General features: G+C 43.2%; 4 protein-coding genes across 4 annotated transcripts; 2 read left to right on the top strand and 2 right to left on the bottom strand.

Annotated features, from left to right (window-relative positions):
• Nucleotides 1-17823: 17823 nt before the first annotated feature.
• On the bottom strand, nt 17824-27270 carry LOC309400204 (acylphosphatase-2-like). Its single transcript, XM_081968599.1, has 4 exons — nt 26966-27270; nt 25129-25145; nt 23268-23377; nt 17824-18405 (listed from the first exon to the last, which is right to left on the bottom strand). Exons 1-4 carry the CDS (start codon nt 27018-27020, stop codon nt 18291-18293), a joined length of 297 nt encoding a protein of 98 aa, XP_081824725.1. The 5' UTR covers nt 27021-27270; the 3' UTR covers nt 17824-18290.
• A 2207-nt stretch (nt 27271-29477) lies between these two features.
• TOP6BL (TOP6B like initiator of meiotic double strand breaks) lies at nt 29478-62101 on the top strand (the record flags this gene model as incomplete). Its single annotated transcript, XM_081967912.1, has 17 exons — nt 29478-29573; nt 35878-36022; nt 37356-37409; nt 39299-39399; nt 41502-41585; nt 42912-42967; nt 47268-47339; nt 50721-50913; nt 52283-52430; nt 53550-53687; nt 53859-53880; nt 55014-55233; nt 56146-56256; nt 57607-57705; nt 59034-59163; nt 60865-61145; nt 61977-62101. 17 exons carry the CDS (start codon nt 29478-29480, stop codon nt 62028-62030), a joined length of 2004 nt encoding a protein of 667 aa, XP_081824038.1. The 3' UTR covers nt 62031-62101.
• A 1533-nt stretch (nt 62102-63634) lies between these two features.
• RCE1 (Ras converting CAAX endopeptidase 1) lies at nt 63635-74282 on the top strand. Its single transcript, XM_081968571.1, has 8 exons — nt 63635-64143; nt 64558-64660; nt 67909-67992; nt 68534-68612; nt 69345-69512; nt 71890-71961; nt 73079-73141; nt 73726-74282. The coding sequence occupies exons 1-8, from the start codon at nt 64013-64015 to the stop codon at nt 73971-73973; spliced, it is 948 nt and encodes a 315-aa protein (XP_081824697.1). The 5' UTR covers nt 63635-64012; the 3' UTR covers nt 73974-74282.
• A 1109-nt stretch (nt 74283-75391) lies between these two features.
• On the bottom strand, nt 75392-118794 carry ACTN3 (actinin alpha 3). The gene is made up of 21 exons (XM_081968516.1): nt 118472-118794; nt 98280-98394; nt 97334-97453; nt 96792-96878; nt 95906-95993; nt 93967-94045; nt 92838-92919; nt 92260-92345; nt 89944-90036; nt 88261-88491; nt 85570-85717; nt 84787-84937; nt 83607-83715; nt 83359-83499; nt 82864-83046; nt 81997-82131; nt 81093-81272; nt 79929-80075; nt 79710-79775; nt 77626-77784; nt 75392-75987 (listed from the first exon to the last, which is right to left on the bottom strand). Exons 1-21 carry the CDS (start codon nt 118601-118603, stop codon nt 75829-75831), a joined length of 2691 nt encoding a protein of 896 aa, XP_081824642.1. The 5' UTR covers nt 118604-118794; the 3' UTR covers nt 75392-75828.
• Between the last annotated feature and the right edge of the window lie 634 nt (nt 118795-119428).

Below are 119428 nucleotides of genomic sequence, written 5' to 3'. Positions count from 1 at the left end.
TATTTCCTTGGGGCCTGTAAGAAACTCCTGTTTGGCTGAAATGTGGTTTAGAAGAGGGGGGGGTGCGTTTGCAAGAAGGGAGGACCAAACAAGGAAGATGTATGAATCAATCTTACAAATATTTATTGGGAGAATAACTTCGAAACGCCCTGAGGGCAGAGGCTAATGGGAAATATATCAAATAAAAATAAAAATAAACTATAGCATGTTGTAAACATCCGAATTAGAGTGTGTTGTTTCTCTGTCGTATAGCATATGAGGGTATACGCATAATTTTGTATTTATTTATTTATTTATTCTGTCATGGTTATTTAGTATATATTGGAGGTGGTGACCCTTTGAGAGATGTATGCAATGAAGTTTCATTTTAATGTACACCGATTAGTGTATATTCAAAGTGACAATAAAGTTGTCCTAAGTCTTCTATGAGTCCGCGTCATGTGTCCAACCTAATTTTACAACCATTTTTGTGGCGGCCGTTAGGTGAATTCAGGATCATTAAGCAAACCCATGGCAAAAATGGCATAAGAGGTGGCCATGTGACTGGAGGGCACTGCCAATTGCTTGAGTAGAGTAGAATAGAGTAGAGTAGAATAGAATTCTTTATTGGTCAAGTGTGATTGGACACACGAGGAATTTGTCTTTGGTGCCAATGCTCTCAGTGTACATAAAAGAAAAGATACATTTGTCACGAATCATAAGGTGCAACACTGAATGATAATCATAGGGTACAAATAAGCAATCAAATCATACTAGTTAACAATCAACATAAATAGTAAGGAGGCAAGCAGCGAAGTTACAGTCCTACAGTCGTAAGTGGGAGGAGACGGGTGATGGGAACGATGAGAAGATTAATAGTAATAGTAATGCAGACTTAGTAAATAAATAGATAGCAGTATTGAAGGAATTGTTTGTTTAGCAGAGTGATGGCGTTGTGATGGCAGAGTGATGGAGTAAAGGTAGCCATGTCTCCTGAAGTTGACTGCAGAGGGGCCAGACCATTAGAGCTTTGAATCTGGGACATAAGTCCCCGTGTTTTCAGGTCGGCTCGCACATCTTCACACTGCCAAGGTTGGGAAACAAAAATTGCTTTGGAAGTTCAAGCCACAGAGAAAAACACACCCTCTGGCAATAGGTTGGGCAATCCTACCATGCTCACCAAGGCCATCATTTACAAAATCTCTCAATTACCTCTTATTTACTGTATGTCTTGCTAGAAGCCTGCAGATAATCTTTATTTTGCATTTCAGAGGGGCCGCAAATGCTTCAAAGCCTTCCATTAATATAATGAAAGAACAGGAGAACATAGAACTGAAACTACCCATCCCCTGGTGATTGGCCAAAGTCACCCAGCTGGCTTTCATGGTTAAGGCGGGACTAGAACTCACTGTCTCCCAGTTTCTATATCTTTTTAGACATTTGTTTTTATATATTTTATACCTATTTATATCTTTGCTTCAAGGGACCCGAGGATGGCCCACCACCTCCATGTGTAAACTGCCCATTCTTCTAGCATTGCATTGTTGTGGCCCGCCAGCAGCCAGCGGAGCTGGTAGCACATTCGGACAGTGAGGAGGGTTGGGGAGGAACCTGGGCCAGTCCTGGAGTCTGGGGAAGGCTCTGAGGAGGGCTCTGTGTCAGAGGCAGAGAGGGGGCCAAGGCCGTCCGACAATTATCAGCTGCCTTTGGAGCTACAGAGCAGAGAGGCAGAGGAACAGCTGGAGCCTCTTCCCAGTGTGCGTATGCGCAGAGCTGCCAGAAGAAAAGAACAGCTCAGTAATCAGGGTTGACTTGGGAGTAAAGCCACAGGTGGATGGTGAATGGCCCCTCCCTAGGAAATAAAAGAGGAATGAAAGGGGAGTGGGCTTTTGCAGGAAATAATTATTTGTTCATTCGTTTCAGGAATGTGAAGGTCTGTCTGTGAATTTCAGAGATACTATGCCCAGTCTTTCCTTGCACAGCATCTCATTTGGAAAATATTTACATGGCAGCTTTCCAAGCTAGATAAGGTCTGTGGTTATAAATTCACATCTGAAAGACTGTTTAACAGGCCTTTGCTGAATGTGAATGAGAGAAATTCACATTTTTTCAATAAAAGGGTTTTTTTCGGGACCAGGAATCTGCCTTGTGCTTTTTGGGGAAGCCTAGGTCAGAATATGCATTACTGATAATACTAAAAACTGAGCTTCTCCCATCCCGCAGATATATAGACACAACTCCTGGGTAAGGCAACGGGCTATTTTCCCTGTGTATTTACAGAAGAGGAAACCTAAACAGCAAATGCCAGTGTCAAATGTTAGGGCAGGGACGCATGAGGGTAGCTAATCCATAGATTATGCTGGCCAATTGACCAATGTATTCTTAGCTTCGGAGTCGCCAGGGCAGCTTATAATCTTAAAGACTCTAGATAAGAAGGTATACAGTCTCTGCTTTTCCAATGAAAACAAACCACTGGCTTCTTCCATGACAATAGTTAGAATTTTGGTTGGAAAGTCATTTTGAAAATGACCAGGAAATTTTCTTTCCAAAAGCCCCCAGGGTTTGTGCACGAATAAAGAAAGCTAGGCTTTTTTCCAATTTGAAATACAACTGGTTTTTCAATCCCTCTAGGAAAAATCTGGCCTTTTATTTTATTCTTCTTGACTATTTCTGTCCAAATTCCACGCCTCCCATTGATAGCTGACAATATCTCTGCGAGAAACCCAGGGACCTCAAGTTTTTAAGACCCAGCATTTCTTATTTCGGAAATTAATCATCATAGATAAAGGTTCCCTCGCACGTATGTGCTGGTCGTTCCCGACTCTAGGGGGCGTACTCATCTCCGTTTCAAAGCCGAAGAGCCAGCCCTCTCCGAAGACGTCTCCATGGTCATGTGGCCGGCATGACTCAATGCCGAAGGCGCACGGAACGCTGTTCCCTTCCCACCAAAGGTGGTGCCTATTTTTCTACCTGCATTTTTTACGTGGTTTCGAACTGCTAGGTTGGCAGAAGCTGGGACAAGTAACTGGAGCTCACTCCGTTATGCGGCGCTAGGGATTTGAATTGCCGAACTGCCGGCCTTTCTGATCGACAAGCTCACCGTCTTAGCCACTGAGCCACTGCGTCCTTATTAATTATCATAAAAGCAGCATTAAAGCAGCAAGAAGGACATTTACGTCCTCCTCCCTGCTGTATTTATTGGCTAAGGACAAAGAATGAAATATCTGCTAATATTCCTTAGGGCTGGTTTTCTCCCACCCCGATTTAAATACCCTTCTCCTTACAACATTAATACCTTGATTACTCATCCCTGTACTGATTGGATTGAGAGGCAATTATAGTCAGACTGTGTAGAAAAAAAAGACAAGACAAGCTCACAACAACACCCCGATAGAGTTTGCAGTCAGTACATAAACCCTTACAGAAAGCCCATGATAGAACATAAAACCATAGGGCTGGAAGGGACCTCGGAGGTCTTCTAGTCCAGCCCCTGTTCAAGATAGGAGATCTTATATATCATCCTGGTCAAAGGGTTGTCCAGTCTATTTTGGAAAACCCTCAATGATGGAGCTTCCCCAACTTCCAGAGGCAAGCTGTTCCATTGATTTATTGTTCAATAGTGTCTCCTTATGTCTAGGCTGGATCTCTCTTTAACAAACTTCCATCCGTTTGAGGCAATCCACATTTCAAACGCTTCTAGTTTCTTCAAGTGGTTTTCTTTCAAAGACCAACTCTCCGAAGGATAGAAAAGATGTAACCTCTGACAAGCCTGATTTTCAGTCTTCAGCTTATGTCGTGACCGCAGAGGACCTTTTTCATTTTGAAGAATGCTATTCACGCTTTCTCTATCCTTTACTTCACTGGTCATGTCCCAGCTTTCAAGTAAATTAAAACCAAGGTACATGATCCTTTCAACTTTTTCTAGTGGTATTCCTTCCGAATGCATCAGTGGTAACTTAATGGGTTGTTTGCTGACGACCATAGTCTTGGTTTTTGAGATGTTAAGCTTCAAACCATATTTTTTAGATATTTCTGAGACTCTGTTGCCGAGGAGCTGAAAGTCTTCATGCTTACTGGCAAGCAGAACTATATCATCAGCATATCTTAAATTGTTGATCCGAACACCGTTTACTTTGAGGCCAGCATCAATGTTTTCTAGTGCTTTGTTGAAAATTGACTCAGAGTAAATATTAAACAACAGTGGAGACAAAATAAAGCCCTGTCCAACCCCTCTTTGTATTTCTGCATCATCTGAGTATTTTTGGCCTAGTCTCACATTTGCTACTTGATGCCAATATAGATTCTTTGTGATTCAAATGTCTTTGTCATCTAGTCCCACTTGTTTCAGGATTTATAATAGTTTGCTGTGTCTTAAAAAAACCCAGAAAGTCCAGTTGCCTCTTGGGAAAAAAAGGACCTTTGGGACAAAGCCCACTGTAACAGCATTTATATTGCCCACTGTAACAGCATTGCCCAAAAGGCATTAAGAGTTGTTAATCTAATTTTGCGAAGCTTCTTCTCTGGTAACATTGCATTGCTAACTAGGACGTAAAAACCTTTGCCAGACCAGTCCTCGAATACAGCTCGTCTGCCTGGAATCCACACTGTATATCGGACATTAATACGATTGAGCGAGTCCAGAGGTATTTTACGAGAAGAGTCCTCCACTCCTCTGCTCACAACAGAATCCCTTATGCCACCAGGCTCGGACAATCTGGAACTATGCCGCCTATGCTTCGACTTAAGCGTAGTCTAACACAAAATTGTCTGCTACAACGTCCTACCTGTCAACGACTTCTTCAGCTTCAACCACAATACTACACGGTCAAACAATAGATACAAACTCAAGGTAAATCGCTCCAAACTCAATTGCAGAAAATACGACTTCAGCAACAGAGTGGTCAATGCCTGGAATGCTCTACCTGACTCCGTTGTGACATCCTCAAACCGTCACAGCTTCAACCTTAAACTGTCTATCATGGACCTCACACCATTCCTAACAGGTCCGTAAAGGGGGCGTGCATAAGCGCACCAGCGTGCCTACCGTCCCTGTCCTACTGTCCCCATTTATTTGTACTCATTTATTTCATTCATGTCCATGTTTATATTTATACCTGCTATCTTGTACATGTTTGACAAACTAATAAATACAAATACAACCATGAAATGGATGACTCAGAATCTCCACAGACATCATCCTTTCTGGTTTTTCTCCTATCTCAGATGTAACCACAGAACAAATACCCTCATTCCCATATTGCACCCCATCTCCCTCCTTTCCCACTTCCCAACCCCCACTCCAATGCCAGGCCAGCTGGCGAGAAGCAGCCGGAGAGGGGGCTGGTTGACCCAATGGATCAGGAGAGGCTGCCGGATGAAAGGAAGGAGTAGCAGGACAATGGGGTCTCCGAGGAACGTTCAGGGGTGACAATCGCAGAAGGCCAGCTGGAAAGGGGGTGGGGAAGACAGGATGCAAGGGAGGACAGAGATAATGATTTCCCCCTCCCCCATATACACAATGCAGGAATCCCCTCACCCCACCCCCCCAAAAGGCGGAATAGGCTCCAGCTGTCTCTTTTCCCCCTGCCTTGAAAGGCAGGATAGGTGTGGCCTGAGATTATAATTGGTTGTAGAGGTAGTCCTCGATTTATAACAGCTCGTATAGTGACTGGGCAAAGTTGCAATGGAAAAAAAAAACAGGACTTGTGACCATTTTTCACACAACCATTGCATCATCCCTGTGATCAAAATGGAGACGCTTGGCAACTCACTCGTATTTATGACGGTTGCAATGTCCTGGGGTGATGTGATCCCCTTTTAGCGACCTTCTGACAAGTAAGGGTCAAAGGGGAAACCAGATTCTAACAAGATGCAGCTGTAAATGAATAAGCCATGTGAGGGACTTTACAGGACGGCCTAATTAATGAACTAATTAATTAATTAATTAGATTTGTGGGCTGCTCATCTCATCCGGAGGTGACTAATTTGGAGAACATGCCGCCTTAGATTTGTCACTGCCAAAAGCTGAAGAATTCACGTTTCCCAATATTATCCATAGAAATTCAAAGAAATTGTCTTCTTTTTTCTTTTTACTCTTTACTCTTCTTAACTCTTTCCCTTTCGCCACAATAATACTGGAATCAAAAGTTGATACTCCTCGACTTACGACCATAATCGAGCCTGAAATGTCTGTTGCTAAGTGAGACGTTTGCTAGGTGAGTTTTGCCCCATTTTACGACTTTTCTTGCCCCATGTTTGTTAAGTGAATCACTGCAGCTATTAAATTGGTAACCGAGTTGTTAAGTGAATCTGGTTTCCAAAAGGGGATCCCACGACCCACGGATATTGCAGATGTCATAAATGTGAGTCAGTTGTCAATGAAAATCATGTAAATCAAATCAATGGTCTTAAGTGTGAAAAATAGTCAATTTCTTTTCAGCGTCATTGTAACTTCAAACAGTCACTGAGTGAAGTTCTGTAAGTTGAGGACTACCATGTTTTCCCGAAAATAAGATAGGGTCTTATATTCTTTTGTGCCCTAAAATAAGCGCTTGGGCTTATTTTCGGGGAGGTATTATTTTTGAGGTTCAGGAGGCCCCTTAGCTGATCCAGAGAGGGCCGGAAGTTCTGCCTCTGTTTAAGGCCCACTCTTGCCAACCCTAGCCTCACTGGGCCTATTGCTCTTTTTGTGGCCGCCACTAAGAAAAGGGGCGCAGTAGCTAGGGTTTGTGAGAGCAGCCTCCGCAAGGCCGCTCCGTGTGGATGGCATGTGCCTGTGGGGCGTATAAGGCATGCTCCCCACTTTCTCCTCCCCCTTCCCAGGAAATGGCAGGGACCAGCTGTGCATGCATTTCAATATTTTAGGGGAGGGCTTATTTTCGGGGAGGGCTTATTTCAGCGCATGCGCTCAAAAGACCGATTGGGCTTATTATCCAGGGAGGTCTTATTTTCAGGGAAACAAGGTACCTGTATTGCATGTCACCAATGAGAAACGAAACATCTACGAGCGACTTAATATTTTGCCTCATTTTGAAGGCTTTTGCCAGATGGAACTCTGGTTGTACTCATCTAAGTAAAGATTGGGAAGACACAGGAAATCAATATTACCAAATGGTAGACAGAAAACAGAGCTAGACCTTTTCCCAGCGTTGGGAGACCCTAGCTTAGCCTGTGGCTCTTGACCCAATTAAATGAAATTTAAAACAAATCTTTACTAGGTCATAGGCCAGCATAGTTGACCTAATTTCAAAGAAAATCTCAGTAAAACATGCCGGCTTTCTGTAAAATATTCTTCACCCAGAAGCCTGCTATACATTCAGAAAACAAAAATAAGTCTTTAAAAAAAATAAAAGAGAGAGAGAGAAATGCTCCCAACAAGTCATTTTCAAAGCCATAATGTTCCTTAAATATATCCATATATAAATTCTTTTATATAGGTAGTCCTCAACTTACAATCACAACTCAGTCCAAAATTTATGTTGCGAAGTGAAACATTTGTTAAGTGAGTTTTGCCCCCGTTTATGACTTTTCTTGCCACTGGTATTATGTGAATGACGCCAGTTGTTAAGTTAGTAACACGGTTGTTAAATGAATCTGGTCTCCTCATGGACTTTGCTTGTCCAAAGGTCCCAAAAGCTGATCACTCGACGCTTGGACACTGCAATGAGTCAAACATCTGAATTTTGATCAGGTGACAATGGAGGATGCTGCAATGGTCGTTAAGTGTGGAAAATGGTCATGCCACTATTTTTCAGTGCCATTGTAATTGAACAGTCACTAAGTGTACCCTTGTAAGTCGAGGACAATCAACAAACTCAACAAAATCCACTGAGGCTAAATAGCCTTAATCACAACTGTCTCATTTGCTTGTCCCATTTTGTTCAAATACACTTAAGCATCCCGTTCCAAGGGTCCCAGGTTGAAAATTTCTACCTGCAAACTGGAACCCAGAGTCAGGTAACAAAATCATTGCATTCACATGACAAGAAGTGCCCGCAGAAGAAAAACATATTCTAGGTTGATGCGACACATCAAGGCGAAGGATGCTGAACCACATATTACCAATCCTGTTTTATTCTGTAAAAGAGCTTTTCTCAATCTTCAAGAGGTGTAGACTTCAATTCCCAGAGTTCCCTAGTCAGTATGCCAGCTAAGGGATTCTGGGAGTTGAAATCCACACATCTTAAAGCATGCTACGTGGGGAATTCTGGGAGCTGAAGTCCACATATCTTGAAATTGCCATGGTGGGGAAATATTGCTGTAAATCCTAACAAAAGACACAGACCTTATATATATATATATAATTACCAATGTGTAATCAATTCAGTTGGACCACAAATTAGAACATAGGTTGGACCAGAAGGAAGGCTGAGCGCCAAAGAATGGAGGCCTTTGAACTCTGGTGCTGGAGGAGACTCCTGCATTGAGTCCCTTGGACTGCAAGGCCATCCAACCGGTCAGTCCTAGAGGAGATCAACCCTGGCTGCTCTTTAGAAGGCCAGATCCTGAAGAGGAGACTCAAAGACTTTGGCCACCTGATGAGAAGGAAGAAGGACTCCCTGGAGAAGAGCCTCATGCTGGGAACGATGGAGGGCAAAAGAAGAAGGCAAGAGAAGGAGGTGGCTGGATGGAGTCACTGAAGGAGGTGGCTGGATGGAGTCACTGAAGCAGTCGGCGTGAGCTTAAATGGACTCCAGAGGATTTAGAGGACGGGAAGACCTGGAGGAACGTGGTCCATGGGGTCATGATGGGTCGGACACGACTTCGCAACTAACAACAACAACAATCAATTCAGAAATTATTCTCATTCTGGTGAGAGCAGCTAAACAAACTCATGAGTTGTTTACGGTAATAGCAAACCAAGAGATTTGGATTGCTTCAAGTAGTTTTCAAATTAAGGCCACAATTGAGCCCCAAATTTCTGCTGCTGTTGTTAAGTAAGCTTTGTCCCATTTTACAACCTTTTTTGTCACCCCTGTTAAACAAATCACCGCCATCGTTAAGTTAGTAACCTGGTTGGTAAGCAAACTTGGCTTACCTATTGACTTTGCTTGTCAGAAGGTCCCAATGTGACCCCGGGACACTGCGACTGTTATAAATATGAATCAGTTGCCAAAAATCTGGATTTTGATCACGTGACCATGGTGATGCTACAAAGGTCGTTAGGTGTGGGGAAATGGTCATAAATCACTTTTTCCCGTGTCATTGTAACTTGTTTCCCATGTTTTAAAGTGTTTATTAAAAACGTTTTTATCCATATCAAACAAATAGTGTTGGAAAAGATTCTGGAAAACCAAGAAAATGAACTCGTTCTTCCATCGAATTAACTCAAGAGAAAAAATGACCAGGCTCAAATTATCCTACAGGTTGTCCCCAACTTACAACAATTTGTTTAGTGACCGTTCAAAGTTACGACACTGAAACAAGTGACTTGCGACCATTTTTCACACCTAACGACCTTTGTAGCATCACCACGGTCATGTGATCAAAAATTCAGAACCTTGACAACTCATATTTATGACGGAGGTCGTGCGATTCCCCTTCAGTGACCCTTTTGACAAAATCAATGAGGAAGCCAGATTCACTTAACGACCGCATTACTAACTGCAGTGATTCACTTAAAAACTGTGCCAAAAGGGTTGTAAAATGGGGCAAAACTCCCCTAACAGCTGTCCCACTTAACAATAGAAATGTGTGGCTCAATTGTGATCGTACGGCGAGGATTTTATCTGTACTTCAGAAATATTTAAGCAAAGACTAAGAGCTCTTTTAAAAGGCTCTAAGGCAGGGAAAAGTAGAAGGAAAGAGAAAAAGCATGAAGAGGGCAATGAGCAGGAAGATGGATGGACTCAATTACAGCAGTGATGGGTGCAATGTTAGGAAGGCCCAAAGTGCCAGTTTATGGACAGAACATCCCGGCAAAGATCTATGAGATTGCTAAGTGGCAATTTGATGGCACATAATCAATCAATCCATCAATTCAGACACAAAGTCTCCAGGAACCGTTTACAGGCAAGGACACTCTTGCTATCAACCTCTTCTGATCTAGATTTTCCCAGCAGCACGAAGCCGAGCCTTCGTCCAGATAAACCCCTTTTATTTAATTAATACAATACAATACAATAGTAGAGTTGGAAGGGACCTTGGAGGTCTTCTAGTCCAACCCCCTGCCTAGGCAGGAAACCCTATACCGTAATTGACAGTGAATTCCTCTCCAGCAAAATCTTTCTTCTCCCACAGTCTTTCAAGAGAGTTCACAATTACCGACCTTTATTAGGCTTGGAGAGTGGCCAGGCCGAGATCTTTCAGACGCCGCAATACTTGGCAAGAAGGCAGGAGTGAACTAATTGTCTCCTGCAAACTCCACTCCCCTTGCGCTCCTCTTTTATTTCCTCTGGGAGGGGCCCTTCATCGTCCACCTGTGGCCTTCCTCCCAAGTAGACCCCTGTTCCTTAGCTGTTGCTAAAGGCTCCAGCTGTTCGTCCGCCTCACTGATGTCTGAAGGCAGCTGATAACTGGCATATAACTGTGGCCCCCACTCTGCCTCTGACACAGAGGCCTCACCAGAGCCTTCCCCAGACTCCAGGACTGGCCCAGGTTCCTCCCCAACCCTCCTCACTGTCCGAATCTGCTGCCAGCTCTGCTGGCGGGCCACAACACAACCTCACCAAGTACAACACAGTCAGGACCCCAAAGAAGGAAGGAAGGAAGGAAGGAAGGAAGGAAGGAAGGAAGGAAGGAGAAGAAGAAGAAGAAGAAGAAGAAGAAGAAGAAGAAGAAGAAGAAGAAGAAGAAGAAGAAGAAGAAGAAGAAGAAGAAGAAGAAGAAGAAGAAGAAGAAGAAGAAGAAGAAGAAATCTTATTACAGCATACGGTGCCAATAAAGACCAGCAGGGAGAGAAGGAAAGATTGGGGGGTGGGGAAAGCTTCAACAGAGCCGATAAGATAATTTTGTTTCCCTTCTCTCCATCTGATGCAGCTTTGATGTTTAAGTGACAGCTCATTGCTCAGGGGAAAAAATGGAGCAATCACACACACACACTTCATTATTTTAACTGCCATTTTCTTTTAGACCACCCCCAACAACGGACACTAACGAATTCTTCACATAGCTACATTTCCCAGGCTTTCCTCAAGACAAACATCTGCAAAAGCCTGATAGGAAAACGGGTCTGTGTGTGAACAGATTTCCTGTTAATCCTCTGAGCTCCGAGCTGCTACTTGTGCCGAGAGGAAGAGGAAGAAAAAGAGGATGGAGGGGGGGGGGTGAGAAAAAGGAAGTGACTCTATAGCCAGTTTCACGTCTGGCACAGCCCCACCACTGATAATCCACCTCTGACAGAATAACCTGCAGCCCTCAAAAGAATTTTTTCTGACATTATCTAGAAAGGACTGGCTCTTAAAGCGATTTAATTTTGCAGTAGAAAATACAATGGAGCGATTTGAGTTGTCTTACTAAGAATACCAGTGGCTAGTGAGAAACTCCCTAAAGATGGCACTGGCACGAGTCCGAAAACTTGGAAGACAAAATCTCTCTGGTCCCAGTGACCGACCCAGATTGGATCCTGCAACATTATCCTGGGACACCTACATTCGCCTACGTTCATACTGGTGTCACACCTTAAGTTAGCACTTTCTGGAAGAAAAGTTGGACATGTGTTTTCTCTGGCTTAAGTGACAACAGCACTGAGGCCATGTTGCTAGATTTAAGTAGCATGCTAAAATGTAGCTTGTTAGGCCATGGTTTGCTCAATATTGCTCAATCCTTGACTTATAACCATTCATTCAGTGACTGTTCAAAGTTACAGTTACAACGGCACTGAAAAAAGCCATTAATGACCATTTTTTATACTTATCACCATTGCAGCATCCCCATGGTCACAAAAACCCAAAATTCAGATGCTTTGGCGATTGGTTCATATTTATGACGGTTGCAGGTCACCTTTCGCGACCTTCTGACAAGCAAAGTCAATGGGAAGCCAGATTCACTTAACAACCAGGTTATTAACTTAGTGCACTGATTCATTTAACAACCGTGGCAAGGAAGGTCGTAAAATGGGGTAAATCTCACTGAACTGTTTTACTTAGCAACAGAAATTTTGGGCTCAATTGTGGCCGTAAGCCGAGGGCTACCTGTAATTAACCATCAGTTAGGCTTATCCAGAATGTTAAGCCATGATTTTTAAAAGCTAGATGGCCAGATTCATGCAACATGCTGGAACAAACTCAAATAAACCATATTATGCCTTAGCAGACTATGGAGATCCATGGTTCCAAATATCTATAGCTAGAATGACATATTGTCAGTAAACAAGCTGAAAATATGCAACGTTTTCAGAAAACAAAATGTCCCAAAAGGCACAAACCATACTCTTAACACACTAATCTGGTTCGTATGTTAACATTTAGCTGTAGATTGTTTAATCACAGATCAATTGATCGGTCACAAGTTGTATGTTTTTTGCACATGCTTTACAACACGTTAACAGTGGCTGGGTTCACATAGTATATGAAACCATACTGTAGTTTAATTTTAGCTTAGTATGCTGTAATATCGCACTAATGATATACAGTGAGCAGCACAGAACCTCTGCTGTGTAGGTTTAAAGCAGTGACTCTTCACCATGGATCCCTTTTAAATACCTCTTGTGGCCACAGATAGATCCCCATGACTTAATTCAAGATTTAAATCATAACATTTTTTCAATCTTTCATGGGCCCCCTGTGACAGCATCATGCCCCACCACCACTTCCCGGGGTCTACGAATCACAAGTTGAGACCCTCCGGTCTAAAGCAATACTGTTAAGTAACCATTGGAAGATCTGAAGAGGGTCAATTTGGAAACAGACATTTTCTAAATACAGTAGAAATGTTCTAAGACCAGTGTTTGCTTCATTGCCAAGAATGCTGTTAATGGAATTAATAAAATTCCATTAATAAATTAATAAAAGTGTGTATGTTCAGATTGGTGTTTCTAAGAGATGACCGTGTACCTGGGAAAGTTGGAAGAGCATGGAAACCCAACCAGATCTCACCCAGGGAACCTAAAACCCCTGCATCCTACCCCAGATGTTTTGCACACCAGGTCTCTTAAGTATCCATTTGCTCAGTGGGAACACAACATTTTCATTTTAAATGCAAGGAATGTAGGGATCCTTGCATTTAACTCTTCTAAAACACAAGAAAGGACAGTAAGCGCCATGTTTACATGATCTCATGGTGTTTGTTTTTTTTGCATGCACATTACTTAAGTCAACTTCACACAGCGTGCTCCTAAGCCATAAAAAGATGTCTTGGTTTACGAACTCTTTCACTGTAGTTCATATGCCATAATAGCTCATGTCTTAGTATGATATCCAGCCAATAATGGCTTATTGAACAAATCACGGTTAAAACATGTGTAATGTGTGAACCCATTCATGGAGTGAAAGGCTGGGTTAACATTTTGAGCAAAGCCACAGTGTGGGTTACTTGTTCGTAGCTTAGCCTGTTATACAGATTCAGGTTTTTGAATCATTATAGAAAACCAACCAACTGAATAAAGCTTGGTTAAGCAAATTGTGACTTTGTGTGCTGTATACACAATTTATTTTGAAAACCGGAACTGAACAAAGATCGGACTGTCTGCCTGTCAAAATTAACATCTGATCACCTCAAGCTAGCTTTGTGGCAACAGAGGGATTAGGAATGGAGGATTTAGCATTGCGCCTAATGGTAAACAACCAGAAATCAGAAAATTTTGTTCACCTGCTGTAAGAAAATTTAAAAATCTACAGGTAGATTCTGATTTATCTCCTGTTTCTCCTCTGAGACACATTGCACTGGCAAAATGATTTATTTCCTTCATAAATCAAATACCTACTTGGTTTTTATGCCAAAGCTTTTTCTTGCACTTAATCCTAAAATAATCCATGCCTGAGGGGAGGGAGGAAGTGGGGAAAGGGGGAAATACTTTGTTTTCCTTCCAGGCGAACATCTGTAAGCCAGGGCAAAATTTCTTTGATCCTGCTAAAAGGCAGCCAATGCCGCTCAAGAAGAGTCCATCATGTCCCGGCTGTTCAGAAAAGGGGGAGTGGGAGAGGACCCTAATGGCTAAATATGGAGAAAACATCACACGCACATATATTCAAATACAAAAGCACAGTGGCACGCCGGAGGTCCCTTGCTCGAGTCTCTGAAACGTTAGAGAAGGTTAGCTTTTCTTTCAAAGGGCTAAGCAAGCAGGGTTTAAGATTTGAGCGGTTTTCTCCTTAGGTAAAAACCCATTTTGAATGGAGCAGGGGGGCGATCGGAGCGAGGATCTCTGTGCATGTGCCCAAACGGGAAGCTGTAAGGGAGTGAAGGTTCCAGCAGCTTTGCCAACCCCATGGAAGAAAATCCAGCGTCCACTTTAGGAAGGAGGGATAAGCTTCCGATAAATCTCCGTAGCTCTCTCTGCCTCGATCTTTAAAGAAAGGCAGAGAGGGAGGGAAGGAGGGGGGGAGGGATGGGGCAGGCAGGCCCTCGAAATCCATCCGGGAACCGGCCTAGAAGCCCCGAGCCCCACACGACCGCCGCTGGCCAGGGCGTCCCCTGTTCAGGAACGCGCCTTCCCTTTCGCGCAGAGGACACCAGGAGCCACCCGGAGAGCGCACGGGCTGAAGCGGCCGCCTGGCTAGCCCACGCTGCGCCACCTCCCGTAGAGCACCTCCTGCGCTGGAGGGACAACCCCCCCCCCTGCATGTCGCCCCCAAACCGCCCCTCCTGGCCCCGCCAAAGACCCAGAAAGAAAGCCACGGACCGCTCCTCGGCTCGGGAGACCTGCCCGTTTCCTCCACCTCTCTCCAAGATGCCGCAGTGGAGAGCCCGCTGGCACTACCGGCTCCATCCAAGACACAGAGCGGCAGGGGCTTTGCGGGAGCAGCTGGGCACCCCGACCCTGTCCCTTCCCGAGTCGCCGAGACAATAAGCCACAGCGTCCCCACCTTCCGCCACCAAAGCGCGGCTCACTTCTCGCCGCCGCCGCCGCCTCCTGCCACAGGCGCCCGGCGTCTCCTTCGGCTCAAGACGCGCCCGGTGCGCGCATCGCCGTCTCCCCTCTGCTGCTCCTCCGCCAGCATCACAGGTGGCGCCGGGAAGAGCCCGGGCGTGCCAGCAGGATGCTGCTGCTGCTGCTGCTGCCGCCGCCGCCGCCGCCTTTCGATGGAGGAGCCCCGCCAGCCCTGGCTGCGGAACGGACTGCCTAGCCCGGCTCGGTTTGACAAGAAGCCCCCGCCTCCGAGCCACGAGGCCGGATCAGCTATTGGGCGCGTCCCCCGCCATTCACACGGAGCCACTTGGGAAGCCAGGCTGGGCTCACACGTGGCCAAAGCGTTTGTGGGGAAGAGGGCAGACGGAGGGTCCTGGGCGCGTTCAGGGAGATTTTGGGGTGTGGGTGTGTGTGTGTGTTTTCTGGGCGCCTTTCCGTTTAACTAAGCCGCTTACACTGAAAACAGATTCATGCTAAACATTCGTTCGCTTCACAAACCTTGCTTAATAATCGGATCTTCCCATTTGAGTGGGGAGGGGGTGATGACTTTAGCTAAGGTGTGAACCCTGCTGATTGTGGTTCATCCAATGAATAAACCATATTTAAGCAACCATTACTCGTTGTGTTTGGCCAATGGGTAGTGCAGACCCAGCCAGTACGGTTGGGTGTTTTTATGTGCATCCAAGCAATTGAGATGATTCAGTAAATCTGGCTTGAGTTATCCCAGGGGGAAGGTGTTATACAAACCCAGCCAGAGTATGCAAGGAGGGGAGGGGAGGTCGGCATTATAAATAAGATGTGGGTGCAAAAGATGCTGAGCTTTAATCTGTAGTGGTGCTGTGTAAATTTTGCATCTGAGGTCTTGGAGAACCTCAGTCAGCACTGTAGGCTGTAAAATCTGTGGCTGTAAGCCCTGATGTGGTTTATATTGGCTTGGAGTGGGGTACAAAACCCAGTTAATTTTGTAGCTGATTTTGGTTTGCTTTTGTTTAATGAATCCGATGTTCACACAGTATTGCAAACCCAGCAACTGAATTTAGAATGAATGTGCATTCTTCAGTATTCCTATGGCAAGTTCCTAAGAAGGAAACAAGCCTGAGTGAAGTGAGTGGGAAGAAGGGCCCTTTTGATGGTTTAAGTTCAGCGCCTTCTAGTTCTGTGGAAAATTACAAGTGTCTTCCACCTCTACAGGCTTAAAAATTACAAAATGCCAACTCTGCCAAGATGTAAATGTTACAATCCAAAAGGCCCTTTCTTCATAACCAAGGGGAAACAAAATTATATTGGGGGCACAACGATTAAAGTAGAGGGCTGGTTTAGCAGTTGGAGAAAAAGCTAAGGCACTTTAAAAAGTAACATGTCATTTCCTGCGTAAAGAAAATGCTACAACAAATTAGGCAGGAATTCCAGATAGTGGGGACTAAGGACAAGGGATGCGCTTCATCTTACCTTACTGTCTTTGTCTATGAGCATCCTTGGAACATCTAGTATAATTGAAAAGCAGAGTTCTGAAATATGTGGTTTGTGTATTGGATCAAGCAGAACAAGCCTGGTTTTGCTGGTGTCCCATTCATCAAAGATGTAGATTCTGTATGGATATTAAATTTTAAAGTTGCGTCCAGTTTGGACAGAATGTTTAAAAGTTACAATGCCTGGTTGTATCCCATTTTTACACTAACATGTGCTATCTATCTATCTATCTATCTATCTATCTATCTATCTATCATATATTTCTATATCTATCTACTGGTATCTATCAATCGGTGTCTGTCTGTCTGTCTAAAATATATATCAGGAGGGGAAGGTGCTTCTCTTCCTCCCAAGCTGCCATTTGCTATAAAGGATTTTGAATTCAATCTTCATGCCTTGCCTCTCTACCTCTCTATATTTCTGCATTGCATATGTGCCTATAAATTTGCTTCCTTCAAAACACTAATGCAGTTCCCATAAGTGCACGTCAGATGTCTGTTAGATTCTAGGGCTATTTCCTTCAAGGAAAACCAACTACAGTTTTAAAAAGGTGGCAAAAGCAACCAATATAAACAATATCACGCATGGACATTTGGGCTAGAAGGTTGGGACAAGGCATGAGCCTTTGCAGAAAGCACTGTTAAATGAGTTTAACCCCTCTCCCATCCCAAAACATCCAGCCCTCTCTGCTTTAAAAACCTACAGCAAGAATTACACCCACACCCCATCTTCAGACTTCAAAGAACACTTGGCATTCCATTTGCCTGTCATTTTCACAGTCTTGGCAGCTTCAAAGGTTTCTCTCCAAACCAGAAAATCTGTTGTTTCATCCATAATGCTGAAGACCACAAAAGATTGGGCAAGAACAAGGAGTAGGAATAAATCAACAAACAGCTGTGAGGAGAAGAAACTACTTTGCTGGGTCAAATTTTCTGCTAATAAATTTAAGTGTTGTGTCATTTCTTCTTTTGTTTCTTCACTATTCCATGTTCTAGAATTTATTCTTTTAGCACACAGATATTGTGACTTATAACAAGAGGAAAAGCCTCTTTTGTAGCCTGGGAAAGTGGACAGATAATAATCAGAACACTTTCACAAATGGACAATCTCTGTATCTCAATTGCAGCAGAGAAAGAGAAACCCACATTAATTATTGAAACACATGATGCAGCTGAGCCATAAGAGCTGCAGAACAGGCCACTGATGTTACCAGTAATATATTATTGCTTCTCTCAATCTTCCTACCTCCATTCTCCGGTGCTCATAGAGCTTCTCCAGAAACAAATACTATTTTTCTTCTCCCAAAAGCTTCTGCGGATATCAGCTTGCCTAGTTTCCACTGGAAAAAAAGACAGTTTTGCTTTCCTTCAAAGATCATCTTTAATGAGCTAATAGTCTTTGCTGGGTTTGGGGATTATTGTTAAGGAGAAGAAACAGAATGCTTTCAGTAGGAAAATGTTCTTTATATGTTTGCTTAAAAGACAACTGCCCAGTATGTTCTTGAACACATTGGGAAAGAAAAGATTTAGGAGAACACATTTCCTTCCACCTTTAGTTCTTTCCCTTGCTACCTTTTTACAAATTATAAAAAAGGGGAAAAAGAACAGTAGATAATGTTGTTTTAGAGGATGTTTTTAAGGGCAGTGACGCAGTAGGTGCTTTCCAGTTCACTAGCAACCTGCAAGAGTCAAGAGTCCTGGAAGTGCCATAGGTCTAAAGCACATACTAATGTCAGTAGCAAACTTGTTGTTGAGGGAGAAGGTGATACTTCCTTTAAAGTAGAAAAGCCCTTGTAGAACTTAGACACAGCCATATCCCATCCAGCCAACTGCCTTTAATATTTGGTGGTGAAGGACTGGAACTCCAGAGTGGTGATCTGCCTCTCATTTGAGAACACCGCCTGATCAATGCGAGACATGGGGCTTCCGATGCTGCGAAGCCAGTTCTTCCTGGGCGGGGGAGAAGAAGAAGCAAAAATTAACAGCGCAATTCCTTCTTCTCCTGTTTTACCCTGCACATTGCCAGAATAGGAATATGTCTATTTATAGACCCAAAAAGCCATCAGGTGCAATGTGCACATTTGTTGGAACTTGGAAGGCAAGAACCATATTTATTAGACATTTTATTACAGATTCACCATGAATCATTGAAAGGAAGGAAGTATACTGCCAAAAGTTACCCGCAGAACAAATGGCTCCAATTAAGTTGAAGACGTAAATAAAGTTGCAGAAGGAAAAAAAAAGTGGGGAGAAGATTTAAATATGCTTTTGTGAAGATTTAAATAATTGTAATGGGATAAATTCCCACACAATTGGAAAAACAAGGGATCTCATAAGCTTTTACAGAGATAGTTTTAACATTGCCCCCTAATTATAAGCCCCCCCCCTTTGAGGTCAAATGTGTACCTTAAGGGAGAATTAAGGGGTTAAGTTTATCTATATTAAAACTTTTTTTCTCTGATATCTTTGGATGATTTTTGAAACTTACAGTGGTAGAATAGATGCCTAAACTATACAGGTTGTTCTCAATTTATAACCACAGTTGGGATTGGAACTTCCATCAGTAAGTGATGCAGTTAAAAGTTGTGCTCAATTTTATGACTGTTTTTGCTGAAGTCCTTAAGTGAATCCCACTTCCCCCATTAATGTTGCTTGTCAGAAGACAGCTGGGAAACTTGCAAATGGGGATTGCATGACCCCAGGAGACCTTCATAAATACATGACAGCATCTATTATCAAGTACACAACCTTTAATCATGTGACCGCAGGGACACTGTGATGCTCAGACGTACAAAGGCCAGAGGACTACCTGTACTTATAATTTTATAACCTGAGCCAAAAAAAGAACATAACTGTTAGAATAAAACTAGGTAGACTCAAGTTCAAACCTATCTTGTGAGCCACCCAGGGTTGTGTTTTTTAAGATGGACATTCACATAAGTATTTTAAATTAATTAAATAAAGCCATGAAGTCAACTGAATGTGAATGAGTAATTTGCTCATTTGTCACCTGATTGTCTCTGTAATCTCATTTTGAGAACAAAAGAAAATAGATATGCTACATTTAGCACTAAATATAATCATTGAAATAGGGGGAAAAACAGTCTTATTCGATTTAAAATAACTTCCCCAAGAGTTCTGAATTTGTTTGTGGCAGCAAAACCAATATCTTGTAATATTTTACAGACTAAGCAATACTGTGTAATAAGTTTTCATGGACTAATAGACTAATTGTCTTATAAAGTAGATATATTCCACACAAAACATTTTGGCCCTTTGACAAAGATCCAGTGTGGTATCTTATCATAAAAACCTTTCATCATTGTAACATTGCTAGTTTTTAGATTGTTTTCTGGGCTGAAGGTTATTTTTTCGCTTTGTTCATATAACATGCTAGACCAGGATAAAATTGAATTGCATAATTTAATATTGTAGGAACCCAGCTATTGGCTTGCATGAATGAGGTCATCACACTAAGCTAGAATGTGGTTTATTCGTTGGGTGTGCATAGCAATTATCCTTTTAACATTTTAAGATTTTATGCATAACATGCAAATCCCACCTTTCGTGGCATGCTGGGCTCTGTACATTAAAGGGGAAAAACACAATCTAAATGTGATTTAATTTACATTTAATTAGAATCAAATTAAGTACAGTCACCATGACCGCTCCCCATGTATTTTACAATAATTTGCATTTGCAATTTGGCAGCGGCCAAGGCAAAGGCAAACATCAGTTGGAAGGCCATGCCCAATATCTGAGTGTATGTGAGCTGCAACCATCAAAAGTGAAATGGATATAACTGTTTGATTTTCAAACAAAAAAATATAAAAGCACCGTATTGATATCAGCAGTCCATGCCTATGAAATCTAAAGAAATGTTCTAAGGATCATGTTATATAAAGAACCTATGAATGAGTTTTCCCACGTAACATAAGAAAACAACTTTCTGCACACTGCCCACACACAATACATTTGCCCAGCTGGTATTCCATTTCAAAAACTGAAATGCTGCCTATTTATTCCCACCCAATACTTAATTGCAAAAGAACACTGAGAGTCACATGGATGGTTTTACACCTTTGCTTTTTTATCCTGCACTCACTTGGGAGGAGAAAAGGGTAGGGGGAGAAGAAGAATGTGCATTGAAGAATAGTGTTGCTATGGATGATCTCCTTCCTATTTATCCCTGGTTCCTCAAAGCCAGGGATGGAGTAGTGTGGTTGCTATGGAAATGGCCCCAATTTCCCCCTCCCCCCCTGAGACATGAAGGTAGACAATATGTAGAGGCAGGTTGCTATGGCAACTGTCCCAGATATTTTTTCCCGTCCATGCTCTCTCTCTCTTTCTTCAAGGTGATAGAAGATCTGGTTGCTATAGTAATTGCCTCTGGCTGTCATCTTTCTAAAGGTGACAAAGCACTGTTGCAGAAGTTGTTACACCAACACAACACAAAGCCTGCGGGTCACTCTAAGCTCAGACCCTGCTTTCGCTCACTTGGTCTTCCTTTCCTCCTTCTACCCCCACACAGATTCACCTCTGCTGTGGCTCAAAAATTCATAAAGCAATTTTCTTCATCTCCTTCTGGACCAGTTCTCTAATTGCATGCTGACCCAAGTCCTAGATTTAAGGGTGTCAATTCCCTCTAGAGGCAGAGTCTGGAGAGGTACCCTACATAGACATTCTCAATGGAGGCTGGGTGGAAGGGAAAGAATCCTATAAATTGCTAATAGGAGGCTATCTTCAGATCACAGTTGTGAAAATGGTGATAATAGGTTCTCATTTCTACTATAGCTAGTTCCTGACTTATGACCACAATCAGGATCAGAATTTCTCTTGTAAAGGGGGTTGTTAAGTGAGTTGCACCCAATTTTACATCCTTTTCTGCCACAGTTATTAAGTGAAGCACTGCAGTGGTTAAAGGAATTGTCAAGCATAGGAAATCCAGAATCCCGGCAGTTCAGATGAATATATAGATTTATTTTATGCTAAAGCTCTCTACAAGAAGAGTGAAAGAACGGTGAAAGCGAGTTGGCATAGGTAAGAATCAACCAAGGAATTCAAGATGGGCTGGACTTACATTTCTTGTTGGCCTGAAGGGACATCAAAATTGATGATGTATCTGACCCCTCTCTTGGGCTCAACCTGGTCATCTCCTACATGAATCATGCGGTCAATAAGTAAATCCAATATCCCCCATTAATTTTGGGTGTCAGGCTGGTTGAGAAAGTTGCAAATGGCAAGCATGTGACGCCAAGACACCGCAACTGTTGCAAATACAAGCAAGTTGCCAAGCGCTCAAATTTTGATCACGAGACCATAGGGATGTCACAACAGTCATAAATCAAAGGATTAATCTTAAGTCACTTTGTCAGTGACTTTGTGACTTTGAACAATTGCTAAACAATTGGTTGTAAGTTGAGGACTACCTGTAGTTTATTTTCCACCTCAAGAGAACCAGAAGGTCATTCAGAAAGAGCAAGGAGCATGGTCCCCCTCACAGGTTTCAAGCCACATGTGACAATCCGTAAGAAATTCACCTCTTGTTAAAGGATATATACAAAAGTAACCATGGCACATGATTTTAAGATACAAAGTTGGTTGATGCTGCTTAATGTGGAGCCTAATCAGAATGGGGCTTTTGAACTTTCTCTTCCAAGAATGGTTGGAAATGCCTTAACTTGGAGATTTTAATTTTTAAATGGCAATAGAACAAACTCTGATCAGGACAGGAACATAAATAACTTTACATTGTATTCAGCATCCTGTGGATTACTGCAGAAGTAGTTGCTTAGCTGTTTGGTTAACAGCAACTGTCTAGTACTAGCTTGGAAAATCGACAATTAAGGCCTGTGATGGAACATCTTTATCACCAAAGGTATTCTATCTTTGGCCAGCAAGTGCAGGATACAAACCCCAAACAATTCCATCTTCAATCCTGATGACTTGTACAGCTAGTCCTCGACTTACAACAGTTCATTTAGTGACAGTTTGAAGTTACAATGGCACTGGAAAAAGGAACTTATGACCTTCTTTCGCACTTATAACCATTGCAGCATCCCTATGGTCCCCTGATTTTACATTCAGATGCTTGTTAACTGGTTCATATTCATGACGGCTGCAGTGTGCCAGGGTCATGTGATCACCTTTTGTGGCCTTCTGAGAAGCAGAGTCAAAGGGGAAGCCAAATTCACTACACAATGTTACTAATTTAACAACTGCAGTGATACACTTAACAAATGTGGCAAGAAAAGTCGTAAAATGGGGCAAAACTCATTTAACAAATTTCTCACTTAGCAACGTACATTTTGGACTCAATTATGGTCGTAAGTCGAAAACTACTATACTGAATTTCGAAGAACACTCCAATTCCAAAATTGGTGTTCAGCCGTGGCAATTTCAGGTGTCATATAAAGTCCTTTTCCCCATCTCCGTAGCATTCCTTCTGAGACACTTAGCAATCCCATCACCATTTTATTTGTTATTTATTGATTTAATTTGTGTGCCACCCCTCTCACTGTTGAAGTGACTCTGGGCAGCTTACCAAATAATAAATATCAAAACAAATTAGTAAGAATTAAAAACAGACTAAAACCCAATGATGAACTGTATAAGGGTGGAGTCTTCTCTTTTACTTCATCAACCACCTCCAATATAGCCATAACCTTCAGAGCCACATTGTAAGGACCTTCCGGAAGTCCAAGAGGGTGGGGTATCACCCTACACCTTTATTTTTTTATGGTCAGCCAGTAATCATCCCACTTGTTTCAGCAAAACCATTTTAATTGAAGGAGCCAAGTTTGCTTACTTACATAATCTCCACTTTCTCCTTTGGGCCCTGCACCTGTCCGGTCACAGTCCCACTGGCTGTATTCTTCACCCAGCCAACCAGTCCTAGTTTTTTCCCTTGTTCTTCGGTGTACTAACAGGAGAAGAAAAAAAAGATATCATCAGGAAATCTAAAGTTATATACTGGTGGTCCTCAACTTACAACAGTTCGTTTAGTGTCATTTCAAAGCTACAACAGCAATGAAAAAAAGTGACATGACTATTTTTTACACTTACAACTGTTGTGGCATCCCCATGGTCATGTGATCAAAATTCAGGCGCTTGGCGATCGACTCATATTTATGATGGTTGCAGTGTCCCAGGGTCATGCAATCACTTTTTGTGACCTTCTGACAAGCAAAGTCAACAGGAAGCTGGGTTCACTTAACACCCGTGTTACTAATCTAACAACTGCAGTGATTCACTTAACAGCAGTGGCGAGGAACGTCGTAAAATGGAGCAAAATTCACAATAAGTGTCTCACTTGGCAGCAGAAATGTTGGGCTCAATTGTGATTGTAAGTCGAGGACTACCTATATACATTGCTTGGTATTTCTCCATTTGATGACTCCAGCTAAGTGTGTGAACGGACTTTATTGAGAAATGCTGGTTTCAAGATTATATCAATCAGTTATGTCTGATCGGAGATGACTATTTCAGATAGGCAATGCCTTCGGGTATTAAGGGAATGAAGGAACTGAAGAAAGGCAGCTTAGCAACAGTAGCCCGGTTTTCATCCTGGAGCTTTGCTATATTTTCCCAAGGACTGCCTACATTTTCTGAGGTACAGGATTCATATGGAGCTGTCAGCTTGCTTGGATTTAGCAGGAAACCCGTTCTTGAGGCTTTCGAGACCATGACAAAACCAGCTGCAATAATGTTTTTTTTTAAATTCCAGCAGATATTTTAAAGATGCATATAAGCACCCAATTGATGCCAAGACATATGTAAATGTCCCAGACTTGTGCTGAGATTATTCAGTGTTATCTGCATATGGCTTGCTGCTGTTACATATTCAGCCTTTCATCCTGATCTTGCTTCCAAACCCCCAACCTCTGTTGATAGCTGATAGGAGCAGCTTCTCTGTTATTGCTCCCATGATTCCAACCCTGCTCTAATATCCAGGAGTACAGGCTCAAGGATTACACTTGAACAACAATGGTTTCCTTTATATGGTGCATGATAATAGGAAACCAGTACTGAATATTTAAAACAGAAACACACCTTCCCTCATTTACTACGATATACATCTCTATATCTATGCATCTAAAACTCCCTTGTTTGTCTGTATGTAACCTTTAACTGGGCAAAACAGTATATCACAGGGGCCCAATTTTTGAACCAAGGTACCTCAAATGGGCTAACTTACAGAATGCATCCAAAATATGTCACCCATAACTCCTATGAAATAGAAATTTAGCAAATTTTATAACATAAAATTTTATGTCATTTTATGACATAAAATTACCACAAAGCATTTTATAACATAATGCAAAATGGCATAAAGCATAGGTGTGGGCAATCTGGGAGAAAGGAGGCTTTTGCAGTTCGGTGGGCTAACCCAAAATCCCTAACCCTAACCTAAAACCTCTAACCCTAACCCAAAACCCCTAACCCAAAACCCCTAACCCTAACATGTCTTGTGATCAACTCCTCATATTTGACTCTACTATACAGTTCAACCTGGACTATTTTCAGGGAAGATGCCTCTCTGAATACCTCCCTGAATTTTTTAAGTCCAATCCATTAGAAGCTCTGCCATTTTTGAGGGCAATATCTCTGAAGTGATGATGACCCAATGGGCCATGAGTTATCTAGCAATATGTTAGAAAAGTTACGACTTACCTTTCTAAAGAAGACACCTAGAAAAGAGAAGAGACACAGTAGATATCATTACAGCTACACAAATATCTACTGTACTCCTAAAGCAAGTGTGATAAGTGAGCTGCTGGGCTCTTCCAGTAGGGATTATAAACTGCAGTATCTCATAACAGAAAATTAAAGCACCAATAAAACCATTCACAATATAGCCCAATGGTTGGTAATTAAAATATTTAAAGCAAGGAGTCCAATCTTTCTGTTTTGCTGGGCTGTCTGAATATCTTCCTAAATTTTTAAGAACTTTTAATATTCTTAAAAATTAGTCCATCATTTAAGAGGCTCCATCTTTTATAGTAAGCCTTTCCAATCCATTGCTGTCCACATGGGCTACCACAACCCCTCACCAGTATGGGATCAATGGAGGTTATCGCACATCTTGAGGGTACCAAGATGCAAAGGCTGTCTTAAGACATCGCCATCTTAAGATGACATAGGTACAAATGATCCAACTGAATTACAGCTTTCTTTGAAGGGCTGCCAATCTTTTCTTGAAACCATGACAGTCCTTATGTGACTAAACCATTTTTTTATTGCATTACAGCTTCCTGTATGATAGAAGAAATAAATTCCTGCTTTCCAATCCTGCAGGTTCCAGAACTGTGGAGTTTACAAACTCATTTAAAATCCTGGTTTGTTTAGATATAATAAACCCTAATCCACGTTAAACAAGTTACTAAATCATCCCTACCTGATTTGTTTGCCTGCTCATAGAAGAAGTAAAGCAGGCTGTGTGTTGCTCTCTTTTAATACTGTGGATAATCCAGAACTCAACTCAACATAACTGTGGTCTTCATCCCTCCAAAAGATCTTGCTTTCTAATTTATTTTCTACAAATAGCCCACAGTACTTTTTGTCTCCTGTGAAATTCCTTTACCTTTTCCCCTTCATTGCCATCATAGAAACTATATTCTTGTTCAATTTTCTTTTATAGACAATTGGAATAATAAAGAATAAATAAATAAAATGCTGAATGTTTACAATAATACTGAACATTCTGCAGCATTACCATACGCCAACAAATGACCAGGAATTGCAGATAAGAGCTGTTCACTGGCCTATTATGTTACTTTTTTGTTTATATTTTTATTAACATATGCTCCCTCAATCATGAAGTGACTCTGGATATAGAATTGTGAAAACGATCCCTTATCTGAAGTTTAAGAGACAGGTAGAAATCCCTCAAAAGCAAATATCACAGATTCTAATTCCTAAGAATAGCCCTACCCCTACCCCCCCAAGAAAGAACGAAACCACATAGCATAAATCTCAGAAGAGTTCTGCCCTCTTTTGATTCCTCGTTTCTGGAGAATGGCAGCTGAAGCTATATGACTTCTTGAATGTCACACATTATGTTATTTTTAAAATAGATTATGGGGCTGCGTATGTTCAATTTAAAAGAGGTTGAATCAAAGATGCTCAGCTTCCCTCCCTGAAATGGCCCAGATCTCAGTATTGTGGAGAAACAGCCTCTCATTTTCTGCACTATGATATGTAGATTCATCACTAAATTACGTTAATGCTCCCAATTAACTTCTCCATACATTCCCCTTGTGTACCGGCTTAAATTAAGTTCCTTTAGAGAGCCTTTGCAGATAGCTTTTAAAGCAATCCCAGGCTGTCTTACTGCCATTAGAACTGAAGCAAGATTCTGCAGTTGGAGAAGCAGACTGCAGGCATCTTATTTCAAGGACTGTACTATTTGCAGAGCAATCCGCTGGAAAGCAAAGCAACCGTATCAGTATACAAAAATCCCGTAGTAGCAAGAATAATATCAAAGGGAGGAAATAAAATCTAGACTCACCTTGGACTTCCCCATAAATCTCATAGTCGATTGCCCAGAACTCGGAAGAAGCCATTGTCCAGTCCAAGTCACGGGGAGCTGACAGCAGCTTCCAAAGAGACTGAGAGGGGGTATGTATGTGTGCTATCTGATCTGCTTTACACTGCAGTTTGACCAGGCTGTATTACTAAATTCAGCAGTAGGCTAGAAAGCTATATGTGGCCCACCTGGAACAAGGAACAGGGAGAAATGTGCTTTGTTATTCAGCCATAGTTAACTGTGTGCTAAATCACCTACTTTATATGCAGGAAAACATTTCCAATATTTCCAAGCAGGGCTGGGGAACCTCCTGGCAGAAACCCTGGAGGATGATTATCAGTCTGCATCAGTGCTAGTCTAGATGGATCAAGGCAAGCCAATTTCCTTTTTCTAAACCCAGCCTCATAATAGCTGTATAGGAAAGAACTTTGGTAGGGAGACAGCAAAAAAAACTGATTCAGATTCATAACTGTAAGGAAACTTGCTCTTATCTTACATTTTAGCAATTGATTGCTATACCTATGGGCTGGAAAAAGGCACCTCCATGTCTAATATTTTATACGAGATCTAGGAATGAGATTTTTTTTTTAAACTGATGCCAGCAAGACTATTCTCTTGCTCTCCATCTTCCTATTTTCTGTAAGCAAAAGAATGTATAAAAGGGAGAAGGATAAATAGCTGCAGACATCCTTTTAGTTACTTGGTATACAGCCCCATGGTACATTCAACAAAAACAAAATGTGCACGCATTTGTTAAAGAACTGTGCCAATTTCAGCCCCCATGAACATGCGTGGGCCTCGCACTGAGAACTGCCAACTCAAAATGTCAGATTAAAGAGAGATTCAGGATCTGTTCCTAAGAGTTTGAAATAAGATGTATTTCCTCGTATTCCGTGTGTTGATGTTAGATCAATGGATTGTCTCTTTTTTCCCCTATTCAAGCATTTTCGGCCATGTTTTAATAATTCTATTGTTCTGATACTCCAGGTACATTTCTGATGAGCTTTATACCACTCAAGTAATAGTCTGTTGACCTAAAATTTTAAGAAAACGTATGGCCATAGAGGTCAACTCTACCGGTATCAATATCTTTAAATGGGTACATTAGTCGCTATCTGACATAAGTAGCTACGGTATATATATATATGTGTGATTAAATAAATAAATATGGCACAATTTTTAAATTCATCAGAGTTTTCTTTCTTGGATGGTATGGGGAATTTTAATAAAGTAAGAATAAATCACCATAAGGTTGTACTGGTATTGCAAACAGCAGAACCTAACTGGTTGGAAGTGGGGAATCACATGACCCCAGGATATTGCACCTGTTGTAGGCACCCAATTTGTTCATGAGTCTGTGGGGATGCTGTGACAGTCATAAGTGTGAGGACCTGTACTAAGTAAAAAAAAAATCAAGTGCTGTTGTAACTTAGAATGGTCGCTAAATCCAAGATGAGGACAATCTACACAGCCAAGTTTCAGGGCATATTTAGATGCATTTTAATTCCTAGTGAACTAAAATAAATATAAATTATAAGGCTATTAGTGTGAAAAGCATTTTTTTCTTAAAGGAACTTATTCGTCTACTTCATGGGTGTCAAACCCGCGGTGTCACGTTGCCATCACATGACATTTAGTTTTTCCTTTGCAGAGCTGTGGTGGCCATAGCCTGCGCGTGACATATCCAGCCTGCAGGCTGCCAGTTTGACACCCCTGATCAAGTTGCTAGCTTAGTAATGGAAGGAACTTGTTCTGGTTTCCATTCTCACTTTTTGTATGCTTTACTATAGTGTATGAGTTTCTTTCTTAAAGCCTAATGCTACATTAACAGCATCAGAATGAGCAAAATAAATCTTTGCATCATTTGGTCCTCGCATGTATGACCGTTGTAGCATCTCCACGGTCACACGATTAAAATCCAGGCACTTGGCAACCGCCACGTGTTTACCACAATTGCAGCATTCTGGAGTTGTGTCATCCACCATTTGTGACCTTCCCAGACAGCTTCTGAAAAGCAAAACCAATACGGGAAGCCAGATTTTGCTTAGCAACCATGGATTCACTTAATAACTGCAATGATTCACTTAGCAACTATGGCATAAAAGGTTATACATTTGATCATGACTCACTTAACAACAACCTTGCTTAGAAATGGAAATTCTGGTCCCAATTGTCATTATAGGTCACGTCTACCTGTATTTATATAACATAAGGGGATGAAAGAGAATGGCAGTTAATAAATATGAAATATAAACAAACAAACACATGCAATCCCCAACAGGTAATGTTGACAACCGCAGTGATTTGCTTAATTTCGGGCACAATGGAAAGTGTTGCTTGCCCCCTATAAAGCACTTCATGGCCCAGGGCCTGGTAATTTGAGGGTTATCGTCTTGTTTCCTATGGCATTTGCCCATCTTGTGCCATCCGAGTTGGCACATTTCTCAATTAAGCAGTGCTACCTGACTGGAGGCAGGAATGGGCCTTCTCAGTCATGGCCTCTGCCCTCGGGCACGCTTTCCTCTCCAAGAATGAAATGTCTGCCACCCTTCTGTGCCCCTCTATAAAGATCCCAGGATTTTGCCCTGTGGTAAGATAGGCAGCCGATAATAACTACACTGGTGTGCTGACAACCAGTGACAAATTCTTTGTGTATCTAATCACATTTGCCAATAACCTATTCTATTCCATTCCATTCCCTTCCCTTCCCTTCCCTTCCCTACCATACCATACCATACCATACCATACCATACCATATACCATACCCATACTATACTATTCTTTATATTCTATTCTATTTTATTCTTCTATTCTTTTTACTCTACATTCTATTCTTATTCTTTTATATTCTGTATTCTATTCTATATTTTACTCTATATTCTACTCTATATATTCCATTCTAGTCTATATTTTACTCTAGAATAGAATAGAATTCTTTATTGGCCAAGTGTGATTGGACACACAAGGAATTTGTGTTTGGTGCAGATGCTCTCAGTGTACATAAAGAAAAATAAAATAGAATGCATTCATCAAGAATCATAAGATACAACACTTAGTGATAGTCATAGGTTACTAATAACCAATCAAATTATACTATTAAAGAAATAAAACAATATAATTTTTAAAGATACAAGCAACTGTTATAGTCATAAGTGGAAAGAATAATAGTATATTATTATACCATTCTATATTCTATTCTACTTTCTCTATATTCTATTCCTATATTTTACCTTTCTGGCTATGCTAGGCTATGTTTCTATTTTATTCTATTCCATTCCTATTCTATATTCATTCTGTTATTCCATTCTATTATATGCTAATTATTCTATTCTATATTCATTGTTATTCTATTCTATTCTATATTCTATTCAAATCTAGGTTTCTCCAGTTTCTCTATTCTTTTCTAAGTTTCTCTATTCTATTTTACTTATTCTATTCTCATTCTATTCTATGTCCATTCTGTTATTCTATTCTATTAATTCTATTATTCTATTCTATTCTGTATTCTATTTTAATTTCTATTTCTATTCATAAACGTTATACCTCCTCCCTCAGGATAGCTGCCAAGCGGGGTCTATTTCGAGGGTTTGTTTAAACTAATTTCCCCTCAGCCTGACCCTTTCCAGAAACGGGGCAGCTTCAGGAGAAGCACATAACAATAATCATGACAATAAAAAGTAACGACAACAGTGGGCCGGAAAAGAGGGGTTTGGATGTCACCATTCCCGGTAACTCGTGATTTTTTATTTTATTTTTTATAACATTGCTGTTATTTACCCTTGAGGAATAGAGGGAGGTGGGGGGGGGGACAAAGGAAGAGGGGGGGAAAATGGAGCTCAAAAGAAGCGACTAAGGGAAGAAGCGATGCGAGATTTGGCGGGAAGACGGGCGCGCGCCGAGACGACATGAGGAGAAGGGGAGGAGGGCGCGCGCGCTCTCTCCCGAGGCGCAGCTGGGCGGGAAAAGGAAGCCGAGCCATGAAGGGGAAAGCGGCCTCGGGCGTGCGGATGGTGCGCGCGCCTGTGAGGAGGAGGGGGGGCGCGGCGGAGCTGAGCGGGAAAGCGGCCTCGGGCGTGCGGATGGCGCGCGCGCCTGTGAGGGTGGTGGGGGCGCGCGGGCGCGGCGGAGCCGAGCGGGAAAGAGAAGCCGAGCCATGAAAGGGAAAGCGGCCTCGGGAGTGCGGATGGTGCGCGCGCCTGTGAGGGTGGTGGTGGGGGGGCGCGCGCGCGCACACACACACACACACACACACACACACACACACATGTTATTAGTGACAATGTATATGCTGACACACTTGACACACAAACGCATACATCTATACCACATATGGATTAATATATAGAATCACACCTAGGTAAAGAACAATAAGTGCACTGACTCCCACTCATACATATGCACCCACATACATATAGACACTCCCACATACACTCCCACACAGTTACACACGTGTGTGTGTATGCACACATGTATGTGTATATGGGAGTGTCTATATGTATGTGGGTGGTTGCATATATATGAGTGGGAGTGCAGGTGTCTAGACCCATGTGTGATTTTATATATAAATCTGTGTGGTGTGTATGCACACATATATACACATACACACAGAGAGATACATGTTTATCACACCACACATATAATGTACGTGCAATCTATACATACTTGTAATATATTCAGTCCTTTTCTGCTAGGTGTTTAAAAATGGACTGATTAACATACATATGTCATGTGTGTGCGTGTGTATGTTATCTCTGGTTATATATTTATTTTTCTTTTGAAAGCAGGCATCAGAATTTCATTTTTTAATGTATGCCAGTGGGTTCGCAGGAAAAAGTTACAATTAAGGTTATCTTATATACATACTTGTATATATCATCACACTTATGTATAGGCACAAATACATATATAGACACACACACGTACATACCAATGTACACACACTAACATGCTTTTAAACATGTGCACCCATCCATGGTACTCATGCACATAGACTAGTTTAACAAACCTCAGAATGAACTTCAAGCTTTGCCTTTTGCCCGCTCTAGTTTTGGAAACTCGACTTGTTTCAAGCAAGAGTTTGTGCCACATTTGAAATTGAACTTTTCGTTTGAATTTCAGCCAACTAACCTATAGATATTGAGCCGGGTATCTCTGTGGTAGCATTTGAAGTAGGTCAATGCTTCCCCTAACAAAAATGTATCCCCCCCCAAAAAACCTAATACCTTGGCAGGTATCAAATGGATCACAATCCAATATCACTCCTGTTGATTTAAAACTCACGGTGACAAATATGTGGTCCAGTTTGGTGCTGGATCCAGTCTAGATTTTTACAAAAGAAGCATTGGCCACCAGTGTAATTTCACAAGTACACATTAACTGAGTTCAGCAAGGATAACGAGTGGCTCAGATTTGTGGCTGAGAATGTTGTGGAAACACAGAAACTATTTGTAAGCCATCACGTTAAAGTAAAAATATAATTTGCCTCTTGGGCCACAGAATTGTTATTTAACAATTCTATTTCATTCTATTTCTTCTTCTTCTTATTAAGTTACAAAGTCTGCTTGTTGTGCATTGCTTAGTTGTTTTTTTTTAGCAAAGTATCAATGTATGATGTGATAAGATTTGTTTTGCAGCTGGCTTGTTAACAGTCCTCAGCTTCTGGCTATTGCTTAGTGATTCTTTGAGATTACGACAGCACTGAGAAAAAGGACTAAAAGACTGGTTCTCGGATTTATGACTATCACATCGTACCCACAGTCATATAATTGTGATTTGGGCACTTGGGTTATATCGGTTATGGTCACATGATAACTCATGTTACAACTGTATCCTCTAGCAATGGACATTCCTGTCCCAATTGTGGTCATAAGTCAAGGACTAGTACTAATTAGTAATATAAATTAGTGTGTATATAATTTGTTCCTGCTTTATTGTTTTTATTCAAGGTGGAAAATATATCCAACACACCTTCTTCCACTTAGTTACCCCATAAAATTCGGTGGGAAGGGAACACCGTTGGAGATGAGCACCCCCCCCCCCCTAGAGTCAGGAACGACTAGCACATACATGTGAGGATAACCTTTACCTTTAATAATAATAGCAATATGAAGCAGCCCCAATGGTCATCAGCTTCAGTAACCAATTTTGACATATTGAAAGTATTTTTGCTACAGATGGATTCTTCTCTTCCTTTAAAAAGCCATCACCTTGTCTAACCAGATGGCCAGCATAAGCATATTAAGAACAACATTACTTCTCTTGATTAATTATATGATCAAAGGCAAACAGAAGATAATAGCTCCTGGGTTGCAGACTATTTCTCCTATTCAGATGTTGGGAAACCAGATATGCAATTTGCAAGCTGTAACTGGCTATCCTTCTTTGGTAATGTCAGGAAATCTGGAACTAAAGTGTTTATTTTTGTGTGTGCATCCAAACCAGTTCCACATCTTTCAAAACATCTGGATAATGTAAAGATAAGTTCTTGGTGCCATACATCTTATTTTAATAGTGGAACAGCCTATCCCAGATCTTGACCTCTTTATAAATCTGAAAAGTTATGAAAATAGAAACAGTCTGGGGATGCCTTCACAGAATGTCACAAGACCCATTTTTCCTTCCTAAGAAAGGAAAAAACAGGATTTTTAAAAATAAGACAAGGAAGAAGCTTATAGCTAGCAGGAAAGACTGAGATCCTTGTTCACTTTTGCTAAAAATAAAATAAAATAACTAAAATAAATTCTCATGGAACCAAGAATCACAGCCATACAAATACAGTACTAGAATTAGTAGGTCAGTGTCCTAACTTAGTTTAAGAAAGCTCCAAAGATAAAGTAGGGGTAAAAGGTATTGATATGAGATTGATTCTTTTAAACGTAATAAAGATTGGAGACAAAAATCTTTTCATTCTCTGGAACTATACCTCTGATCAGTCTTAGCCATTATGAATAATAATAGGTAAAGGTAAAGGTTCTCCTTGCATATATATGCTAGTCATTCCCAACTCTAGGGGGCGGTTCTCATCTCTGTTTCAAGGCCGAAGAGCCAGCGCTGTCTGAAGACAGTGGTCATGTGGCCGGCATGACTAAACACCGAAGGCGCATGGAACGTTGTTACCTTCCCACCAAAGGTGGTCCCTATTTTTCTACTTGAATTTTTACATGCTTTTGAACTGCTAGGTTGGCAGAAGCTGGGACAAGTCACGGGAGCTCACTCTGTTACATAATGCTAGGGATTTGAACCGCTGAACTGCTGACCTTCTGATCGAAAAGCTCAGTGTCTTAGCTACTGAGCCACCGCATCCCTCTATGAATAATAATAGTCAGGAATAATGAGAGATATTGATGATAAGGATTCCAGACCAGTTGTACAGCTGTGTCTTTCTTAATTTTAGCAATTACCATATACATTAGTATACAGGTAGTCCTTGACTTACGACCACAACTGAGCACAAAATTTATGTTGCTAAGCAAGTGAGTTTTGCCCCATTTTATGGCCTGCCTTGTCACAAATGTTAAGTGAATCATTAGAGTTGTTAAGTTAATTACACAGCTGTTAAAGTGAATGTGGTTTACCCATGGACTTTGCTTGTCAGAAGGTCACAAAAAGATGATTACATGATCCTGGGACACTTCAGCCGTCATAAATGTGAGTCAGTTGCCAAGTGTGATCATGGGGATGCTTCAGCAGTCGTAGGTGTGAAAGAAATGATCATAAGTCATTTCTTTCCAGCGATGTTCTAACTTTGAACAGCCAGTAAATGAACTGTTGGTGATCATATGATTCTGGAATGCTGTAACCATCATAAATCCGTGCTGGGCTAAAATTTTGATTATGTGAATGGAGCGACCCTGTGACGGTCATAAGTGCGAGGATAGTCATAAGTCACTTTTATCAGTGCCATCGTATCTTTGGACGGTCACTAAATGAATGGTTGTAAGTTGCAGAATAACTCTTAAGAAGAAAAAAGTGATGAGGTAACCCAGATTGAACTTCTCCAAGACTTACCTACCTTAGTTTGTTTCCATTTTACATTCATTCATTCATTCATTCCATTTTCCAATAAAATAAATTTAAGGGTGCATCCATAGCATCTTTTTATTCCTTTTCTTTCCTGCTAAAAACAAAACAAAACATGGAATGACAATACATTTCGGCATTATGATAATTTCCTACTTGAAGTGACATTTTCGTGAAGCAGAAAATAGCGTTGCTAGGATTTTGCAAGGAAAGATTTTAATTCATGTTTTACATCCTGTGTGCTTTGCCTTTGTGTTTTTCTCAAGCATTCTTTATTTCCTGTTGTTTATGAAACATTTCCCTTTCTTCTCTTGCTTGCCACTTTCCATTTTACAACATAAGGTTAAGAGCACCTTATAATTCAATGGCTTTCAGGAAGCAAACCAACCTAATAAACCTCCCTCAGTAATAATTCTGTAAGAATAAGGGGCTGGATGGAGACAAACAGATGAATTTAAAAACAACGAAACAATAACAAACAATTTTTTCTCATCTGTTAGAAGAAAGCCACATTTGGGGAATTAGTTAGAAATTTGCTAGTTGGCTAATACACCACACAAAATGGAATCACGATGGTAAAAGGAAAGAATTGTTAAAGAAATCCAAAATTGTAGAATTGATTTAAGATTGGAACATTGAAAAACGCTACAAGAAGGGTAACCAAAAACCAGTAAAATCGATGCCTTCATTTATTGTTCAATTTCTAGCATCACCAGTCCGATTTATACAACCAGGCCTCCCATTTCAAGGATAGTTATAGTTTTAGTTTTGAGATTCACAAATGAAGACGTAAGGAACACTCTTGTTTCTCAAGACAGAATAGGATGTCTACAAATTTTGTCTGCTAATTTACCAAGTCCTTTCTTTGCTTTCAGAGTTTAGAATTTCTAATCATACAACTTCAAGGTGAAAAGGGGGAACAGTCAGAAAGATCTTCCAGGCTCGGAGGAACAATTGTCGTTTCTTTGGACATTCAAGATTCTCCCCAGCGTGTGAACCAGTCGCGCTGTGCTGCAATTAGTGAGTATAATTCAGACTTAAATTTCTTTCAGAGTGGTTATTTTTTCAGGAAAAGAGAAGCTAGGCAAGTGACCCTTCAGGTGGCATTTAAAATCTACAGGCAGTCCTTGACGTACAATCATTCATTTAGGGACTGTTTGAAGTTACAACAGCACTGAACAAAGTGTCCTATGACCAGGGGTGGGTTCCTGCCAGTTCTAACCTCTTCTATAGAAGAGGTTCCACCAATCTACCATGCCATTTAGAACCGGTTCCAGCTCCCTCCCCCTGCCCCTCCGCACATCATCAAGATGAAGAGCGAGAGGAAGAATTCTGGGAGTTGAAGTCCACAAGTCTTAAAGCTGTCAAGTTTGAACACCCCTGTGGGTTTTTTTTCTAAAGGGTTAGGGGTGCAAGGGTCTTGTAACTTGACAGCTTTAAGACTTGCGTTGCTTCAAATGCCAGAGTTCCTGAGCCAACATTTTGATTGCTAAGCAAGAGCTTTGTTAAGTGAGTTTCACCACATTTTACAAGTTGGCCACGCCCACCCAGTCACATGGCTGGCCAGCCACTTCCACCCGGTCACATGGCCAGCAAGCCACTCCCACAAAGCAGGCTACACCTACAGAAGAGGTTCTAAGAAATTTTGAAACCCTCCACTGCCTATGACCATTTTTCACACTTACCACCATTGCAGCATCCCCATGGTCACGTGATCAGAATTCAGGCACTTGACAACTGGCATGTATCTATGACCGTTGCACTGTCCCTAGGTTACGTGATCAACATTTGTAACTGTCCCAGTGAGATGTATTTAACAACTGTAATAATTCACTTAACAATCGTGGGGGGAAAGGTCATAAAATGAGACCCAACTCACTTTACAACCGCCTTACTTAGCAGTGGAAATTTGGGGTTCATCTGTGGTCAGCAGAGTGGTGTGGTGGCCTAGAGGTGAAGCTCTCGCTTCACAATCAGGAGGCTGTGAGTTCAATCCTAGGTAGAGGCAGATATTTCTCTCTCTGGGCACAATGAGAATATATCTGCTGAATAAAACTCTGCATTGGTGACAGGAAGGGCATCTGGCCATTAAAACGCTCTGCTAACTCCATTCAATTACCCAGACTCCACCCCCCCCATAAGGGATTATGGAGTCATTAAATGATAATAATGAGTTGTGGGTAGATCAAGGTCTACCCGTATTCATATAATATGCAATTCCCAATAAATGAATTTAAGGTGTAAGTTTATTTTCCTACAATTGAGTTGAGCACAAATACAACAGCTCAAATTTAGCCTTGCCACAAACGTAAACAAAATTAATAACATCAGTTCTTTTATTTGTTCCGTGCAGTTGCTGCAAAAGGTGGTTTATGCCACAAACTCCTCAGTGACCTAACATTCAAAGGTAAATACTTTAACATTATTAGAGATTTAAAAAGGGGCTTTTTAAGTTAATCCAGCCCAGCATTCAGTTCTCACGCCATGGGTACATTTTGACCAGGTCCCCCAGAACAGAACAAATCTTTTTATAACTTTAATAAATATGTGAATTCACCCAATTTCTGAATATTTCCTGAGGAGATTCTGTTGCATTTGAGTTGTGTCCTCATTATTGAAGTTGTCCCCCAAAAATTGGAATAAGAGCTCTGATAATTAAAGAAATTGATAAACTTTTAAAGCAAAAAGATTAAGACCTCATTAATTTTTGTTTTATTTTCCTTTTTACTTACATACTTCTTAAAAAGAGATGCAATGCAGTAACAATAGCACTTAGATTTATATACCGCTTTACAGCCCTCTCTAAGCAGTTTAAAGAGTCAGCATATTGCCCCCCAACAATATAGGTCCTCATTTTACCCCACCCAGCAGTTAGCAGAAGTAGCCTACAGTACTGCACTCTAACCACTGCGCCACAGCGGCTCATACACTAGAATAGAATAGAATGGAATAGGATAGGATAGAGAAGAAAAGAGGAGAATAGAATAGAATAGAACATAGGATAGGATAGGATAGGGAATAGAATAGAATAGAATACAATACAATACCCTGTGCAATATCAGAATAGGAATAGATGGGTTATCTGAATGGATACGAAGTTCAACCTGCACTGTGGACATTGTAGGAGGAGAGGCAGGTCAGTCTATGTTAGCCCCAAATCAGGAGGAATCTTCAGATCTTTCAAACAAATTTTAATAAAAGGCCTAAGCTTTTATGAGCTGCAGCTCGCTTCATGAAATATTATGCCTTTTAATAAAATTTGCTGGTCAGAAAAGGTGCTCCAAGTTTCCTCTGATTCATTCATTCAACCATTTCATGACTGTTTCTCTACAGGCATTTTTCAGAATATCAGTTGGAAAAGGCAACATTACATCTCGGCTGATTAGTACCTTTTGATTAACCTTTTTGGAGTTGGGCAGCTAATACATTTAAACAAACATTTATGTGTGTATTTTTGTGTGTATCTACAGGTAGTCCTTGACTTACTGTGTTTCCCCCAAAATAAGACAGGGTCTTATTTTCTTTTGACCCCTGAAATAAGCACTTGGCCTTATTTTCGGGGAGATCTTATTATTTTTGAGGTGGTGAGAGTGGTCACCTCATGGCTGCTGCTGTGTTGCAATATTTTCAGGGAGGCCTTATTTTTTGGGGAAGGCTTATTTTAGCGCATGCACTCAAAAGCCCGATTGGGCTTATTATCCAGGGAGACTTTATTTTGGGAGAAACAGGGTAGAACCATAATTGGCTTAAATAAATAATATTATTTCAGATTTTAAAAGTGCTTTTGGTGAATCAGACCACAAGCTAATCCAGCGGAGAATTTCTGTTGCTAAGCAGGGTGATTGTTAACATGAATTGCGCATAATTGTATGACCTTTACTGCCACATCGTTAAACAAATCACTGCAGTTTTTAAGTGAGTCTTACGGCCGTTAAGCAAATCCAGCTTCCTCCCACTGACCTTGCTTGTTGGAAGCCAGCTGGGAAATAAATACACACCGGTTGCCAAGTGGCCAAATTTTGATCACATGATCATGGAGATGCTGTGATGGTCATAAGTGCAAGGACCAGTCATACATCACTTTTTTCAGTATCAAACATTCACTAAACAAATAATTGTAAGTCGAGGATTGCTTGTATATTAAAAAGATCATATAACCCTCCTTGCTTCAGCTTGTTTTCTTGTATCAACTGATAGAATTGAATCTTACATATCCATGCCTGTTGTTCGGAGAGCAGGAATTCCTTTATTGTCTTGCAGTGTTTGTCTCCTTGCACTGTTTTTTTCCTTCCACAGAAATAGAAAGTTTACTGCCTTTCTGCCAGATTGGTGTCCTGCACGGAAGCGGATGTCCTCATGAATCTCTGCTTACTATGCCTTTTCAGCTTTCCTTTCAGGTTAGTCTATACCACAGTGAGCCTTATTAGAATCATAGGGCTGGAAAGGACCTCGGAGGTCTTCTAGTCAAACCCCCTTCTCAAGACAGTGTTGTGGCCTGCCTGGCCTGGCAGCAGATTCAGACAGTGAGGAGTTGGGGGGGAACCTAGGCCAGTCCTGGAGTCTGGGGAAGGCCCTGAGGAGGGCTCTGTGTCGGAGGCAGAGACGGGGCCAGAACCGTATGTCAATTATCAGCTGCCTTCGGAGTCAGATATCAGTGAGGCAGACGAACAGCTGGAGCCTGTTCCCAGTGTGCGCATGCGCAGAGCTTCCAGACGGGAAGAGCTAAAAAGCGGGGGTCGACTCGGGAGTAAGGCCACAGGTGGATAATGAATGGCCCCTCCAAGAGGAGATAAAAAAGGAGCGAAAGGGGAGGGTAGTTTGCAGGAGACAATTAGTTCGCTTAATTGGTTTGTGTGTTGATGTCTGTCCTCTTTGCCTGGATGATCTGTTCTCAGCATCCTCCAAACATCTGAGGAAGCTGTTCTAGAATCAAAATCTTCATTCCTTTCCCAGTGCCAGTTTTCACAGGCACCAAAGAAAAACAACTGCAGCTGTGCTTTCTACTCAACCTCGTTTCAGAACAAGGTTGAGTAGAACAGTTGTTCAAACTAGAGAACTAGAATCTGTTCCAAAATTGTTGCGGACATCATTTTTCACCACTGATGAAATCTGGGTTATGAACAGGGGAAAGATTTATATATCTTTCTATCCTTTATCTATCCATCTCTATCTATCCTCTATCTACCTATCATCTGTCTGTCTGTCTGTCTGTCTGTCTGTCTGTCTGTCTGTCTGTCTCTCTCTCTCTCTCTCTCTCTATCTATCTATCTCACAAATCTACAATCCATTTGACTTTGTTATTGCTGTAACAGGGAAAAGCTAAATCAATATTCGCATTTAACACAGGGTCGTTACTATAGGTAGCCCTCAACTTGCAACAATTGGGACCACGTTTTCCATTGCTAAGCAAGATGGTTGTTAAGTGAATCATGCCCATTTTTTTTGCCACGTTGTTAAGAGAATCACAGCAGTTAAGTGAATCATGTAGTCATTAAGTAAATCCGGTCCCCACCCCCCACCCCTTGGTTTTGCTTGTCAGAAGCCACCTGGGCAGGTGATCATGTGACCCTGGGATGCTGCATTCGTTGTAAATACATGCCAGTTGCCAAGCACCCGAAATTCGATCCTATGACTATAGGGGTGTTGTCACAGTTGTAAGTGCGAGTCATTTGTAAGTCATTTTTTTCCAGTGTCCTTGTAACTTTGAACAGTTACTAAATGAATGGTTATAAATCAAGGACTACCTGTTTTGCAATAGCAGCTGCAGTAGCTGCAGCTATGGGTTGGGGTGGAAACCATCAAAGAGGATTATAAAACTCTGTATCTTGGAATTTCTTGGTGGGTGATCTCTTAAAAGTTATGTTTCCAGAGAGAGAAAGGGATCAGGGATCAGGAGTTGACCCTTGACCCCCTCAAGAAAAAAAAAGTGATTAATTATAGAGTTTATGTGTCTATTTTTCTGGAGGATGTCCTTCATCTTGTGTGCACAATAACTAGCAAAGAATCTCCACAGGAAACTACTGGGGGAAAATAGTTCTTCAAACAGCCAGAAGAAAAGGTAGAATGCAGTAATGTTTCTAGCACAACTGGAAATACAGTGTTGTAATGGAGGCATTGCCCTAGATTCTTGCTTATCCTACGATCTGGGGACTATGGATAGGAATTCTGAATAAAACAAGTAAAAAAGGAAATTCCCACAGTTGCATTACACACACACGCACACACGTGTGTGTTTTTCCCAAAACTGTTCAAATGCAGCTAAATGAATCTGAACATTTTAGCATCAGTCCCACAAACCTGACAAAGCACATCATGTCTGAAACAAGAGGGCGCTGTTTTCATTTACCTTTGGCGTTCAGGTTAAAGCTTTGGATTTAGTGGCCACGCCAAGGGATGGGAGAATTGAAAAGTTTAATGACTGAAGGGGCGCCATAAAACTTCACTTAAAGGTTTTGAAAAGAACACGTTAACTTTCTCTGTCTCTCTTGGGCCTTTTCAGCTGTGTGAGAAGTCTGAAATCCTGAAGGAAGACAGCATCATATTGAAACAGTTCATCCATAGGATCAGCCTCCTGCACACAACAGTAAGAGATTCCCTTGCACTATGATTTACTAAATATTATGTTCAGGTTTCCTCAGGGCTAAATGACTACCTTCCAACTTAAAATCTGCAGTGAGTTTTAAGAAGCTGCCTACATAGGAAGGGAAAAGATCCTGTATCCTGATCTCTGAAGCAACCTGGTTACCAGATCCAGCCTCAGCTTGTTCCTCCTATTTTTACATAATTTTATTTAGTAAAAAGGGCAAATCTTATCAAAGTCTAGTGATCATGATCGAATACAAAGTATGTGGCTGCGGGATTTTTATGCAACATTTGTTTCATGTCACATTAAGCCACAGTTTTGCTAAAATGTTCAGAGTATAACTCGGATCTGAGGGTGCATTTTGGGATATAAAATTGCATTTCCTGGGTGAGAATCCTTTCTATGCAGACGCACGTCATTTGAGGTAAAAGCTGAATAGTTTCTGTGCAAAGTTCAGGTGTGCTGCTGTCTCCAGGTGTGCTTGGGAAGGTTTTCTGCCTAAAATACTAAATACTAAATTCAATAATAATAAATAATTTAAATAATAAAACAGTCACTGTGCAATACAAGTAGTCCTTGACTCACAATCATACATTTGGTAACTGTCTGAAGCTACAAAGACACTGAAAAAGTTATTTGGGGCCAATTCTCACACTTACGACCATCGCAGCTTCCCCTTAGTCACATGATGAACATTTTGTGGCTTTCCCATCAGGCTTCCGACAACCAAAATCAACAAGGGAAGCTGGATTCATTTAATGACCACATGCTTCACTTAACAACTGCAGTGATTTGTTTAAGAACCCAGGCAAAAAAAGATGGTAATTTCAGGTTCCCTTGTGTAGCAGTGGAAATTCTGGTCCCAAATGTGGTCATAAACCGAGGACTACCGATACAAAGTGGTACCAATATGAAGACTGTGTTTCCCCTATTATGGTCATTTTCTATATTTCTTACTAGCTGATAATCCGGCATTGCCCAGGTATTTATTTATCCTAATCCTGAATTAGACTGGATTTTCCCCTTACCAGAGGGAGCCCCCTTGTGGAGTACTGTGAAGCCGTTACCATGGCAGCTCCACTGCGCTGTACAGTAGAAGACATTTTATGACACAACAGACTGTATCTTAACAGAACACCCCCCCCCTCCCGAGGGGTGTTGGGGTGTCTAACCCCTACAGTATTTGCTTCCAGAGAGTATGTCATCTGTGTACCAAGTTTGGTTGAAATTGCTCAAGGCATTCCAGAGTTATGCGGTACATGCACACAGCCTTTTTTAAAATATTATTTCTTATTATTATTATTTTGTGCCACTCTGATTTTATAGATCAAGTTCCATTACTGTGTAAAAGTTAACGGCAACACCTCTGCTGAGACATATAGGTAAGTAAGCATCTATAAAGTTATACCAGCAGCTGTAGACTGTATAATTAAACCATGCAAGTAAATATATATTGTTCAAAGACTTGATACTAAAAGACAATCGTTAAACACTGCTTAAAAACAACAGCAACAGAAGGAACTTAATTCCAGGTTGGGGGAAAGAGATGAAATCTATATCTCCTCTGTAACTTTGGCAGTCACTTAAAACATTTGTTCTTCGTGGTAAACTTCACTATTATTAAATACAAGTGCAACATGGTTTGATTTAAGAAGTGGGACTTATATAGTAAAATAAAACCTGTATCTTTTTTTTTTCTAAAGTACCTTTGCAAAAAATGTTCCATCTGGAACTCTAGTAAGCCAAATTCTGACTGGAGCCATGAGACTAAACAGAACACAATTGATTCCTATCTGTCTATCCATTATCCTTTCCAGCTGCAGGATACTTCAACAGTCTGCGGATCTCTGGAACGTTCTTAATCATGAGTTTTTTTGAGTGAAAGTGGAATACATCCCTTTGTTTTTTTCCAAGACTTTTGTCTTCGTGTCACGTTTAGGGCAAAAAAAAAAGTCTGTAAAATTGGGTGCAAAATACTTAACAACCATCTTGCTTAATGACAGAAATTATGGTCTCGATTGTGGTCGGAATAGACTTGGCTTGTCAGAACTGGTTGAGAAGGTTGCAATCCTCCCGCTCTTCCGTGGGGAGCTAAAAACCTGGCTTTGCCAATTGGCCAGGGCCCCCAATGGGAAACAATACAGTGGAGGTGATTGATCAAGGGACAACAGATCCCATCACCCTCCCACACCCATTCCATTCGCGTTCCTCCCCACGTGCCCTTGATTTGAATCTCTGGTTTTCATTTATTCAGGTTTTAATGTAGATATATTTTTTTTTAATGTAAGGCTCAGTGGCTAAGACGCTGAGCTTGTCAATCAGAAAGGTCGGCAGTTTGGCGGTTCGAATCCCTAGCACCACATAACAAAGTGAGCCTCCGTTACTTGTCCCAGCTTCTACTAACCTAGCAGTTCGAAAGCAGGTACAAAATGCAAGTAGAAAAACAGGAACCACCTTTGGTGGGAAGGGAACAGCGTTCTGTGCGCCTTCGGTGTTGAGTCATGCCGGGTACATGACCACGGAGACCTCTTCGGACAGCGCTGTCTCTTCGGCTTTGAAACGGAGATGAGCAGCGCCCCCTAGAGTCAGGAACGACTAGCAGATATGTGCGAGAAGAACCTTTACCTTTAAGCCACCCAGACTTACCTTATGTTAAGATGGACGGTCAATAAATTTTATAAATAAATAAGTAAGTAAATATGTAAATGGCTTAAAAGAGCTTTTTCCCCCCAAGAGGCAACTGGACTTTTTGGTTTTTCTTTGAAGATGTTTCGCTTCTCATCCAAGAAGCTTCTTCAGCTCTGGATGGTGACCTGAAGAAGCTTCTTGGATGAGAAGTGAAACATCTTCAAAGAAAATCCAGAAAGTCCAGTTGTCTCTTGGGGAAAAAAACAACAACGCAACTTTGTTACAACCAAGACTTGAATGACTGAGAATCTCCATATACAATAAATAAATGGCTTATATATCTTGTGATCCCAAGAACCATTATAACTTCATCCTGGTTGCCAAGCACCTGAATTTCGATCACGTGACTGTAGTGTAACGGTCATAGCTGTGAGGACCAGTCATAAGTAATTTTTTGCAATGTCTTCATAACGTTGAATAATCGCTGAATGAATGGTTGTAAATTGAGGACTACTAACCTGTTCCCCTTAAAGGTAAAATTTATCCCAATGCTAAGTAAGAGTTTTCCTCTAATTTTCCAGAGCAAAAGATTTTCCCTTTTCCAGCTCACTAAAGGTAAAAGTTCCCCTCGCACACATGTGCTAGTCGTTCCCGACTCTAGAGAGACGATGCTCATCCCCGTTTCAAAGCCGAAGAGCCAGCGCTGTCTGAAGATGCCTCCATGGTCATGTGGGTGCATGAATAAACGCCGAAAGCGCACGGAATGCTCTTCCCTTCCCACCAAAGGTAGTCCCTATTTTTCTACTTGCATTTTTTACGTGCTTTCGAACTGCTAGGTTGGCAGAAGCTGGGACAAGTCACGGCAGCTCATTCCGTTATGCGGCGCTAGGAATCTGAACCGCCAAACTGCCGACCTTTCTGATCGACAAGCTCAGCGTCTTAGCCATTGAGCCACAGTGTCCCTGCAGTCCAGCCCATTACAACTCCCAAATTGTCATGAATCAGTTGTTAAATACTGACAGACTAGCGCAGCCGCTACTCAGAACTCAGTTTTGCAGTGTTAAAAGCCCAGCCACTTATTAAGGAGGCCTCTATCTGGTGGGTGAACCAGTGGTAACCTTGTATTCCTTCTGGGAAACTGACCGAGATTTCAGTCATTGAACATCTGCTAGCATTAGCACAGCCACTTAATGCATAATTAAAAAGAAGAAACAGGAAGTGCATCACCTAAAGAGAATATCTGGCAGGGAACCATCTGTTCTCTCAAGATTTGTGGTGGGCATTTATCTCCAACACAAATCCTTTGAAATACCCCAGTTGGCAGCACCCAAGGCCAATGCAGTGGGTGTTTTACATCTGTAGATTAAAATGTACATGGATTTAATTGAAGCAAGTTGCTCCTTTAGCCCTCAATTTAGGAGTGGTGTGGGGGCCTAGAGGTGTGGAGCTCTCACCTCACAATCAGGAGGCTGTGAGTTCGATCCTAGGTAGCGGCAGATATTTCTCTCTCTGGGCACAATGAGATGTATATCTGCCGAACAAAACTCCGCACTGGCGACAGGAAAGGCATCCGGCCAGTAAAGACTAAGCTCCATTCAGTTGCCCCGACTCCAGGGCTTAAGGGGTCATTATAAGACACACAAAAAAGTAGTCCTCAACTTACAACATTTGTTTAGTGACTGTTCAAAGATGCAATAGCATTGGAAAAAAGTAGCTTAAGGCCATTTTTCACACTTATAACTGCTGTAGCAACCCCATAGTCCCATGATCAAAATTATGGTCATACATCAAGGGCTACCTTTAAGTCTCTATACTACTCTAGTATAAAACTACAGCTGCGCATTCCATCTTTGGGCATGTTTTCTTTTCTTTATTTTTGAGTACATTTTTCCATTAAAAACATGAAATATTCCATGTCTATCTGAACAGCATGTTGTCTGGGCATGATTAATTTTAAGTAAAGGTACAACAATAACCATGATCGTACTAGTAATCTTAATAAACATATCAATATTAATCATAAAATGATAAAACAATTAGTTTGTCCATCTTGCAATATTTTCAATACACATTTTTATTACCTCTTTGAATTCTTTTTAAATTCTAACCTCTGTTTAACCATTGGTAAAGTATATCCCATGTTAAAAAGTATTCTGCATCTTCTTTTTCTTTTATCTTAAGCGTCAATCTATCCATCTCAGCACATTCTAATATATATATATATATATATTTAATTACACTTTCATCTGCCGGGACCTCACCATTTTTCCATGGTTGTGCAAACACTAATCTACATGCTTTGGGCATGTTTTCTTTTCTTTATTTTTGAATATATGTTTTATTGGTACATTTTTTCCCATTAAAAACATAAAATATTCCATGTGTATCTGAACAGCGTGTCTGGGCATGATTAATTTTAAGTAAAGGTATAACAATAACCATGATTGTACTAGTAATCTTAATAAATATATCAATATTAATCATAAAATAATAAAACAATTAGTTTGTCCATCTTGCCATATTTTCAATACACATTTTTATTACCTCTTTGAATTCTTTTTAAATTCTAACCTCTGTTTAACCATTGGTAAAATATATCCCATGTTAAAAAGTATTCTGCATCTTCTTTTTCTTTTATCTTAAGCGTCAATCTATCCATCTCAGCACATTCTAATTTTTTTTTTAATTACACTTTCATCTGTCGGGACCTCACCATTTTTCCATGGTTGTGCAAACACTAATCTTGCTGCCGTTACCACATGCTTTGGGCATGTTTTCAATAGTTCCTTTTGCCTAAACTGAACATTGAACTAATCCATGGTTTGTTTGTCCGTGGTTTGTTATGTAAGACAAAATTGGGCAGTTTTGCACCCAAGCACCACATGAGCCCACCTTACGGCTTGTGATCTGTAAACTTTTCATTGCAATAGCGACTGGAAAGTGCAGTGAATTCGGGGAAATAACGTAAAGGGTCTGCCTTGTTGTTTAATTGGTGTTCTCATCTATAATTATGATAAATGCGGTGACTTTTCGACATCTCCTTCTGTGCTTCAGCCCAGAAGGGAAAGTCAGCACATGTTTGCCAGATGGAACCACGTTACTTAGTGATGGGAGACATTTCATGAGGTAAGCAATTGAGGGAAATAATTTCTCCTCCTCCAGAGGCTGATTGATGGAGGGGTTATAAATGCAAGGTCGTTCTTAAAACCAGATTGTGGAAAGGATGCCCAGCATTTGTTCCTAGATTCGACGGAATATTGTTTTTGCCAAAATGTAGATGTTCTAGTTTCAGAATGTCTAATTAATTTGAAATTTGTTAGTCCTTAATACAAAATGAGCTGGGTTTATGCATCCTGTGAAGCTCTAAACCAGCCAGATTCATTAGTTTGCCATTATTTGGAGGCTGATTCCTAGTTATTCTGTAGACAAATAAATTATTTTGTCCCTATGACAATCCACAACTTTTCCACAGGACTCAGCAGCTGGCTACTTCAACCTCATCCACAGGGAGTCCTTGAGTTACAACCATTCATTTAGTGACGGTTCCGAGTTACAACGGCACTGAAAAATGTGGCTTACGACCGTTTTTCACGCAACCATTGCAATATCCCCATGGTCATGCGATTTGCCTTGACCACCAACTCACATTTATGACGGTCGCAGTGTCCCCCCTTTTGCGACCTCCCGACAGGCACTGGGCTGCCGTCTGTCAGAAATGGTGTAGGGTCTCCTGCTTGGGCAGGGGGTTGGACTAGATGACCTACAGGGTCCCTTCCAACTCTGATCATCTAAATCTAAATATAAAAGTCAGTGGGGAATCCAGATTCCCTTCACAACCGTGTTGCCAACTTAACCCCCGGCAGTGATTCACTTAACAAAAGGTGGCACAAAAGGTGGTAAAATGGGGCAAAACTCACTTAACAACTGCCTCGCTTATCAACAATAATTTTGGCATCGATGGTGGTTGTAAGTCAAGGACCACCTGTAGCTGCAGAAATAAGGGCTGCAAGGGTTTGAAAAAGAACAGGTATAAAAGGCAGTTTCGTAGACTGCACTGCCCCCTGGTGGTTGTGGAAGCAAGAGGTTGGTGGCCTGGATTTTGTAAGGAGCAATGAAGAAAACCTGTGGTTCATCCTCACATATCCTCTTACTTGCAGTGCAGATTCCCATGGCCTGTTTTAGATTCCATAATCCACATCTAAAGCCTGATCATCGTTATTCTTAGAAATATATCTATATGTTTAATATACCATTCACTTCTCTGTTTAATACATTTGAGACTGGACAGCAATTTGTCCAGAATATCTCCAAGGACCTTCCAACTCCATGTTCCATTTCTGTTTAAAAGTATCTATAGGAAGTAGCACATTCCAACACCAATCTAGCATAATTTTGGAATTTGTATACATTTTTTACAGACTAGAGCAGAGCAGAGAAGGGCAGAGCAGACTAGACTAGACTAGACTAGAAAATATAGGGAATGGAATAGAATAAAATAGAATAGAATGTAGGGAATAGAATGGAATAAAAGAATAGAATATAGAGAATAGGATGGAATAGAATGGAACGGAATAGAATAGAATATAGAGAATGGAATGGAATAGTATAAAACATAGAGAATAGAATGGAATGGAATAGAACATAGAGAATGGAACGGAACGGAACGGAATGGAGTAGAAGAGAAGAGAACAATACAGAGAATGGAATGGAATAGAATAGAATAGAATAGAATAGAATATAGAGAATGGAATGGAATGGAATAGAATATAGAGAATGGAAGGGAATGGAATATAGAGAATGGAACGGAACGGAACGGAATGGAGTAGAAGAGAAGAGAAGAATACAGAGAATGGAATGGAATAGAATAGAATATAGAGAATAGAATGGAATAGAATATAGAGAATGGAATCTAATGGAATAGAATATAGAGAATGGAATGGAATGGAATATAGAGAATGGAACGGAACGGAACGGAATGGAGTAGAAGAGAAGAGAAGAATACAGAGAATGGAATAGAATAGAATAGAGTAGAATAGAATAGAATATAGAGAATAGAATGGAATGGAATAGAATAGAATATAGAGAATGGAATGGAATAGAATAGAATAGAATAGAATATAGAGAATGGAACGGAATGGAATGGAATGGAGTAGAAGAGAAGAGAAGAATACAGAGAATGGAATGGAATAGAATAAAATAGAATAGAATAGAATAGAATATAGAGAATGGAATGGAATAGAATAGAATAGAATGGAACAGAACGGAACAGAACAAAACAGAACAGTTTTATTGTCACTTTAAATGTATGCTAATCAGCAATACATTAAAATGAAATTTCATTGCGCTCAGTTCTCAGAATGCAGAATAACACAGTTGGAAGGGACTTTGGAGGTCTTCTAGTCCAACCCCTTACTTAATCAGGAGACCCTATAACAGTTTTCTGTACTGTGGAGCCTGGATAGTTGTGCATTTTTATATACCAACAGCCTAGTCTGTTAATTAAGGACTTGCATTCCATAGGGTGGAAAGCCTGGCTATAAATTGAACAAGCCAACTCTAGAACACCCTTGCATGGAGAAGCAAAGAATCTTTGCTTGCACAAACTTTTTTCTTAATATTTTGGCACCTGGTGAAGGGCATTCTCTTTTGGAATCTTTAGGTCTTTGGAACTGAGACTTACACACCACACCGTGGGGAAAAGACATTCCGTGCTGGCTGTTCATTTGCTACTCTTTTTTTTTTTAAAAAGTTTGATTCTTGTACAATGTTACCCTTGAAAATTATGCTTTCCTGATACTGTAAACCAAGCTGTGCATTTTAACAAAAATATGAGATGCTTAAATAAAAATGTAATTTTAAAATACTGATATTTCTATGCCACTGTGCCGCAGAACAGTTTTGAGCCATTAGTTGAAATAAAACAAAACTCCGCCTTTTCTTGCTACCTAATGCTTTCTTTTTTCTTCCAATTCTCTTTTATAATCTTTCATCTCCTATTAATTCAGATAATTATTCAGCTAACATGCAATAAAGATTTTTTTAAAAATTATTCTGGCAGCTGAATCTGTTATACACAGGAATTAATCCACATTTATCTGTGAAGGGTTTGCCACTGTTAACAGCTTGATTTTTTTTTAAATGTAAACTGAAAATTGAGTGAGTGAACTCCATCTCCCAATGTGTCACCCTTTAAATATCATGGGCAATGGGTCTCCAAATTTGATGCTTTCTAACGTATGTGAAAAGGATTAGATTACAAAAGGATAATCTTTAAGTAAACTGTTACTTATAATTTATTTCCTTCTGTTTTCTATCTCCAAATAACCCCACTCCTTCCTTCCTCCCTTCCTCCCTCTCATTCCCATCCTTCCCTCTCTCGCTCTCATCTTCCTTCCTCCCTTTGCCTTCTTTCCCTTCCCTTCTGTTCCTCCTCCCTCCCTCCCTCTCTCCCTCCCTCTCTCCCTTTCATTCCCATCTTCTTTCTTCCTTCCCTCTCTCGCTCCCCAGGTCAGAATTCAGGGCTGTAACCCCATCCTGTGATAAAATCCATCTTGTGACTGGTGAAAAAGTCAATCTGTTCATCCCAGATGAATTAGTAGAAAGAGGTTTCACAGGGGAATTGAGTCTCCTACCTGCGGCATCTCTGTGTCCCTGCCAGAAATCCTTCCCTAACCAGCCCGCGAAGATCATTGCTGCCTCTGTATCCTTTGCTGTGATCAGTGATCAATAAAAGGGAGTCGAGGGATGCTTTAACTTGCAGTTGGCTGGGTTTGCAAACGGTAAAGGGGGAGTTATTTGGCTAAGTAGAATGATTTGAACTAAAACAGGTAACCACGCGAGTTTTTGAAATATTTTAAAGCAGGGTCTCCAAATTTGATGTTTTCTAACGTATGCGAAAAGGATTAGATTACAAAAGGATAATCTTGTGGATTTCCATCTCCCAAATTTGAGGGAGTCAGCCATGGGGACACCTCCATATTTCTTCAGTTGAATGCATTCCCCTTAACTATTTGGGGATTTTTTTCCTACTCAGATGTATGTCTTGTTGAATTAAATACGTAAAAGCTTATTTCCAGGGAGTCTAAGATTGTACCCTATATGTAGCCTATATTATCTTGATTCAGTTTGGTCTAGCGGTTAAGGCATCAGGCTAGAAGACTGAGTTCTAATCCTGCCTTAGGCATGAAAGCCGACAGGGTGACTTTGGGCCAATCATCAGGAGACGGTGAGTTCTAGCCCCACTTTAGGCATGAAAAACATGATTGGGTGAGTTTGGGCAAGTCCCTCTCTCTCAAGCCAACCTACCTCACAGGGTTGTTGTTGTGGGGAAACTAGAAGGAAGAAGGGACATCGGGTATGTTCACCACCTTGAGTTATTTATAAAAAAATAATAAAAGCAAGATAATTTATTAAATAAGGCCATACCAATCTTGATGCTGCTTAATCTGACTAGACATAAGATTGAACAGTTAATAAATAATTGTGAGGTAGTTCAACTCATTCCAGCTTTCAAGGCCAAATTCTACACTGTATGAAGAACGGTTGCAGGAACTGGGTATGTCTAGTTTAATGAAAAGAAGCCCTTCAAATACTGGAATATCGTTACCACGTCACCCCTTGTTCTTCTTTTCACCAGTTATAGTTTACAGTTATAACTATATATAACTACAGTTATACATATAAAACTATGTATAAATATATAAAAATGGCTTTAGTTATAGAGAGGAACCACCTTTGGTGGGAAGGGAACAGCGCTCTGTGCGCCTTGGGCGTTGAGTCATGCCGGCCACATGACCACGGAGACGTCTTCGGACAGTTCTGGCTCTTCGGCTTTGAAACGGAGATGGGTGCCGTCCCCTAGAGCCGGGAACGACTAGCTCATATATGCAAGGGGAACCTTTTACCTTACAGTTATAGAGAGGTTTGCTACTATCTCAGGACAGGATTAACTTAAGAAAGAAAAGCAGCATCAAAACTAATAACAATTTTTAATATCAAACTCAGCACTCCGTGGCTGGCACCATTCACTGGCCTTCAGGTGAATTTTTTTTCCCTAGCCAACCATATATATATTTCTTTATGATCCAGCTGGGCTGCCCATATTGTTTTCTGCAGAAGAGGCCTCGTATTCTTTCTTTGACGATCCTTCACGCCTGGCAGCATGGGGCAAATACGCCTACCAAGCCACACTCAACTCAGCTGCCTATTGCGAAGCAGGTAACTGATGTACGGGTCGTCTGCACCACACTTCTTTTCCGTTATCCGGTCCGAACGTGGGAAAGCTGTTTTTTAAGAATGAACGGCACGTGCAGTTTTTTTTCAGGGAACAATCTCAGGAGCAGCCAGACCTGAAAATAAAACGGTGATCTGACATGTTTATTTTCAGTGTAATAAAATACTGTCTGATGGCTTGCCTCGTTTATCCTCATGAGAACTCTGCACAATGCACACGGGGTGTAAAGTGACCCCCCCCCCCGGAGAGCATCACAACTGAGCTGAGTCCACAAACCATCTGTTGTGCAACTCTGATTTGTGGTTCAGAAAGCTCCGCAGAGGATAGATCTGCAGACCTAATCTTGAAATGCTTTTGATATCTATATCTGTCTGTCTGTCTGTCTGCCTGCCTGCCTGCCTGCCTGTTTATATAACTTACATATTTCTACCATCTATTTACCGGTATCTATCTACTTATTGGTATCTGTCTGTCTTTCTCTATCTATGTATCTGGTACCCTATGACTTTCAACCACAACAGAGCTCAAAATTTAAGTGTTGTTAAGTGAAACATTTGTTAAGTGTATTTTGCCCCATTTTATGACCCTTTGTGCCACAGTCATTAAATGAATCACTGCCGTTGTTAAGTTAGTGATACTCTGGTTAAGTGAATCTGGCTTCCCCATTGACTTTGCTTGTTAGAAGGTCACACACCCACGTGTGTGTGTGTGTGTGTGTGTGTGTGTATGTTGTATTTGTGCTGATAAATAAATAAAGGGAGACTAGTATAGATCTATTTCAAGCTATTTAGCTCTCATCAACTAGCCATACCCTTACTGGGATTTGAACCTGGTAAGGGGATGGCTAGCTGATGAGAGCTAAATAGCTTGAAATAGATCTATACTAGTCTCCCTTTATTTATTTATCAGCACAAATACAACACAAATATAAAAAGGCAACATTAAAAATAAAAATATGGTGATATATATATATATATATATATATATATATATATATATATATATATCCTTAGGTATCATCACTGAATCTTCCTTGATTATTTGCCTGAAATAAGATGCAGTCCAGTGTGTCCATCACTCAATCAATGTATTTTGTCTCTCAGATACAGCGAGACCTGAAATCCAGTTTAACCTTCAAACCAGCCACCAGCAGGATTCAGAGATTCGGGAACAGACACTGCTGCTCTTCCTTTTCCTTGGTTACACCGATCCGTTCCAGGACAAGCCGATTTTCACTTTCTGTATATATTAATATAGATGTATACACATACGTGTGTGCGTACATAGACACAGGCACAAATATATCTGCTTGGATCAGGGGTTGGGGGGCGGGGGCCACTAAGCAGTCGAATACAAGGAGTTTATTGAGACTGGCAAGAGGGCATCTACAAAATAAGTCTTTGGCCCTGTAGCTGATCAAGAGTATCTGAAAGTGTGAGAAAACTCTTTACGAAAACTCGCTGCAAAATCAGAGAGAGAAACGGAATAACTTCATTTAACCTCCCATCTGTGCTTAGGATCATATTACCCCTCCGCTAAAAATACAAATACAGCACAGATGTGTTTTGAAAGACATTTATTCTTGAAGCTATTCTTGAAGCCTCTAAGAAAGTCAATTGCCAGAGAAATATCTGGCTTTTCTCCCAGGGAATGGTTTAGTTTAAACAGCCAAGGAAGTGTGTGTGTGTGTACCTTTGAGCATTAGGATATTATTGTTGGTTTTAACTACAGTTTATTAAATGAGCTCACAATGCGGCTAAGCCATAAAAATCATGATTTCCAAAATACAGGTAGTCCTTGATTTACGATCGCAAGTGAGGCCGCAATTTCTGCTGCTAAGAGAGACTCTGTGAATGTCCCATTTTACAACCTTCCTTGCCACCGTTTGTTAAGTGAATCACAGCAGCTGTTAAGTTAGTAGCATGGTTGCTAAGGGAATCTGGCTTGTCAAAAGGCCCCAAAAGGGGATCACGTGACCCTGGGACACTAAAACCGTCATAAATATGAATCAGTTGCCAAGTGCCTGGATCTTTGACCGCATGATCATGAGGAGGCTGCAACGGTCGTTAAGTGTGAAAAATAGTCATGTCACTTTTCAGTGACATTGTAACTTCGAATGGCCACTAAATGAACAGTTGTAAGTCAAGGACTAGGAATAGGAATAGAAAGGAATAGAATAGAATAGAATAACAGAGTTTGAAGGGATCTTGGAGGTCTTCTAGTCCAACCCCTGCATAGGCAGGAAACCCTACAGCATTTCAGACAAACGGATATCCAATCTCTTCTTAAAAACTTCCAGTGTTGGAACAGCCACAATTTCTGGAGGGAAGCTGTTCCACTGATGAATTGTTCTGACTGTCAGGAAATTCCTCCTTGGTTCTAGCACACGTGAATTAGTTATACCGTGAGTGAATTCGCAAAGGCAAACTGCATGGCGCAATTCAGCCAATAGTTTGTAATTCTCTAGAACTGAAGGGAATTTTGTTGCAAGATCCAATCTGGGTTGGGCACTGGGACCAGAGGTTTAGCCTTCCCATTTCTCCTCCCCCCGCCCCCCATATTCGCAGGCCAGAAACATGCTCACCCGTTCATCCTTCTTACACAAAGTTGTGTATTTGTGTGTTTAGCACCTGCATTTGTCCCCTCCTCTCTTTGTGTGCTGCAGGCAACCGGCGAGTGATTCTGTCCCATCTCTCGCCTATCCTCTTCTGCAGCGAGCAGGCAGTGAAAAGATCTACCCAAGAACTGGTGAATGGCATCCTTCATCAACACTACAGAGTATTTCAGGTGCGAAGCTCATGACAAAAGGCCGGGATGGTTGCGGGCAAGGCTTGGGAGTAGAAAAAGGGAAGAATTTTATTTATTTGTTTGTTTGTTTGTTTAGAAAATTGACATGGCTGCCCAACTCACTCATAGTGACTCTGGACAGCTTACCAAAGAGTAGGGAAGAAATAGAAATAGAAATAGAATAGAATAGAATAGAATAGAATAGAATGAGGAGGAGGAGGAGGAGGCAAGAAGGAAGGAGAGTAGAATGGAATATACTGTGTTTCCCCGAACATAAGACAGGGTCTTATTTTCTTTTGACCCCCAAAATAAGCGCTTGGCCTTATTTTTGGGGAGGCCTTATTATTTTTGAGGTGCAGGAGGCGGCAAGTGTGGTCACCTCATGGCTGCTGCTGTTTTGCAATATTTTCGGGGAGGGCTTATTTTAGCACATGCACTCAAAAGCCCGACTGGGCTTATTATCTGGGGAAAGGTCTTATTTTCAGGGAAATAGGCTAGTATATAAGATATAGAGAAGAGAAGAGGAAGTAGTAGAGAATAGAGAATAGCATAGACGAGCAGAGCCAGAAAGGCTCTCAAAGCTCACTTAACAAATGTTTCACTTAGCAACATAAATTCGAGGCTCCATTGTGGCCATAACTCGAGGACTGCCTGTATTCATTTGAACCACTTGGCTCCTGGTTACCTGCACTTGTCAGATATGTCACCATCCCTGTCAGTTTCTACCTTTTAATATTTGATTCGTGCACTGCCCAGATTGTTTCTGTGAAGGAGACGGGCAATTCCCAAATCCGATGAAAAAATAAAATTGGTAGCACAATTATACCGTCCATAGACGGAAGACGTTCGGATACTTTGTTTTGAGGCTGTCATGGGCTGTGACCACTAGGCAGGACACTTTGTTCTCCACAGGAGCAGCAGAAGCTGGCAAGTTCTTTACCCATCATGGCATCTGCCATTTCCAGAATCGTCTCCAGCAGCACCGACGGCGACTTCCGACGGAAGTGTCTCCATGCCTTGCAGGTACAGCCAAGATGTGTTAAAACCAGGACACTCTTTAAATTAACAACTGGGTTGAGAAAGGTTGTGTAGGATTGGGAATCGACTATGCCCAGCAACGAGTGAGGATTAAGCAACTTCCAAAGTACTAATTTAAGTGTAGTCTTAACTATTATCTCACGCTTACATCAGAAATATAAGTAACCCTTGACTTCCAACAGTTCCCTTAGTGACTGTTCAAAGTCATGACGGCACTGAGAAAAGTGACCTAGGATCATTTTTCACACTTACGACCATTGCAGCCTCCCTACGATCGCGTGATCAAATTCCAGATGCTTGGCAACTGACTCATATTTATGACGGTTGTAGCGTCCCGGGGTCCTATGATCTCCTTTTGCAAACTTCTGACAAGCAAATCCAGTCATGAGGCAAATTCACTTAACAACTGTGTTATTAACTTAGTAACTGCAGTGATTCACTTAACAAACATGGCAAGAAAGGTGGTAAAATGGGGCAAAATTCACTCTCTTACTTAGCAACGGGAATTTGGGCCTCCATTGTAGTACTGAGTCAAGAATTACCCGTAACGCCATTATGGGTACACGTTCATTGTGTTAAAACAGGAGTGGGCAACTTATTTATTTATTTATTTACTATTTATTTATTTATTTATCCCAACCCTCCTTCCATGAACATCGCCGCAATTTCTAATGTTGGATTTTCCCCCTTACCAGAGGGAGCCGCCTTGTGGAGTACTGTGAAGCCGTTACCGTGGCGACTCCACAGTGCTGTACAGTAGAATCCATTTTAAGGCTGTACGGTAGAAGCCGTTTTAAGGCACAACAGCTCTTAACAGAACACACACCCCAGGGGGTGTTAGGGGTGTCTTACCCCCCCCCCCCACACAATATTTGTTTCCAGAGAGTAAGTCTGTGTACCAAGTTTGGTTGAAATTGCTCGAGGCGTTGCAGAGTTATACTGGAAAACATACACACACACACACACACACACACACACACACACACAGATATATAGATAAATTAAAATTTGTCAAACAAAAGCGAAAACAAGAATAAAAGAATAAAAATGCAGTGACAGGGACGAAAGACATGTTAGTGCACTTATGCACACACCCCTCTACTGATTAGTTAAGTATTTAATATTGTTTTTACTATCATTGTACAAAATAAATACAACGAAATTGGTTATGATGTAAGTTCCACAGAACTATGGTCCCCTTAATGATGTATGGACTTCAACTCCCAGAATCCCTGAGCCAGCATGGTTCAGGTCTGGGAGTTGAAGTCCTCAGGTCGTGAAAGGGGTCGTTGTTGCCCATCCCCGTGTTAAGAAAATCTCTCCCTCTCTCTCCAGGTCGCAGACACTCAAGAATTCCAGGAAACCATCAGAGAGACTTTTAACAAAGTCATTCTTAAGCAATGGAAGCCCAGTAACACCTGTGAGATCAAAAAGGTAAACATTACCTTAAACACCTTACCTTGCTCCTGTTTTCCTCACCTTATCCTTCTTCGGCACTACTCCGGTCCTCGCTGTTAAGGGACGAAGGTTCAGTTGATTCCTGTGAATGCTTACAGATAATCTGGCAACACAGAAGCCTCAAAAATATCCCTCAATTTAGGATACCAATTGGGACCAAGGCTTTCTGTTGTTAAGCAAGGCAGTTAAGTGAGTCATGCCGGATTTTGTGACCTTTTTTTCCCCACGGTTGTTAAGCCATTCATGGCAGTTGTTAGGTGAATCATGCAATTGTTAAGTGAATTTGGCTTCCCTCATTGACTTGGCTTGTGGGAGGCTGCTGGGAAGGGCACAAAAAAGAAAGAGAGAGAGAGAGAGAGAGAGAGAGAGAGAGAGAGAGAAAGAAAGAAAGAAAGAAAGAAAAGAAAGAAAGTGTAAAGGTGAAGGTTTCCATCACACATCTGTGCTAGTCGTTACTGACTCTAGGGGGTGGTGCTCATCTCTGTTTCAAAGCCAAAGACCCAGCGCTGTCCGAAGACGTCTCCATGGTCATGTGGCCGGCATGACTCAACGCCGAAGGAGCACGGAACACTGTTTCCTTCCCACCAAAGGTGGCTCCTATTTTTCTACTCGCATTTTTTACCTGCTTTCGAACTACAAGGTTGGCAGAAGCTGGGACAAGGAACGGGAGCTCACTCTGTTACGCGGCGCTAGGGATTCGAACCGCCATACTGCCGACCTTTCTGATCGGCAAGTTCAGCGTCTTAGCCACTGAGCCACCACGTCCCTGATAGATAAATAGATGATGGATGGATGGATGGATGGATAGATGGATGGAATTCTTTATTATTCTTTATTGGTCATCACAAAATGCAATCACATGACTTGGTGATGCTGCAGTCATGGTAAATAAATGCTGGTTGGCCAGCACCCAAATTTTAATCACATAACTAATGATACGTCAGTTTTTTCAGGACTGTTGTAACTTTGAATGGTCGGTTGTAAGTTGAGGATTACCTATATTCCAATATCCAGCTAAGATCTCTTACTAAAAAATCTTATCTGTGAAATATCTGCATTTGGCATTGGTGGGAGCTCTGCAGTGACCAGGCTCACAACGGATCCCTGAGTTAATAACATGTTTACTTTTCATTTTCTGTCTTATAAAAATAATATAATGCAAAAATCAGCTTCATTGGAAGGATGATTTCTTACTGTTCCATTACAGTTTTCCTTGGGCTGGAGAATTACCAGCATTAAATTCTTCCTTAAATATGATTTGTGTATTGTTGATGTAAATTGTCTCCTTTCTTTTCTTTCTGCAGCCACTGCCTAGAAAGTGTAAGACAAGGCCACCAACTACCAAAACTGACTCATCCTCCATTCATCAGAAAATGTGCTGTTGGGTTAGTTGTCCAGGATTGGAGCAAGCGGATGGAACCAGCAAGAGAGAAGGTGTGTCTTTGTGTGCACAACTAAGAAAACACACTATTCCAGAGTTATGCTGTTCCTAACTTAACTGCAATGTTTCAGTTAACAACTGTGGCAAGAAAGGATGTAAAATGGGGCAAAACTCAGGTAGCAAATGTTTCACTTACCAACATAAATTTTGGGCTCAATTGTGGTCGTAAGTCGAGCAATACCTGTATAATATAAAGTACACAGTTTACAGAAAGAAAAGAGGAAAGCATTTCGCTGACTAGCTATTGTGGTGGCCCGCCAGTGGCCAGCGGAGCTGGCAGCAGATTCGGACAGTTAGGAGGTTGGGGAGGAACCTGGGCCAGTCCTGGAGTCTGGGGAAGGTTCTGATGAGGATTCTGTGTCGGAGGCAGAGAGGGGGGCAGGGCCATATGCCAATTATCAGCTGCCTTCAGAGTCAGACACCAGCAGGGCAGCCGAACAGCTGGAGCCTGTTCCCAGTGTGCGCATGCGCAGAATTGCCAGACGAAGGGAACAGTTAAAGAACAGGGGTCGACTTGGGAGGAAGGCCACAGGTGGACAATGAAGGGCCCCTCCCAGAGGAAATAGAAGAGGAGCGAAGGGGGAGTGGAGTTTGCAGGAGGCAATTAGTTCGCTTAATTGGTTCGGGACCTCCGAGGCTCCTGGCCACATTTTGCAGAGATCGTCCTGGCAGCTCTCCAAGCCAGAGAAGGTCTGTGACTGTAAATCCTCCTTTGAAAGACTTCGCTGGATGTGAAGGAGCAGAATTCACAACAAATTAATAAAAGGGTTTTTTGTCGGGACAAGGAGTTTGCTTCAGGCTCTCGGGAAGCCTCGGTCAGAACAGCTATCGGCTCACGGTACAAATGTGAAATTCTCTACGGTAGTTAGAAAAAACGCAACCATTCTCTTTACCGGTTAAATTCTGTCCTCCAGTGATCTCTCCCAGCAGTCAAGTGCATCCAAATCAAAACACGGAAAAAGTTAAGCCCAGAAGTAAAAGTAAACATTCTAAAACAAACAGAAACAAGAAAGAAATTCATTTCCCAGGCTCTGAATGTCACCTGGAACAGGTGCATCTCCTTCAGCAAGGAAGTTGAGCCTCGCAAAAGTAAAAAAAGAAAACAGAAAGAAGACTTTCCAGCAGCAAAGTCTTGGGTTTTTTTTTTTAAAAAAGGTTACCTACAGCCACCTGATAGACAGGTAGTCCTCGACTTACAGCCACAATGGAGCCCAACATTTATGTGGCTAGGCGAGAGCTTCGTTAAGTGAGTTTTGCCCCATTTCAAATCCTTTCTTGCCATAGCTGTTAAACGAATTGCTGTAGTTATTAAGCTAGTCACCCGGTTATTAAGTGAAGCTGGCTTCCCCATTGACTTTGCTTGTCAGAAGGTCGCAAAAGGGGATCACTCAACCCTGGGACATGGCAACCATCATAAATATGAGTCAGTTGCCAAGCACCTGAATTTTGATGACGTAGCCATGGGGATGCCTCAATGATTGTAAGTGTGAAAAATGACCATATCACTTTTTTCAGTGCCTTGGCAACTTCGAACAGTCGCTAAATGAACTGTTGTAAGTCAAAGACTAGCCGTAATTAGCCGGAACTGACGTAATTTGCAGTTTGGATCTGTGCGTCATGTCTGTACATGCGTGTGCTCTATATGTGACTGCATTTTTCAACGTGCGATTTCACATGTGTTTTGTGTCCTGCAGGATTTCGGTTTGATAGCTCAGAGTCTGACGAAATAAGCCGGGCAAAGAAGAGAAAACCAGCAAAGGGGAGGATTCCCCCGGAGGAGGATTCAGAAGACCTTAATGTCTCCGGTGAAGCAAAGAACAAGGAGCCCAAAGGAAGCCTCCCAACGAGACCAGAAGCCACTTCAACCTCTTCCTTTTCATCTTCTTCTAAGAGTGAGAGGGATATTTTCCAAGACAAGACATGTCAAGGAAATGACGGCGTCACCGGGGCTGCCAGGAGCAAAAATATGTGTCAGGTTTGTAAAAAAAATTTTTTGAATGAATTAATTAATAGGCTTTCCAGATTCATGTAGATTAAATCATGATAAGGTAACCTAGCACCTATGTGCTAGTCGTTCCCAACTCTAGGGGGCGGTGCTATTTCAAAGCCGAAGAGCCAGTGCTGTCCGAAGAAGTCTCCGTGGTCATGTGGCCGGCATGACTCAATGCCAAAGGCGCACAGAACGCTGTTCCCTTCTGCGCACATACAGGGGCTGCGCGATGCTCCGCTGAGCAGCTGGAGTGTCACGGAGGCTCGTGGTGGCATCCCTGGATGGTACGATGCATGTGCGTGCTGCTCGCGTCCATTTGGATGACGCCGGAATCTGGAAACCACCACTGGACTGGAGGCTAAAACATCCGATGGACGGTTGCAGGAACTGGGCCTGGCTAGTCTAGGGAAGAGAAGGACCAGGGGAGACAGGAGAGCATATTCCAGTATTTGAGGGGCTACCCCAGAGAGTAAGAGAGGGGTCAAGCTATTCTCCAAAGCACCTTTGAAGGCCAGACAAGAAACTAATGAAGAAGAGAAGCAAAACTGGAACTAAGAAGAAACTTTTTGTCCGTGAGAACAATCAGTGGAATGACTTGCCTCCAGAAGTTTAAAACACGGGAGGTTTTAAAGAAGAGATTGGCCGACCGTTTGTCTGAAATGATATAGGGTCTCCTGCCTGAGCAGGGGGTTGGACTAGAAGACCTCCAAGGTCCCTTCCCACTCTTATATTCTATTAAATTGAGACGGGCTTAGCCTGACTTTGCTTGAACGTAATTCAAAGCTGCTTTCTCTTTGGACTTTCCGTGTCTTGCAGGAGGAGGACCTTTGGGCTCAGGAGGTCTTCAACATGGCCAAGTGGACTTCCTGAAAGGGCCGGAATGTTCCGTTCATGGAATTCCCATTTGGAGCGTCTCGGGCAAGGCAATAAATGAAAAAAAGTTGCTCACCGTCTCTTGGTCCCTTCTACTAAAGAATAAGCACAATGCTTTCCCTACAGCCACATTTCTCAACCTCGGGCACTTGAAGAAGGGTGGACTTCAACTCCCAGAATTCCCCTGTCAACACATTTTAAGACTTCTTCAACTCTCATGCTGGCTCAGGAATCCTGGGAGTTGAAGTCCACCCCTCTTAAAGCATGCTGGCTGGGGGATTCTGGGAATCGAAACCCACTTTGCTTGTCAGAAGGTGGCAAAACAGGAATCACGTGACCTCTGGGACACCGCGACCGTCATAAATACCAGTCAGTCACCCAGCATCCGAATGTAAATCACACGTGCGTGGGGATGTGGCAACGGTCGTAAGTGTGAAAATTGGTCCTAAGTCAATTTTTTTCCCCAGTGCCCTTGTAACTTTGGACGATCACTAAACAAACCATATTAAGTTGAGGTGGCGCAGTGGTTAGAGTGCAGTGTGCAGGCTCCTTCTGCTGCCTGCCGGCTGCCTTCAATTTGGCAGTTCGAATCTTGCCAGGCTCAAGGTTGACTCAGCCTTCCGTCCATCCGAGGTGGGTAAAATGAGGAGCCATATTGTTGGAGGGTAAGAGGCTGACTCTGCAAACCGCTTAGAGAGGGCTGTAAAAGCACTGTGAAGCGGGATCTAAGTCTAAGGGCTATTGCTATCTTCCTTCCTTCCTTCCTTCCTTCCTTCCTTCCTTCCTTCCTTCCTTCCTTCCTTCCTTCCTTCCTTCCTTCCTTCCTTCCTTCCTTCCCAGTGATTAGTACCCCAGGCTAACTCTGCACACTGCCAACAGTTCAATCCTCACTGGCTCAAGATTGACTCAGTCTTCCGTCCTTCCGAGATGAGTAAAATGAGGACCCAGATTGTTGGGGGGCAAAATACAATAATACAATACAATACAATAGTAGAGTTGGAAGGGACCTTGGAGGTCTTCTAGTCCAACCCTCTGCCCAGGCAGGAAACCCTATGCCGTTTCAGACAGATGGCTATCCAACATCTTCTTAAAGCCTTCCAGTGTTGGGGCATTCGCAGCTTCTGGAGGCATTTTCTGCTCCACTGATTAATTGTTCTCACTGTCAGGAAGTTTCTCCTCAGTTCTAAGTTACTTCTCTCCTTGATTAGTTTCCACCCATTGCTTCTTCTCCTGCCTTCTGATGCTTTGGAGGTTGACTACCTCTTTGTGGCAGCCCCTCAAATATTGGAAGATGCTATCATGTCTCCCTTGGTCCTTCTTTCTCTTAAGCTAAACATCCCCAGTTCCTGCAACCGTTCTTCATATGTTTTAGTCTCCAGTCCCCTAATCATCTTTGTTGCTCTTCTTAAAGGCTGACTCTAAACCGCTTAGAGAGGGCTGGAAAAGCACCGTGAAGCGGTATATAAGCCTAAGGGCTATTGCTATGGAGGAAGGTGCTTTCCTGCTGCCCCTCCGCTCCTCAACCGGACCCGACCCTACTTAGCTTCCCCAAAGGTGCGCCGAGGCAGGCATCTGCCGCCCCCTAGCGGTGCCAGGCGCCGCGGCGGGACTTTTCTTCCGATGCTTTTGGAAGCTGAAGGCGAGAAGCGGGGTTGGCGGGTTGCGTAACGGCGGAGCCAGCCGGGGGCGTCCCAGCAACGTGCCGACCCGAAGGGAGGCGGGCCGGGGAGGAGGAGGAGGCGGAGGTCGCCTGGGCTGGCGGGAATCGCTGGCAGGGGGCGGGATGCCCGCCTGGCCCGGGCCGGGGTCTCTCTGCCGCAATCCCCGCAGCAGGGCAGCCCGGCCCGCCGCTTCCCTCCCCTCGGCTGCCCGGCTTCCTCTTCCGCGCCTGGGAGGCGGAGGCTCCCCACGCGGCCCTGCCCGCCTGCCTGCTTCGCCTGGGCGGCCGGGCTGAGCCGCGCTCCTCTTGCATCGCCCCGATGTCGGCGGAGGGCGAGGAAGGGGCGGGGGGCGCCGGGCCGGGGCTCTGCTGGGCCTCGCTCTTCTCTTGCCTCGGCCTGGCCTGCTCCTACGTGGGCAGCCTCTACGTCTGGAAGAGCCACCTGCCCAGGTGAGGCCGGGGGAGAGCGGGAAAGCTGGGGAGGGGCCGGGCTGGGTGGGAGAGCTGCAGCCCCCCGTCCCCAGCCTGGCTTCCATCCCCTGCAAGGGGCTGGGGGTCTTTCCCCTACTGGAAACGCGCCAGGTTGTGCTTGGGGGTGGAATTGTCTATTGAAGCCCCTTTGCAGAAATTGGGGAAGGGGCCGCTTGTTCCTGGCCTTGTTGCCTTGAGCTTCTCGGCGACGGGGAAACCCACCCGAGGCTGAAGTTAACCCGGGTTTTTTCCTTCCATTCTCCGGGTCAACGGGGTCTTGTGAATGAACAGATCAGTTCCTTTTAGTCTCCCCTGCATAATATCCCCTTCCCCCTTTCCTTCCTGGTTTTTTTTGGGGGGACTTTTTCAGACTTGGCTTTTCCTCCTTTTTAGGGACCACCCCGCGGTCATTAAGCGCCGCTTCACCAGCGTCCTGGTGGTCTCCACTTTCTCGCCCCTCTTCATCTGGGTCTGGAAAGAGGTGACGGGCATTAAGGTGAGGACTCCCTGCCTCTCCAGGTCTGGCTGACATTACCTGGAGATTTCGGGCGTTTGGTTTATTTCTTTGGAAGCTACTTTGTTGTTGTTGTTGTTTAAATCAAAGTGAATCCAAATGTAAACAGCAGATGAAAAGTGGAAGCGAGAAGGCTTGCAAAAGTTTTGAAATGCTGGATTGAAGAGTTATTTTTTTCCCCCCGGGATTTTGAAGCAGGGATATTACCCAGCTGTGGTTCAGATAGACAAATCTTCCTTTTGCTGGATAGGTTTGGGCACAGCCGTGCAAAATACCCAACAGAAAAACTTAAGGGTTTGACTGAATGTAAACTTCAAACCTCTTTTGCTTAGGATGCAGGTATTATGACGGTTTCCATCTTATGTTGCATTAAAAAAAGAAAAGAAATAAAATTCGGGGGTAACTTTTGCAGAGCTCCTGAGGCTACTGCCAAAGTTTGCGATGCAGCTTTCTTGATAGATATCCTCTCAGTTTAGGGGGCGGGAAGTGTTTTATATCAGGGAACAGCCTGGCTGAAATAGATTGACCCCGTAACGGAAGCAATATTGGATGAAAAAGATCAACTGGCTAATATATTGGCGTGCAGGTAGATTGGGGTGGGGAAAAGAGCTGCTTCAAAGTATATTGCGAGTTTGCCCACAGTTGCTTGGATAGTGAGATTTAATCCATACATTTAATACATACATTTTAATTAAACGTAATAATTTTAATACATAAATTAGGGCCTTACTCAGTTTATTTATCTGCTTGTATCTCGCCTTTATTTGTATAAATAAGGCGGTGAACATATCCAAAATGCTCCCCTATTTTCCCCACAATGACACCCTCTGAGGTGGGTTGGACTGGGAGAGAGAGAGAGGGACTGGTCAAAAGTCACCCAGCCAGCTTTTATTCCTAAAGCGGGACTAGAGCTCACTGTCTCCTAATGATTGGCCCACAGTCATCCAGCTAGTTCTCTTGCATAAGGTGGGACTAGAACTCTCCGTCTCCTGGTGATTGGCCCAAAGTCACCCAGCTGGCTTTGATGCCTAAGGCGGGACTAGAACTCACTGTCTCCTGGTGATTGGCCCAAAGTCACCCAGCTGGCTTTGATGCCTAAGGCGGGACTAGAACTCTCCGTCTCCTGGTGATTGGCCCAAAGTCACCCAGCTGGCTTTGATGCCTAAGGCGGGACTAGAACTCTCCGTCTCCTGGTGATTGGCCCAAAGTCACCCAGCTGGCTTTGATGCCTAAGGCGGGACTAGAACTCTCCGTCTCCTGGTGATTGGCCCAAAGTCACCCAGCTGGCTTTGATGCCTAAGGCGGGACTAGAACTCACTGTCTCCTGGTGATTGGCCCAAAGTCACCCAGCCGGCTTTCATGTCTAAGGCAGGACTAGAACTCAACGTCTCCCACTTTCTAGCTTGGTGATTTAACCACTGGACCAAGGCCTTAAAAGACCAGCATGAGCAGTTTGGCCCTAGGAAAGGCTGGGGAAATTTCTGTGCAGGTAAACCAAAATAGATGATCTGCCATCAGGGCTGATTGCTGCAATCTGCAAGGGTTCAAGCCAAGCAGTGATCTCTTTGTGGTGCCATTTCGCCAGACTGTTAAGATCTGACCAGCGTCCCCTTGCCTTGCTGTCACCCTGGCTTGGCAGGGCAGTCTTAAAGTTTTGTTGTGGCCTCAGACAGTGAGGAGGTTGGGGAGGAACCTGGGCCAGTCCTGGAGTCTGGGGAAGGCTCTGAGGAGGGCTCTGTCAGAGGCAGAGAGGGGGCCAGGGCCATATGCCAGTTATCAGCTGCCTTCGGAGTCAGACATCAGTGAGGCAGAAGAACAGCTGGAGCCTGTTCCCAGTGTGCGCATGCGCAGAGCTGCCAGAAGAAAAGAACAACCCGAAACAAGGGTCGACTCGTCACAGGTGGAAGATGAATGGCCCCTCCCATAGGACATAAAAGAGGAGCGAAAGGGGAGTGGGCTTTTGCAGGAAACAATTCCTTCGTTCAGTCGTTAGATTCGTTTCAGGAGTGTGAAGATCTGTCCGTGAATCTCAGAGACTCTGCGCCCAGCCTTTCCTTGCGCAGCACCTCATTTGGGAAATATTGACATGGCAGCTTTCCAAGAAAGATAAGGTCTGTGGTCATAAATATTCCTTTGAAAGACTTGTTGCCAGGCCTTGGCTGAATGTGAATGAGAGGAATTCACATTCGTTTAATAAAAGGGGTTTTGTCAGGACCAGGACTCTGCCTCGTGCTTTTTGGGGAAGCCTAGGTTAGAAAAAGTTTCTTTAGAGGCGCAAAACTGCCCCAGGTCGCCCGTGTTGATAGGGACGTTTCCTAGGAGAAGGTTTGGGCCATCTCCAGAATGGGTGGCATTCACCCACTCCTGGCAGCTTCCATCCCTGGCTTGAGTCATTCTCAAGTGTTTGATGGCTGCCTTCACTGCAGCGTACTTAATCAAGATAATTACAACCTGGCAAAAATATCCGTGCTTCGCAGCACTCCCAACGCGCAGTTAGCTTGGTTGCGGTTGTTTGGTGTGTGTGTGGGGGGGGGGGTAGAGTGGCTTATCCATTGGTTCATCCCTCCCTCAGTATGTGGTGGGAAGGCGGAAAATGGGCTGATTCAGTAACCGGTTTAAATGCATTGTCGTCAGCGTAGCCACGGTTGAAGTGAGAGGCGAGGCCTCCCTGCTGGTGGGTGGAAATGAAAGAGAGAGGGAAACGCTTTGGGCCCTTCCACGGCACACCAATTCCATTGGGGACGATGGGACTTGGCGTGGAATCATCGTGGCATCTCACATTTACATTTAATAAATCAATAATGTTTATTTCCAAGGTGGTACCCTACATATATTATCTCGATCCGATTTGTTCTAGTGGTTAAGGCATCAGGCTAAAAACCGGGAGACAGAGAGTTCTGGTGCCACCTTGGCCATGAAAGCCGGCTGGGTGACTTTGGGCCAATTACTAGGTGTCGGTGAGTTCTAGTCCAATCTTAGGTGTGAAGCTGACTGGGTGACTTCAGGGATGGCAGACAGGATAAAAAAATCTCTCCTTTTGCAACGTCTACAATGGCTGAAAAGGATAAAACCTGCAACTTAATTTTAAGTCTAAGGCCGCTCTAGTAAGAGGCGAGATGCCATTTTCCTTTGCTGCCCCTGTTGTCTGCTTATGGGGCGAGTCAGCAGAGATGGTGCTTGAGGGTGATGATGATGATGATGATGATGAAGGTATCTCCTCTTCTGCTCAGCCAGGTGCATCCCTGCTCACCTTGATGGGGTTCCGGCTGGAGGGCATCTTGCCAGCGACTCTGCTGCCCCTGCTGCTGACAGTGGTAAGGGTGGCTCGCCTTATAACCTTGGGGTGACACCTTGGTGACACTTTTTTGACAGCTAGCTAGTGACTCGGTTTTCACAAGGGCTGGCCCCGAAACCTTCCTGTCCATAGCTGGTAAAAGGGAAAAGTTCCCCTCGGACATCTGTGCTAGTCCTTCCCGACTCTAGGGGGCAGTGCTCCTCTCCGTTTCAAATCCGAAGAGCCAGCGCTGTCCGAAGATGTCTCCGTGGTCATGTGGCCGGCATGACTCAACGCCGAAGGCGCACGGAACGCTGTTCCCTTCCCACCAAAGGTGGTCCCTATTTTTCTACTTGCATTTTGTACCTGCTTTCGAACTGCTAGGTTAGTAGAAGCTGGGCAAGTCAGGGGAGCTCACTCCGTTAGGCGGCGCTCAGGATTCGAACCGCAGAACTGCTGGCTTTTCTGATAGCTGGATGCTATTTCATAGAAGGCTACTGGGGTGGGGGGGAATAAGTTCTTTTTAATATTTCTAAAATAGGTGTAACGTCCCGGTGAACGTGGTTCTTTTGTCTTCCCAGATCCTCTTTCTCGGCCCCCTTATCCAGCTGTCCATGGACTGTCCCTGGGACATGGTCGATGGCTTAAGAGTGGCCTTTGGTAAGAATCTGCTGATGGGATTTGTGTTAAGATAATAGAAAATATTATTTCACTAATGGGGGAGGATGAATTATTGGGGGGGTGTATTTTGTTCGGGTGGGTGATATATGCTCTGTGTTTTGGTGTTTGGGGGTCAAGCCAGTTTCCTCTGTCTATGGCAGGGTTTCTCAGCCGTGGCTCCTTTAAGAGGAAGGCTGGACTTCAATTTCCATGGCTGGCTGGGGGAATTCTGGGAGTTGAAGTCCCTTCCTCCTTAAAGGGGCCAAGGTTGAGAAATACTAGTCTCCCTACAAGTACCCCTCGAGTTACGGGCACAGTCGAGACCAGAATTTGGGTGGCTAAGTAAGACGTCAGTGGAATGTCTCGGGGCCACTTTTACCACCACTTTTTGCCACAGCTGTGAAGCGAAGCACTGCCGTCGTTAAAAGGAACCGCCTGGTTGTTAAAACGAATCCAGCTCCCCTCATTGATGGTGCGGGGTGGGAAAGTCGTAAAGGGCGATCCCGTGATCCCGGGGCACTGCAACCGTCATAAATAGGAGTCAGTGGCCAAGCGGCCAAATTTTGATCACGTGGTCGTGAGGATGCTGCAACCGTCATAAACGTGAACAAGGGGCACAAGTGCTGTAACTTTGAACAGTCACATTGCCATTCCCCCCACCCCTCAAGAAATCAAGGCCTATGTGTGTTTTGGGGGCATCAGTAACACTGCTTCTACTCCCCCCACCCCCAGACCCCAGGTTTTGGGTCCTTTGCCTCACGGACATGCGCTGGCTGCGTAACCAGGTCATCGCGCCCTTCACCGAAGAACTGGTCTTCCGAGCTTGCATGGTGCCCATGTTGGTGCCCTGCACAGGAGTAGGACTGGCCATCGTCACCTGCCCGCTCTTCTTTGGAGTCGGTGAGTTCTTTTGATGGATTGATTGATTGGATGTATTTGCCACTCATCTCCCTTCCAAGTTCTGTGTCTTTGGTGAGAGATCAGCTGCTGGCTTTTGCTCTCCTCGTCTGGAGGTGGCTGCGTGCTTTGGGGCTGGGGGGCATTATTAGAGGAGGAGCCTTCCCCGAGAAGCCTGGCTCTTCCTCCAGGTGGCTGCCATCGTTACTAAACCCCCATGTTCCAGAAAGCGAGCAGGCGAAGGCTTGGCAGTGGGATAACATATGAATGGTGGAGTCCTTGGTGCTCTCTGAGCTCAAGACGTTTCACTACCCAACTGAGTAACCTCATCAGTGCTAGAAAGAATTGGAGTTTGCCCTCTAGGAGCACTGGTGAAGTTACCTAGCTGGGTTGTGAAATATCTGCAATAAAACTATCTATCTATCTATCTATCTATCTATCTATCTATCTATCTATCTATCTATCATCATCTATCTATCGTTATGTATGTATGTATGTATGTATGTATGTATGTATGTATAAAATAAGCATTTGACTGTGTTGCAATATTTTAGGGGAGGGCTTATTTTTGGGGGAGGGCTTATTTGAGCACATGCACTCAAAAGTCCAATTGGGCTTATTATCCGGGGGAGGTCTTATTTTCAGGAAATATCTATCTATCATCTATCTATCTATCTATCTATCTATCTATCTATCTATCTATCTATCTATCATCTATCTATCTAATATCTATCTATCAATCTATCTATCTTATATATCTATCAATCAATCTATCTATCTTATATGTATATCTACCTATCTATCATATCTATCTATCTATCATATCTATCTATCTATCTATCTATCTATCAATCTATCTATGTTATATCTATCTATCTATCTATATCTATCTATCTATCTTATATATCAATCAATCAATCTATCTATCTATCTCTTATATCTATCTATCTATCTATCTATCTATCTATCTATCTATCTATCTTTATCTATCTATCTATCTATCTATCTATCTATCTATCTATCTATCATCTATCTATCTATCATGTTATCTCTCTCTCTCTCTCTCTCTTTATCTATCTATCATCTATGCAAATGGGCCTCCTGCTTGTAGTCCTTCCTTAAGGGTAGCCTTTGCTTTCCACCTCCTTGCTTTCTTCCTTGGGGTTATTAAAACCAAACTGAAATAAAGCTAAAGTAAAATCATGCTGGTTGGACCAACGGCCTCCAAACGTGTGAGCACCAGGGACAGGTTCCACGGAGAAAGATTTTTCCAAGGACCGGAGGGAGCATGATTTTGCGTGCTGCTTGCGTCCCACGGATGGGGGGGCTTCGCTTGCTTGCGCGGCCCGGTTTCTGGCATGCCGTGGCCCGGGGCTTAGACATTGTATGAGAGACCCCCAGAGAGCTGCAAATCTGGAGGCTTAGCTGGATAGCTTAAAAACAAAACAAAAAAACAACCATTCCAGAAGAATTAGCATCCCCATCCATGCGGTTGCCAAGGCAACCACTCCATGGGTGGAAGTCAGCGAGAGTCAAGATTGGCTCAAATTAGACTTAATTTTAATCCGAAGCCAGGATGTTTACAAGTTAAGTGAGTCTTTCCTGATTTCGCAACCTTGTTTTGCCACCGTTACGGAAATCACAGTAGTTGCTAAGCGAATCGTGCGGGTGGTAAGCAAATCCGGCTCCCCCCCGCCCCTTATTGAAGTTGGGGGCCTGCTGGGAAGGCCACAAATGGCGATGTGACCCTGGATGCTGCAATTATTGTGAATACGTGCAGGTGGCCGAGATCTGAGTGTTGATCAAGTGTTGACTTGCTTGAAGTGCGAGGACCAGTTGTAAGTCCCTTTTTTCATAGTAAGTCAACTCGATCATTGGTCACTAAACGAATGGTTGTAAGTCGAGGACTACCTATAAAGCCTGGGAGAGAATGCAAGGCCCCTATTTTGCCAATATAGATAGTCCTCGACTTACGACCACAACTGAGCCCAACATTTCTGTTGGTGTTGAGACATTTCTTAAAGTGAGTTTTGCCCCATTGTACGACCTTTCTGGCCTCGGTTGTTAAGTGAATCACCGCAGTTGATAAATCGGTAAGCCGGTTGTTCCGTGAAATCCGGCTTCCCTATTGACTCAGCTTGTCAGAAGGTCGCAAAAGGGAATTGCGACGGTCGTAAGTAAGAACCAGTTGCTCTGCGTCTGAATTTTGGTCACATGATCTGCAAAGGTCGTAACGTTGAAAGAGTCGTAAGTCACTTTTTCCCCAATGCCGTTGTAATTTTGAACGGTCGCTAAATGAACTGTCGTAAATCGAGGACTACCTGTATGTGTTTTGCTTTGGCTTTTTTCTTTACATGTGGAATTATTTTTCCTCTTGCAGCTCATTTCCATCATGTCATCGAGCAGCTGCGGTTTCGCCAAGGAAGCAAAGCCAGTATTTTTCTATCGGCAGGTAGGGTCTTAGCAGGGCCGTCGCTAAGAGGGATCAAGGCAAGGGGGTGTTGGGTTGGAAGCTGCCAATAAAAACACCCCAATCGTGGCCAAAACTTTTCCAAAGTTGAACAACGTATTGCTAAGCCATTTGAAGAAAAAAAAGGTGACCTTGAATTGGCTGTTTTCCCACCTGTCCAGAGCTCTGACGACTCTTTGCAAAGGGCCAAATCGATTTACTCCTAATTTAATTTTAATGTAGCTCAGGGTATTTGTGGGGTATTAGAGTATCGTAATTTTGTGTATGTGTATGTATGTATGTATGTATATATTGTATTTGTGCTGATAAATAAATAAAGGGAGACTAGTATAGATCTATTTCAAGCTATTTAGCTCTCGTCAGCTAGCCATACCCTTGCTGGGAATCGAACCAGGGCATATATATATGTTGCATTTGTGCTGCTAAGCATATTTGGGCAGCTCAGGGTATTTGTGGGGTATTAGAGTATCTATCTATCATCTATCTATCTATCTATCTATCTATCTATCTATCTATCTATCTATCTATCTATCATCTATCTATCTATGTATCTATGTATCTATGTATCTATGTATCTATGTATATGTATATGTATAATGTATGTTGCATTTGTGCTGATAAGCATATTTGGGCATACCAGGGGTTGTGACCACACACACACACACACACATATACACGTATATACATATACCCCAGCTCTGTTTGATAGCCCTTGGACTAGTGTCTCATTGTGTAGTTGAGTTGCTCTGTGCGTTATTCCGAAGGCAACACAAACCCTAAAGACGAAAGAGGTGAGAGAAATGGAGGCAAAGGATTTCTTTGCAAGTGGAGAGAAAATTCAGAAGAGCTTCCTTTTTCCTCCTTTTTAAATTACGTATCTTAATGACTTTAAGGTGCCTGGACTTCAACGCCCAGAAGGCCAGGGAATTCTGGGAGTTGAAGTCCAGGCACCTTAAAAGTTGCCAAGATTGAGAAACACGGAATATCTTGAAGTTGCTCCCGTGGGGGATGCCCCCTTTTAAATTGGGACTCCCTGCGCCCAACACAGACACGCACGCACACACAATCTTTCCTAACCAGCTGCTCCCTTCCCTTGCAGTGTTCCAGTTCTCCTACACCGCCATCTTCGGAGCCTACACCGCGTTCCTCTTCATCCGAACAGGTTGGTGAAGGGTTGGGAGCTGGGATTCCCTTCCTTCCTGGAGTTCTCTTCCTCTCTCAGTTGCTCATTTGCATGCAAAAGGCAGGTTTCCTCAATCGTTAATTACCTGCCCATTTCCTCTACTGTTACCTGCCAGGCGAGTCTCTGGAAGCCCCCCCCCCCTCGAAGGGCTGGGTGGTAGCTGAGAACGATGGGAGGTTTTAAATCTTAAAATTGAGGCCTTGAGCCCTCTTTTCTGCCAATAACCCTGCTCAAACTCCGATTCCGAGCTCCTCTCCCTTTCTATCGCGGCTAATCGGGGATTAAGATAAAGCGGGTGGTTTAAGATTGCCCCATCGTGGCTTAGTCTCCAGCGTCAGCCAATCCTGGGTTGTTGTTGTTGTTTTCCTTTGCAAAATTGAACTTATTTTTCTCGCCCGCCTCCCAGTTCCAATTCTTCATTTGGCTTGACTGAAAGCGTTATCGGCCCACCCGACATCGCTGGGTGGTGGCTTTTCCACCGAGGGAAAGCTTGTTTTTCGCTCTGCTCCTCGGAAGGGGTGGGATTCTTCTTTTCACCGTCTCTTTTCACTCTCTCCGCGCAGGACACCTCATTGGGCCGGTTCTCTGCCACTCCTTCTGCAACTATGTTGGATTCCCTGCGGTGGGCGCAGCCCTGGAGCACTCGCAGTGTTTCCTGGTGGTCTTCTTTTACCTGCTAGGCGTGGTCCTTTTCTTCCTCCTCCTCGTCCCCATGACGGACCCGGCTTTCTTCGGACACCTGCCCATCTGCTCCCTCTCCAGACTGACCTCTCCCGCGGATGGCCTCACCAGCTCTTCTTGGTGCTCCTGACAGCCCCGTGGCGCCTCCGCTGCGAACACACCCTCGCCCTCCGGCCACCCTCTCCGGGCGCTCTGCTCTGTGTCCAAATTGGTTCCCAGGCACCCTTCTGCTCCGCAGCTGGGAAGGAAGGGCAGGAGCTCCCCTCTTCCCAGAGAGGCTCCTCACGTCAACCCCGCTTGCCACTGATGGGTAGCCGCGCTGGCACTCGTCACGCACCTCCACCCTGAGCCCACCACCCCTTTTTCTAGAGATTCCCGGGCCGTTTTCCTCCAGGCCCTGAAGAGTTCTATTTTTTATGAATAAAGTACTTTAAGGAGGTGCCTTGGTTGGTTGAATGGACTCGGGTGGAGGAAGGGGGACGGACTGTAAGTGAGATCCAAACGCTGCCCGTCCTTTGGGTCTCTTCCCTCGGCCAGATTTCTCATGGGGATCGGGGCTTTGAGGCCATGAGGAGAGCCCACCGGTGGGTTCTCAACCAGCCGAAGCGAGATTGCGGTAAAGCGAGATCGCTTGAGGGAAGAGTAGTCTAACTCCATCTTTGCTCACTAGTCTTAACTGCTTAAGGAGGGGATATCTTGTCAAGGCAGAGAATTATCTTTTTCTGCAAGCAGCTGTTATTTGGGAGGGCATCAACCACGGGCTGCATTAGAAAGTCAGAAGGGAACCACGGGGCATCTCAGGATACGTGGGCAGAAGGGAGATGGCTGGCTTCCAGAATAACAGCTGGAAGGGACCTTGGAGGTCTTCTAGCCCACCCCCCTGCTCAGGCAGGAAACCCTATACCATCCCAGACAAAGGGCTGTTCAGCCTCTTCTTCAAATCCTCCAGTAACTTCTGGTGGCAAGCCGTTCCACTGGTGAATTGTTAACTTTTAGGAAATTCCTCCTTCGTTCTAGGTTGCTTCTCTCCTTGATTAGTTTCCCTCCGTTGCTTCTTGTCCTGCCTTCGGGTGCTTTGGAAAATAAGCTGACCCCCCCCCCCCCCTTCTTCTTTGGGGCAGCTCCTCAAATACTGGAAGGCTGTTACGCCACCCTAGTCCTTTTCTCTAGATTAGCCGTACTCACAGAACATAGAATAATAAGAATTGGAAGGGACCTTGGAGGTCTTCTAGTCCAACCCCCCTGCTCAGGCAGGAGACCCTATTCCATTGCAGACAAATGGCTGTCTAATCTCTTCTTCAAAACCTCCACAACTTCTGGAGGGAAGCCGTTCTACTTAACTGTTAATTAATTGTTCTCACTCTCAGGAAGTTTCTCCTTAGTTCCAGTCTCCGCAGATGGAATTCCATCCCTTCAGTTTCCATTCCAAGCATCTTTGTGCCCACGGGAGTTCCCTCTTGGCTGAGCGGCCGGGCCTTTAAGCTTACGGGACCTTGGCGTGGCATTCCACCCCGTTGGCCTCCCAAGAAGAAAGACTCCGACCACAGATGGGCCTCCAGAGTGTGGCGTTTTATTGGTACAGCATCCGTTCCATGCCGGCCTTGCCCTGATTCCTTGGGAACCCCTCGGGGCAGCCCCGGGGATCATCTAGACAGCTTCCAGGACATTGCCTGGGGGCTGAGAAACCCAGAAGGGTCTGGGGGAGGCAGGGCAGAGCACAGCCTGGGGCGGGGAGGAGGGCTGACTAGAGAGACAGCAGCAGGACAGGACAGAGACGGGTTTCCGAGCAAGACCCCCCTCCCCTTGTGGCTCATGGGTGGAGAGAGGGAGGTTCTCGTTGCCTTTTGCCCAACATTGGGGGGGGCATGTGGGGAAGGGGCTGCTATGGCGTGCGCCCTGGGCACAGGACTCGAATTGTGTGAGCTCCCTGGGGGGGGGAGGCGGTCATTCTGCTCCCACATGCCTTTTCTGGTGAGGGGAGGGAATCACAGGTCGCTCTCCCCGTACAGGGCGCTGGAGAAGGAGACATAGTCCAAGGCGCCCGAGATGGCATCGGCTCCGCTGTACTTGGTCATCCGGGTGATGCAGTACTCGGCCTGCTCGGGGGGCAGCTCCCGGCGCAGCTCGTCCACTGTGATGTAGCTCTGCGGAGGACCAAGGAGACCCCACCCCACCCCGGTTAGCAGGCCAGAGAAGCCCAGAGCTCAGCCCCTGCTTGGGAAGTAGCCCCACAGAAGGGGCTTTTCCAGAAGGCAAGTGGGCTTCCTTGGCTGTTTTGTCCCCCCCCCCCCCACTTGAATACCTTTCGCTTTCCATCCAAGAAGCTGCTTCGATTCTAGTGGAAGGATTTGCATTTCATTCCCCGCCATTCAGCCAGAACTGAAAAAAGCTTCTTGGATGAGAAGCGAAGTGTTTTCAAGAAAAAAAATAGAGTCGAATTGCTTTTTGGAAAAGCACCTTTGGGACAAGCAGGTGGTTGAGAATCTCCATGGACATTTGCTTGGCAGGAGATGTCAAGGACCCACCTAGCATCTCTAGTTGGGGGGCAGAGGGGGGAGAGTAACGGATGCCTGACTGAGCCCTCCCACTGAGGCCAGCCCAGCCCTCCCCAGACGTTGCTCTCCAGCTACACTGCTTAGGGTAAAGCCCACCCTGGCTTTACCCAGGGTGGGCTTGTAGGACACCCAAGTTGAAGGTCCAAAGTGGCATGAAGGAACTTCCTAAAAATGCTAGGTTGGGGGGGGGGGGTTTCTGTCGTGGGGCAGAAAACCAGGCCAGCTCAGATGACTTGCTACTTGCTGGGCTGGTATAGGGTGGGAAGCCTCTGGGTGTCCTTCCTGCCGCTAAAAAAAGGACTCGTGATATAGGGAGAGGCCCGTCACGATCAACTCCCTCGTCTCCTGCCCCACTGAGGCAGAGCTGGCCCACTGTAAACCATTAATTGAAGAATAACTGGGATTATAGAGCAGATTTGGGAAGGGGGCCTGGCGTTTCCTCATCCAGTAGAGAAAGGATTTTCTCCGGTGGGGAAAGAGGGAAGCAGAGATGGCAAATGTTGTGGCCAGCCAGTGGCCAGCAGAGCTGGCAGCAGACTCGGACAGTGAGGAGGGTTGGGGAGGAACCTGGGCCAGTCCTGGAGTCTGGGGAAGGCTCTAAGGAGGGCTCTGTGTTGGAGGCAGAGAGGGGGCCAGGGCCGTATGCCAGTTATCAGCTGCCTTCGGAGTCAGACATCAGTGAGGCAGAAGAACAGCTGGAGCCTTTAGCAACAGCTAAGGAACAGGGGTCTACTTGGGAGGAAGGCCACAGGTGGACGATGAATGGCCCTTCCCAGAGGGAATAAAAGAGGAGCAAAGGGGGAGTGGAGCTTGCAGGAGACAATTAGTTCATTCCTGCATTCTTGCCAAGTATTGCGGCGTCTGAAAGATATCGACCTGGCCCCTCTCCAAGCCTGATCAAGGTCGGTAACTGGGAACTCTCTTGAAAGACTCTGGGAGAGGAAAGACTTTGTTGGAGAGGAATTCACTGTCAATTCAATAAAAGGGGTTTATTGGGACGAGGACTTGGCTTCGGGCTGCTGGGGAAGCCTAGGTCAGAACAGCAAAAAGAAAAAAAAACCAGAACTGACAGGCGGAATCCAGGATGCTGATTCTCTTTAGCTAATCCAGGTTTAATCCCACTTTTAAATAAGAGTCCCTTTTGAAACTGGTGTGGCCGAGGCGGAATCTCTCTCCTGCACAAACACACACACACCCCGCCCTTCCAGCCACCTCCTCCTGACTCACCTTGTCTGAAGCCAGGATCTTGAAGGAGGCAATGACCTGTTCAGCCGTGTCGGTCTCGGCTGTCTCCCGGGTCATGAAGTCGATGAATGCTTGGAAGGTCACCACTCCCGTGTTGTTGGGATCCACCAGGGTCATGATACGGGTGAACTCCACTTCGCCCTAGGGAGTGAGAGGAAAGATCCCCGATGGGTGGATTCTCTCCCCGATTCAGACAGATCTACAGGCCCCAGAGTGGGACAGCTCAAAGCTTCCTGGCAGAGCTCCCTCTTCCCCCTTTTCAGACGTCGTTTCCATCATACAGACAACCGGTAATTTCATTGTCTAAAACCCAACAAGTGAAGCGTTTGTCTGAGCAAAGGAACTGGATTGATACTCAGTTCGTGCAATTCGTTTTATCCAAGAAAGGGAAAACATTGAAAAATGATGGGGAAGAGGACATCGGTCGCTTTCTAAATCCACGCCAGTCTCTTGATGTTCATTCTGCCATCTTTAAAATTTAAACACCGTTCTTTAATTCAATACGTTTACCTCCTCATTTTTATTTTTTCGATCCAGAAACAGCACCCCAGCACCGGGAGAAATGCAAAATCCCAAAGATAACTGAATTCTGTTGTGTTTTTTTTTAGTCTAGACATGGAAGGCTAAATAATCCCTTTAAGTAAGGCTGCTGTCCAGGTGGTTCTCTCCCTTTTTTCTCCCACTGCTTATTTCCTGGCAATCTGAGCCTCTCTGGGAAATAAAAAGAGGCTATAAAACCAGCCTTAATCCATTAGAGGAAGGAGAACTTCAGGAAACTGGCAAGGGCATTGGCAGGTTAGAGGCCATAAATCCAAACCGGTTCTGCAGCTGAGCCAAATCCTCCCAAGGGCTTTGATGATGGCAGCTTTGCATCCTTGGAGGGAAGAGTTAAAAGTTTCCCTCCCAGCTTGACAGAGCCCACATGGGCCTCCTCAGAGAGCTGCAAGACCATTACCTATATCTATCTATCTATCTATCTATCTATCTATCTATCTATCTATCTATCTATCTATCTATCTATCTAACATCTATCTATCTATCCCACTCTCTATCTATCACTCTATATCTATCACTCTATCATCTATCTTTATATCTATTTATCACTATCTATTTATCACTCTATATTCATCACTATATCATCTATACCAAAACCATTCTATATAAATCTCTCTCTATCTCTCTACCATCTCTATCACCCTATATCTACAGTATCTATCATCTATCTCTATCATTCTACATCTACATCTATCTATCACTATCATCTATCACTTTATATCTATCATCTATCTATCTATCATCTATCTATCTATATCACTCACTATCACTCTCTATCATCTCTATCACTATATCTATCATCTATCTATCATCTATCTATCTATCTATCTATCTATCTATCTATCTATCTATCTATCTATCTATCTATCTATCTATCTATCCCACCACTATCTATCACTCTATATCTATCACTCTATCATCTATCTTTATATCTATCACTATTTATCACTCTATATCTATCACTCTATATCTATCATCTATACCAAAACCACTCTATATAAATCTCTATTTCTCTACCACTCTCTATCACACTCTCTCTACCATCTCTATCACCCTATATCTACAGTATCTATATCATCTATCTCTATCATTCTACATCTACATCTATCTATCTATCACTATCATCTATCACTTTATATCTATCTATCTTCTATCTATCTATCTATCTATCATCTATCTATCTATCTATCTATCTATCTATCTATCTATCTATCTATCATCTCTATCACACTATATCTATCTATCTATTTTTCTATCACTCTATCATCTATCACTATCTCTCTCTCTCTCTTAACTAGCACTTGATGATGTTACCTAGGTGGATGATGAAATGTCTTCAAGAAAACAATCCAGCACAGAGAGTGCCAAGGACCCCACATTTCAACCCTGAGCAAATAGTCTCCTTTATCGCTTATATATACATATATACATGCGCAAGGTTAAAATCTCACGCTCTAATGCCCCTCCCCTCCAACAGAACACAATCCTCCCAGTTCAGGCTGGTCCCCTACCAGGTCGTATCCCATGGAGATCAAGCAGGCCCGGAAGTCGTCAGGGTCCATCAGGCCATTTCGTTTCTGCAACGAGTCAAAAGTGGGAAAAGGTGAGAAGCGGAGAGGGAGATTCGGAAAGTTCCCCCAGTGTGTGGCTTGAGTGACAGCCCCCCCAAACACCATGAACAGGTATTTTCGTTAACAGAGATACTGGCACAAGAACGGTCTGCTACCCACCCGGTCGAAATGGTTGAAGGAGGCCCGGAACTCGTTCATCTGTTCTTGGCTGATGCCTTTGGCATCGCGGGTCAGGATCTGATTCTCGACTTCATTGATGGTGCGGGCAATCGTGGTCAAGAGCTGCTCCCAGCCCACGCGGATGTGCTGCAGTCAAGACGAGGAGGAGGAGGAGGAGAGCGGTAGAGAAGAAGAGGCAGGAATAAGAGAGATTCCTCTTTCTTTCTTTCTTTTATAAACATGCACAGAGAAACAGACCGGATTGGTTCCACGGTTGAACTTGGCATGTCAAAAGACATGAAAACGCTCACTCTCACTTGATCAGAACTTTGCCTGAAGATTTTGGCTGGCCCCAAATTCAGGAATGCGTCGTTGACAAATTTCTCAGGCACAGACAGGTAGTCCTGAACTTATAACCATTCGTTTAGTGACCGTTCAAGGTTACAGTGAAAACAACGGCTTGACGGCTGGTCCTCGCACTTATGGACCGTCCCATGATCCCCCAGTCCCATGATCAAAGTTTGGGTCCTGTCACGTGATCCCACAGTCACCTGGCAACAGTTGCAGTGTCCCATTTGCAGCCTTCTCAACAAGCAAAGTTAATGGGGGAATCTGGATTCACTCAACAACCTCATGGTTTCGCTGCAGTGATTCGTTAAGCACCCTGGCGAAAAAGGTCGTAAGGTGGAGTGCGAGTGACTTAATAACTCCTTTGATTAGCAATGGAAATTCTGCGCCCAATAGAGGTCATAAATCGAGGACTACCAGTGCCCTAATTAAATCATGAGCCTCCAGCCAAGCTGCAACAGAAATCCAGTTATTTATTAGGAGCTTCATGTCAGCACTTATGTAATTTACGACCCCAATCATGACCCTGTTTCCCCCCTCCCTCCGGGGTGTGTCATCAATCACATTCCAACGGGACAACTTCACGGGTTGTAGAGATCACTCCCCTCCGGCTTCTGTAAGTAACCCTGGGATACAGCCTTGAGAGAGATAAGTCTGGAATGTGCTTCTGTCTTTTGCTGCCGTGCCGTTTCATCGGTTTTCCACCTCCCCCCACCCTTTTCCTATGGCAACTCGAGAGCAGGCCAGGGAGGCTTTGCAAGTTGACCACCAGTATTTCCCACTGCTTTCCTCGCCCTCCTCTGTCCCGGCACTTACTTCCATGGTGTAGTTGGTGTGCTTGTTGTCGAAAACGAGAGCTTCCTGGATGAGCTGGTGGTCGCCCTCCAGCTTGTCAATATTCACTTTGTAATTGATAATATTTTGCTCGTGCTGCTTCAGTTGGTTCATTTGGTCCTCTAGGGGTCCACTTATGTCCACGGAGACATGACCGATTTCCTGGAGGGTTAGAGAATTTTGACTTAAGGGTTGGGTACCTGGCTCAAATTCTCCCCGGGACTTTCTTCCCACAAATATTACGAGGCATCCTTGATCGCCAGAAGCTGGTGAGATTTTGCAAATTGGAAACGCGGGTCTAAGAAAAACAATTTGAGTGTTTTATACTTATTTGTCTGTTCTGATCCATCTTTAGACTAGCCCTCTATGTTTTTTCCCCCCAGGTTACATGTTTCTCTAGTGTGAATGCTTTAAATGGCCTCTATATTGAAAAGGTATTTGGATTGATTCTATGACAATTCGCTGCGGCCAACTCTCCACGGCCAACTCAATGGCGGGCAACTCATTGGGTGGGGCAAGAGTGACACTAATACTAAAGAAATGGTGGAATCGAATCATTAAAGAAAAGATGCAAAAGGAGGGACAGAATGAAATGGGAGTGACAAAAATTAAATCATTTTTTAAAAAAAAATTATTTTAGGTCATTAAATTTAATTGTTGAATTGTCCTGCAGCCGAGTTGCCCCAAGGTGAGTTGACTGTGGAGAGTTGCCCCATTCCGATTTAGATTAGGGCAGTGTTTCTCAACTTTGGCAACTTAAAGAGGCGTGGACTTCAACTCCCAGAATTCCCCAGTCAACTACTCGATAACCAGTCCTAGCCTGCCCCATCCCGCCAGAGGAACAGGAAGCGCAATATTGATGTGGAAAGGAGAACGGAGGCCCGACCTCCATCTTGGTCTGGATCCAGGGACCAATGATATTAGCCTGGGCGGCGAATTGACGTCGCAGGCGTTCGTTGGCTTGCTGCCTTGCCAGTTCTTCTTGCAAGGTCTGGTCGCGATGTGGGACCAGCTGTTTCACCTAAGTGGAAGGAGAGAAAGCAAACCATTTAAAATCTCACTGAGAAAAGTAATGCCACCCTCCCCGCCCCAAATCTAGCCCCTTTAAAGCAGGGAGTGACAATAATAATGGGGTGTTTGGTGCTTTCTGAGCTTGGTTGTTGTCTGCAGATGCTTCATTACCCGACTAGGTAACATCATCAGTGTTCCTACAGAAGAAAACTCACTCCCTTCTAGCACTGATGTTACCCAGATGGGCGATGAAATGTCTGCAAGAAAAAAAACCACCACTGAGCTACAAATATTACCTTCTACAGACAGTCCTCGACTTACAACAGTTCATATAGTGACCGTTCAAAGTTACAACAGCACTGAAATGACTTACCACCATTTTTCACACGTATGACCGTTGTGAAAGCCTCCCCAGGCAACATTCGGATGCTTGACAACTGGTTTGTTTTTATGACGGTTGCCGCGTCATGTGACCCCCCCTTTTGTGACCCTCTGACAAGCAAAGTCGCTGCGGAAGCCAGATTCGCTTAACATGATTCACTTAAGAACTGTGCAGAAAAGGTCGTAAAATGGGGCACAACTCACTTAACAACTGCCTTGCCTTATCAACAGAAATTTTGGGCTCCGTTGTGGTCCCAGATGGATAAATACCGAACATGGAGGGAGGGCAGCAATTTATAAGGGATCCAATTCACCCAGCAACCCCAGATTCTCAAATTCCTAATCCTTGTTTGGTTCTTACCTTATCCCACTTGTTGGCAATGTCGTGATGGGAGAGGGCGGTGTAGGGGTTCAGGCCCGACAGCTTGATGCCGTAGGTTTGAGCAATCTTCTGGATCTCGTTCTGAATGCCCAGGATGGCCATGCGCTCCTTGTCGGCCTCTGGCAGGGTGGCTTTGAATTGCTCGTGGGCTGTGATCAGGCTCTGAAGGAGAGAAGAAAGAGCTTCGGTCAGTGGATGCCTAAAAGGGCCTGGAGGAGTGTGGGCGCCATCCTAGGAGCTGTGGTGGCGCAGTGGTTAGAGTGCATCATGGCAGGATGACTCTGCCCACTGCCAGCAGTTCGATCCTGACTGGCTCATGGTTGACTCAGCCTTCCGTCCTTCCGAGGTGGGTAAAATGAGCACCCAGATTGTTGGGGGCAAGAGGCTGACTCTGTAAACTGCTTAGAGAGGGCTGTAAAAGCACTGTAAAGCGGTATATAAGTCTAAAAGTGCCATTGCTCTCCTGAGGCTGACCTGGATCTCCTCGATGCTGTGCACGATAAACATGTCCTGGAGGTCCTCAATGGCTCCGTCCATCCAGTTGTTGAATGGGGCGGCTCTCTTGGCAAACTCCAGATACAGCTGATCAATGGTCTCCAGCAGCTTCTCCACCCGCTGGGCAGAGAGAGGGGAAAGAATGCTGGATGAAAACCCTGGTCCACGCCTTCCGCCCAAAACCCATGAGCCACATCCAATTGCCTCAACCTGTGCTCCTTTCTCACCTCCAGGGCATCCCTTCTCTTCTGAGTGAGCGTCCCCAAGGTATCCCATTGGTCACAGATGGCCTGGCAGCGGGAGTTCACAGAGGCTGCGTCGTGGTAGTCCAGCTCACTGCGGGGAGAAAGGTTTTGAGACACGGCCCTTTTGGTTTTTCTAGGTCATGAAGGCACGTGCAGAATGGATCGTCGGGAAGTCCACACGATCTTAACTTGATTTTATCTTATCTGTTCCTTCTTTTAATCCAGCGTTTCTCCACCTTGGCAATTTTAAGATGTGCTTTGTGGGAGTCTAATTCCGTGTATCTTAAAGTTGTCAAAGCGGAAAAACACGGCTTTAATCCATCTTAAGCAGGTTCACAAATACGTTCTTTTTCCTTTTAGTTTGGTCTTTGAAACTGAAATAAATACACACACACACACTTACATATACGTACGTATGTATGTATATATGTATGTATATACACATAATGTATGATGCATATTGAACGGGGTTGGATCAGAAGACCTCCAAGGTCCCTTCCAACTGTATGATTCTATATAAGAGCCATGGTGGTGCAGTGGTTAGAAGGCAGCATTGCAGGCTAACACTGCCAACTGCCAGCAGTTCGATCCTGACCGGCTCAAGGCGGACTCAGCCTTCCATCCTTCTGAGGTCGGTAAAATGAGGACCCAGGTTGTTGGGGGCAAGAAGCTGACTCTGTAAATGGCTTAGAGAGGGCTGTGAAGCATTGCGAAGCGGTATATAAGTGCTACGTCTAGTACTATGGTATGCTATTCTTGCCATGGTGGTGCAGTGGTTAGAAGGCAGCGTGGCAGGCAAATTCTACTGACTGCCAGCAGTTCGATCCTGACCAGCTCAAGGTTGGCTCAGCCTTCCATCTTTCTGAGGTCGGTAAAATGAGGACCCAGATTATTGGGGGCCAGAGACTCTCAGTAAGCCCCTTAAAGGGGGGATGTAAAGCACCATGAAGCGGTTTATCAATCTGCGGTCTGTAAATCTAAGTGCTATTGCTACAAGTATATACATCGTTCCTCTCTTTGGTGGCCAGGTTCCCAAGGCATTTAGAGGCCTCATTCAGTGGCTTGGGGCAGCCATCCTAGTAGGTAGAATTGGGGAGCAGAACTGATGACGCGGGGTGCTTGTGTTTCTCCATAAGGCTGCTGCCAGCTTCTTGACACCTACTTGAGCTCCTGAGCGATGGCCGCTATCTGCTCCACGCGGTCCTGGTGGGCAGCCAGGTCGCTCTCAAAGGCCTCGTGCTTGCGCATCAGTGCCCGGATCTCATAGAGCGTAGCTGATTCGTAGTCCTTCTGGGACAGCATCTCTTCCTTCCCTGGGGGGAAAGGAAGCAGAGGAGAGCTAAAGGCCCGGCTGAGGGGAGGGGGCTGGAGGTTGATTGAGAGCATCTCTGTATAAATGGGGCAGAGTACCCTCCCCTCAGTGCGACTGCAGAGTCCCACATCAAACTCGATCGTGACCGGCTGTAAGCTGAGGGCATATATGGGTCCAGTGTCTAATTTTTGAAAATATCAATGCTGCTGTGCTTCAGTGGTTAGCTATCTGAACACAGATCTGTTTTTGACATGTATATTTTATTGTGTTTTGCTCACCTAGCTGAAATGTTAATATATAATGCTCGTCCATGTATCATCATCATCATCATTTAACAACCCCATAATCCTTCGTGGGGTGGAGTTCTGGGCAACTGAATGGAGCTAGCAGAGTGTTTACTGGCCGGATGCCCTTCTTGTCGCCAGTGCGGAGTTTTGTTCAGCAGATATATTCTCAGTGCCCAGAGAGAGAAATGTCTGCCTCTACCTAGGATTGAACTCACAGCCTCCTGATTGCGAGGCGAGAGCTCCACTGCTAGGCCATTGCACCCACTCCAATGCTAGCCCATGTATGATATGCCTAAATAAACAAGCAGGTGGCAGAGAAGGGGATTCTGTTGGGGTCTCCAGATACCTCTGGTCCAGTTCTCGTGCAGAGTGGCTTTCTGCCTGAACTTCTCAGCCAGGTGGTCCAGGCGCTCCAGGCGCCTGATCTCCGTCAGCAGCCATTCTTCATACCCTTTCTCAACTTGTTCCAGACCTTTCCAGGCATTGGCAATATCCTGTGGGCACAGGGCGGGAGGACATCCTCAGCCACCTTCAGAAATCCTCCTACATCCCTTCTCGCTCCCAAAGATGTCTTTGACGAAGCGACATCTCTCTATCTCCCATGATGTCTGCCCATCCCACCTGGTCATGCAGGGAAGGTATGTTGCGGACCCCATCAGTTTAAAGAACCCTGATTTGGGGTGGTGGGGGTGGGGGTCCAAGAAATGAGCCTTCTCTGCTGTTGCCCTTGCCCTGTGAAACATTCTCCACACCCTCCCAAGGGAAGACAGGCCCTCAGCCTCCTGACCTTCCAGAAAATATGGCTCTGAAACCTTGGATGGGGAGCCCAGAGGAGTATGCAGCCCTGGGGGTGGCTAGTGCCCTGAGGAACCCCCCCCCTTGCCTTTGAATTAATTTTTAAAAAGTGTTTTAAGTACCCTTGCCGCTTTTATTTAATTTTTTTAACGTATATATTGTCTTAATATGTTCATATTTTATTGCATACTGTCCACAGTCCCTCTGTTAAGGGCGATGGGCAGTTTAAAAAGGTGATTGATCAATGTCATCTCCAAGTCTTCCAATATTTGGGGGGCCACCACAAATAAGAGAGAGAGAGGTCGACCTATTTTCCAAAGCACCTGAGGGCAGGACAAGAAGCAACGGATGGAAACTAATCAAGGAGAGAAGCAACTTAGAACTAAAGAGAAACTTCCTAACAGCGAGAACAATTAGCCAGTGGAACAGAAGTTGCCACCAGAAGTTGTGAATGCCCCAACACTGGAAGTCTTTAAGAAGATGTTGGATAGCCATTTGTCTGAAATGCTTTAGAGTTTCCTGACTGAGAAGGAGGTTGGACTAGAAGACCTCCAAGGTCCCTTCCAACTCTGTTATCCAGTTAATTAAACAAATCTTTGGAAAACAAAGTCACCAGAGACAGTTTTACACTGAGCTGAAAGCAGAGGAGCAACAGGTCGCAAGATCTCACACCCTCCTCTTAATCTCTGCTGAATAAACACTTTAAAACATTTAGGGGCTACAAGAAGGGAAGCTAGTCTTCATTCCTGTTCTTTTGAAGGCAGTAATTTATTTTATTTTCAGTGGGTGAATCAAAGAGCAAGTAAGCAACTGATTAAAACAGCTTTCTCGGCACTCTGCCTAACAAGTGGGTAAGCGAAGGAATTTATTTTTCATGTATTTTTATCTTTTTGTTACCATTTAGCTTTTTTTAAACGTTGACTAAGGATATGATTTGATGAGAGTATTTTTAGTTGTTTAATGGATGGCAATCTGTCTTCATTTCTATTTTTTTGATCGTAAGATAACATTATGGGTTCAGCTCCAGATCGTGAGAAGAAGGCAGATTCAAAAAAAAAAGAGAAGTAATCCATTAATTTTTTTTAATGTAACAACACGAAGCGAATCCTTAGCAACACGGTGCCAAAAATAGAGATTTTTAAACCACAAAGCTCCTGCTACTTAAAAGATCAAGGTGAACAAATCTTAGTGTCAAGAGTGTAAGGATAATGAAAAGCAAACCTTAATGAGCTGTTTTAATGAAGTGCTTTAATAGCACCACGTTCGCTGGCATCAGTTAATAAACCTGCAAGGCTGCAAGGCCAATTCTGGAAATTAAACACTGCAGTGTTGAAAACTGTTTTTATAGACGCTACACTTGAGATTTTCCTCTTGGGGATAGTTTCTCAAAAACGAAGGAGTTTCTGCTTGCGTGCAAAAGGTCAAATGACCACGTAAGCTTCACATTTGTTGCTTTTCAATATTTCTCTTCGTTTTCCGGCCTGTAAAAAATCTGCTAAGCAGGCCTCTTTGGAGGTAGCTCTATATTTAGGAAATGCTTCCTTTTCTCAGAAAATGGCATGGGGCTTAGACTAGCTCTTCAACAAGTTTTGGAAACCTTGAATGCAAGGTTACCCAACCTTGCCAACTTGAAGACCCATGGAATTCCCCAGGATTCTGAGAGTTGGTACACAGGTCTTCAAGTTGTCACGGTTGGGAAACCCCATTTTAATTGTTTAATTTAATTAAAAATAAGTAGTATTCTGCTAGATAGGAATGTCTTCGAGGGATATCTCCCACAGACGTGTCTTGAAATAAAAAAGCAACAAAGAAAGGAAGAAACTCCTTCAGAAGTTTTCACAGGCAGGGCAAAACTGTGGAAGTAGAGGATGGATCTGGCCACCTAATGAGAAGGAAGAAGGACTCCCTGGAGAAGAGCCTGATGCTGGGAAAGATGGAGAGCAAAAGAAGAAGAAGGGGACAGCAGAGGAGGAGGTGGCTGGATGGAGTCACCGAAGCAATTGGCTTGAGCTTCAATGGACTCCAAAGGATGGTAGAGGACAGGAAGGCCTGGAGGAAGGTTGTCCATGGGGTCGCGATGGGTTGGACATGACTTTGTGACTAACAACAAAGGAGGATGGATGCTCCAGCCAGATGCTTTCAGAAACAAAGGCGGCTTTCGGGGAAACCTGTGGCCAGCCAATGTGAAGCCCAGCCTCCCCCGTGGCTTGTGGGGCTCCCCCATTTCTGCTCCTTGACTTACAGAGACCATCTTCCCCTCGGAGGGCATGAAGGCTGGACGGTTGCTGAGGCGCAGCTTGGTCTGCAAGGTGTTGAAGTTGATCTCCAGCTGGCATTTCTCCTGGACACGGGGAGGTTTGTGCACACGGCGGTAGTCCCGGAAGTCCTCCAGCTTGCGCTGCATGGCGGCCATGTTCTTTTCCGGCACCCGGTTCTCCAGCCAGGGGATGGTGCGGCGGATCCATTCCAGCAGCTGCCCAGGAGAAAGAGGATCAGTCATCTCTGGGGGCCTTGGGAATCACTGTTAACTCAATCTTCCTTTGGGGGCATTATCTATCTATCTATCTATCTATCTATCTATCTATCTATCTATCTATCATCTATCTATCTATCTATCTATCTATCTATCTATCTATCTATCTATCTATCTATCTATCTCTTTATCTATCTCTCTATCAATCTCCTACTCTGCATCTCTATCTTTTCCCTCCCTTCCTCCCTCCCTCCATCAATATCTACAGTATCTATCATCTATCTATCTATCTATCTATCCATCCATCCACCCACCTACCCACCCTCTCTGTAGCCATCTCTCTCTCTCTCTCCATCTCTACCTATCCCTCCCTCCCTCCCTCCATCAATATATATGGTATCTATCTATCTATCTATCTATCTATCTATCTATCTATCTATCTATCTATCTATCTATCTATCTATCTAAATATCTAAATATCTAAATCATATATCTATCTATTTATCTATCTATCATCTACTCTCTAGCCATCCCCATCTCACTCTCTCTTTGCATCTCACATTTACTACTTTTACAAATAACTCAAGGAGGTGCACATATCCAACACACCTCCTACTTTCCCCACAACAACCCTGTGAGGTGCATTGGGCTGAGAGAGACAAGGGATTGGCCCAAAGTCACCCAGCTGGCTTTCATTCCTAAGGCAGGACTAGAACTCCCCGTCTCCTGGTGATTGGCCTAAAGTCACCCAGCTGGCTTTCATGGCTAAGGTGAGACTTGAATTCATGGCTTCCTACCTTTATTTGTTAAAATACATATTTGCATGAGGATGCTACGGTTTTGACCCAAAATCAGAAACCAGAGAGAAATCAATGTGCGATCCTTACTTATTTTCAACAATGCTCATGATTAGGTTCTTCCTCTTTCCTTTTGCCTTAAGGGAAACCTATCACACTTGGGACAATAGCTTGCTTTTGCCCCCTCAACAGGAAACATCAGGAGCCAGTGGGGATCCACATCCTTTGCTGTGTCCCTCATCGCTCCCCTCCTATGGATTTGCTATAATGTTTTCAAGCTCTGCTCTAACATCTTACAACTCTCAGGCCTGATAATATGCAATCCAGAGGAAAAGATTTGATCTGATTTAAAATAAAGATTGCAGTTTAGTGTTTCGCTCTCCTGGTTGAGCAAGGGGTTGGACTAGCAGATCTCCAAGGTCCCTTCCAACTCGGTTCCTCTGCATTCTCCTTTCTAATACCCTCTCCCCAATCTGGATATTAACGTATCAGTCATCCTCCTTCCCCCCCCCCACCCCTGTTCTTCCTTCCATCCTCGCTATTGGATAGAATAAAATCGCTGCTGCAATCTTGGAAAGAGGAAGAGATTAAGGTGGGAATTAAAATGGGCCTGGTTCTAGAACTTCCCCTGCGGGGAATTTAAGATGCAAATTACCTCACTGGCCAGCTTTTCATACTCCTGCATCAGTTTCTCATTCTCTTGATTGACAGCCAGCACTTTGCAGATCCTATTGGCTGCTGTCTCAGCCTGGAAGCAAAAAAAAAAAAAAAGGGGGGGGGAGCAGACATAATTTATAACACACCATAAAAATATTTTCTCTCTCCCTCTGCCCCCTCCCCAGGAGATGGGGAGAAAGGAACTCCCTGGGATTTTCTAGTTCCCCTGTACATTCTCTGCTAAACATACATGTCTTTGGGGAAAAAAAATATCTTAACTGAAAGATAACAAAGCAAAACAGTTTATGGCATTTTTAAACTAATCCTCATTTGGCAGGATTGAATCCACCAGGAGTGAATTCTGCAAAAGCCCCAGAAAATGACATGAGGGGAAGAGTACAGGTAGTCCTCGACTTACAACAGTACCGTTCAAACTTACAACAGCATTGAAAAAAGGGACATATGACCATTTTATACACTTATGACTAATTGCAGCATCCCCATGGTCAAATGATTTACATTCAGATGCTTGGCAATGGACTCATACTTATGACAGACAGAGTCCCGGGGTCGGGTGATCCCCTTTTGCGACCTTCTGACAAGTAAAGTCAGCGGAGGAACTAGATTCACTTAACAACCCTGTTACTAACGTAACAACTGCAGTGATTCACTTAACAAACGTGGCATGGAAAGTCGTAAAATGGGGCAAAGCTCATTTTACAAATTTCTCACTTAGCAACATAAATCCTGGGCTCAATTGTGGTCACAAGTCGAGGATTACCTACACAAAATGAATATATATATATATATATATATATTTGTGTTACAACCGCTGGTATGCCCAAATATGGGAGGGAGCCCACTACTCCCCCTTTCTGTCCTTCGGCTCATTACAGAAGACCATCCAGGCAGAAAACCGTATTTTTATTTTTAATGTTGCCTTTGCTATGTTTGTGTTGTATTTGTGCTGATAAATAAATAAAGGGAGACTAGTATAGATCTATTTCAAGCTATTTAGCTCTCATCAGCCCAGGTTCGAATCCCAGTAAGGGTATGGCTAGCTGATGAGAGCTAAATAGCTTGAAATAGATCTATACTAGTCTCCCTTTATTTATTTATCAGCACAAATACAACACACACACATACACATACTCACATATATATAAATATGTATGTATGTATGTATGTATGTATGATGTATGTATATGTATATATGTATGTATTTGTGTTACAACCGCTGGTATGCCCAAATATGGGAGGGAGCCCACTACTCCCCCTTTCTGTCCTTCGGCTCATTACAGAAGACCATCCAGGCAGAAAACCGTATTTTTATTTTTAATGTTGCCTTTGCTATGTTTGTGTTGTATTTGTGCTGATAAATAAATAAAGGGAGACTAGTATAGATCTATTTCAAGCTATTTAGCTCTCATCAGCCCAGGTTCGAATCCCAGTAAGGGTATGGCTAGCTGATGAGAGCTAAATAGCTTGAAATAGATCTATACTAGTCTCCCTTTATTTATTTATCAGCACAAATACAACACACACACATACACATACTCACATATATATAAATATGTATGTATGTATGTATGTATGTATGTATGTATGATGTATGTATATGTATATATGTATGTATTTGTGTTACAACCGCTGGTATGCCCAAATATGGGAGGGAGCTCACTACTCCCCCTTTCTGTCCTTCGGCTCATTACAGAAGACCATCCAGGCAGAAAACCGTATTTTTATTTTTAATGTTGCCTTTGCTATGTTTGTGTTGTATTTGTGCTGATAAATAAATAAAGGGAGACTAGTATAGATCTATTTCAAGCTATTTAGCTCTCATCAGCCCAGGTTCGAATCCCAGTAAGGGTATGGCTAGCTGATGAGAGCTAAATAGCTTGAAATAGATCTATACTAGTCTCCCTTTATTTATTTATCAGCACAAATACAACACACACACATACACATACTCACATATATATAAATATGTATGTATGTATGTATGTATGTATGTATGATGTATGTATATGTATATATGTATGTATTTGTGTTACAACCCCTGGTATGCCCAAATATGGGAGGGAACTCACTACTCCCCCTTTCTGTCTATCGGCTCACCGCCTGAGACCATCCAGGCAGAAAACCACATTTTTAATGTTGCCTTTGTTATATTTGTGTTGTATTTGTGCTGATTTATTTTATAAACTTTATTTATTTATCAGCACAAATACAACATATACATATATATTCGTTTGTCCCATTGAGTCTTGCCTCCTACAAAGTTAAACGCCTAAGGAAGAAACTTGATTTTTACCTGCTCCGCACCAGCAAAAGCATGATAGAAACAAGAAACGTATGTCATGATGGCTTTCTCATCTGGTTTGGGAGTGTTGACAATATCTGCAGAGGGGAACCAGGAAAAGAAGCAAATGATGGAAGCGGAACACGATGAAGCATTTTCTTTTCGGAAGATTTGCCCCTCGGCCAACCCAGCACTTACTCTGATAAGAATAGCAATAGCGCTTCAACTTATAAACCGCTTCACTGTGCTTTTACAGCCCTGTCTAAGCGGTTTACAGAGACGGCCTCTTGCCCCCAACAATCTTGGTCCTCATTTTACCGACCTCGGAAGGACGGAAAGCTGAGTCAGCCTTGAGCCTGGTGAGATTTGAACTGCCAAATTGCAGGTAGCCAGCAGTCAGCAGAAGGAGTCTGCACTCTAACCACTGCACCAAGAAGCTTGATAACGCAAGAGAGTAAGTGAGCCTGAACGCAGATGTGTTCCCTTCACCTGCCCCTCTGGTGAACAAGTTCACCAGCCACAGGAGCACCCCCAACTTACTCTGCTCCGGTCCAATCCTACATTTTAAAACCACATTGAGCTTCTCTTACCTTCTGCGTCCAGCATCTTGGGGATATCCAGATATTTCTCAGCCACTTCAAAAGCTGTATTGAGGTTCCCAATGGGATCATCCTAGGGAAGGAATGGACACAATTATCCTAGTATAGGAGCTTTCAACTCTGAGAAAAGGGGGTTGTCTAGGATGGAGGGAGGGAGGGAACAAGTTGGACATCTCTTAACCAAGGTTTGCATGTTCATGAAAACCTTAAGCCAATCAGGATCAAACTGCTTGAATGAGCAGTGAGTTAGCCAGCAATCCTGCATTCGAACCACTGGGCAGGCAGGAAGGAAGGAAGGAAGGAAGGCAGGCAGGCAATAACAACAGCACTTAGACTTGAGCCAATTAGGATCGAACTGCTGGCAGTGGGCAGAGTTATCCTGCGAATACTGCATTCTAACCACTGCGCCATCACAGAAGATCTGAGTTGCAAAAATCTGCACAAGCCCTCAACCACTGAATGCTCTAAGCCACCTCAAAGTGGGAGGAACAGTGGGAAGGCAGCAAACAAGCAAAAAATCAAATCAAATCAATAAAGCCCCCTGCCTTTTTCTAAAAAATAGGCATTGCTTGGGCATAAAGAGATGCGCGGCTTCAATCATGCAGCCATGCCTGCCATTTTGACCTTTTCTGACACCCATCCTTGTGGCACATTGATGGGACGGTTAGGAGGGGATGTTAGGGAGAGATGAGGATGAGCCCAGAAGTTGCTTTAAAGAAAAGAAAAGAAAGAAAGAGAAAGAAAGAAAGAAAGAAAGAAGGAAGGAAGGAAGGAGGAAGGAAGGAAGAAAGAAAGAAAGAAAGAAAGAAAGAAAGAGAAGAAAGAAAGAAAGAAAGAGAGAGAGAGAGAGAGAGAAAGAAAGAAAGAAAGAAAGAAAGAAAGAAAGAAAGAAAGAAAGAAAGAAAGAAAGAGACAGCCAAAAGAGTCAGAAGGAAAGAGCCACACGTGGTCTACAACAGGGGTGTCCAAACTTGGGAACTTTAAGACTTGTGGACTTCAACTCCCAGAATTCCCCAGCCAGCCAAACATCATGCTGGCTGGGGAATTCTGTGAGTTGAAGTCCACAAGTCTTAAAGTTCCCAAGTTTGGACACCCCTGGTCTACAAGGAAAGCCCATCACCTTTCTAAGCTTGGCGTAGTCAATGAGGTCGGGACGGTGCCGATGGATCAGGGCGCAGAGTGCCAGGCCATCCTTCCAGCTGGTAAGGGGCACGTTGGGAGAGAAGGAAGATTAAGTAAGTGTGGGATGCATTCAACTGAAGCCAGAGGCCTCCCTCCCCATTCAGACAGTCCTCGACTCACAATGTTTCATTTAGTGACTGTTCAAAGTTACAACGGCACTGGAAAAAGTGAGTTATGACTGCTTTTCACACGTACAACCACTGCAGCATCCCTAGGGCCACATGATCCAAATTTAAGTGCTTGGCTCATATTTGTGATGGTTGAAGTGTCCCCTCTTGTGACCTTCTGACAAGCAAAGTCTACGGGGAAGCTAGTAACACTTAACAAGCATGTTGCTAACTTTAAAACTGCAGTGATTCGTTTAATTAACTTGACACAAAACATTGCAAAATGGGGCAAAACTCACTTAACAAAGGTCTCACTTGACAACAGAAAGTTTGGGCTCCATTGTGGCCATAAGCCGAGGACTACCCGTAGCTTCTATTCCAGATCGGTCACAATAGCTTAATGATTTATTTCCCCACCGTTCTTGTGATTTGTTATTGTGGTTTCTCCCTGAAGCCTTTTGCCTTTCTCTAAATTATGGCATTCCACACAGCTTTTTGATACAGGTAGTTTACAAGTGATGATTGAGATGGAGCCTCCCCATCATGGTTGTAACGGCTGTAAAACGGGTCGGTCATATGACTGACCACAATGGCTTGTGATGGCTGTAAAACAGGTTATGTGACTGACCTCATTTTTACAACTTTGTCTCTTTAGCTGTTCCCTCTGTCTGGCAACTCTGCGCATGCGCACACTGGGAACAGGCTCCAGCTGTTCGTCTGCCCCACTGATATCTATCTCTGAAGGCAGCTGATAATTGGCATATGGCCTGCCCGCCCCCTCTCTGCCTCTGACACAGAGCCCTCGTCTGAGCCTTCCCCAACCTCCCCACTGTCCGAATCTGTTGCCAGCTCCACTGGCCGATGGCGGGCCACAACATGGTGTGCTTGCCAGCCATAAAATTAAATGCCAGCCGGCAGTGTGATGCAGTTGCTAAAATGGCAGATGCTCTCAGGAGCACAAGGTCATTATTCCATTCTGCCCCAGGAAGACCTCACTTGAAATACCGTGTCCAATTTTGGAGGCTGCCATTCGAAAATGACAATGACGAATTGGAGCAAGTTCAGAAGAGGGCTTTTCAGAGGATGAAAAATCCAGAACCCAAGTGCTAGGAGGATCAGTTGAAGACTTTGGGCATGCCTGGCCTACGGAGGAGGTGACTAAGGGGAGATATGATAGCAGTCTTCGCATAACTGAAAAGCTAGGAGAAGGCATGGACTTATGTTACGGTGTTGCCCCAGAGGGTAGCCTAAACCTCTGGGTTAAAATTACAAGGAGGGAGATTCAACTAAGCGTCAGGAGGAACTTTCTGATTGTGCGCACTTGGGGGAAAAAGATTACCATGTGATGGGCTAGTGAATTCCTTAGTTCTTAGTTCTAATCAAGGAGTAAGCCAACCTTAGTTCTAGTTTTCTCCTTGTTTAGTTTCCATCCGTTGCTTCTTGTCTTGTCTTCAGGGGTTTGGGGTCAACCTGTTCGCTAAAACACGTTAAGGCAGGACAAGAAGCAATGGATGGACACTAATCAAGGAGAGAAGCAAGCTAGAACTAAGGAGGAATTTCCTGACAGAGATAACAATTCATCGGTATAACGGCTTGCCACCAGAAATTGTGGGAGCTCCAACATTAAAAGTTTTTAAGAAGAGATTGGACAGGCATTTGTCTGAAATGGCTTAGGGTTTCCTGCTTGAGCACAGGGTTGGACTAGAAGACCTCCAAGGTCCCTTTCAACTCTGTTAATTCAGCAGCATTAAGCCCACATCTTTGCGGTACCTAATGTGAAAGTTCTGCACATTGACATTCCGGTAGGGAGCCGTCTTCCTTTGGCACCACAGCAGTAGTCCCTCTTTGGCCGAAGTTTCTGGAAGAGAAGGGAAGGAAGTCCCTTCAGGCTTAAGCCAGCCATGACGTAAACTCTACATTTTCAACAAGCTTCTCTGCATTTATTATATCAGGAAAGAAGTTTTGAATCAGTCTTACCTCCTCTGAGTGGCAGGGTCCCAAAATCTGGAACCTCTTTTGTCTAGTCCTTCCCTTGAGCACAGGAATATGCACTTGACCAAGCACATTTTTTTTCTTCTAAGCCCGAGGTCCCCAAACTTGGCAATTTTAAGACTTGTGGACTTCAACTCCCAGAATTCCTCAGCCAGTTTGACCAGAAGTCCACAAGTCTTAAAGTTGCCAAGTTTGGAGACCCTTAATGTAGGTTTAGCCTGCTTTGATGGGCAGGGATGTTCTCCATCCCCGTGATCTCATTAGAACAAGAACAACCTTCTGCATGCAGACCAGAAGTTTCTACTTCTGAGCCAATCTCAGTTCTGAAAGGATTACGGAGCATGCTTGTTGCTTTGTGTTGATCGATTATTTATTTACGCTGCCTAAATCGCATTATTGGAGTAGGGTGGTTTTTATGAATGTTGTCAATTAAAAAACAAGGTTGGCCCATCAAATCCACTACTGCTTGGTCTGGTTGGTAGTGGCTTGCCTGATCTGTTACTAAAAATCTCCAATCCTTTCCTTTCAGTGAGGTGCTGGGAATTAAGATCTAGGAAAGTTGGGGAACGAATTGCGGAGTGGTGCCATCTCCAGATAGATACTTTGAAAGCAGATTTCAAGGAACTGGTCAAATATCCAAAGGCCTCTTGCCTTTCATGCTTACCTTCCACTGAGATGTCCTGGATAGCGAATCGGAGGATGATTGTCCAAATCATACCCAGAGTCATCTTCAGATTTCCGTCCACGATTTCTGGAACAGAAGCAGGGAAGGAGCATCAAAAGTGATGGACGTGGGAAAGGCAAGTTGAGAGCAGCAGGTACGTAATCTTTGCGGCATCCCCCATGATCATGTGATCCAAAGGGTTGACCACCAACTCATATTTATGACGGTCGCAGTGTCCTCAGGGGTCACGTGGTCCCCTTCCTGACAAGCAAAGTCAATGGGGAAGTCAAAATTCGCTTAACAACCGGCTTACTAACTTATCAACTGCAATGAATCGCTCAACCACTGGGACGAGAAAGGTTGTAAAACGGGGCGAAACTCACTTAGCAAATATCTCACTTAGCAACAGAAATGTTGAGGGCTGCATTCGTGGTCATAGGTTGAGGGCTGCCTGTACTTGCTGCGTTGCCAGAAGGAGATTTTTCTCACTTCATTTCCGGAGGGTAGAGAAAGAAAAGATCCCCTTCGCAAAGGTTACTTACCTTCAGCTCCAATGGATACCAACTTGACCCCCTTGCTGGAAATGAAGTCCAGGGCCTTGTTGACATTGGCAATTTTGTGGAAACGCATCTTGCCCTTGTCTGGCTTTGGCAAACGCTCACCTTGTGGAGGAAGAGAGGAACAGTAGAGGTAGAAAGAGGATTGTGATACCCACCCCCACCATGGCAGCACTTAGAGGCACCCCTGATCCCAAACCCAAAACTCAGTCGACTTGCACTCATTGGCGTGTTTCTGCTTCCTGCATGCTGATTGGCTGACATTGTAGGGACTCATTAAACATAGAATAGGGTTGGAAGGGACCATGGAGGGCTTTTAGACCAGGGGTTGGTAACCCGCTGCTCTGGAGCCATGTATGGCTCTTTCATCCCTCTGCTGCGGCTCCCTGTCACTCAAAATATGCGTCGCAACCGCCAATGTGAGACACCTGTCAGGAAATTTCTCCTTAATTCTAAGTTGCTTCTCTCCTTGGTTAGTTTCCATCTTCTTCTTGTCCTGTCTTCGGGCTCTTTGGAGAATAGGTTGACCCCCTCTTCTTTGTGGCAGCCCCTGAGATACTGGAAGACTGCTATCTTTGCTATCCTTAATACTTCTTTGACTAGAAGTATAACTTGTTCCCACTATCAGTCCTATGTCAAAATGTAGATCACATTGTGACTAGCTCTAAGCTGAGGGCATATATCTGATTTTTAAAAAAATAAACAATGCTATGCTTAGATGGCCTAGACCTTGGCATATAAAATATAGATCTTTTTAATATTTATATTTTATTGTGCTTTATTAACCTAGCTGAAATGTTAAAATATATTGCTACTCCACGTATAGAGCTATACACTAAATAAATACATCTTCTTTAAACTGTAACCTCCTGTTCCATCTCTGCTGCTGGGGGCTGGCCCCCATCACCTCCCAACATCAGTGTTCTCCTACCTGAAATCACCTCTAATAGGAGCATGAGTTTAAGGCCATTCCGGAAGTCTTCTTCAATATTCTCAATCTGTGTCCCGGCCTTCCGCAAATGGGAATTGCACCAAGCTGTGAATGTCTGGATTATGGGGATTTGGGGGGGGGGGGGGGGGGGGAGAAATACAGCAAAAGTCAGTATGGAGTATTTGGCTGTCACCAGTACCCACTGAATAACTACAGTTTCCAGAGACAGAGCAGTTTTGCTAGGTTTACACACACACAAAGTCCTTAAACATTTATCGCAGCATAAGATTTTGTGGTCTGCATTCATCTAATTTGTTTATTTGTTCTTTTGTATCCCATCTTTATTTTATTTTTTTACAAATAACAAAGTAGCAACTGTATCCAACTATCTTTCCTCCTCCTATTTTCCCCACAAAAAAACAGATGGATAGCGCAAAGAGAGAGAGGGACTGGCCCAAAGTCACCCAGCTGGCTTTTATGCCTAAGGAGGGACTAGAACTCACCAACTTCTGATGAATGGTTCAGAGTTACCCAGCCAGCTTTCATGTATAGGGTAGAACTAGAACTCACCGTCTCCTGGTGATTGGCCCAAAGTCACCCAACTGCTTTCACGCCTAAGGCAGGACTAGAACTAGAACTCATTTATCAAATCTATCATCTCTCTCTCTCTCTCTCTCCTTCCTAGTATGTCTGTCTATCTATCTATCATCTATCAGCTCTCTACATGGGGCTTCCCTTGAGATGCACTCGAAGACTACAGCTGGTCCAGAACGCGGCCGCGCGGGTGATTATGGGGAGTACGAGATACTCCCATATGACACCTCTCCTGCGCGAGCTGCACTGGCTTCCTGTGGTCTATCGGGTGCGTTTCAAGGTATTGATTACCATCTTCAAAGCGCTCCATGGCACAGGACCTAGCTACATGCAGGATCGCATCCTGCCCCATACATCCCTACGACCAATTTGCTCTCACAGAGAGGGACTTCTCCGGGTGCCGTCCACTAAGCAGTGCCAAAGGGCGGCGCCCAGGAGTAGGGCCTTCTCTGTGATGGGCCCAGCCCTCTGGAATGACCTCCCCCCGGATATTAGGATAACCACCGACCTCCGCTCCTTCCGTTCAAAACTCAAGACCCACCTTTTTCAACTAGCAGGCCATTTTAGTTCCATTTTATTCCCTCTGCAATTTTTAAACTTATAATCTCTATTGGGGTTTTAATTTAACTTATTTTAATATTTATATGTTATTATAATATTGTATTGTGTTTTATACCTCCTCTGTACAATGTGTACAATGTGTAATTTTTTATAATATGTGTTTTATTTATTGTACACCGCCCCGAGTCCCTTTGTGGAGAGGGAGCGGCTAACAAATTTAATAAAATAAATAAATAAATAAATCCACCCACCAATCTATCTTCCTTCTATCTGCCTGTCTGCCTATCTATCATCCAACCACCCATTCACCCACCCACCCGTCTCTCAATCTATCAAACATAGCTACCTATCATCCATCCGTCTGTCTATCTTTCTTCTAACTATCTTTTATTTATTTATTTATTTATATCCCATGTTTGGAGGACATGAAAAGGGCCTCTCGAAGATTGCATTATTTTTGGCAACCAGGCATCCCTTGAGCAACGGGGAAGTTGTGGGCAAATCCTTTCAACCCAGATAGAAGCACCTTTTGTAGGTCCTTCTGACACGAATATAGACGGATGGATGGATCCCACCTATATTTTTTTGCAAAGGTAGCAAACACATTCAACACACCTTCCTCCTCCTATTTTTCCCCGCAACAACCCTGTGAGGCTGCACAGAAAATTAGCAAGAGCGATAGATACCTTCACAGCAGATGCCTACAACAACTCATGTCCCTGATTAGGATGTGATTCTATATATGAGAGAGAAAACCAGATTTGGATCAATCTCAGACAGGATATGTTTCAATGAAAGCCCCCCTTCAAAGGCTGCTATGAAAGGAAGCGATCACTACGGGGCCAAATCATAGAATCTGAGGGCAGAAAGGGAGATTCCCGTCACTGAGTCCCAGCACCTGTTTGGGACAGGAGTCCAAATCAAGAGCCCTCCAACAGGTGGCCCTCTAGCTCCTGAGATGGCTACTCTTAAGGGCACAGGTTAAAGAATGCAACGCAACCACTGTCTTTATAACATGATCTACCGCACAGCTCGGCCCAGCATTGCAACTTGCCAGAGAAGCAGGCAGGATCTGAAAGGTCATGTGTGTTTTGTCATTTCTGTTTATAGTATAAGCACCTGCCACAAGGTACCCGTAGCACAACTGGGGGGGAGAAGCAAAAAGTCAGGCAGCTCCCGATGAGGGTGGATTTTTTTTCTACCTCCATGTACAATTTCGCGATGTACCAAATGTGCGAATGCTGTAGGATAACGGTTGACTTTTCATCTGCGGTGCCATTTGCCTTTTACTTTAACGGAGAATGTAAGCAGCGTGCAGAATTGTGCAACTCTGCAGGTCTAAAAATAATCCTCACAGCTGTGTACGTACACAGACTGAAAAATAGCCTGGGGAAAAAATAATAACGTTCGGGGCAGAGATATCCTTCTAACCTTCGAAGTTTGAGAAAGCAAAGATCAATGGGAAATTATAATATATATATATATTTGTTTTCGTAGATTTTCACGGGTGCAGGTATGCTGGTTTTGTTGTATTCGGGTCTTTTCCCGTGTAGGATTGAGATTGTCTTGGCAACGTTTCGGCAAGATCTCACTTGCCATCTTCAAACGTTGCCAAGACAATCTCAATCCTACATGGGAAAAGACCCGAATACAACAAAACCAGCATATGTGTGTGTGTGTGTGTGTTGTATTTGTGCTGATAAATAAATAAAGGGAGACTAGTATAGATCTATTTCAAGCTATTTAGCTCTCATCAGCTAGCCATACACTTACTGGGATTAGAACCTGGGCTGTATTACATATTAGACAGATGTATTAGCCACTAAGCCACAGGCTCGCCTCGTTATCAGCTGAGCCAGGGAAATAGGTATGCATTTGTGTTATTTGGGCATACCAGGGGTTGTAACACAAATACACACACACACACACACACAGACACACAGTATATATGAGCCACCGTGTTAAATTTATATTTACCGACAAAAAAATAAAGGGAGACGAGTATAGATCTATTTCAAGCTGGATAGGGATTTTCAGCTTGGAGAAGGGACATGAGCTTAACTGATAGAGCAGCAACAAGCTTGTGGGGCGATCAGCGCCTTGAGCCAATTGAATTTCATTGTCCTCTCCTGGCCCCCAGGCCTGGCCAAATTTAGATCTGGCTTAAAGGCCCTGCGATGAAGCCAGCTCCATGTAATTCCCTGAGTCTGCAGAAGATCTTTAAGGTTGGCCTCCTGGAGCCAAGGGGGATGGGAAGGTGTGGGACATTGGGAGAGCGCTGTTTGCGAGCCAACTAAAAGTGGTAAGCTTGTCCATACTGTAAAGAGGTCATCCTCAACTTACAACAGTTCACTTAGTGATTGTTCAACGTTACAACACCACTGAGAAAAGTGACTTATCATTGTTTTTCACGCTTAGGGCCATTTGCAGGATCCCCATGATCAAAATTCAGATGCTTGGCAACTGGCTCACAAGGGAGCCCAACATTTCTGTTGTTAAGCGAGATATTAGTTAAGTGAATTTTGCTCCATTTTACGAACTTTCTCGCCACAATTCTTAAGTGAATCACTGCAGTTGGTAAGTTAGTAACAAGGTTGTTAAGTGAATCTGGCCTCTGCTTGTCAGAGATTGCACTACAACCATCATAAATATGAGTCAGTCGCCAAGCCACGATCCAGTGACCGTGGGGATGTTGCAATGGTCATAAGTGTGAATAATGGTCATAAGTCACTTTTTTTCAGTACTGTTGTGGCTTTGAACGATCGCTAAATGAACTGTTTTAAATTGAGGACTACCTGTACATCTCTAAGTGGATAAGGGTAAACAGTTTTCCTTTCAATTATCCGGTCTCAAGACAATTTGCTGTAAGAGGTAAATTCTCTTTTTGGCAGATTTCCAAAGAGACCATTTCCCCTTCTCTGGCCAAAGGATAGAGGTGATCTCAGCTTTAATCTTCTACCATATCCCTTCTGAAGCAGATGAATAAAGAAGCCGGAATGCGCTAACATTCTATTTACGAATGAAGGAGAATAGAATAGAATATGGAATAGGATATAGAGTAAAATACAGAATAGAATAGGATATGGTAGAATAGAATAGAATAAGAATAGAAACTTTATTGTCACTTTAAACGTATGTTAATCAGCATACATTAAAATGAAATTATATTGCATTCCGCTCTCAAGATAACCATTATGCACGCACGCACCCCTCCCTCCAAATGTGACACAGAGAAACATCACAGTCTAGTTCGAATGTTTAGATATACACGACGGAGGGGGGGAGTAAATCTTGCAAGTTTACCAGACGGATGGCCCCTAGGGAACAAAGCTGTTCCAGAATCTAGGAGCCCTGCTAAAAATACTTCTTTGAAACTTCCTCCCAGAGGGGAGCGACAGAAACAGGCCGTGGAGTGGCTGTGTGGGGTCTCGAACAATGGTTCGAGCTCTAAGCACAATAGCACTTATTCCAGTAGAGATGTTCCCTCATGCTCCAGCATGAGTTTGAAAGGTCGAATAGTACATCTCTGGTCCCGCTGACCAACCCAAATTCGATCTCGTAACATTCTATTATCTAGATTTCTCTATAATCCACCGAAATTAATTTTCTGCCCATAAATCTACCCTGCAAACCTGAACTAAGCAGTGGTTTTAAGGAACTGTTGTCCCTCTAGTAGTGTGAATGCAGATCAACCCAAAAAAAGAAACCCAAACAAACTTCACGTAATTTTTTGCAGAAGGAATGAAAGTTAATGTGGCATAAATTGGACAAAAACAGTTAGTAGAGAACTAAAAGTCCCAGGATCAAATTAAAATCCGGGAAAATCTTAAACATGTCACTGGGTCTCCCATCTTCATGCTCACTTCTCCAGCTTACCCACTTCAGTCACAACATATTGATAGTTCAGTATTCATTCTCTTTGAGTTTTTTAAAAAGCATAGTTTGAACAAGGACGTTTATTGAAAATAAAATATGAACGTTATCGTGTGCTGCTCCCAAATGAGAAAACAGAAGAGATTGGATCTTGATTAAATCAGAGCTCATCCAAATGAGTTGGACATGTTAAACATAATCCATTCATTTCACAGAGGACTAAGAGCATTTTAACTTCCTCTGACTCTAATCTTGTGGTGGGAATCACAGAACTGGCTTCTGAGAAAAGCTTCTAAGGATGAAGGAATTCTTGCTGTGATGAAACATACAGAGCTTGTGTTCTCCTAACAAGTTGGTCCAGAAAGTTCTCCTTTATCTTCTTCTACATTAAAGGTGAATGCCCCAACACTGGAAGTCTTTAAGAAGATGTTGGATAGCTATTTGTCTGAAACGGTATAGGGTTTCCTGCCTAGGCAGGGGGTTGGACTAGAAGACCTCCAAGGTCCCTTCCAACTCTACTATTGTATTGTATTGTATTGTAAAGGTTCCTCTCGCACATACATGCTAGCCGTTCCCGACTCTAGGGGGCAGTGCTCATCTCCATTTCAAAGCTGAAGAGCCAGTGCTGTCCGAAGATGTCTTCGTGGTCATGTGGCCGGCATGACTAACCGCCAAAGGTGCACGGAACGCTGTTCCCTTCCCACCAAAGGTGGTACCTATTTTTCTACTTGCATTTTGTACGTGCTTTCGAACTGCTAGGTTGGCAGAAGCTGGGGCAAGTCACGGGAGCTCACTCCGTTACGCGGCCCTAGGGATTCGGACCGCTGAACTGCCGACCTTCTGATCAACAAGCTCAGTGTCTTAGCCACTGAGCCACCACGTCCCAATACTTTAGTGGGTCCTAATACTTTATTAATGTAGAAGAGCATTTACCCAATACTCTTCTACATCACAACAGATTAATAAACTTCAGAAAGTCTCATCCTCTACCTTCCCAATTGTAGCCTCAGAAATCTGTTACTCCTAGCTCCTTCTTACACCTCCTAGAACTGATCAGTTAGGCATTGCTTTCCTACAAAGAGCTGCAGCTGAAATGAATATGTTTCATATTTTGCTGATGATGCTTTCTGACAAAGTGCTCTTACACTTCCGACATCCATATTCATCCTGCAAATGTTTGTTTATTTTGCAGTTTTGCGTAAAAGAAAGAAAAATTGTATTTTGTTTTTTTTCACCCAGTCACGTCCGATTCTTGGAGTCTGCTTGAATAAGTTCTCCTGATTTGCCATTGCCTCCTTTCCCAGGGCTGAGAGAAAGTGACTGGCCCAAAGTCACATAGCTGGCTTTGTGCCTAAAGTGAAAGCAGTAGGCAAGTCTCCCAGTTTCTAGCATAATGCCTTAACCAAACTGACTCTCAAAATGGATTTACAGTAATCCTAATGAAAAATGTAATAGGAACATTAAAATAATTTGTAATTCATTTTAGCAATATTTCTGTCTGAGGGACTTTTATTTCATAGACACAGCAATATGAAGGTTTAAGAAAAAGGGAAATAGTCTTGTATTGAACCAAATATTTGATCTCCCTGCATACATTTTATAATGGTGTCATTTCCTAATCCTACACTGAAGGGCCAGAGCGATCTGACAGTGAGAACAATTAACCCGTGTGTTAGATACTTGCTCTAACTTCAGTGGTTTCCACCAAGGTCCTCTGTTCCGGCTGGAACAGACCGTTAATCCTATTGGTCGAAGGGCCTGACAGCTCCCTATAAAAGGGCTGCTGTCAGACTCAACCTTCGCTGGATTGTTCTCACTTGTTGTACTTAATAAAGAGCTGTTGTTACTGTTAAGCCTTTGTGTGCCTATCCATTACCCAATCTAACACCGTGGGACAGAAGTTGCCTTCAGAAGTTGTGGGAGCTTCATCACTGGAAGCTTTCAAAAAGAGACTGGACTGGCCTCTGTTGAAAATGGTGTACGTTCTCCTGCTTGGGAGGGGGGTTGGAAGAGATGACCTACAAAGTCCCTTCCAACTGTGTTAATCTGTAATGAAGATTGAACGTGGGGTCTTTTATATCCAAATCTAGGGCTCCCTGTTTTTCTTGCAGACCGGTGAGCTTGGCAGAACAACCTGATTATGTCAATGAAGCTTGCTGGCTTTTGTGAATGTCAACACAGCTGTAGAGAAATACAAGGAAGGTTTGGAAGAAAATATGCAGCAACCATTAATAAAACATGAGTTTAGCCCAGGAAAACAGGGAAGCGTGAAAGCTTAATATTGCTTTGTCTTAACTCTAATGGAGAGGGAAATAGAAATGCTATCACTTTTTCAATATTCTATTATTGGAGCCTACTGTATATCAACAGAGGTCTGGTATTACTTGTGGTGTCTTGTTTCCTGACCTGGTCTGCTTTGAAAGATAGACAAAGACACAAAAACTTATGGCTGGTTTTCTGGGTGTGTTTGCTGATTTTGGCACCTACAGATGCCTGAGAGTCAGCAATAATGTGGAACAAAAATAGGAAAAGCATTGGGAGAGACATCCTGATAAAAATCTGAATTATTTTAAGAAGCCTAGATCAATCTCTCTCCAGAAAAAGTCTTTTCTTCCTAAATAAGGTTGCTGAAATCGAGGATGGTGGTGACATTGGAGTCAAAACGATTTACATGCAAGTAGTCCTTGACTTAGAACAGTTCATTTAGTGACTGTTCAAAGTTACAACAAAAAGTGACTTATGACCGTTTTTCCCTCTTAGGACCGTCATCGCATCCCCACGGTCACGTGATCAAAATTCAGACATTTGGCAACTGACTCATAGTTATGACGGTTGCAGTGTCCCGGGATCACGTGGTCCCCTGTTGCGTCCTTCTGACAAGAAGTCACTGGGAAAGTCTTACTCATTTAACAATCATGTTACTAACTTAATAATGGCAGTGATTCACTGAACAGTTGTGGGGAGAAAGGTCGTAAAATGGGGCAAAACGTATTTAACACGTGTCTCGCTTAACAACAGAAACCTGGAGTTCAATCGTGGTTGTAACTCAAGGGTTAGCTGTAAATTAGCTGTAGTTGTGATATTAAAGGTGAATTGTTAGGCTGAGAGAATGTCCTTCAATCTCTACATTTCCTTATTTGAGCCACTCATCAGAATATTCTAGTAGAAAATTATATAGAACTCATGCAACCTAAATCTGCTATTTCTTCATATGGAGAGAGCGCATTCCCTTCCCTCTATTAGCAAAATGTGAACAGTAAATGAAGGCGCTGCATCCATTTTTCAGCTCCTCTCTCCTTAAGAATAGAATTAAATAGGAGATGCTAAAAATACATTTTACAGAGTCGAAGAGCAATCATTTATTTTGAAAACATTTGGCCCCTGTCTGCTCAAGGTCTATTTGAAGGAACCGGGTTTTTTTGAAGCAAGAATTTGAAGGCTGGAATGCCATGGGAAGCTACAGAGGCTCTAGACTGATGTGAATTATTTGGACTGTCAGCTAAAATAAATTGGCAGGAAATGATTTTCCTGAAAGATCAGAATAAAGTATCTGCTAAATCCCTTGTGGAACACTTTTTTTTTTAACTTTATGGTTTCTGCTAAAAGTTTGGCCTTTGGTACAAAATGAGATAAATTAAAATTGATTGCTTTAAATTCCAAGAGTTGAATAGCAGCAATCATATATCTATTCATATATATATATATTTGGCAGCCTATTCACCGTTACATAATTACTTTAGCAGCCAGCCTTTCTAACTAGAGGAAAAGCAAGATGTAAATAAAGGCCTGATATAAAACAGAATGAACAACTGCACATTTGGATTGAAATGGATTTAATCCCAGCGTGGAGCTTCACAAATCGTCTGTCATTGCTTAGCAAATCCAGCAGCCATATGAGTTTCCTCTTGATTAAGTATTAATTCCGGAGCTTTTCTATTAAATCATAATGCTGGATAAGCTTCCCTCGTCCAAAGAGGATATATATACAAGCACACATCCTCATTTGCATTGTCTTCAAAGCAAAATAAATAATAATAACATGCAGCTCACACAATGAACTCCATTCTCTTTTCACTAGATTACAAATGAGCAAAATGGATCCCCTGTAAATCAAATTTCTTTTCTCCCATGTTACATAGATTGTACATTCGTTCCTAAACTCTGTTTAAGAAGTCAGACTCTTTTCAGCATCCTTTTGCTTACACGAAAGAGGAAAAGTAGGGTAGGGTAAAGTAGAGTTGAATTGAGTAGAGTACAGTAGGGCAGGGTAGGATAAGAATAGAATATAGAATAGAATAGGATTCTGAATAGAATAGAACATTCTTTATTGGCCAAGTGATTGGACACACAAAGAATTTGTCTCTGATGGATAAGCTCTCAGTACACATACAAGCAACAAAGTGATAAATCATAAAGTATCTAACCAACAAAGCAGTAGTCATAAGATACCAAAAAGAACAGGTAATAGGAAAGATGAGAAGGGTAATAGTAACACAGTCCTACTACATTCTTATCCTTAGGCACAAGACAGTGCTGTGGGAATTATGATATGTGTTTAGCAGAGTGATGGCATGGGGGGGGGGGGGGGAGAAACTTTGTGTCTTTGTGTTAGTTGTTTTGGCATGCAATGCCCTATAGCAAACTCTAAAAGACAGCTTCTGTGGCTTTTTTAAACATGAAATCAAAGTTTTTGTGATTCTGATTTCTGAACTATTTTGAGGATGTGCAAGTCTTAATTGAAAAACTAACAAAAAAAAAAAACCCTCAATATATGAATTGAGGAAGAGGGGAGTTTTAAACATCCAGGAAAGTTTCGGTACCTAGATGTACACCCAAATCTGAAACTTGAAGACAGATGTGGATGTACTTTACATAACGGAATTCTAGGGCAATTTTTCCCTGTTTCACTGAGTAATGTGTTGTAGCAGAAGCTTAGCACACCTGAGATGAAGACAGATGTATAAATAGGAAGGTCATTATGCATTCCCAGTAGATGTTGGTCCAACTTTTCTGACTTTCCAATTCAGATGATAAGCAAATCCTGTATATCAGAAATTACAGCAATAAATGTTTCCCCTTTGACTTTTTAAAACATTTTTTCTACCTGGAATAGCATTTAAGGTACTGCATAGTCTTGGAAAATTTAATAACATCAGGGATTCCACCCATCTCTGCTATTCTCAGCCAGATTCTGCAGCAGTCATAGAATTTAATTTTTTTCTCTATCCTGAAGCTCTGCCCTTTATAGGAAAACATATATGTACCGGAAGTTGGAGTGAACATAATTAGAGGATGCTTCTAAATTGAGTGTGGTGCTTAAATTTTTTTGGGCTTCATTTATAAGAAAATGTTGCTTCGTGAATTCAAAGGCTGGTTAAGCTACAGAACAAAATGTACATGATTTGTGTAATAGCCAACAAATATGTCCATCAAATGTGTTCACGTTAATCTTCTTTGCTCTATTATTGTTTAAAATGCCAGAGCAAAGAAGCTTAATGTGAAAAGACGAAACTAAGCTGATAAAGAAACAGATTTCCACATATAACCATCAATTATTCTCATTAGTCATCCCACTGATGCTTGCCGAAGGCATACTGGTATAATACAAGTGGACAATCAGTTGAAAAGAATGGATTATATATATATTTTTGGCTTCCAAGAAATCAGAAAGATATCAGAGGGAGAAAACTGGATCCAAAATCAAAATGGGATTCAGAGGGAAAGAACACCAGAGCACAAAAAAGGATGCCACAGGAAGAAAGAGGAGTGAAAGAGGAGTGGTCCTACACATTTTAAATTCTGGTGACTCCCAATTCAGCCTTTGATATTTAAAAAAAAAATCACTTGATCCTAAAGGATCAGGCCGCAGCTCTTCCAGGCTCTATTATGTCTGTATTAAGTTTCCAATGGTCATGTCCCTGATAATACAGTACTCCGAGGGCTTAAATGGACTATCAGATAAGTGCTTACTCATTACTGTAAATCGAAGTTGAGGAGTGGTTGGAATGAGGAAACTGTAACTGGGGAGACTGGATTGCCACCCACCCCAAGCAACTCAAGGTTAATCATATAGAAATTAAACATACAATAAACAAGTATACACATTCCTAACTAGGAGCACACCAGAAGTAATTCTTGATTCAGATTCCCACTGACTCCGTTGTGACAGGTAATTTTTGACTTAAAACCATTCGTTTAGTGACCGCAGTTGCAATGGCACTGGACATAAAGTGATTTATGACTGATTTCCACACTGATGACTGTTGCGCCATCCCTATGGTCACATGATTTATGTTCGGATCAGGAGTGAAATGCTACCGGTTTGGGCCTGTTCACCTGAACTGGTGGTAAAAAAATGTTTTTAAAAAGTTTTTTAACAGGTTCCCATGATCATGCTGATTGTCGGAACCTTTTAAAAACTTTTTAAAGCATCTTTTTACTACCGGTTCAGGCGAATAGGTAGTAAAAATGCTTTAAAAAGTAATTTTAAAAAGTTGACCACTTCCACCCAGTCACATGACCCCACCAAGCCACGCCCACAGAACCGGTAGGGAAAATTTTTGAATTTCCCCACTGGTTCGGACGCTTGGCAACTGGTTCATACTTACCATGTCCTGGGGCCATGTGATCCCTTTTTGTGACTTTCTGACAAGCAGTCAATGAGGAAGCCAGATTCACTTAACAACCGTGTAACTTAACAACTGCAGTGATTAACTTAACGAATAGTGGCAAGAAAAATCGTAAAATAGGACAAAATTCACTTAACAAATGTTTCACTTAGCAACAGAAATTTCAGGCTCAATGGTGGTCATTAATTCGAGGACTACCTGTTCTTTAAATTTACAAGGTTTGTGTTTTATTTTCGTTTTGGATTAAGGTAATCGCAGAGCTTTTCAATGCCCAAGTCTCTATCTGCCATTATGGCAGCGCTTGGAAGTGTTGCTATGCAATATGCATATACAGGTGGTCCTTGACATACGATCAAAATTGAGCCCAACATCTCTGTTGTTAAGTGAGATGTCTGTTAAATGAGTTTTTCCCCATTTTACGACATTTCTTGCCAAAGCGGTTAAATGAATCTCTGTAGTTGATACGTTAGTAACCCGGTTGTTAAGTGAATCTTGCTTCCCTCATTGACTTTCCTTGTCAAGAAGGTTGCAAAAGGGGATCACGTGACTTTGGGACACTGCAACCGTCGTAAGTATGAACCAGTTCCTAAGCATCTAAATTTGGATCACAGGATCATGGGGTTGCTGCCAAGGTCGTAAGTGTGGAAAAACTGGTCATAAGTCGCTTTGTTCAATGCCGCTGTAACTTCGAACGGTCACTAAATGAACTGTTGCAAATCGAGCTGTAATTGGTAATTAAAAAGTAATTCAGGCAAGATGCATTCTAGGATTCTCCCAGCAATTGTCATCGTCTAATAACTCAAAATGCAATGATTCCTCCTTGCAAATGGTTTGAAATTATAAAGCAAATTGATCCTCATCTTTCATAAGACTTTTTAAGTCTTTTGCGCTATCAAATAATGTGAGCAAAGGGGTCGGACGTGCTTTGGGTATCTTTGTGAGGCTCTTTTATTATTTTGGCTCTTTCCCAGTCTGTAAGTTTGCCAAACTGTACAGGGACCGGATCTGAGCCCATGTCTCTCTTAATTGAGGGTGTGTGTGTGTATGCGTGTCTCTGTGCAACTGACACAACAATGAGAAGCTATTTCCAGTTTCTCACACACACACAAGGAGGCTAGCCAAGGCAAATATCTCCCTGCAGGTGCCATGCCAGGGATGGGTTTAGTCTCGTGGGCCTCTGGTTGATGAGGCTTAACAGATTTGGCTGCTGCTGACATCATTACAAAAGAGGCAACCCCCTTCTATTGTGCGCTGCGGGAGACAGCCGAAAGATGATGTAACACAACAGAGAGGTTTGGTGGAGGGAGGGAGGAGAGAGGTGGATGTTTTGATTTGCTCAATCTCGTTTTTGGAGAAGATGAATGCAACTGAGGTTGGCCCCTTATGGATCCCAGTAAGAAATGTCTCCCTCATCAAATATGTAGAGCTGTAGGTGGGGGTTTATTTAATTTCACTTGTGACACCGAAATGCACTGAAATACATCTTTTGATTTAAAAAAAACCATGCCGGTAACATCTTCTACAAATGCACGTTTTGAAAAAAAGGATTTTAGGGCAGATTAAATGTGCATTTTACGAGGGATGTTTGTGTGGGGGCGTCTTTGAGTGAGTCTTGACTCTTGCACACTGCCTGAAATACCCCTAAGACTATTTGTTGCTGTGACACCAACTTGGAGTTCTCGCCTCACAATCAGGAGGCTGCGACTTCAATCCTAGGTAGAGGCAGATATTTCTCTGGGCACACTGAGAATGTATCTGCTGAACAGAAACTCCGCATCGGCGACAGGAAAGGGCATCCGGCCATTAGAACACTCTGCTAGCTCCATTCAGTTGGCCAGAAGGACTCCTCGCTAGAGATTATGGTGTTGTTAAAAGAGGATGATGATCACATTCATGCCCTGTTCACTTTTGGCCTGGTTCCCTCCTTCGCTTTTGTCTTGGCCAGGCTCATAAATAAAATGCAAGCCCCACTATGTCTCACCTGTAGTACTGTGTATGTTGGGAGATAACATTTTATAGCACCTGAGTATTAAATTTATTTCCTGCAGGGATCTAGTATTTTTTTTTCTCGGACCCGTGAGTCTTTTTCTTAATTCCCATCATTCATTGACATAATAAGGGTTTCCCCAATGCCAGGGCATAGTCAGCCTAAACTCCCATCCTACAGTCTTATCCTTTACGCTCCTCCTACTTATGGGTTGTGTAGAGGCAGCATAACTCTCCTCATCTTCAGCCAAGAAGATTCAAATTATGAACACCGTAGCATAACATAATTCAGGGCCCTTGGCGAGAAAGTCTTTTCCGGGCTAGATGCTCTCAACAAAGCAGGTGCGTTGCTGTGTCTTTCAACAACCAATGAAACTCCTCAGTATAGTATTTTGTTCACACCTTTGCTACCCTGGCTTTTCCAAATGCTCTGTTTCTCACATCTTCTCCCGCTTCAGTTTTCCCTACTACCGGCATTTAAATTGTAATCTCTGTGGGCCAGAAGATTCAATCTCAAGCTTGAATAGCCAGAAATTGTGGGCGGGCAGACTGAACAGGCATGTTTTTGTATGCAGAAGGGCAAAAATCTAAAAACAGAGAGTTTAAGAAGTATTAAGCGTGATTGAAATTTAGCATTGCTCAGAAATTTTGATGCCTTGCACCGATTGTAGCGCCGATTGGCCAGAACTGAGGAAGGGATGTGAGATCTAAACCCTGAGCAATTATAGTAGTTGAAAATTGATCATGGCTTTCCCTTTTTGTTGGTATCAGTAAAAAAAAGTTGTTATTGTGTATATGGACAACTTCCATTCAGAAGAGAGATTACGGTGCTGTTATCCATTATGCATAACATCAGAATGCAAACATTGTGTTTCATACAAATCACCCTTACAAGGAAGATACTAAGTCCAAGGTAGTATCCATAGCCGAATAGAGAATTTTCACACTGAATAACCAACTTGTCATCTACTGAACAAGCCTAGGCTATTCACTAATTAAACAAACTTACATCGACGCCCATCTCTAACATTATTAAATGTTAAATTAAATTATTACACAATGCACACCCTTAAACACAACCACAATCACAAACGTATGACTATTCTTTCTTTCTCTTTTTCCTAATTACTTGCATAGGGATTATTCTTTATACTACTTATCTTGTTGGTGTTTTTTGTCATGGATTGCACCAGTGAGGCTAAAACCAATTTTGTTGTATACATGATGTACAATGACAAAAAGACTATTATACCTAAACCCCCAACCAAGTTTATCCACACAGCGAATGCATAAAGTAGTTGTTTCGCTCAAGGGATGCAACTCTCTTTAAATAGCTTCTTCAATCTGAAGGCCCATCTATCTTCCAGGGACGGGCAGGGAGACCCTTCCCGTACCCTAATTAAGCTCTGTCCTCTTCCAAAATACGACCATTGGCTCATCCGTAACCTCCTTGCACGGCAGTAGAGCCAAAGAGCAGTTTTTAGAAACTGCCTTACATGGGCAAGGCATCTGGAACAGCAGGAGCCACCCGATACCCGACTGATGCAAAACCAGTCCCACAGATCTCCAGCATCAGCAGGAAATAAGCATCTAAACTCAGAACTACACGACTGGGCGTTATTCGGCAGAGAAAAAACAATCCCCGGATCAGCAAAATGGGATGGGGGAGGAGAAGCAGGTACATCCAGGTACATCCGCCTTTGCAAATGTGCCCAGCCTGTTCATTAGAATAGAGCAGAGTTGGAAGGGACCTTGGGGGTCTTCTAATCCAACCCCCCCCCGGCAGGAAACCTTAGCCCACTTCAGACAAATGATTGTCCAGTCTCTTCTTAACACTCTTCCAGTGTTGGAGCATTCACCACTTCTGGAGGAAAGCAGTTCCACATTTCATTAGTCACTGGGTTCAATAGTGGCTACAGGTAGTCCTCAACTTACGACCTCAATTGGATCGGCATTTCAGTCATGAGTCATTGCAGTCGTACGTTGAGGCATTACGTGGACTCGATTTTTATAACTGTTTTGGGGACGGTCGTTAAGGGAGTCTCCACTGTTGTTAAGCAAACCCTGTGGTTGTTAAGCGAATCACATGGTCGTAAGTGCAAAGCCATTTTACCTTCTTTTCTTTTTTTGCTGGAAAATGGCAAAAAAGTCGCAAAATGTGATCACAGGACATGGCAGCCCGTCAGTTGCCGAGACTCTAAAATAGGATCAGGTGACCACAGGTAACGTAGCAATCGTACCTTTCGAGGATAAATCTTAAGTAACGTTTTCAAGTCTATAGTAACTTCAAATGGTCATTAATCGACCACTTGTAAGTCAAGGACTACCCATATAAGGTGTGGCAATTGTACACAAGTGCATTAAAAGGTACCAGTTGTGAGGGTTAGCTGGTAATTTTTTTGTTTGACATGGGGGGTTTAAGTTGAAGGAAGTGGACGTGAAACTGCTTTGTTATTTTCATAAGTCCTTAGGTGACTTTAAAAATAATAATAATAACATAACCGTCTTCTTCATAAAGATGTTGCTTTTCTTATCAACTTAAGATCAAATTATTCTCCAAAGCACCTGAGGATAAGACAAGAAGCAATAGGTGGAAACTAATGAAGAGAAGCAACTTAAAACTAAGGAGAAATTTCCTGACAGTTAGAACAATTAACCAGTGGAACAACTTGCCTCCAGAAGTTGTAAATGCTCCAAAACTGGAGGATTTTAAGAAGAGATTAGACAACCATTTGTCTGAAATGGTATAGGATTTCCTGCCGGAGCAGGGGGTTGGACTAGAAGACCTCCAAGGTCCCTTCCAACTATTCTATTCCATTCCATTCTATTCTCCCCTCCTCCAGCAATGAGATGAAAATTATGTAGGCCATCTTTCCTCAACCTCTAGAGATCCCAAGATGGACCATGCTGTTGGAACAGTAGGAGAAGCTTCGTTAGATAAATAGGAATGTAGAACTACATGAAGGAGAGAAAATAGCTATAAGGTCTGGAAGAAAGTTTAGTTATGTGGGTGAGTCCACTTGGTCCAGCATATACCATGTCAACAAGCATTGGAACCAGACATTGCAAAAACAAGAAAAGAGGAATTTCTTGCATACCCAACAATAAACCAGCAACTTTTGTTGTTATAAAAACGTGATCTAGCTAGAAGCCTGTGCAACGTGCTTCTTCTAAAGACCCCATCACCTACATTAAATGCATTTTTTTAAAACTAGAAGATACAAGATTATTGACCCAAAGGATTTTTCTTGAAAACGTTTCGCTTCTCATCCAAGAAACTTCTTCAGAACTGAAAACGCTTCTTGGATGAGAGGGAAACGTTTTCAAGAGGGGAAAAACAGTTGTCTTTTGGAAAAGCATGATGAATCTCCGTAGACATACAAATTTATTCAATGAAGCAAGAGAGTAGAATGTGGGGACCTTCTTAAGTCATCTTGAATCAAAGCCAATGAACGTAGCTCTTTCCCAGAAACGGCCTTCTAGGCCTCAGTATCAACTTGTCCTAAATGATCAGGCACATTGTGACGCAATCTTAGATGCTCTTCTGGCCCTTCCCCATTCTCACAAGACCACCATGCCTTTGTTGCCAAAGTAAACAGGTGGCAAGATCCTTTGGGCTCTATAGCCAAATAGATCCCTGACATAGGCCAGCCTGAGTCCAGTCCCATTTAAATTTTAGGGAAACTAGATTTTTTTCCAGCTGTCCTTTCTTCAGGCATTACGTTGATGGTATCTCAAAGTAGAATTAGATCAGTTACATACTTTGGCTCAGAATCATTATTTATCTGAAAAGGTTGGTGAGGAACGCTGATGTGCATTTGAGAGACCAAATCAAGGAGATACATTAAGAAAATGGCCATAATTTAACACGTCAGTTCGATGTGCATTGCAGAGCGAAAGATCTATACAGCAAGATAGGTTTTGTGTTTGATTAGCGGCATGAGAATACCAGCAAAATGTCATTTAAAAACTTACTGTCTGCTTATCTGGCATTGTAAAAATATCAGAAGTTGCCCTATGCCGAATCAGACTGCCACCCCATCTTAATAACACTAAAATTCTCTCACCCGCTGCTCTCCAGATCTAGTTGACTACAAATCCCAAATATTTTATGAGAAAAGAACTCATAGAATAATCGATCAAATTTTAAGGACTGAGCCAGGGATCTTTTTCATGTAAAGTTCGACTACTTGTAAAGCACACAGCCCGTCCTCAAAATTAGAAAACCAAATTAGAAACAGTAAGAACAAAAAGGCAAGATGTCATAGTCCAAATCTGATTTAAAAGCCAAATAGTATGAAATATCAAAACTTAGCTGAGTTAATCTGCAGTGGCAAAAAAAATAAAATAAAATCAGGAGATGTCCGGTAGCACCTTTTCCAATTAATAGATTTTATTAAAAAAAGCATAATCTTTTGTGAGATGATGGAAGGAACTGCCGCTCACAAAAACATATGACTTTTAATAAAACGTGTTACTCAGAAAAGGTTCTACCAACTTCCCTCTGATTTTTTTTTTATTTTAACTCAAGAGAGAATTTCCTCATCCATAGATGTTACTTATTTCCAGTTCCCTGCCTCAAAATATATGAACAGATGTGGAATAAAAAAAAAGGCTATGTTCACAGAATATTGCATATTTTTCTTTGTATAATCATGCTATCTGCAGGATGAACCTGTCTAGTGTGGCATTCTATTTTTTATTGTTAGATAACAGAGGCTACGAGATAGTAGATACAATGAGACCTGAGAGTAATTTTTTAAAAAAAATCTAAATCTAGATTTTAGAGCGCAGCCCAAACGTGACACATATGCTTTGCCCTACAAAGTAAGGCCATGTGTCTCTATGTCAGAATGAAAGCACTGTGGGAAAAGATTAATAATTATCTTTGCTTAAGACGTCCTCTTGCAACATGTAAGTTTTCAGACGCAAGAATTCAGAGGAATGTCTCAGATTTATAACTCTTACAGGGGCTCCACAAATGATAGATGTAGCCAAGAGAGGTGCAGAGCACTTCTTACAAGAGTTGGATAGAAAGCAGGATTGACGCATGAATGACAGGAGGCCGACCTTTTAGAATGCCCCTCCTCCCCCGTTGCTATCCTTAAAAAAAATAAGGATAAAGTTGGTGAATTCCTTTCTCCTTCTCACAGTCCCTAAATTCCATATGCTCCCAAATGATCTCTCGCTGCCGGGACTTGAAAAAACTCAAAACGCAGATATTGTGTTTTCTTTTCTTTTTTTAAATGCAAGTGGCTTCCTTCTCATGGCACAAGAGCTCTGAGACTTATTCTACTATCAGATATACTGGTGTGTTTGCAAATGACTGCTTAATTACTAAGGGAGATGCTTTGGCATACAAGCCTGCATTATGTTGGGCGAAAAGAGATTAGGGCCATGTCTGAAAGCCTGTGATTAGGATACGGCCCCATATGTGATAATATTTTAACCAAGCTGCACTAGGGCGGGTTCCCGACTGCCACAAAAAGATATATTTAGCTGGTTCCTTTTCCTTCTCCCTTGAGTCTCTGTCATTCCAGGCATTGCTCAGACGTAGCTCCTCTGGCCGTCGGCAGATTCCTCTCTGCTGACATATGTGCTCTTTCCTTCTTCCTTGCACACCCCTTCTGTCCACCAGTACTACTTTGAATCTTGCCTGACGTACGGTGCCCAAAATGTCACTCATGGTCGATCCTGGGTGGGATGTGGGTCTGGCTAATGGGAGGTGACAGCTGCAGGCAATGGTATCTAATGTACAGAGAGGGCAGCTGGCCCTTAGAAGATTCCAATAATATAGATGCAAGACGCCTTTCTTTCTCTAGGGTAGTGGCTAACTCTATGGAATAGCAATAGCTCTTAGACTTATATGCCGCTTTACAGCCCTCTCTAAGTGGTTTTACAGAGTCAGCCTCTTGCCCGCAACAATCTTGGGTTCTCCTTTTACCCACCTCGGAAGGATGGAAGGCTGAGTCAACCTTGAGCCGGTGGGACTTGAACTGCCAAACTGCTGGCAATCAGAAGTCGGCAGAAGTAGCCTGCAATATGCACTCTAACCACTGCGCCACCGTGGCTAAATATTTATTTCAGATCAGAAAAAGCAGGCAATTTCCAAAACGATGAGTTGATTCCATCACCGACTCCACCATCAGCTTTTTTTTTTTTATAAAATCAATGCAAGCCTTTTCCCCCATCCTGCAAAGTCCACCGAGCAGGTATGACCTCAGACCTCAACATCCATGGTTTCAGGAGCGTTTATCTGTCTTCCCACTCAGCACATTTCCACTGAGGCCAACTCAAGGCTTCCCCCCCCCTCCCAGGAAGACAGAGGCGCACTTCAGAATTACTACCTGGTATTTAGGATTGGTGCCACTGGAAATAAATGCGAGTTTGTCGATAAAACCAACACAGCAAGGAATTAGAGAAGCAGCCAAGCCGGCTCCTGACCCAGCAGCTCTCCTGGAGACGTTCCATTCAGAAAGACTTGGGCCTGGAACCTGGTCCTGGCCCAATCCTGGATCTGCTGTTTTCTCTCTCTTACTGGCCTCCTACCTTTCGCTGTTGCTTTTCCCAGGCTGGGTCAAGCAGTAAATCCCGATCCCAGTCTTCCTCCTGTGCCATGTAGTCTTCGGTCATCATGTAGCAATGGTTGTATTGGATGTGCGTTTCCATCTGCGTTGTCATGTTGCCTTGTTCTGCGAAGCCCTTTTCCTCTGTTCCTATTCTCTCCCTTACAATTTACGCGGTTTCCCCCCCCTCGCTCGAGCTTTCGGTCTCTTTTTCTGCTTTGCTCCCCTCTCTCGGCTCCCCTTAGAGGTCAAGAACCCTCAAGTCCTTCCAGGCTGTGCGTCTGCCTGCTTTGCAGCTGCACCTGTCAAAACCCATCCACGTGACCAGTCCTCAATAAGTATTATCAGCCCCCGGGAAGGAAGATCAGGTTCCATCTTAAAAAGGCCACGGGGAGGGGACAGCACAAGTGTTCCTACCAACCAGATAGGGTTGGTGAAGACAACTGTTGGGAGGCCAAGTATTCCCCCTCCCTTAAAGCAGAGCCACAAGCTCTTAAAAAAGAAATTGCTCCAGTGGGCTGAATGTCTCTCCCATAAAATCCAAGCCAGATGCAGGAGGACTCCTCTTAGAGCAAGAATATCTGCCCAGGGAGGAAATATCCCATTTTCATTACAGCAAAAGAGGAAAAAAAATCTTACTCAGAGCACTGTCATTAACTTTCCACTAAGGTGCAAGGCAAGGTTTTGGACATGTTGTCAGATTCAAGAATAGATGTATGGCTGTTAATGAACAGAACAGAACAACAGACTTGGAAGGAACCTTGGAGGTCTTCTAGTCCAACCCCCTGCTCAAGCAGGAGACCCTATTTGATTTCAGACAAAAGACTGTCTAATAATCTCTTTTTTAAAAAAAAAAACTCCAATGATGGATCACCCACAATTTCTGGAGGCCAGCCCTTCCAGTGATTAAGGGTCAGTTGGCCTCCACATTGAGAAAGAA

This window comes from Natrix helvetica (genome assembly GCF_964273705.1).
Source record: "Natrix helvetica genome assembly, chromosome: 16".
Lineage (NCBI taxonomy): Eukaryota > Metazoa > Chordata > Lepidosauria > Squamata > Natricidae > Natrix > Natrix helvetica.
This window is presented reverse-complemented; position numbering and strand designations above follow the sequence as displayed.

Excerpts from the sequence above, each read along its gene's own strand:
- LOC309400204 (XM_081968599.1), bottom strand. The coding sequence starts at position 27,020 with ATGGCTTCTTCCGAGTTCTGGGCAATCGACTATGAGATTTATGGGGAA. Across the intron at positions 18,406-23,267 it reads AAGGAGAAAGTGGAGATTAT|GAAGAACTGGCTTCGCAGCA; the intron begins GTAAGTAAGCAA and ends TCCCCCGCCCAG.
- RCE1 (XM_081968571.1), top strand. The coding sequence starts at position 64,013 with ATGTCGGCGGAGGGCGAGGAAGGGGCGGGGGGCGCCGGGCCGGGGCTC. Across the intron at positions 71,962-73,078 it reads CAGTATTTTTCTATCGGCAG|TGTTCCAGTTCTCCTACACC; the intron begins GTAGGGTCTTAG and ends CTTCCCTTGCAG. Across the intron at positions 73,142-73,725 it reads GTTCCTCTTCATCCGAACAG|GACACCTCATTGGGCCGGTT; the intron begins GTTGGTGAAGGG and ends CTCTCCGCGCAG.
- ACTN3 (XM_081968516.1), bottom strand. The coding sequence starts at position 118,603 with ATGACAACGCAGATGGAAACGCACATCCAATACAACCATTGCTACATG. Across the intron at positions 94,046-95,905 it reads GTGCAGAACTTTCACATTAG|CTGGAAGGATGGCCTGGCAC; the intron begins GTACCGCAAAGA and ends GCCCCTTACCAG. Across the intron at positions 83,500-83,606 it reads AGAGAAGGGATGCCCTGGAG|CGGGTGGAGAAGCTGCTGGA; the intron begins GTGAGAAAGGAG and ends CTCTCTGCCCAG.